This window comes from Diadema antillarum, unplaced genomic scaffold (genome assembly GCF_040938485.1).
Source record: "Diadema antillarum isolate AM-2024a unplaced genomic scaffold, OU_Dant_1.0 scf00000029, whole genome shotgun sequence".
NCBI classification, from domain to species: Eukaryota; Metazoa; Echinodermata; class Echinoidea; order Diadematoida; family Diadematidae; genus Diadema; species Diadema antillarum.
The window spans coordinates 2,961,484-3,076,349 of record NW_027270918.1 but is presented as its reverse complement, the minus strand read 5'-3'; the positions used below and the strand labels follow the sequence as shown (position 1 = coordinate 3,076,349).

Genomic DNA, 114,866 nt, shown 5'->3' with positions numbered 1-114,866 from the left:
GTGGGTACTTTGTATACCCAGTGTTCGTCGTATAAATTCTTTTTTTTTTTGTAGTCAAAGTTTGTAAGATGCATATAGTTCATGAGCTTTAGTGTCATGTTTGCGTGCAGTTTTGTGTGCTTGAGATACCACTATTTGCTGTGAAAATGAGCACAAGTGTGTCACCAACTTATTTAGATGTCATGGACATGCGTTTTGAAGGGAACTGATGCAAGTGCATTTCATGAAAACAAAAACAAATTTGTCATGCAAAAAAAAAAAATGAAAGCAGTCTGTTCATACATTTTGTTTTGTTTAATGTTTGACGTGTGAAGAAATACTGACTTGCAGGTGTATTGGAGTTTGCAGCAAGTTTCAATAGTACCAAAGTTTATTCGTATCTTTTATTTTCTGTTGAGTTAATCGAGGATGTTATCATTTTTACCTTCTTTCTGACGTTACTTGTTACATAGATCATATCCACAGCAAAGAGAAATCCATTTTCCTCGACAGCGAAATCAGAACTTGGTGCAGTGGCATCAACAGGCAGCAAGAGACTGACGTAGACAGTGCAATGTAGGGGTTGAAAACTTGAAGGCACAAGCTCAGTTGTATCACCACAGTCAAACATTTCCACATGGTGGGCATTACACACAAAATGGAGGTAATAGATCTTATTTATGAACACCACCAAGATTTTCCATGATAGTTAAATTTGCCTATCACTCACAGGCATGTTCTGTCCAAGGCAAATTTGTGTGAAGCCCTCTATATCACTGACACATAAAAATCAGTTGCAAATGATTTCATATTATTTTCCCCAGGATAGCTTCTGTAAGGTGAGTACCCAGATGTGCTTGCCGTTTTCAGTCATTACCCCACCATTGCCCGGAACCCATTTTACACCTCGTTCGAGAGGGGCAAAATTAAGTAACACGATTTGTGTAAGGGTGCTTGCATACTTCAGGGTGGACTCAAAGCCAGGACCATCCTGTCCCGATCCTTATCCTGTATCACATTTTTCTGTTTAACCATTTCTGTGCCTGGGACTTTAGACAGTATTGGTTTTTTTTGTGGGAATTGGGACTCAAAACACACAAAGGATTAGGAGAGTGATAACATGATCTACCAAAACTGTACTGTCCCCTTTCTAATCAGTGTGTCTATTTAAAGTAATATAAAAATATGATGGTAATAAATGACATAATCAGGGAAACGGTAGACACGTAATAGTTCAGCAGGCAGATTATTTGCATCGTGTTTGCATGCATGTACCAACTGCGAAGCAAAAGTGGCCCCCCACCCACCAGCTTACATGCGCTTAGTCTTGTATACCTGCTCTGAGCGTGTTGCCACTCCATTTTTTCATCACATCAATTTGGTTTCCATAGTGTATCTTCGTAATGCGTGACCAGTTCTGTTCAAAGAATTACAAATCAAGTATATTTCCTTGATATATTTGTTAGAGTGATGCCTCCCCGTATCTTTGTTCGGGGGCAAAGCAGAGAATCTGAAACAGTTCAGATATGATAAAAGGGCTGCAAAGTACCTAGGCAGATGTTTTTTTTTTTTATTATATTTGACAAATACTATACATACAATAGTCTCATTGTTCCTCTTGCACACTTACGTCCAAAGCTGAGTTGTACAATTACATGAATTTACCATATAGATATTAGCAGTGATTTATGCAATCATCAGAAGCACTGTAGCCTCATAAACTATGACGATGGAAAGACATTTTTGCTGAAAAATTTTCTGTATGAGTTTTTGAGAGTTTTGTTGTTTTTTTTATTGTCTTTTTTTTTTGGTAGGTTTCATAATGAGATGGCAACATCAAGTACTGTAAACGTTGATATTTTTGGGTGATTAATTTTTCGCACTGAGTTGCTTGAAAACATATTTGCAGGTTCTTGAATTTGTGCTGCACAATTACCAACCTGTTCAAAATGTGCAGAGAAACTTGTGAAGAGATTTTCATTGGTTTTAGAATTCATGCCAGCCTAAAGTAGCGCAAAATACGTGAAAATTAATGTACTGCAAAAATTGTTGCGTTTACAGTATATGAGCGTTCTTGAAAAATGGCTATGTTGGGTAGGAAAGATTATACTGGAAATACTTATCTATCTGAACATATTATGCAGTAACTTCATTATTGACGGAAAAACTAATGGATTTTCCTTTTGGATGCACCTTCACCTCTTTGGAAATTATAAACATAAATGAGGCTAAAAACTGTATATCATTGTGGTGTTGTAGGATTGTATTCATGTATTTATTTTTCGGTTTCAACATCAATCATGTTGACTACCTTTCGTTCTGGCATATGTAATCTGTGATGTCACTGGTTTGTTTGTGGTATTTTTTCGGCGTGTATGTAAGGTATAGGAGGTGAGTTACCATGATTATCGTATACCCTGTTTCTGTTTTTTTTTTTCTTTTAATCCCATTATCAGAGCAGATTAAAGGGTGCAGTTAGATACTTGCATTTGATTTTGAAGTGAGATTAGGAAGAGTGTGTGTGTCCCATAGACTTTATGTGCCTCAGGAAGATAATTCCTGTGTTCAGTCAGTTTAGATGTTTCATGCTTGTGACATTTTAACGATGTATGTAAAATAGCAATCGACTATGTATATAAGGACGACACATTTGTACAATATATATTGCAGATTGGTGCAGAAGATTTGATAGTCCAGCCAGCCTGTAATGGGTGCTCTGGCCATAGCATGAAAAACTCCAGTCCAGCTAGACTGGACGAAAGCACCTACACCGCATGCAACACACAAACGTAGAACTCTGCTTGGATGCCGACTACATGTGCAGACTAAAGTACAGTAGCTTGAATTAGTCGTACTACGTCATGAAGCTACTCTGACTGTTTATCGTGCTTTCAAGCTCTGACCTTATGACCTCAAAGTTCTGTATATTTGAGACGGGAAGGATGATGGGGAAAAGTAACAAGAAATTAGTGCAAAATATTGTAAAAGTAAGAAATCACACTTCCAATCAGTAAGACAAAAAGGAATAATGATAATACAGAGGAAGGGAAAAAAAACTATATTTCTATAAAACACTTTTTTGTCTTCCTGAGTAGATTTTATTGTACAAATTGGTGTGTGATTTTAAATGATGTGTATGATTATTTGTGACCTTCATACATGCGGTGGTGTGGATGCTGGTTTCTGCTTTTGTCATTAAGTTGTTCAAATTTTATTGTAAATCGCTGGATTTAACGGAATAAAATGAGAAAGCATCTTGTAATGATACGGTGATATGTGAGTTGAGTCTCAACTTATACTTGTATGCATTTTACAGTGGAAATCTGGTTATAAGAAGGTCATACATTTAACAGAATATTTGATATAACACTCTCATTCCGATGGTCATGAAAGAACTGGGGCCCGTTGCATAAAAGTTACTATTATGGTAACTTTGCCATCCAATGGTAACTACCATGACAACAATACTCAACAGCCAATCAAAATCAAGAATTCCATGGAAGTTACCATTGGATTGCAAAGTTACCATAATAACTTTTATGCAACGGGCCCAGATTTTCTTGTTTTGTATTCTTGGTAGCTGATAAATAACAAATACAAAATACCAAGAACAAAGTAGCCTGCCCAAAGGACGTCTTCATACCAGGTTTCCAGCGCACCCTGAATGATGTGTGCTGTGGAGGTTTGTTTGATTGGTGGTGATTTTATGCCAAAATTGAACAATTTCCAGTTTAAAGGGATAGTACAGTTTTGGTGGAGATGAGAATTGGGCTTTTAACTTTTTGCGAGATACCAAGAAAACACTTATGATATAGTACAGAAAATACCATTTTAAGATGAATTCAAAGTTTATTTGATGAAAATCGGGTTTGGAATGACTGAAACATCCAAAAACAAAGTAAAACAAAGCGATCGTAATAAAGTGTGGGTCCCACACCTTATTAGAATCGCTCTTTTATGGATATCTAAGCCATTTCAAAACCAATTTTCATCAAATAAATGTTGAATTCCTCATAGAATTATATGCTCTTTCATATTTCATAAGAGGTTTCTCATCATCTCACCAAAAAATGTTAGAAACCTGAAATTAGGTCTCAACCGAAACTATACAATCCCTTTAAAAAGTGTCATCTGACCAAGTGTAGTGGTGGTGGTGTGTGTATGTGTGTGTGTCCGGTGTTCAGAGACTTGGTTGTCATATTCTTCAAACTCATCTCAGTCTTCAGAAACTTACACATTGATTTGTTATTGAAACTGTTCATATTGTTATTATTCTTTTTTTTAGTTAGGGGGCAAAGTATTGTAATAGGTGTTCAGAGTTATTGTGCAAGTGCAAAACTTTCCCATCTTTTTTTTTTTTTTTTTTGTGGTCATGTTTCGTGATTTTGAGCTGGTAAAATTTACTTTTTTAAAGAGTACTCTGTATACCACTACATTTCGATGGTTTTTTTTTCCCTTCATTTTGGCAGATATTCATTAAATATATGGCACATATACATACATGTACTTTCTCTGCACACACTCATTTAACCACATAAAATTCTATGAAACTTTAGAACTACATATTCTGTCAAATTAGGTGTTTCAAAGTTTTCACCAGCTTGCCAATTACAAATGAGAGCATTTCTTTTAACTTCTCTCATTTAATTTTGATTGGTACTGTATGTGGTTGTTGGAAACAACCAGATTGGCTAGCCACAAACAGAGAATAAACCAAGGAGGTTCAAAGGAAGAAGTCACAACTATTTCCTTTGTTTAATGAACCCATGTTCGATGCCACCACTCCAAGATATTTGAAGCACGTACCAAACTGGATCTGCTAGGCAGATAAGAAGACAATTGTCTTGTGTCTCATTGCATCATCACTAGCCACTTTCTAAAGGAAGATACAGTGCATGTTGGTGATGGTAATTACTTTTTGCCATCTTATCAAAGATAGGCGACACATGGTAAAGACACGGGGATGCGCGAATAGCAATTGCACCAAAATAATTAAATAAAAATGAAAATTATTCAACTGGGCATGCCCAGGCACTAATCTGATAGACAATGTATCTATAAATAGAACTATACTTTAAGATTATTCCATATCTGTTCTCTTTATCGGAATTATGTGGAATAGTGATAAAACTGGCTTTCCAGGGAGTTACAGTTTTACACAATTTTACATGATACAGCTCTGATTTACACTTTTGCACATATCTCTGGACGGGATTGACTTTTGTTTTATAAGCTTTATCATTACAAAAGATTTCATTTTATTTGATAAATAAACAAGCAAAATGTAGCTAAGATTATAACTTTCAAAATGATGAAAAAAAAAAGAAAGAAACAGAAACAATATCTTGCAGAATGTTGCATTGTAAATGTAAAATGAGTACAATGTGGCAACCACAGAAGCACTATCTGGAGCATGATTGTTACAAAAGAATGTGTGTGTGTGTGTGTATGTGGGTTTAGTGTAGGTGTACTTGTGTGTGTGTGGGGTGGGGGGGGGGGTGGGATGAGGGGCAGTGTTGGGGTTGACCATCCACCCTCTTCCACTTTGAAAATCACTTTCTCATGCACAATGGTGGTCAGTCTTCACAAGGTTATCCAAGACTCGGGAACACTTGTTTTGATTGGCAAGGTATTATTTATTCAACAGCACTCTCTTTCTGAGCTCAGAAAAAGTAGAACACCAACTTTGATCAAAACCATAACAAGATATTAACCGATGCACATCATAGTAAACATGAATCTTAAAAAAGAGGAATACCTTATTGCCTCCATAATGTTCACCCTTGTCAGATTAAAAGAACAAACAAAAAACTCAATCTCATACATGTATGTCTTCATCACTGGCAGAAGTTGTTTTAACATCATCAAAATGCATAGAGAATTTACATTATTCATTGACTATGTTGTGTGTGTGTTTGTTGTTGTTTTTTACTGGATACAAAATTTAAATCTTATACTTGTACATTTGTATACCCAATTTCAAGAACAGAAAGTACTGATGATAAAGGTCTACCTTTTTAAATGCCCCATGCTAAACTTGCAGGATTGAGACAACAAATCGAGGTCACCTTGTGCAAACAACTGACACATTTACTTTAATTTTCACTCAAGGCAATATCTCCTCACACACTCCAGCAGTATTATCTTGACACATTTCCTTGAATACTTGTAAGGTGAGTTTACAAAACAGAATTACTTTTTTTTTTAAACTAGTTAGGGTCACTTGTTGTTCCTAAACTTTATGTTTAGGTCGAAAACTTTACTCTCGATGATTAGCTTGTAGTTTAGCACTGTGTGGACACAATCGAAAGGTAGCAATCTTAAAGTTTGGTCGATGATTAGAACCATAAGACATCTTAGGATTTACGCTCTATCCACAAGCCACGGGGGGTCCCCACTCATAGTTTCGCTCCGTGTGGACACAATAACCAACGAGCTTGTGAGTTAGCATGAACCTCGCTTCTCGTTCACATCAGGGTCAACCTCCAGCTGCGCTATTTTGTATGGCATAAGGTCATAGCAAAGGCTCTGCACTTCTGGTATAACCATCGAGAGGGATTCCTTATAAGTTTGTACCTTAAAGTTTAGGTGCGCGTGTGAACCCGCGTCATGAATTTACGAGTGGAGCTAATCATTGACAGTTAAGTTTTCGACCTAAACTTCCAAGTATGGCAACTGCATGTGAACGTAACTATTGAAACTTCTCGACACTGACAGAACAAGATATGAATGGTAATCATAACTTAAAACCATAAAGCAATGAAATTGTCTTTTGAAAGAATATCAGAATAGATAATTTTTTAGCCTTATCATCAAAACTTGGTGATTGCAAACAGCAGCAACCTGTCTCTCTGATTCAACAGTGCTGATCTAGCAGCCATTTGGCGCAACCTTCACTCGTGAGTAATACTTGTGTGATTGCAAATTACAATAAACACCATGTTTTGACACCATTTTAATTTCTGTAGTAAAATACATGTAAATGAACATTCAAAACATTGATAAATAATTGAACTCTTTTGGAAAACATTGCATTAACAGAGATAATATAAATTTGCCCGTATCACATAAAAACCCCAAAACAATGGTCCTGTCAAACAGGAATCAATTCACTTGTCATAGGACATGTTCCACAATTTGAAAAAAAAAGAAGACATGTATATGGATGTACATTTCTATACTTTGCACTTTGTAAAACAAATCATTAGTAACACTTGCTTTCTTTTCAAGTTGTACAATAAATCGTTATAGCACTTGTGTTTTCTTTTTCAGAAGCAATCTTTGGCACTCAGATGCATCATTTACCAAAGCAGTTTTTACGTTGGATTTCATGCAGTATGTCTCTCTGATGGCTGTTGGTGCATTTACATAAATCCTTTTAATTATCACACTCATTACACTCATTAGCATGCATCATCTTATCAGTAAATGTCTTCAGATGTGTTCTATCTTTGCTGCTACGATTCACAAATCATTCTCACGCAGTCAAAGTTCAGGGGAAAAAATATCCAGGAAGATAACAAAAACAATTGAAGTAATCATTTGTAAATTGTCAATACCCCTCGGCTTTCGCAAAAAACAAAGTTAGATTTTAATGATTCCAGGCCAGCATCACAGTTGGACAAACACAGAATTTCACACAATGCCATTTTCCCTTAGTAACAATTCAATGAAAGGAATATTGGTACCAGCACTATCAGCTCTATCATGCATGAACTCTCAGAATTTGTGCTAAAATGCTACAAACGTGCAATGAGCCCGACACAATAAACTGCAGTTGGTCATTTGAGTAGCATAAGAACACATCCAAGAATTTGTCATATTAAAGCTGACGCTACTCCTCTTGGAAGTACTATCAGCTTTATGTCATTGAATCCCAGAAGGACATTTCTGTGGTTTAGTGTTATCTTACTGTTTTCTTCTTGTACATGTTTTACTATTCAATGTCACGGTTTGACAAGATAGACTAAAAAGATTCTCTTTCAACAGAGCTACTTGTTGTTCAAATATAATTGCTTGTTTCCATTCAAAAATTTTTAAAAACTCTTCCTTGCCAAAATCATAATCGATTCTCTACCTAGCAAAATATATTAGAATTTTACAGTTCCAGCCCTTCTCACAAACTGCAATTTTCTTGATTTCTTTCAAATTTTGAGCAGATCTAACGAATGTAATCAACCCATCTAACCTTTATACAATATTAGATTACTGTAAAGCAAGAAATATTAGCCACATTGGAGCCGTTTGGGAGCATGAAATTTTTGCAAATTGCCCTGGCATCCAATGCTTTACAGTGTAGACAAGAACTTCTACGTGCATTTTAATTTGGCTAATCTTGGCGAAATTTGCAACATGAACATGCATGCTAACATTTCTGGTTTTAAAGTATGCAGTGAAATTCAGAGTTGGCAACTTAATGATGACAAATGATATTTGCAATAAAATTTCACAAGTCTGTGCCAGGTACTTTGGACAGTGTGTACATGGCAAATGGGTTTTCTGTGCCTATTAGCAAAGCACACAAAGGGTTAAAACAGTGTTGACGCTTCAAACAGCATGTTTTTCAGTGGTAATAACTGAGTGAGACCTTCTCAAACAAAAGCAATTGAACAAAGTCGGTTATTTAGGAGTAAGACAAAACTCCCCCCCCCCCCCTTCAATAGAACGTAAGCCCTGCTATGTATAGCAAATGAACCAAAGCCGACATCCTGCCAATACTTGCTAACTACTGTACAACACAACAACAGAATGATCACACCAAACTAGCCAGCATCCAGCATACAGGAAAGAATAACTCAGCTGAGCAGGTTCTGTCAGATCAAAATTACAATCATTTCTCCAGTATCCTCCTATATGTACAAAAGTTTCAACTCATCACAGCTCTGCACTGACAACATCCAACTTTGAATGAAAAGATTTAGGACAATGAAGAATTACAGTATTCCTCCATCACAACACACAAGGATATCTGTACAGAATTTGAAAGGTGCAGTCATCCCACCCCTCAACAAAAATAGTGCTAATTAAGCTCTTCAATTTACATCTGGCCACATATGACACATTGGAATTTTTTACAAATCAACATCAAAAGATATAGTAGTGCCAGGTATCTACAAACCCATTCATTTCAGTATTAACTCATTTATCTTTTTTTCTTTTTTAAAGTTTGCACTAAAATGTGGCACTACCTTTGCGAGAGGCTAAAACAATGCTGCCACAACTTCTTTTGCATACTTCAACAAGCTCACATGCGCCATTACATCAAGATTACATCATAACAATATCCACACCCAGATGAAAAGGAAACTGAAGCAAAAATTCAAAACAATGTACGAGTTGAAAAGAAGACCAACAAACACACACTTGTCCAAATATTGGTAGCAACTGGCAGTTATGGTATATGCAAACAGGGAGAACTGTACTCGATGCAAGCTGAAATGCCTAAATTAGGGATGTCAAGCTTGTAAACAGATTTGAAGTATGTTTTCTGAGGGCTGAAAGGGCATATTTTTGGTGGAAAAACAGCATTCTTAAATAAAAAAATAAGTTCGAATATCTACTTAATTACCAGCCTGCATGGGGGTTCGATGCCTCACTATGAACATCCTTCATAAAATGTACACTCAGGTATGGATACGAGTGAGCCATGAAGTCTGTTTCTTACTACAACCTGTGTAAGCAAAACAGCATAATTACGTTGCCATTGAAAGCAAGAGAATACCAATCAGAGGGGTGAAGGTTGAGGTGTGAATTTTCTCGGGGTTACCATGACAACAGGACAGCATTTATTTCGGTACTGGCACAGGTGATGCGGTGCCGAATGCACAGCAAGTACCATGGCTATCAGTTTAACCTTCATAGAACAGAAATACCCAGAGAAGAAACGCTTGCAAATAGAACAAGCAACAACAACAACAAACACAAAAACCAAAACCCAACAACCAATAGCACACCATGAACATTAAGAACAAAATTACAAAGCAGAACAAAACAAAATGTTTGGCAGCTCCATAACTCCACGAAAGTTATCATAGTATGTACACCGTATTAGGAATAGGCTAACATGAAAACGACAAATTCAGGGAGATGCCAAAGATATCGGGGAAAAACTGTTAGTGTGTCATATGCAACTCAGAAGGCAAATATTAAATTCTAAAACAGGCAGACTTTTTCATTTTCTCTCGCCAGGATATAAAGAGAAGTTTTCAGGGGGACTTGGCATTATTTGTATTAGTGAACTTCACACTTACAAGGATAAAGTGGCTTCTAATCCTGCTACACTCATATCATTATGCATATGCCTGCTGTGTATTATTTCATGTACACTGCAGGTTCTACTTCAATTTCATAGACTCAGTCATAATGCCCAGCAAATCCCATTTTGGCACAAGTCCGCTGACTTTAAAGATTGGTCTGCAGGTGATCAAAACCTTTTTTTTTTCTACAAATATAATACTTTGGGGAGAACGATTTGAGTACTATGGAAAAATTGCACCCTCCCCCCCCCCTCCCACCAAAAAGAAAAGAAACACATCATTCTTTTGAGTCTTCCTAGTCAGCTACACCCCTACACACATTCATGTTACAGTAGCTATCTTGTTCATATCAAAGAAAGTTTCTAATTATGGCATGCAGTTCTCACAGAGAATACACAAATGGCAATAAACAGTCCAGTATTAAAGTTAGAGTGGACATTAAGGAGTTAAATAAATAAAAAAATCTGCGGGCATGAAATAGTATTATCAAAATAAAAACATACACATAAGCTTGACAGACAATGACTGGTCCAACCCCCCCCCCCCCCCTTGAATAAACAAAAAACATAAAACAAAAATTGATATAGACTGTACAGATTTATCCCTGGTTGGTAATAAACAAATTGTAAGGCACAGCCCTAAGATCCTATGGTTTTTTTAAACACACAATATCCACATTGCAAGCAGGAATTAAAATTACTTAACCTGGGGCCCGTTGCATAAAAGTTGCTATTATGGTAACTTTGCCATCCAATGGTAACTTTCATGAAATTCTTGATTTTGATTGGCTGTTGAGTATTGTTGCCATGGTAGTTACCATTGGATGGCAAAGTTACCATAATAGTAACTTTTATGCAACGGGCCCCAGAACATGTGTCACGTGTCTGCTGCTGAATGAAAAATTGCATATAAATATATATATGTATGTATATGTTTATCAAAGTTTTGAATGGAGTAGTAGCAGTTACCCATGACATTGCTGCTGATGTTGTTGTTTTTTTATGACAATATTTGAATAACATTTCTCTGAATTAATCAGAAAGTCAAGCATCAGTGAAGTTCTTGTTGGCTTCATAAGATATATATATCAGCCAACAAAGTCAATGCTTTTTGGTTGATCTACGTTCAAAATGATTATCATGCTGTTAATGCACCTGAATTTACTTGTCAAAAGTGTTTTAGAAAGACTGAGAACTGTGAATAGCTATCAACTAAAACAAAGAGAGGATAATGCAATAGTTATTCCTTTATGAACTGTTGACCAATACCTGAGATTTTTCTCAAATCGTAATGATACGTACATGTATATCTTGATATATATATGTATATACTCTTGGGTTAATGGAGTATGACGTCCGTTTTAAAACATTAAACTTGCAAAATAGGAAGGAAATTCATCCAAACACATGCAAACACATTTCTGCATCTTTTTCAAACACGCCTCAAGTAAGCCACTAGATGTCTATACTTTTGATTTTTAAACACAGTTCATGGAAAGAGCCATATGAAGTAATATTTTGTGTATGATAACTTTTTTTTTTCCCTGTTTGACTCTTTTTTAGTAATATGTGACAAAAGAATGCATATATTTACAGTGGTAATCATTAATTCTCACACATCTTTGCTGACACAAAAGACACAGCTCACTTTCATTCAGCTACAATCATAAAACAGCTTTGCCTTTAAAAGAACACCTTTGTTCAAGTCTAAAATTCGCTGACTCAATCAACAATTACAATAATATACTCTTTATCTAAACAACCATGCCACCATTTTTTCTTCTTGCGTGATTCACCGTAAAATGCATCTCAGCAGTGCACACCACCTCGTGCTTAAATAGAACACTCCGTGTTTGCCCAACACAAAATAATTTCAGTCGGAAACAACATGAATGTTGATAATTCCAAAAAGCTTCAATGACATGAATTTGAATATGAAACAATTTTTCTACATAAGCATGTTCATTCCTCGCATACCACACACACTGCCTGAAACTGACATAGGCTTATGAATTCGGCTCCATGCAACATGAACATACATAGCTAAGTCTTCAATCATACTTACGTATGATATACGTTGATGACATACATACGTAGTTACTTCTATCAGCATTTCTTTGATCACAGGAGAAACTACAGATTGGACAGCATGACGAGCGTTTGAAATAGCAGTCAACTCAAATCAGACAGGGCAAATATATACATATTTTAACATCTCGGGACAGGTCACGCCCATTCCTCTCTAGTTTTGCTTGAAGGCTTCTGCCTGCATCTGTGCTCAACTCTACACAAAGATTGAGATAGCATGATAGCATAGATCGGCCTGCATGACAAATGTTTGAAACAGCAGTCAACTCAAATCAGACCAGGCAAATACATACATATTTCAACAACTTTGGACAGGTCACGCCCATTCCTCTCTAGTTTTGCTTGAAGGCTTCTGCCGGTATCTGTCCTCGACTCTGCACAAAGATTGAGTAAAAAAAATAAATAAGCAAAAAACAACAAGTTACACAGAAAATAGAATGAACATTACATTTCACATAGCATTCATACACACAATAAAAGGTATGTCCAGAACCTAGAACTCAGAACCATCTTCAAAATGAATAAATATGGTCTCATATTCTCTTCTCAGATTTTGCTCCAGTACCTCAGGTGGTACAGTAAAAGTGGCCATTTTTGCATGAGTAATTTTTTGCTCTTCGCCTGGTATGGGGAATTTCAGGCATTTTTAATTCCATGGAATCAAGACAATAATCATGGGAACATATGGCAAGCAAAAATATTCACATGCATTTATTTTTGCGCTAGTTTCTGATTGCGAGGAATGCACAAAAATTTCCACACCACGAACATTTCCACTTTTACAGTTTTACGATGCCCAGTTCATCATGAACAGTTAGGAACTGTGAGGTTCCTCACTGCAATGTTACTTTACAAGATATATTCGGCATATTCTTCTCAGACTACATAATGTGAACAAAGTAACATGTCAAAAGTGGTTTCCAGCCATGGTTATTTCCCCTTGTTATTTTGTTGTTTGTTTGTTTTTTCATTCAAATTATACTATTCCAAAGATTATTTCCAATTTCCTCTTTCTAAAAATTGAAAAAAAAATCCTTTCTTTACCAGTGTCTTCATAACAATGCACACTTAAACATACAATATAAAAAAAAGTATTATAGTATTACCTGTAAATCTGTGAAGATCTTCGCTGATTCTTCGTAATTCCACTTGCATTCTGAGAGACATCTGTTAACAACAATGAGTAAACCATCATACAATACACCTGCCTTACTTAAGTCAACATTGCATCAGTCGACAAGTCACTCAAGTCAATACAATAAAAAAGGAGACTTTTATAGCTTTTTGTTACTTCACATGAAACTGTTCATAAACTCCTCATTAACAAGCTAACATATCACTTATTTCCACTTCAGTTCTTCTTCCCATCTGAGGAAATCCTGCTCTACTCATATAATTGAAGAGGTATGTTTTGCTTTGATAACAGTGAAAGACGGAACAACATACATGCTTGATCATCGGTAATGTTTCTGAATGCTCTTAGCATCGGATCGCAATCCCAAATCAACATGTCGAATGAAGAGAGGGCCAAGGGATGTTTTACAAAGAATTTAAACCAATTTTAAAAGTTAAGATCAACTTAAAATCATGGTATATCACTGATTTCCCTGTTCAGTTTTATTGAATGTTTTCAGAATCCACTCAAATTGTTATCAAAATTTTGAGACATATTCCTTTGTCACTCATTTCACTTTCTAAATTAATGGCTGCATGAAAAAGTTTCCAAAATTGTCATTTTCATTTGGAAGTTAGGATACAATTGAAGTCACAAACAGCATGCCATAATTTTACGTTCATCTCAGCTTCGAAGATTGACTTGAATTCTTTGTGAAACAGCCCCCAGGGGGGTGTTTCACAAAGCTGTTCGTAAAGTTATGAACGACTTACGAGCAACTGGTGATCAGTTCTTGTGGTGAATTATTAAAATTCTAGTAAGTATAGCACATCGCAACTGATCACCCGTCGCTCGTAAGTTGTTCGTAACTTTACGAATAGCTTTATGAAAGAGCCCCCAGGAATGGTGGGGAAACGCAAACTCACTTGATGGACCATTCAGCATTCATGCCAGACTGGCCCATAAACGCAGACAGCATCTCCTGTTGGGGTGGGGTGAGCCCCTGCACGGCGGAGGTTATCGTCACATTCCCCTGGGGTACGTTGACCGGGCTTGTGGATGGGGTGGGACCTGGGCTGGCAAACGAGGCCTGTTCAAATCAGTAGACCAAAATACAAGAATTACTCTTAATCTCTTCAAAAACTGTCAATTCTGCTGCATTCTTCATTTAAATTCTTTCTTCAATAATGTGCAAAGACCAGAAATAGCAGGCCGCGAACCTCTACAGACCAGAGAATACCCTAATGTATAGTCAAGAACCCATTCTGAAGGCAAAGTGACATGTTTTCCTGAATCATATTTGAGAAAAGTAAATCGTGAGTTTTAATGTCATATCAGTATTTGCTTAGTGTGGATGAAGAACAAAGAAGAGACACTCATGCCATACGTTTTCATGGCAATGTTATATCATTGGGTAGCCATGCCATTACACAAATAAATTAGGGCAAATCTTTGGCTCTATGAAAGATGTATCCCAATTGTCATGGTTTCTACTTGTATTCCTCTCGGCTCCATTCACCTATCAGCATATTTTGCAACTTTTCCATGCATGAATAGAAATTTTGATCAACACAATGTATTGACAGTATATAGAACACATTGGTGTTACTTTATCCTCTTCACCAGAAATTCTAGCAGGACTATGATTTTACACATTACTGCTGTTCAATTTCCTTGGAATTCTTCAACACTTGTTTAAGTAAGCTAACAGAATTTCAGTTTTTTCAACATTTTCTGCACCAGCATTTCAATCAACTGTCTTAGAGTTGTCTCCAACAGGACCTGCACTATGTATATTCTCTCAATCTGATCTGACCAAATACACTTTGGGTAAATTGTCAGAAACTTGAATGGTTGTGCCAACATATTTTTTGAACGAGTCCATCATAACATTCCCTTAATCCCCATTATGTCACCTCAAACTCCCTGTTAGACTGAGGCACATTGCTACACCAGAAAGGGCTTACTCATCTATAACTAGAGCATTTGGATGCATTACTGAATGCCAGTGAAAAAAATGCTCTGCAGGTTAAGTTAGTTGCCTGGGCATAACATATAAATGATTAAAATCATTTTAGACCGAAAATATTTCAGGCATTCTTCTTTAACCCTGACATACCTTCTGCTGGTTCGTGGCTGGCCGTAGGATGAGCTGGTCATTGATCAGGCAGAGGCCATTGGTCGGGTGGTGCGACGCCAGGAACACGCGGCTGAAGGCATACACAACTTCATTGCCTCCTTTACTTGTGACTGCAAAGCAGAGAAGGACAATGGTGTTTCTCATTAACAACTAATGCCTAGCACCCTCATGTGGTATACTCTTCCCCCACTGGATTATGAAATCCCTACACTTAGTACAAAACCCAACAGCCGAGTATAGGAAATTTGTGGGTGTGTATATGTGAGAGAGATAGAGTAGAGTGTCATTATTTTTTCATCTGGTTAAGCAACACACACACAAATCATTTCATATTGCAATCCGACTTCAGGCGTATTTTTAGCACAAATATTTGTAGTCTCCTTAAAAACCTGAGAAATTATCCCCTTGTTTGCTGACCATGTGGTTAGGAGAGCATAAGCACAATTTCCACGCTTTGTTTCCTTAAAACATCATTTACATTATCTCTCATTAATCTGTCCACATTTGTATGAAAGTTGACGACATTGTATAATCAATTCATTTCTCTAAAACTTAGCATCACATCAATACGCAGAGCTGTAAGTGTTGTACTCATTTTTGGACTTAATGAAAGCATTACAAATGTACAAAGCATGGTAGACCACATTATTAAACATGAAATAGTCAGATTAGCATCTGTTCAAGGAATACCATCCAAAGCCATTTTTATCTTTTTATTTTTACCTTCTTTGACTGCACCGCTCACTGTGAAGCTGAGAAGAGATCCCTGTGGGGGACACAAGAGAATGTCAAGAATGTCATAAATATGTATGATGGCAGTGATGAATATTCATGTTTATCTTTCAGTTTACCGTTAATTGAAAACAGGGGAGAAAGGCAGGAGGATGAAAAGAAGGTTATCGAAGTCAAATGCCACAGGAAAGTTCATAATTTCCAGCTTCGTTTGCTTGTGCATTTTCATTTGTTGATGGAGAGATGGTAACCAGTGGTGATAACATTTCTCGCAACCTCCCTATCTCCTACCAAACTTAGCCTCATTAAACATGCATCCTAATAGGTTGGGCTAAACGAAGCATTTAACGACACAATCTTCACCCAATCAGAAGAGACCAGTCATTCTACAGAAATATCTGATATCAAAATGCAGCGCAGGAAGCATTCAAACACAGAGCATGCACTCATTACTCATTCTGTTTCGTGGCACTTTCGTATTATTTGCTCCTGACAAAGCACCAGCAGGCAGCATATATACACATCTGCTCTCAAAACACAAACACATGAAATGAAGAAAGGAATCAACACATGAGGAGCCATTCTCACCACTGCCATGGATACGTCTATCCGCAAAGAGTTGAGATCGTGCTGGGTGGCTGGCAGATCATGGAGGTAGGCCACGATGGGGACCTTCTTCTGCTTGATAAGCTTGTTGCGCTGAGCTGTAGGACAAATACAGAGCAAGACAGTACAGTAACCACCAGAGCTCGTATGTGAAAGCTAGAGGCAATAACATCCAACTGCATTCACTTTAATGACAACAACATTTACATCTATTAGTGGACTAATGTGTCCACTATTCCTGCACACATCATCTCTGCAGTGCGTAAAGTTTTGAAATATTGATAAGGAGATTGCAGAGACAGGGTCTGTGGTGAAAATATTCAGTACTATCGCAGTTAACTGTTAATAATAATAATAATTAAAAAAATGTCTTTTGACATACGGAGGGCTGACTTCTTAAACTGTGTTTGTTTTTGTTTGTTCTGTTGTTTTATTTTGTATTTTGCTGTTTTGTTTTGTTTTGTTTTGTTTTCAAATTCAAGACATTGAAAGAACTGCACTGGGCCAAGGTTTGCCAACTCCACTCACATGGATCCTTGGCCACTAGGAGATTGCGGCTCTGGTTGTTGCTGATGTAGCGGCTGAGCCGAGTCCTCGGCCCGCCTCCTCCATCCGTAGAGAGCGGCACACAGATGGAGAAGCATGCCTTGAAGATAAACCAGAGAAGAAACACACTTGGATTAGACAACGAAAAGACTTGTTTCTGCATAGAAACCCAATTTAGTGATTTCCAAAGTCTAGCATGCAACAAATCTTACCCAAGCTGTGTCATTATCACATGACCACTGGGCCATTTTCACTGGCACAAGAGGGAGTTATCGTAGATGATTCACAGACATGCTATTGGTCACAACTACCAGGTATGTAACTACTTGTCAAATTACAATTGAATTTTTGTTGCTATGCAGTTTGCCTCTTCTGTTCAAAGTCCAAATTACTCTTTTCCCTGGGGAAAATGCTTTTGTGGAGAGCATACTCACAGATATGTATCATAGCAACAGCTGTCATAACAAAAGCTGCCAAGCTGTTATGTGACACACCAAGGAAGAAATTCAAATGACTCAAACAAACCTGATCATGGTAGACATTAAGCAGTGGCTGCCTATCGTCGGAGTCATACACCTTGAAGTACCTGTGAGGCAGAGAGAATGCAATACATATGGGTTAATTCACACTCTCCCAACATGCAATACACGGCACCATTTCTGTTTGTGGGGGATTTGGAATATGACAGTAGAAACCCGTAATTCTTTTTCGTTCCCTTTTCTGACGCAACAGGGAAGGCAGAATACGATCAATCTCGTCAAGAGTGAGATAGTACATAAGCGAAAGTCCTGCATCCTGTTTGGGAATATTTTCTCTGCATCTCTTTAGGAATACTCAAGAGACTTGATCTCTCTCACTGCTCTTTCAATCTCATTGCAATGGACATAACAAGTGAACAAAATAATGACTGTTTTGCCTTTAAAATTCTTTTGTTCTGACAAAATCTCAGTACCATGTGTTCCTGAAATTAGCTCGCTATATCAAAGGTCCTGTTTACCTTTGGAAACAGTGATTTAAAACATTTTCAAGATATGACATTTAATGCATATATGTGTTGGTCTGTTGTAACACAAGACATCCTATCATATAAAATTTTCGCGATAAAGCCTAAAATATATGGAGATATCCGTATTGTTCTCATTAAACCGTAACTGTAGACGGTTTAATCTTGAAGCATTTTTATTATAACTATTGTTCACATTTTGTATATTTAACAATACTTAACATCGACTTTACCGATTAAATTATTATTATTTTTTTTTTTTTTATTTTTTTTTTTACAGTGGTTGTTTCTATCCCTAACTCACATTTTAGAACTATTTTAAAGCACTACTGCTGGGTTTTTGTTTCATCTGCAAATGGTAAATTATGCCTTTAAGAGAGTGGTGCCATAGAGAAAACTATTATTTTTCTCCAAACCAATTAACATAAACTAACTACAAAAGCAAACTCATGGGGGGGGGGGGATACACCAAACAAAACATATCCTACTGCCAGATTACTCTGCAAAAGGAAAAAGAACTCACTTCTCAAGAAAAGGAACTAGTATCCCTTTGATCTGGTCGTTGGCAAAGAAGTTGGGTCGTGAGGTGGGCAAAACTGTTTCGACCTCAAGTCCGAAATTTATCGGGGGAGGGAGCTGGTGACCATCCTGAGAAACAAGAGAAAACCTTACTACACATCTGCATCATCAGCTATATGTTACGCACACACTTTTATGTAAGCAATAGATATTCTGCTTATTCAGTATCCTCATCAGTTGAAGCAAACTTGTCTATGAGTGAAGCATCAACAGACAACCAGTATCCAGGGGTGGTGATCCACAGATGTTCAAATAAAATTTGTAATTTATGAAAAATAAGCATCACTACAACATGCTAAGTCTTCTTGTTGTAGATGTTTATACACTGATGGGATCATGTAGAAAAGGGAGACAAGAAGTGTACACAACACATATAACTTCCTACTGCTGCAGACATTTTTGGATTTTGCAGTTAAGATGAATGCTGACACTTGGTCACAGACAAACAACAAAATATTTGTAATTATAATAAATGACAATTTTGTAATGGGGGTGAAATTGAATTGAAGTTTCAATTCATAGGATCATGATAACACAATCCTACATAGCAAAAGTAATGCTATATTTGATACATCATGACCCCAGCTTTTAGAGCACATTGCACAACATATCAGTGTAATCATACAACCTACAAACAAGCGTCATGATCAAAACTTTCTTCATTCACTACTACATTAGTATTGCTGTGTATCCTGGCAACCACAGAAAGTAGATTGACCCAAACTAACTGCCAATTTTTTTTTTTTTCTGGTCATCCAAGACCAACAGCGGGGGTCAACTAATTTGCAGCCCTGTCTCATTGCAACTAACAGTGTCGAGGAATCACAATAAGTTTTGGAAACCACACCAGTTCAACTTACCAGGATTTCGACTTTGGGAAAGCGGGATCGAACAGCGCTGAAAGAGAAGTACATTTTGCGTCAGTGTGTGTGAGAAAACCCTCAACTAAAAAAAAAAAACAAAAAAAAAAACTGCACATCACATCTCTGAATGTTTGTGATAAAAAAATCTAGCAGTAACTGTATCTCTGTACCAAAATGATAGGAGCAGTTGTCAACTAACAAACATGAAGACACTAAGATATGGTCAACTATTCTTGTTTTCTTTTCTTTTCTGGTGAAGTGAAACACTTTGAGCAATCGGGAGAGGAAGTACCCGTCAAGATGAAGACACACGGGTGGAATGAAGGGTGACATTATCACCTTCTGGGCCATATTCTATTAAAATAGAACCAACAAGACCCATGGAAATAATGCTAGATGCTTCAGGAAAGAAGAAACAAACACGACATGAGTAACTGATTGCTGTCTCAACATATCCCTGGAGAGCCAATTGAAGGTGATAGAGAGTAAAATACCACTACCACTGAGTAGCATCCACGAAGGAAATTATCAGCTATCAAAACTGCTATCATCCTGTCATCATTCCACCTAAAAGCCCTAAGGGATGTGCTTCCTCATTCTCTTACCTGTGTCAAACACTGCTGTCACCCATACTCAAGACATTAACTGGCAGAATTTAGACTCCTACAACCATGAAGTAGTAGGCTGGTTAATGAGAAAAACAGGAAGGCCTTGCCCATTGGCATAATAGATACATCTTTTTTTTTTTCTGTAGAGTCTTTCTATAACAAGGAAGACTGAAACACACAACAGACAAACAGACATGCAAACACACAAACAAACACACACATAAAAACAGAAAAACACACACATGCACACTACAGAGATGAAGTGCTCCAAAGAGTAAGAAATGAGGGACTATGTAAAAGAGGGGAACAATGCTAAAAGGGGTGAGAGGTGGGGGTGGGAGGTGGGGGTGGAGGTGCAGTATTGGGTACACAGGTGACGCCATGAAAGTGATGGCAGCATTAGATTCCCATTCGTCATTTGTGTCAAACTATATCTTCCAAAACTTCTCTTCTGTTTTTCATTGCCTCTTTGGAGGCTAAATATCAGTCACATTTTGCTGTCAGTGATCATGTTTCTTCGACTTGGAGAGATGACATGTCATTCACCCCTCACTTATCACTTTTTTTTTGAGGGGGCGACATTACAGCTTGACATGTTACATCATTTGAAGGCACACTATGTTGCTTGCCATGAATAACAGATTCATGAGTTTCTTGTTAAAACTTGGTGTGGGCTGAAAAGATATCTTCAGTCTTGCTCCTGGATGCCTCTGGCTGCTCGGAGATCTGTGGCAACGAGGGTGAACTTTTACCATGGAGGAGAACCTCCCTGTGATCACGACCGGTCGATACCATATCAGAAATCGTTCCGTGGCAGCAGGACCCCGTTCGAGTGTCTGTCATAGGTTGCCCCCTTGCAATGGGGATCTTACCCGTCATCGACCTCCCTGAACAGTCGGGTCCTACTGCCTGCCGTACAGTAGTGGAGCTGGCACCATGCCATGAACAGTGGTACTTCTGGGATGTTGACTGGAGGTTGCCATGGCGATGGGATGAGGGCAGTGCTGATGAAGACAGCAGAGAGCTGCGGCCAGTTGGGGGACTTGTTTAGAGTACTACTCCTTGTCGTGAGGTAGAAACATGCGACGTACCCGAAAGTTATGGGTGTCTTGTAAACCTTACTCCTCCTCTCTCTTTGGGATGTACAAGCTTTTCGCTTTTGTGTGCATCTTTTACTTCAAAACACAGCGGTATCTCAGGCAACTAGCCTGTACAATTCATTATAGGATACCTCCAACTTTTCTGGCTTTGTGTTAATGCATGTCCAATTTCGTCATTCCCTCCAGTCCAGAACTCATGTCAGTTGACAGAAAACTGACTGTATCTTTTTTCCCTTATTTTATTATTTTTTTTTAATCTGCACAATGAATGATAGAATGCCATTCAAATATGGAGTTTGAATGGGTATCTAATGCTGCAAATCTATTTTCTTTGCACAGTCCTAGACAGTGAGCACAGAGAACATATATTAGGAAGGAAAGCTCACAAGTTTTAGATATTGATGATTATCTTAGAAACGGCACATCCAATCTTGCCTTGTTTTTGTTATGGAGCTCTGCAGTATTGTCTGGAAACAAAGATTTTCTAGCTGCTGTTCTCTTCACATTTTCACAAGCCAGGAAAAGGGGGAGGGGGTGAGAAAGAAAGAATAGGATGGGATACATTTGAAGAATGAAAAAAAAAAAGAGAAAAGCATGGGACACAGGAAAGGTTCATTCAATGGGCGCAGACATCATTCAACATTGCATCACCAAATGACACATTAAACACGTCACAGCAAGCCTAATCCAATTTACCCTTAACAAATAATAAAGAAACGCAAGGCTGCTCTTTTTGAGATATCCCAACAAAAAGATTCCTCAGCTATCTACCACCTTACAGTATCTTCTGACACCACAAAATCATACACTACTGCCTTCCCTACATTATTGTGGGTGGGGGGGGGGGGGAGGAGAGGGAAGCCTGCTATCTTTGTTTAGGGCATTTTTGTGAGGTTCCATACTGGGCTACTGCACAAATAAAATGAAATGTAACTAGGGTCTCATCTTCAAGGAACTGATCTTTTGACTCATATCAAACGCCTCTTCATTCTGTAAAGACATGACATTGAAAACTGCTGCTAATCCTACTTACCCTGACTTGCGTCATACATATCTTTTCAGGTTTTTCTCAGAGAAGGTGAACATATCCTGGCCAACTTTCAAGTATCTTTGCAAAGACAAGTACTTACGCGACTCGATTCAGGTTTTTATCGGTATCTCCTTAGTCCAAATATAAAAGCTGCTGTTGGATACCATCGTTTGATATCGTATCATGATTAAGATTTCATTCTAAGATACATAGAGCTGCGTGTGATACCATGGATCTATACCAAGGTACATCATCATCTTGTCCTTTCTTGTCCTTCCGCTGAGACTGTGTCACAAAGGAAAAATACTTCAAAATATGCCATGCAAGTAGGGAAAGCAGGAAACCAGCAAAGAAAAAGTAGGTGCTAATTTTTGGGTGAACATATCTTTTTAAAAGTCTACAACAGTGCAAGAAATGGAACACAAACAACATTCTTGACAGCTGAAGAATGAAGAAAAGACTGTGAGATATAGCAACGTTGTGACTACGAAATGACCCATACACACATATCAAGTTTCCCTCCCACTGAGATATGATCCTTTTGATACCATGCAACCTTCCTACACTTTCTCCACAAAGTAAGACTGACCAACAGTCAGGGCAAAACTACCCTTTCATCTTTCAATTGTGACCAATCACCAATCGATTACTGCCTGGGACGATACGTCACGTCTTCCAAACAGGGACGATTCTCCCGATGAGCCCTGCCTACTGACCCAGTGGTCCTGCTCAAACCACTGGCCAGTATGTCAGTGGCAGAACTCTTGTTTCTGGTAGCAGCCCCGCACTGGGACCTAGCGGGTTTGTGTTTTTGTTTCGTCTGTGAGTTTGCTCATCAGCCACCACCAGTCCACTTACACCACGGCTCCATCTCACCACCCAGCCCCACCGGACCATACCTGATGTAGAGACTCTGCTCCTGGAAGTGGTCGCACAGTGGGTTCCCGTCCAGGTTCAGTTCCTTCAGCTTCAGCCCCTTCAGGTGGTCCAGCTCGGCCACAGACTTCAGCTGGGCCAACCAAGCAATGTACAGGAGCAACAACAAAAAAAGAAAAGAAACGGGTGAGTTTCAACACACATGGACAGTGGGACTTCACATTAGTAGTGGCCTGGGACCAAAAACTTATGTAGGGCTACCAAATTTCGAAAAAAGGATATCTTTCGGTGACTTGATCAGGTAACTAAGAATCAAAATTGATTGTTATGTTTTCTATCATTTGGGACCAAAACATTTCTATTGGGGGCTACCAAAATTTCAAATTTTAAGATTTTAGTGGCCCAAACGGGCAACCAGAGAAAAAATTTAGTGTCAAGCCCTACCAGGGCTAGACAGACTGAAAGAGGGAACAGAGAGAGAAAGAAAAGGGGGAGGAGGGGGAGACCGACGCACGGGTAGACCGAGAGATGGAAGAGAAGAGGGGGAAGAGAGAGAGAGAGAAGAGACAGACAGACAGACAGACAGACAGACGACGAGACAGAGAAACAGAGACAGACTGACAGTCAGACATTGAGAAAAATATCAAAAAGAGGAAAGGCCATGGGGATGGAAGAAGGAAAGCAGATGTTAACGAGGCAAGATCAATTGATTACGACTTCTCTTAAACTCTGCCTTGAATGCACCTCTAAACAATGTAAGAGTTGAGCAGAATCTGTAACCAGATGTACTACCACGTCTGAGAGGCCAAACTTTGAAAGATAATATGTTATCTACTACTATGTTTATAACTACTTGTCGGCCAGGCATGGTGGTAATCTGCAAATTATTTGGCCACATTGTGAATTGATGATTGCCTACCTGGTTCCTGGCCAGAACAAGAGTGGATATGTTGGGCATCTTCAGGGGTAGATCCTTCATGTTCCTCAGGCTGTAGAGTCTGTTGGCATCTAGATGGAGGGTGGTCATCTGCAGGACAGTAGGGAGAAAATGATAGGGGTCAAAGGGTGAGGCATTACTAATGTGATGTGAACAAGAACTGGGGTCAGCCCTCAATATGCTTTTGTAAATGTAACAGTCTTGCTAAGACGTCTCAAGCATATTTGGTTAATCAGGTGACACAACATTTGCTCCTGCGTCAACAGCTCCAGCGTTATTCTCTCCAGGGACTTAGGGTTGTGATAGGGTTTTGCATTTAGTTTGATGTGAGGATTAGGATTACCGTTAGGGTGATGTTTGTGGGTAGAATTTATGTTTGGCTTAGCGTGCAGACATTTCATGGGAGCAGTTGTCGCAGGAGCAAATATAGAACCTGTTGATCAACCCTGTTCATGCATTAACTACCCTGCAGAACAAAATTTGATTTCTTCATTTCTCTCCATAAGATAAAGTTTGAATTTTGATAAGTTACTACCATGGACAGGATTTGTTCTTGTTTTCAAATTTACATTTTGCATCTCGCCTAATTTCTAAGGAGCAAATATAACTTCCACTCAACACTCACTTATTTTCATTTGTCAAATTCAGGATTGTGATGAAAGTGCATGGCATTGACACTTGATTATGCTTGAATTCAACCTTACCTCTGGAATGTTTTCACTCATTATCTTCAAGATTGTGTCAAAGTGGCTGGGCCTGTCCACTATAATCACCAGCTTTCCTTTCAAGTCTGCATCACAGCAAGATTCAAGAAAAAGAAATCACAGCTTTAATACATGGAGACAAACTTGCATAACAGCTAAGATGTCAACTGCGTGTTTGTGAGTGTCAACAACTAGCCTGGGATTTGAATCTGTATCATACACTGCTAACCAGTAAGCAGTAGGTGACGTGGATTCAAACCCCACACTAGTCCCTTCCTTTTCACTCGACTTTCATAATGATACAGATTGAGCATACAATACAGAGAGTAACAGTAAACTAGAAATGTCGCTATGGCGACTGATGCCTCCGCCATAATGCATGATTCTCCCAATAGGCGTATAGTACAATGTCTTCACAATGTGTGATCCATGACAGTTTCACATAACTGGCAAAATATTGAAATGACAGGTTTGTCAGAAATGTCTTGAACTGGGTTTGCTTTAATTTTCTAAGAGTGCAGGTACACATATTTGGGGAATTGAGAATTTTTACTTGAATTTTGACAGATCTTTTTATAAGTTTATGCATTGAGTAATTTCCAAGGTATAAAGAAAGAGTGTAATGATGGTACAAAATGGATTTTTTTTTTTTTTTTTTTTTTTGGGGGGGGGGGGCATTGAAACCTGACCTTTGACCTTTGACCTTCTGGCTGAAAATTTCCCAGAGAATCTCCATTAGGTAATGCATGTATTAAGTTTTGAAACTAATAATGCAAGCATTGCATATACTAGTATATGAAGGAAATAGTAAAATTTTGAGATGACCTCGACCTTTGACCCCCTGACTATTGACCGCTGACCCCTATATTCCCTAGATAATCCCTGCCAGTCAGTACATGCGTATGTACCAAGTTCCATGAAGATACATTGAACCATTTACGAGAAAAGTGATATTGCAACATTTTCACCTAACCTTTGACCTTATGACATGAAACTCTCTCTGGAGAATCTTCACGCAGTAGTTCATGTTCGCACCAAGTATCAAGAAAATACCTTTGGGCATTGCATAGATATGGGGGAAATTGCAACATTTGTAGCATTTGACCTTGACCTTTTGACCTTTGACCTCTTGCCAATGTCACTAAAATCTACTTAACTAATTGTCCCATCATACATCATCCTTGGACCAAGTTTGGTGAAAGCTGCTTCATCCAGTTTTGAGTCATCACATAAACAGATAAATTTTAGGATTTGACCTTGATCTTTGACCTTTGACCTCTGTCCGATTTCACTGAAAAACTAATCACGTAATTGTCCCATCATACATCATCCTCCAACAAAGTTTGGTGAAATTTGCTCTATCCAGTCTTGAGTTATCGCGTAAACGGATACAATTTCATGATTTGACCTTGACCTTTGACCTTTGACCTTTAGCCGATTTCACCCAAAATCTCATCAAATAATTGCCCCATCATACTTCACACTTGGACCAAGTTTGGTAAAATTCCAGTGAATATTACTCAAGTTATCGCGTAAACGAAAGCGGACGGACGGACGTACGGACGTACAGACGTACGGACGTACGTACGGACGGACGGACAACCCGAAAACATAATGCCTCCGGCACCACTTCGTGGCGGAGGCATAAAAAGAAATCATACACATTACTGGAATTACAGAGATACAATACAGACGTACTCATAAGCATAAGCATTCTCTTATATTATATGTGACCGTGCATCACAAAACGAACATAAAGTCGCACACACTGATTTTGCGTGAGGACTGAAAATAAGTGAAATGAGTCAACCTAGCCGATCTTTACTTTTTCATATTTTCTGAGAGAGCAGATCTTCTTTTACATTATGCTAAAATTTGGTATCATAAAACGGGCGGGAAAGTGTGTTTTTTAGCAGTTTATCTTGAACATTTTTGGTAGAATAGTGTGATTAGGTGTGTCTTTAGAGTCCCTTTTTCATTTCTGAAAAACCTTGTACACACTCTTCACTTTCAACTCTAATAACTTTTGAAAGGATAGTGCTACTGCTTTGAAAATTGGCATTAATTATGAACAGAATGTGTTAATGAGGCATGCTTAATTTCAGTTTGATGTGATAATCCCTTCATTGTTGTTACTCTGGTGGTTTACTTCCTGTTTTTTGTCCCATTCATCACACAGCCAGCACTGTTTGGTAAAGATTAAGTGCTTGAATAGACACTGTACTTCAGATCCTCTTTTCTCAGTTCACACTTTTCCTGAGTTTGTGCTTTCTTTCCAATATTTAGATAGGTTAGGAGAGTCCAGTTGATTTGAGTTATACATCATTTTAAAGCTTAAAGTCTGCTCTTTCAGAATATGGTCTTAACTAAAAATTCATGTCTGGCGACTTTTTGTTTGTTTTGTGGTGCAAGGTCACATATTTTGATAACGGCCTGTGCATTCTATGGATCTGACCAGCAGTTATGTATTTTCAGCTTCACCACTTTAAAGGGTGTGTACAGTTCTGGTTGACGTGCGGATTTAGCTTTTAACGTTTTGCACGATATTCAGAAACCACTCTATGAGATGTCAAAGAGCATGCAATTCCATGGGGTATCAAAAGTTTATTTGACGAAAATTGGTTTTGAAATGGCTGAGATATCCAAAAACAAGGTGAAACAAAGAGATTCTAATAAAGTTGTGGCCTGACGCCTTTTATTATTATCACTTTTTTGGATATCTCAGCCATTTGAAAACCAATTTTCATCAAATAAATGTTAAATCCTTCTTAAAATTACATGCTCTTTCATGTTTTATAAAAGGTTTCTCATTATCTCAATTAGGAATGTGCAAACATGAATCCCCACCTGAACCAGTACTGTACATTCCCTTTAAGAGGACAGTGGCTTACTCACTACCTTCGTGCTAAAAAAAAAAGTTTAATTATACTCATGCACCTTTCTTTTTTTTTAGTTGGACTTGCATCATCAATTCTAGTGGACCTGGCGGCAGCATTACTCTTCTATCAGAATTAGAATTACATATTAACATAAAAACGTTTTACAAGTTTAATAATTGAAACATTAAAGGAGCAAGTTTCACACACTGGATTTAATGGTTTGTTAATGACAAGACAAAAGAATTTTCCAAATGTATATCTACAGAGCACTGGGCAGTCATTTAATTTCATATTTTGTGACTACCAAGACGAAAGTCATAATCTGGACATCACTCGCAACACATTGTGAAAAACAAATAATGTCTGGAATTTTGTAGCAAATGTGCATTAAGTAAGACTTTCATATGAATATATTGCACTGATTTGCACACAAGACATAGAATGAGAGTCAATGGACTATTGGTATGGGACGAACATTTTGGTGGCAACTATCAACATTGCGCAAACAGCAAAGGGCAGACACAGATTCTATAAATGACATGCAGGAATGTAAAACCAGTTTGTTATATCTAAAGCTCCAGTTATCTTGTTAACTATTTCTTTTAAAATATTTCCGCAATCTCACCTCCATCGTTGGTGAGGTTGCTCAAATCTAAGGACTTGGAGGAAGGGTCATAGCGCCGACTCATGATTTCTTTCAGAAGAGTCAGCTCTTTCTCGTCAAGGATCGTCTTGAAGTGAGGCTTGCATGGCTTTGACTGAATGATGACCTGTGAAGAAGAGAGAGACAGAAAAAAAAATCAACTGCTTCATTCTACACATCATATCTCACTACTCTAAGATTTTCTTCATGTATATTCTGGGGATGACAGGAATGTCATTTAACTTTTATTCATATTTACAATTGTATTTTATCATAACCTTGTCTATACCTTGTTAGCATTTAATGGTAAAGCAAACTAGAAATGTTGCTATGGCGACTGATATGAATCAGCTGTATCACATTATCCACCCATACAGTGTAAGTCTGTTAAGATGACAGTTTCATAGGCTTGGTAAAAAATTTGAATTACATGAACTTTGAATTTGAACCAGATTTCTTTTGGATGGCTAAATTGTTTCTGAGAGCAAGTATTCTGAAATTTGAGTATTGTCATTTGACCTCTGACCCTTGCCCTTTGACCCCATGACCAACATCTTTTTTCAAATAATCACTACCTGGTAATATCCAATTTTCATGACAACAATTTCAGATATTTTCAAAACATGTTGAAAATGCCCAATGTTTTAGCAGTATCATTTAAGCTTTGACCCCATTTGCCCAAGTCTTTCCTCACAGAATCATTGTGCAGTAATACATGTATAAACCTAATTTGATGAAGGGTATGCACTGAATAAGTTTCAAGGTGTGGAGAAAATAGTGTGATATCAGCATTAGATAGATTTTTTTTTTAAATATCACTTGACCTTTGACCCTTGACCTTTGATCCATGACACTAAAATTCTCAAGAGTATCACTGTAAGGCATTACATGCATATATATTTTCATCAAGGCAACACAAGGTACCGTATTTCCAAGATATGGAGAAACGGGTGAAATGTTTGAATAGTATTTTTACTTGACCTTTGACCTTTGAACTTAGACCCCATGGCCCAACACTATCCCTAAAGACTCTTTATGTGGTAATACATGCATATGCTAAAGCTCATGAAAATCTGGTTTCAAAGCAGTACAAAGATTATCAGTAGTTCATCAAGAGCAAGAAGTTTACATCTTTACGTCTGATTGGAAACCAAGCTTGACTAGATACAGACCATCCAAATGCATGACATTAAAAGGGGTTAGCAGAGAAACTTCTGCAAGCAAACAAACATGAAAGATACCTTGTAACCTGTTGGTGTTGTTATTCTATGGCTGGCATCTTTCAGAGCTGCACCAGTTGCTAGGTCATCCACGTAGAACACTGCACTTTGTTGATCGTAGGAAAACTAGATGTAGACATGGGACAGTTATGAGGAGACAAACATTACATAATATGCATCTGAACAATAACCTCAACCGCTATAAATGGAATGAATAGCACAACTTCTAGTAGCAGCAGCAGTAGGATAAACAGCATTTATAGTGATGAATCTAATTAGAGAAGTGAAACTTATAGATAATCTGTATGACACTTATGTGGTATGATAGAATAAATGGCTCCTATTTTCATCATGTAAGAGCAATAAATTGACTTCACTAGGTCAGAGTGTGACAAAATTATCTGAAAAATCCAATACAAAAGCTACAACATGATAAATGAAAATTGACAAACTTGTTTGGAAATGCCTGATGTTATAGCGCTTTGTAAATTTGGATTAAATTTGTACAGTGCACTCCCGTTACAACGAACACGGTCATAACGAAATTTCGTTATAACGAAGTAAATCTTCTGGTCCCAAAATTATCACCATTAAAATCTATGGTGCAAAATTCGCTTATAACGAACACGGTTATAGCGAAATTTCCGTTATAACGAAGTCTTTTCCGAGCGCCACAGACAAAGAAAAACAAAAGAAATGTGCTCCATTATAACGAAATGTGAATTGCTTTCAAAAATATGTAGCGGACCAAGCATTAATCATAGGGTTTCTGCATGGGTGAACGCTTCACATCACTGTGTGTTCGCTCCTTGTGTCACGCACAGTTTCTGAGGGGAACTTGTGTTTATTATTGTAATACAGTTATCCCATCACATTTCACATAGCTTTCCAGTGTATGATGAGTATTCAGCAAACAGAATTACGTGGTTTCCTTGTTTTCGTTATGTATTGTATTTGTTCGGTTATAACAAATTTCGTTATAACGAAAGAAAACTGCCGGTCCCGAGCATTTCGTTATAACGGGAGTGCACTGTACATAAGCTCTGCCTCCTGCGGTAATACATTTCTTTTGATCCATGATAAAATTGACTTAATCAGAAAGACAAACACACAAGATCAACTGGAATGAGAATATCTTTTCGTGTTTTAATTCCCTTGATTCGAATGGTCCAATTGGGTTACCTACTTATCTAAAGGGCAGGCTCCATTATCCATTTTCATACATTCCCTGTACTAAAACTTCTCCTTTCAAACTTACCTCAAGGGGAATGAATGGGACTGAGCAGATGTTTTTGATGGATGTAAGAAGCCACTCTTTATCACTCTTCTTGCCATAGGGGATCTGTTGCACCACAGCAATGCATGAGAAAAATTGTGACAATTAGCAATCATAACAATGCTGTCAACATGAACAATGGCAAAATGGAAAGATATCATCATTATCACACAATGTCGACATTCTAACAGAACTTTAAATGCCATTAATGCAAGCCAAACAATTCCACTTAAATCAAGTTTTATAGTGGGCGGTAGGTGGAGTTTCTCAATTTCCATCCAACTGGTAATAAACCAGAGATCAAATGCAGTAAATAGTATGAATGACTGTCTATATGCCTTCATGTTTTTCACATGCCACAAGTTTGCAGGTCCATTCTTACAAACAATGTGATAGCAAAACAGGTTAAAACAGCGCCATTTTAAACGTTTCAAAGTAAGGTAATCATCAGATAGAGCAAAATAAAACCTTTCTAATGATACATCACTTGCCGCATGACAAGGAATATTCATGGAGTTATGATTCAACATATCCCTTATTGCCTCATTCTTTTCTTCACTTTTTAGCAGGTTCAATCACAAATACATGTATCTCAAATTGACAAGAATGGAGTTGAGTCATTTTGCACTCAAACTCTTCACATATACTCACAGTGATTTTACACCAGGTTTCCTCATCGGAGCGTGGCCCTCTGCCGGAATGTCGGCCCCCTCTCAGGGGAACGCCCAGTCTGGACATGGACCCAGAGCCGCCACCTCCTCGGCCACCCTTGTCACTGTGCGATCTTCTGCTGTCATGCTTTGGTCTGCCACCTCCATAGGGGTTACTGGTTTTATGCAGACATGAAACATAGATGTGTCGTAACAGCTCAGAAAACTTAATTCATTTAATTCATTAATTGATTTAGTCCTAAATTTCTGTCACACTGAACGTCACCAGTACCAAGGATTAACTATTATGTGCCAAACAACATACATGTAGCCAGGGCTGCACACTAACCCATTTTTTCTACTGGTCCGACCTGTCTGTTGGACCGATAGGTACCCAGTTTTTCCATGTTTTACTGGTCCATTTCTGAAAAAGTAACTGGTCTGACAGTGATTTTTACTGGTCAGGAACCATCAGACCAGTGCCAGTGTACAGCATTGATGTACTGTACCATAGCACATAATAACGTCTGCATCAAATTAAGAATATAATTATTCAATCCTCTCCATAAACTCACACTAGACCCAAACAATAAATGCTGCAAATGAGCAAACACCACACTACTTTCCAGAATTTGTAATTACTTTAGGAGGCGCTTTTTTGCAGTCCACAGCAATTATTTGGACTTTGTCACACAAATACCCATATCTGCTATAATACAGTGTACATCTTGTCTTAAATCTTATTTCAAATTTCTGTCAACTTGCTCTACTGATCATAAGCACATACGAATTGGCAACATTTTGAAAGCATTTTGCTGTTGCTCACGAAGTTGGCAAGTATGAAAGTTTTATTGAGTTTAGACATTCTGTAGTTAAAGGGGAGAGAGAGTGTATTCTGTGCAAACCAGCTCATGTCAAATTATCATGGACAAAGAAGGAAGAGCCTAAGTTCCTACTCACAATCTCGAATTTGACTTGGTGTCTTCGCTGTCCTCCATGGAGACATCATCATCATCCAGTCTCGAGCGTGGTGTCGGTCCGTTGTTATCGTCATACCCTCCATCTCTTCCACCACCACCGCTGCTGCCACCCCCTCCTCCTCTCTTCCGCATTTTCCTCCGGCCGCCACCTCCTTTCCACTTGCCACCTCCACCACCGCCACCACCACCACCACCACCTCCAGATCTGTCCATGCTGCCACCACTCATTCCTCCTCCTCCTCCTCCATAATCTCCTCTCCCTCTACCCCTCCCTCTGTTGTAGCCTCCGCCTCCTCGCTCATTATACCTGTCGTTGTTGTATCTGTCATTGTTGTAGCCCCTATCATTTCGATCACTCCTGCCACGCCCCCTGTCATACCCCCCTCCCCTACCCCCTCCACGCCAATGCCCTTCTGGAGGTCCTCTTGAACGATCATCATGTCCTTAAAAGTAAATTGGAGGAGAAAGAGAGATGACATGATTAGATGTGGAGTCCACTTAGTCTGCTAAAAACTGCTCATTTCAAAAAGACACATTACAGTATCGTACATTGTATATGTGTACTTGTAGGAGAAAAAACAGCATTACAGAAAAGATTTGCAGGAAAAAAAGAAATTCTTAGATGAATTAGGAAAGAGAGGAATATTGATTGTAAATACACAAACTTTTATAACAAATATAGCCATATTACAGTCACAACGAAAGGCAATTTATCTTACACTATACAGCAGCTTAAAAACTGCCCAACAGTGGCCGAAAACTCCCTCCAAAGAAGCTTGTCACATTTCTCCCTGTTGCCATGGTAATATATTACCTTGGGTTCAGTATAGTTTATTTATGTTATACAACACCTATGGCTATTTAGAATGTAGCTATTCAATTGGTCGATTGCCCGTCATGTGACATTTAGTGACAGGTTCTATTGCACGCTCTGGCTGTCTCAGCGTGCAATTTTGGTTTGAACAAAATGTTCCATTGCACGCCCTCTGATGTCACAATAAACAAACATGTGCCGCGCGCACTCAACAATTACAAGCGTACTTTTGTCACTCATTTTTGTTAACAACTACTAGTAGTTCATTTCGCATATGTCCGTACGTAAACAATGTCATGTACATGTACATATACGGTGACTGCGACTGTGAGGACTGAGGCTACTCATTCGTCTTTCACGGAAAATGGTTGCCATTTCTGTGTTAAATTCAAGAATCTGTAAGTATCAAATCTGTTGACAATTGAGGTGTTGTATAAAACAAAAGTGTATGGTCTTTACTCATGCAATGGAACCAGATTTTGCACTCGGTGAAAGATGAGGCGCACTATTCAAATTGGCTTTGCCTTGTAGAATAGAGCGCCTCTATCTTTCACCTCGTGCAAAATCTTGTACCATCGCACTCGTGACCATTCACTATTGTAAAAGTGGAAATTTTCGCGGTGTTGAAATTTTCGCGCATTTCGCGCAATCAGAAACTAGCGCGAAAATAAAAGCATGGGAATATTTTTGCTTGCCATATGTTCCTGTGCATGATGTCTTGATTCCGCGGAATTAAAAACACGCGAAACTCTTCTCACCCAGCCAAGCGCGAAAAATTAACCGCGCGAAAATATCCACTTTTACAGTATTATACAACACCTATTTAGAATGTAGCTATTCGGTTGGTCGATTGCCCATCATGTGACATTTAGTGAAAGGTTCTATTTCACGCTCTGGCTGTCTCAGCATGCAATTTTGTTTCGACCAAAATGTTCTATTGCACGCGCTCTGATGTCACAATAAACAAACATGTGCCGCGCACACTTAACAATTACAAGCGCGCTTACAAGCGCGTACTTTTGTCACTCATTTTTGTAAACAACTTTGTTTCGCATACGTACGTACGTAAGTACACATGTACATACAAGGTGACTGCGACTGTGAGGTTACTCATTCGTCTTTCACGGAAAATGGTTGCCATTTATCTGCTAAATTCAAGAATAAGTGAGTACCAAATCCGTTGACGTTCCAGGTGTTGTATAAAACAAATAGTGTACGGTCTTTACTCGTGCAATGGAACCAGATTTCGCACTCGGTGAAAGATGAGGCGCACTATTCAACTCGGCTTTGCCTCGTTGAATAGAGCGCCTCTATCTTTCACCTCGTGCGAAATCTTATGACATTGCACTCGTGACCATTCACTATTTGTATATTAAGGGATTGTACATTGTATGCTCTCATAATTTGTGCATTCATCATTTTGGTTCTGTTATCTCTTTTATACCAAAATCTGTAAAAATACTTAAGTGGCAAAAACTCCCTCCATTACTCTGAGCAGATTGCAAATTTCAGAGTTCAGTTTCAGATTGTGCAGGCAGCCTACACACAGTCGCTCGATAATAGTGAGTTCTTTTGAGCGACAACATGAAAGTCATCATCGATATCAACACTTTCGATCAACTGATTTGATTCAATAATGTAGGCCTACATGAGTGATTGGAAATAAGCTATGATTTTCTGAGATTTTGGTACAATTTTATATGGTTGAGTGGAATTCAAGATATCTAGAATTAACTTGTACTGTAGACAGTGTAGTCAGTACATAGATCTACATGGTTACAAAAATATAGCCAGCCTAAGCGGCTGTCTGATATTTATTTACTTTGTTTTGTTTGACAATTTTGGCGTTTTCAAGAGTGGGACGTAGTTTTAATAGGCACACACAAAGGAAACCGACCATGAATTTCATTTCATGATCATATTTAACGTTAGCTTTACAATTACATAGAATTTAATGCCAACATCTACTAAGACAACCAAAAAGGTCGTATTATGGGTTGGATGACATGGATTGTGTAAATTCTGACATTATTTATTTGTTGTCCAATAGCCTAATAGGGTATAAAGTTAGACAATTCTATTCTAGTAGTTAGTACCTTCTACGCCAGCTACAACTGGTTCTGACATTTTTTTCCCCTTCTCTGACAAAGGTATTACAGTACATGGGTCAGCTATCACAAGGGCTTTTTCCTTTCTTGCTGCTTCCCCCATCAATGGCATTGTCTTTGATTGTATGCAGCAGTCAAACCGCCACATTATTTCTATACTAATTGTATTGTTGTAGATCTAATATGCTGTAACGTTAGACCTGTCCTATGAATTTTTCTCTTTTTGTATCTCATTTTGTAAATTCATGTTTGATTGTATGCGCCGTATATTTTTAATGCTTGGTGCAAAATAAACTAAACCAAAACTAAATAAAAAAAGTAGAAGACCCGATCCCACGTGAAATTGAACAGCTAGTCAACATGAGGCCTGACCAGATGTGGGGTGAAGCCTGTCGTGAAACTTGTGTTACGTTTTTAACAGTTAGACGTTAAATATACAGCGACAAGGTTGTGTGTAGCTGGAACTACGGCATGAAAAAGTCAAAATGGTAACTTTGTTCGTGCGGTCTACATAACTTGGATCAGTTTGGATTGGAAGACATGTCTAAAAAAAAAAAAAAAAAAAAATATCCACTGGCACTGCACTGCCCAACCAAATTATTAAATTAAGTTAGGTTAAATTTAGAGTAGATTTAAACTGAACTGTGGTGTATCTTCGTCTTCGAATAAACGAAATGCATGCTGGACTTTTGCTGATGTAATTCCTAAGTTGACATGAACCATCAAACACCTTAATATGTATAACGTTAGACTCTGGACCTCTAACTAAATTTTAGCCTCCTGTGAAATATTTTAGTTTCAGTGCATTGCGCAGGATTCGGAAGCAGTAGGGCCTACCAATGCAATGACCCAATGTCATAAGCGATAGTCTGCTGCATGTCTTATTGGGCTCATGAACACGATGAACACTGACGAAACTAACTCAAACTGTTGTCTAACGTTAGAGCAAGAAACAACCTCAACTGGCCTCGTACTTACCGTAATAACTCCTACCACCTCCTTTAGTTGTGGTTACTTTGAAATCGCCATAACGATTGCCATAATTTGCCATTATGGCGACTTCTTCTCGATCTTTAACGCGACAAAAATCAGAACAAGCCGGCGTTCAGCACAACGAAAGGACTTGCTGGTGTTCCGTGTATAGTACGCGGCCGCCGCTTCGCTATGCTACGTAAATGCAGCGTAAAGAATGCTTCGCGCCCAGAGAGTGTAATGCTAGTGTATACGTATTTTGTACGTAGTGAAGCCGCCGTGCATGGAGATTGGATGGGTTCAAAGAGATTATACCTATAGAGTAAGTAGTCGCCATACGCGTGCGTACAAATAGTGCGTCCAAAATTGAAGAGGGAGCGCACACTCAGCTCCTGGCACTGGATCTAAGTCTACGTTCAAGTCATATCTTCTCATATCATATCTGGAATGATTCTTATTCTTCATTACACATTTTCATTTTCAGAATCACAATGTCGTTAATTGTTTGAATATTAGTTTCCACGATGGTATCACATCATTTGAACCATTTGGTAGAGTCCAGACTTTTTTGTTGTTCGCAAAATAAAGAGTGGGAACTTGGGTGTAGACTAGACAGTACTTGAGCATTATGACGTTTGTTTCGCGTACATTCCCACTCAAGCCATAAAATCAAACAACCTCAGCACCATTATGACGCTTAAAGATGACCATTGTGACGTCACAATAAAGCAACGCAAGGTCACTGCGCCGAATATTCAAGTCGAGCGCATTAAACAGTGCGCTGCCAGGATCCGTGCAATGGCGGCTCCCACAACGGGAAATGGCAGCTACCTCGCGCGGCTGCCTCCCCACTGGACTACGCCCTCTTGTGTTATAATCTCTTTGGATGGGTTCCATTCCCGTACCAAGCCACTTCGGCCTCAGTTAGCAGGGGGAAAAAAATCGACATTCGACCATTGCAAGTCAACATTTCGCTTCAACAGAAGTTTGGTGATGCCAGGGAGGTGTCTCCTCATCTGCATGGTGGTGCAATTAAAAGGATTGTTCCTTTTTCATTTTTCCCAGATTTTAGACCATTACTTTTATTCATCTCCATCTTTGTGTTTGCGTGTGTTTGTTGTCATCATTTATATTTCTCTCAGGAATTCGATGCGATGGTCTTAATATTTTCAACCACTCCAACTATAGATCTTGTTTTCTAAATTTCTTATAAAAATTATGTGCATGTATATATTACCATGCTATACGCCTGTTTAATGGGAATAGGGTTCTGATATACAATTTGCTGGTTTTCACGTTCCGCTGATTTGGAATAGTCATCATCTTTATCATTATCAGAGAATGAAGAATATTTCTCTTCTCGTCTTTTCACATTAACTCTCTCATAGCCAAGATGCTATCAATATTAATAACAAATGGACCTACAGTATACAGTTACGTTCGGGAGTCAAAATTTTGTTATGCGTGTTACACCTGTATATGTAATCATATATTATATAATATATATAATACATAAATATACATGTAATTATATATAATACGTGTATATAATTCCAGTATCTTTCTTAGTTCATTTATAAAGTCTTTGCTATCTACAGCATACCACTCTAAAATGACTAAGCAAACGATATTATCATCATAATATTAGACTCTTTTTCGTTACCAATCCCAATATAACCTATCTTGGTTCCTCAAAGACGCTATAGCACGGCTCATCACCTTTTGTATATCTTTTGTCTGAGAATCAAATAAAACCACAGTCGCTGTTTTACTATACGTCACCTGTTGATAATAATATATCATTATTGGCTCATTGACTTTGTATTCGGAATGCAGAAAAAGTGTGATATTACACCAGACAGGTGCACCATATTAAATATTGCTTGCAACAACTCCACATGTAATGAAATGTCAAAAAATACTTCAGATTCTATTTTTTTAATATAGATTGATCAACCATGATTGGTTAACCGCAAACAAACGAACAGAAGGGTTGGTAGCAAAACGGTGAATAAAAAGTTGACACCATTGCTCATACCAAAGCTGCGTAACAGCAAAAAATAGAAAAATTTACGAACATATTCATATTTTACACATACATTTATATACAATCATGCATAATAAAATAAACAACTTACTTTTCCAGACATAAGAAAGCGTCCATGAGACCTGCCGATATAGTAATAACTGATACTAACCCTAGCGTGCAGAGTGCATTCCAGGTGTTAGAATGCATTGTGTTCACATCTCAGGACCGACTGGTGGAAAGAACAGCATGTTACAGGATTCTATGTTCGTTAATTTGAGTACGCTCGGTTATAGTAAAATTGCCTTTTTTTTGCGAGATCACGACAACACTATATTTTTAACAACCTGTTCATCCAGAGGATCTAGTAATGTCATCACTGTCCGCCTGTACAATTAGAGGTTCTGAATAGTAATGTCATCACTACACCATCCGCCTGTTCATGTAGAGGTTCTAGTAATGTCATCACTATCCGCCTGTTCATTTAGAGGTTCTAGTAATGTCATCACTATCCACCTGTTCATTTAGAGGTTCTGAATAGTAATGTCATCACTATCCGCCTGTTCATGTAGAGGTTTTAGTGATGTCATCATTATCCGACTGTTCTTTGCTTTCCATACATCGACCAGGTAAGATAGGGTGGAAAAACACAAACACTGGAAGTAAGTCTAAAACCCTATATTAGAGCCCGAGTGACCAACACACCAAACCGGTAAAAGAAAGTTCGCATATCAAATGCTTAAATAGTATTCGAAGGCTATGCATTTGCAACAAACAAATAAGTAACCAAACAACAAACAAACAAACAAACAATGAGAAACGAAGACACAAGCAAAAGAGGTCAAGAGTTCAGTAACAATATGGGGTATTAACTCGGACTTCCAATCTAAATGTTAAAGGGATAGTAAGGTATTGGTGGAGATGAGAATTGGGCTTTTAACTTTTTTGCGAGATACCAAGAAAACACTTATGATAAGTAGAGAGCATACCATTTTAAGAAGAATTCAAAGTTTATTTGATGAAAATCGGGTTTGGAATGAATGAAACATCCAAAAACAAAGTAAAACAAAGCGATCGTAATAAAGTGTGGGTCCCACACTTTATTAGAATCGCTCGTTTTTGGATATCTCAGCTATTTCAAAACCAATTTTCATCAAATAAACGTTGAATTCCTCATAGAATTACATGCTCTTTAATATTTCATAAGAAGTTTCTCATTATCTCACCAAAAAATGTTAGAAACCTGAAATTAGGTCTCAACCAAAACTGTACGATCCCTTTAACTCAGGTCTCTTAATGTGAGTCGTTAGGTCCTGAGAGTGACGAAATTCTTGCACCCGTCCTTTGGCTTGGCAGTGAGTTCGTCCAGGACAGCTGTCCGCTGTGACTGGTCGAGGCGGAATTGGAACTTCTGAAGGAGTCTACCGAGGAGAACCCGAGCCTCGATCTACGAGTATACATAATCATGATAATATCATGAAGTATATATCAAAATATAAAGTATCTACAGTATTCATAATAGTCCATGGGCCAAGACCCGAAAAATGGGTTGTTGGTACCATCTGAGGTGGCACAACCTTGTTGGTGTCATTTTGTTTGTCGGGCATAGATATGCTTATCAAGCTATGATAGCATTTCCAAATGAGTAGCTTAGTCATAGTAAATGCATTTTTAACCAATTTGGTCTCGTATTTATATCCCTATACAAAGAAGAGCACTGCCTTCTTTATGTCCACAGGTGTTCTGTTGTGAACGCGGTGCCCTTATTCTTTATTCAAGGCAGCGAAGGGAATATCCAAAGGGTTATGATGTCCACAGCTGTCACGCGGTGCGCTTAGTTCTTTATCTAGACCAATGTACCGTTATCATATCTAAAGTTCCTCATAAAAGGGATTATCTATACTGTTTTTATACTACCCTATCAACAAATACATCAGTTTTAAACAAAAATCACTCTGTTCATTTACAATATCATTCATTAAAATGTATCGTAGTGTACCGGTACATTGTTTTTGCATTATCTTATATTGTTGGAGGGAAATAAAGCGACATTGGCGTGATATCAGCGTTTCCACCGTAGCGTTTTCACCGGAAAATGATAAATGATCGAAAAATACGGTAAAATTCACTAGGAATTGCTTTTGTTGTTGTTGCTGTTGTTTTTAGATAAAAGGATATACACTGTAACATACGCTTTGGATATTCCCTTCGCCGTCTAGAATATAGACTAAGCGCTGTGGACATCATAACCTTTGGATATTCCCTTCGCTGCCTTGAATAAAGACTAAGCGCACCGCGTTTACAACAGAACACCTGTGAACATACCATAGAGCTGCATTTTACAGCTCTATGGAACATACAGAAGACAGTGCTCTTCTTTGTATGGCGGTTAGTTTCGATTCAGAAGTACAGGGATATAACAACGAGACCAAATTGGTTTAAAATTCATTTACTATGACTAAGCTACTCATTTGGAAATGCTATCATAGCTTGATAAGCATATCTATGCCCGACAAACAAAATGACACCAAAAAGGTTTTGCCACCTCAGATGGTACCAATATCTGGCCTGGCCCATGGACTATAAAGCCATGACTCATCTCACAGCTCAGCTGGTGGTATCAAGGCTGCTTTGAAGTGAGTTACAAAATTGCAAATAAAAAATATCTTTGTGAAACTGGTATCTGACATGTCAAAAATAAAGTTTTTTTAAAGAATTCTAAAGAATTTGTGATAAATTCGTGGTTCTGATCTGTTTATAAACAGTATACACCATCATTAGCTGGGGAGATGTACATGGGCGGTAATAAAAAAAAAATAGCAATAATCACGATATAGGTTTCACTATGACAGGACAATCTTCTCATTTCCACCTATGCCGGGAATAATTTCAAAAATATGAAATAATACGTATATACTTATCAATGAAGAACACTCACTAGAGCGAACTGTTGACCGATGCAAGACCGTTGACCCAACGAAAATGGGAAATAGGCGTAGAAATGTCGCTTCCTGGATTGGAACAATAAATGATGCTTGATTATTTTCTTAATTGCAAACATTGCATTTATGCTCTTTATTCGACACAGTTAATTATACGGCTCTAAGTACATGCAAGTCGTCTTGACGTCCACACAGTAATACAAAGAACAGTGCCATGTTACAATAAATGCATCAAAATTATATCGAGATCATGCATAAGTAATCAAAATAATGTTAGATATATATTTGAGGTGAAGAAATTACCTTTGATTTAAGAAAAGAAATGTTAAGATATTCAAAGTCAAGGGACTTGTATGTGACATCACATTAATTTTATAATAAAATTCGTCCAAAAGATTAAACTAATTTTACAGTAGTATGTACAACACACAAAAGTTATATAGCAATGACTTGAACTCGAACGATTTGTAATTTAAGAATCAACCGATCAAAAAGAACATGACGTGATCGTATCCATGGAAACACAGGATGAAGAGTAGAGAAAGGTAAAACTTACATGTGTTCCTCGTCGGTCGTCTTGAATCGATCTGGATTGAAGAGCAATGGGTCTTCGAAGTATTCCTCCATTCGAGCCATGGCACCTGTCATGAGCTGTTATAAATAAGAGTGAAAAAGGAAGTTATCTCTTCTAATAAATTCTGACGTTAACCTTCAAGCAACATATCCCTTGTACTAAGTATTGTATTCACCTTCATATCAACCGCATAGTCGCACAAAACTTACGAATGTTGTGGTTACAACGTTATTATAATTCATGTGTACACACATGAATTTTGGATAGGTCTGAAAAAATGACAGTTTTGTATCCAATATTAAATGGAATTGTATTCATATTATTTAGACTGCTTTTAGCTGCCTGTCAAACCCTATTATCTGTTTTATGTATAATATGATGTGACATTTATTTGTACCTGAATGTTAATATGTGAATACAATTTCTTTGAGAAAAAAAAATCATGTGTACACACATAAACAAAGTTGAACGAGTAACATTCTCATATCCTGACACTTTATTACCACTACTTATGATATAGACATGTGATAACAAATGGTATCCAATACGTGGCAAAGCTATGCCCAAAGACATTTCGATTTCTCGCTCGTTGCTGAATTTTGGATCCTCATGGGTATGGGCATGGATTGTCAAATTTTCAGTATCAAATGGAAAATGCTCGTGGATGAATGTGTTCTGCCTGGAGACAAGACGAGAAGACACTCAGTTAATAAAGCGAGAGTACGGTCTCACCGAAACGGAAGTACCGGCAGGGATGGTGATTCCATTGCATTTAATGGGGTGTGCCACCTCTCGCGTGCTGCCAGGGGCCGGTGGGTACAGGCGAAGTGTTTCTTTGAAGACCTATAGACAATTGGAATTAGAAGTGATTTCATCATTCTAAATGACAAATCCTATCATGACAGTGTGTATGTATCACTTTATGACTAGTTCTTTGTGTCTCTTTCTTCATTTTTTCTGTTTTTATTTTACCTTTGTTGACGCTTTGTTGTGGGTGCGTGTTGTGCGTGTGTGTATGTGTGTATGTGTGTGTGTGTATATATATATATGTGTGTGTGTGTGTGTGTGTGTGTGTGTCTGTCTGTCTGTCTGTGTGTCTGTGTGTGTGTGTGTTGGGGGTGGAGTAAGGGGTTAGTCTCAAATGAACCAGGATGGCCTGAAAAGCTGACGGCAAACATCATTCTGTAACAAACACGAAGTATACGTAATGTATAACATCAGCTCTATTTCATAAAAGATGTTAGGATAGCAACTCTTGCTAGAATAGCAGCTTCCAGCCAATTAGAAAGCTAGAATCTTGTTGTTACCATGACAACTGCCATCATAGCAACTTTTTATGAAATTCAGTTGCACAGACATTCATGTCAAATGAGGGTAGTCTTCCAATAGTTTGATCGATATGGCACTATTAGATATTTGAACATTATGGACAGTGCACTCTTACTCTCATCATGTACTCCAACTTGGCCAAATCTTCATACTCGATGAAAGGTTTGTCGCCCAGAACTTCGTCAACTTCAGCTTGCAGCCTGTTCATAGATTCGACGGACAAACGCGTTATGATGACGAATGAACGCACGGATTGAAAATATTTTGGATAGCTCAGTATGTTTTCTGTCTGCCACTAGATTACGTATAAAATGAATTGAAATCCATTTTGTGGTGGGGTGTTTTTTTTTTTTGTCAGTGCTTGTCTTTAATACACTGATGTATGCGATTGATAAGACGTCAGTAATAATTCAGATGATTATTATATGGCAATGAGATTAAAATCTCTGAGATTATTAGGCAAAGACATTGCTGTCTATATCAGGCATGAGAGGTATTTATGCCCACGAATTACATGCGTGCATCACCTGTCGGCAATGCATTTGCAAACCAGACTCACTTTTGTTAAAGAGAAACTACCCCAATATCATGTTGATTCAGTGCATTTAAAATAGCAATATTAGTAGAACATATCAATGAAACTTGAGAAAAATGGGACAATCACAAATCATGATTTTCCTTTATGTTTTCGCTGGATAAGACTACGACAATTCATTACGTTACAGCAGTGGTACACTGTACCGCAACTATAGGAGTTTCAAATATTTTCATTTTTCTATAGCATAAAAGCACTTCGCTTATACCTCCTTCAGAACGTAGGGAAATAATATTACCAACATGAAGTGGAAGTTTATATAAATGTTATAAGGATCTTAATCAATTGGTTAAGGACTGTCAAGTAACCAGTGTTTTATTCTGACCAAAATTTACTTTTCACGGGCGTTATTGCAATAGTGACATGTACTTTGTTACTACTGTTTGTGTCTGCTGTTCAGTTAGTTTGGAGCCGTGGTGATCGCCCGCAAGAATGGGTGATTATGACACCGTTTTATAAAATGAATAACCCATATAATACTTGGCTGGACGTTAGTGAAATTATCCTCCCTGGCTTCGTAACTTTAAAACAGTCCAAAGTTACTATCGGGTGGATAATTTTTATTATATTCCACATACTAAGAATGTTGCAATAGAATTGGTCAAGAGCTGATCACGTGATGAAACGTAGTTTTGCCCATCACATCACCTGAGAAGAAAAGTTCGTTACACTCTATGTTGATAGTCCCTTTTGTTTCGCTGATCTCCACACAGTCCACACAACCCTAACGCAAGATGAGTACGCGCGAAATAAAAGTGCGTTGCACTGTGGACTATCATGTGACCTAGGTCACTTGATAGTACACAGTGCAACGCACTTTCACTTCGGTGCCGCGCGGTGCGCGCAGCAAATTCATTGTTTTGTCATCTACGCGCACACGTAGCCTAAGCCCTAAGGATACCTAAAGACAGCTAAAACGGTTTCAGATGTGGAATAAAATGGGAATTTCTAGGACCCTAGATGTGGAATATAAAGCAAATAATCAACTTTTAGTTTCAGGCAATGAGACAAACTATCACTTCCTCGGCGACCTGAATGTGTATACGCTACATCCAGATCGCCTCGGAAGTGATAGTTTGTCCCATCACCTTCACCAACGTTGATTATTTGCTTACTAACGCCCTGTGTGATGTACTTTACTATACTAACACACAATATAACAGTAAAAAGTCGAGAGAAAAAAAAGGATCATGAGCATGTACCTCTTGGCAACATCGGGATGCCTTCCTAGCTGCTGTATGGTGAAGGCTAGAAGGTTACTGGTCGTCTCTTGACCTTGGCGTAAAAGACAAAGCAAATAATATCCATGATCCCGTCGATAAGCTGCATTCTTCGTTATTCTGAATAATGTTTGATAATCTTATGCCTTTGGTGAGCAGATATCGGTCATCCAAAAGCGCAAAGATAAGAAAATGAAAATGCACACAATATCGAAGCAAACTTACAAAACATGTCGTACTAAATCCAATAGAGGCGTGTAATAACTTAACAAATGATACAATATCACTACTCAATGCTATTCATCAGAATGGAATATTCCTAGTGAAATGTTATGTAATGAGACTGATTTGCCCATTTGGAATATTGAATGATCAGTGTTGAAGGCAACCCAGTGAAAATACTGAGTAATTATGAATCAATGTCGTGGGCACTAGGTTCGAATTATCGGCTACTTGCACATGGGCTCGTCTGTCGTTTATACCTGCAATGAAAAGCGTAGCAAACTCGTCGATCATATTTTCCATCTGGAAATCAGAACTCCCCTTCAAGTCATTGGAACATTCCAGAATCATATTCAGTATGTCGTGCGGTACGTGATCTCCCCGTTGACGCGCACTGATCCGCTCCTCCACACACTTCCGACCTGTTGTGCGCACCAGTCTGATGGCCTCCCTTACATCTTGGCGAAACTTTCGGGACTTACTTGAAAAGTCCCACTTCAAACAGAACATAAAAGAGGGAAAGTAAGTTTGGTAAGGAATGGGGGGGGGGGGGTTATTGATTTCTTTTTATCGATGTATTCTTTCTCAATTCTCAGAATGAAAAAATGCGTGAAATACATTATACAAAATATAACACATAGTTCTGATGAAACAGCTTGGATAGCTTGCAAAAGACAGTCTCTAAACCAGGGCCCCGTTTTACCAAAATATAAAATCGATTTTGAATTTCCTTACCACACAGGCTGACATAGACTTACAGTTGAAATCAACTATATAATCAATTTTAACTCTTCATAAAACAGGGCCGAGAACATCAAATAACTATGACATGTACATAATGATATTGTAAAAGTGCACTCAGGTTCCGGATCAACCTGAGATTTTTGGGGGAAAGAAAGTGTTCTTCCCTCCTCCTTCCTTCCTTCAAAATAGAGAAAAAAAAGAAATAATTTATTATCTTACATGATAATGATAATAATAATAACACAATAACAATGATAATGATACGAGGCAGGTGAACGGGTGGATCTATGATTCGTTTTATTTTTCTTTTCTGTACACACAGTCAACAAAATGTCTAATTTCCCTATTTCTTCAAATGAATAACAATGACATTCCTTTTCAAGGTTAACTTTAGAGGTTCAAGGGTTAAAGGGATTGCACAGTTATGGTTGAGACCTAATTTCAGGTTTCTAACAATTTTTGGTGAGATAATGAGAAACCTCTTATAAAATGTGAAATAGCATGTAATTCTATGAGGAATTCAACGTTTATTTGATGAAAATTGGTTTTGAAATGGCTGAGATATCAAAAAAGAGCGATTCTAATAAAGTGTGGGACCCACACTTTATTACGATCGCTTTGTTTTACTTTGTTTTTTGATGTTTCAGTCATTCAAAACCCGATCTTTGTCAAATAAACTTTGAATTCCTCTTATAATGGTATGTTCTGTACTATATCATAAGTGTTTTCTTGGTATCTCGCAAAAAGTTAAAAACCCAATTCTCATCTCCACCAAAACTGTGCCATCCCTTTAAGAGTTCAAGGCTTTCTTTTTTTAAATCTATCGTGTGCAATAATCATTCCACTTACTTCCTTATCATTCATGCCAATCGATAGCCTTTGTTGAACGATGTCATCGAAATCATCGTTATCAGATTGGTATATAAGAATCCACACAATTTTGAAGAAAACATGGATGCTTTACTCTCTGTGGCTGCTTCAAAACCCATCAATTGAAAAAAAACAACAACATAGTTTTCGAATGATTTAGATTTCTATGCATTATTTACGATTTACTCTCAATAATCATATAACATACGAAACTAATGACGACGTCATTCCTTACCATTATCAATGGATTTCGTAAGTTTTCTTGAAGCCCCCTGAGAGCGGTGGAGATGGCCGCAGGGAACGGACAGGTCGGGTTGCCAACGGCATCGGTGTTCATGCCAAATGCAACCTATGACACATTCAACAGAATAATTACGGCGATGATGATAAAGATAACAATGACAACGTCAACATTGACAAATGATAACGGCAATAATGTTAACAATGTCAAAAACGACAGTCCAACAGCAACAACAACAAAAACAACAAAATGTAACAGTGCACCCAGAGTCCTATATTGTATCAAAGAACATTGCCAGAAACTGTGATTTTCAAAGTTATAAAAAAAAATCCGACAATTTGGCGAATCTGCGATGACACGTCTTCCATGACACAGGGGCCGCGAAAACGGGGAGAGGGGGGGGGGGGGGGGAGACTATAATTGACCTTGACCCCCGGTCTCGCATCCACCCCATGCACCCCGCAATTTCAAAAACGTTCCGCGGCCCCTGTGACAGGCTCCACGAAACAATGAATTTTGGGGCTACTTCTATAACTGGAGAGGCCTTTGTTACGTATTACTGTGATGATGACGGTTGATACACTGTACAAACTTCTCTTTGATTCGTCGTAACGGGATTTTTCGCAAAGTCAATCAACTTGACTCTGAAAGAAGGATTGTTTATAGAATTATATAAACATCTAGCTTTTGTTTCATTTCCATGTATTTGTTTTTCAAAGGCCCGCAAACAAATCGTGCATTCTGATGTGAAGGTTTTGTGGCCTATTTTGTGCTCGCTGGTTTACGATGTCGCACAAAATTTTCAATATTGCTGTTTTCTCTTGCATTGCTTTGCTTTTTGGAAAGGACGGCACTAGAGTACAGACGTAACAAAAGAAGTCTAAATGCAGTACAGATATGACAAATCCGTGTGATCAGTAAAACTGACGATGTAATTGTCGTCGTTACCTTCGCGATGACGTCGAGGGTTGCGTTGTTGAGTTCGTCCAGCATGGTGATCGGGGTCTTACCGTCCGCTCTCCCGACAATACTTTCACACAATGCCTCGGCGCCCTCGTTAAATTGCTCCATCATGCCGATCAGGTATCTGAGTGACGCAAAAAGAGAAAAGCAAGGATGAAGACGATGATGATGATGATGATGACAATGATGATGATAATGATGATGACGATAATGATGATGGCAATGTCATGCAGAAATCTTTTGCTGAGGAGCAGGAGAGCAGAGGAAGAAAGTAAAGTGGTCCTTCGAGCCCCCCCCCCCCCCCCCAAGAAAAACTCACCAAAATATACTTGCAACCAGAGATCTAAAAAAAAACATACTGACGTGAAGTGTGGCCCTCTTCTAAGTTTTGTTTTGTTTTGTTTTTTTACGTTTGGCTGGGTCTATCTAAGGCTGCGTTTATCAACGTTCCCCTGTTTAGACGGCTTTCGATAGCCCTTTCGATAGCCCTTTCGAAAGCCCTTTCCATAATCCTTTCGAGAGCCCTTTCCAAAGCCCTGACTGCCTGTACTATTAATGTGCCGCTTGTTTTCTAAGAAGGGACGGCGAAAAGCAATTACCATCATAAGGACATACCTTTGAGAGTGACGAGTCATGATGCAATGCCACATGAATCAATTGTCTTCCTATCTGTGAGGCAGCTCCAGTTTAGCACATACTTCAAATATTTCTGAGTGGCGGCATGAGACTTAGGCTGCGTTTATCAACTTTCCCCTGTTTAAATGGCTTTCGATAGCCCTTTCCAAAGCCCTTTAGAAACGGCTTTCAAAATAGTTGCGTTTATCAACTCTCTTCGCGAACACGATTTTTTAACTGGCCTGTCACTGCACAGCTGCATTGCGCTATTCGACCCGAGGAGAAGTACAAGTACTGAAGTACAAGACTACAAAGCCGTTTCAAAACAGCTTTGCGGTTATCAACTTCCAAAAGGCTTTTACAAACAGGTTTCTGAAAACCTGTTTAGGAAACCTGTTTGGATAGCCACAAATTTGGGGCTTTCGAAAAGGCTTTCCTAAAGGGCTATCAAAACAGCTTTGCGTTTATCAACTCGTAAAAATTCCTTGAAAGCTGTTTGGATAACCTGTTTCTGCCGAGAAAGGAGAGTTGATAAACGCATCCTTTAGTAAAGGCTTTCCTAAAGGGCTTTCAAAACAGCTTTGCTTTTATCAACTTGTAAAGATTCTTTGAAAGCTGTTTGGATAACCCGTTTCTGCCGAGAAAAGGAGTTGATAAACGCACCCTAAGGCTGCGTTTATCAACTTTCCCCTGTTTAAACGGCTTTCGATAGCCCTTTCGAGAGCCCTTTCCAAAGCCCTGACTGCCTGTACTATTAATGTGCCGCTTGTTTTCTAAGAAGGGACGGCGAAAAGCAATTACCATCATAAAGACATATCTTCCTTTGAGAGTGACGAGTCATGATGCAATGCCACATGAATCAATTGTCCTCCTATCTGTGAGGCAGCTCCAGTTTAGCACATACTTCAAATATTTCTGAGTGGCGGCATGAGACTTAGGGTGGGATTTCACGGAGCACGCGAACGATTTGCGAAGGACGCGAATGGCAAAATCCAGCATTCGTATTTTAGTCTGCAAAAGTTCGCCAAACGGTCGTGAGCGTTCGGAAGCGTCGTCAGTTGTTCGCGAATGTCGTTTTTACTTCGGCGAGAATTTCAAAAAAGTTTGAAATTTTTTGCGAACCTTTTCCGCACACTTGGTCGTGATTTGCTCGTGAATTGTTCTTGAAAGTGTCTTTAAAGCCTCGTCATATGCGCAAGACCTTCGCAAGACACGCGCGATGTTCGCAAAATGTTCGTGAAACCCCAAACAGACTCCGAAACTTTGGAGAATGTCTCGCGTATGTTACGCGAAATCTGCGAAGTTTTTCCGATCATTTCACGACGTAATCGCAAACTGTTCGCGCACCTTTTGAGACATTCTCGCGAACGTTTAGCGCACGTTTGGGGGATGTATGACCTATACGTTTTCTACAAATAAAAATCGTAGCATACACCTAAACATCAAACAATTATTAACAACTATAGTAACAAAAGAAATTAAAGACTAGCAAAGAGAAAGAAATGTTTGATATACAAAAAGAAATCGCAGAATACAGTTGAAATTAATCTAAAGTATGTACAATTTTATTTGAAGTATAGAGATTATGTGTTGGAGGAACTGAAAAAAAAAAAGATCATATGCTTTACTAGGGAGATACGTCCTAGGAACAAAATGTAGGCAAGCACACAATAGAAAAATGAGAGAAAAAGAAAGGAGAAATAGAGGAAAGAAAAAAATTCAACTCAAGACAGCTTCCACCTCTCCTTGGGTACATTTTCTCCCATGATTATTGAAAATTTTTCGTTGTTCGCATTTCCGTCGCGTGTTCTTCGTGTACGTAACATGCTGCACTTAAGCAATGATACACACGACATTCGCACATACGTCGTGGAAACTTCGCACAAATTGCGCAAGAATAGATTTCGGCTTCATTGTCGGAAAACATTCGGAGAAAAACTTTTCCGAATGTTGGATTTTGTCATTCGCGTCCTTCGCAAATCGTTCGCGTGCTCCGTGAAATCCCACCCTTAGGCTGCGTTTATCAACTTTCCCCTGTTTAAACGGCTTTCGATAGCCCTTTCCAAAGCCCTTTAGAAACGGCTTTCAAAATAGTTGCGTTTATCAGCTCTCTTCGCGAACTCGATTTTTTAACTTGCCTGTCACTGCACAGCTGCATTGCGCTATTCGACCCGAAAGAGAAGAGGCCATAAGGCGTGCATTGTTTGTAACTGAAGTATTAGACCACAAAGCCGTTTCAAAACAACTTTGCGTTTATCAACTTCCAAACGGCTTTTACAAACAGGTTTCTGAAAACCTGTTTAGGAAACCTGTTTGGATAGCCACAAATTTGGGGCTTTCGAAAAGGCTTTCCTAAAGGGCTTTAAAAACAGCTTTGCGTTTATCAACTCGTAAAAATTCCTTGAAAGCTGTTTGGATAACCTTCTTCTGCCGAGAAAGGAGAGTTGATAAACGCACCCTTTCGTAAAGGTTTTCCTAAAGGGCTTTCAAAACAGCTTTGCGTTTATCAACTCAAAAAAATTCCTTGAAAGCTGTTTGGATAACCCGTTTCTGCCGAGAAAAGGAGTTGATAAACGCACCCTAAGACGATCCTTGATGCATCCTATATGTGATCTCTATGCCCATTGTTACAAGCTTCCTGTGAAGATATATAATGGTAAAACATTCCGGTGTTTTACCATTGTTCACGAGGAATATGCACCATGGCGATCCACTGGTGGGAATCCTGCCTGTTTGACCAAGTAAATATTCTATCATCCGCCAAGCTTGATGAAATTTTAACATGCTAATAAGAAGATGAAAGTGTAAAAGTTGGTCCCTGATTTTGTAGGGGGAGGGGCTCCCCTGGGTCCTTCGTAAAAACAAAAATAGAAAACAAAAACAAAAAAACAACAAAAACTTGACAGTGTGCTTACTAAAGCACTTTCTTATGGTTGTTTTTTTTTAAATCTTCTTAAAGATCTATAATTTGGGGCGACGGATCCCCTAAAAGACTCCCAGGGGGACATAGTGGCCATTTTAACACCCTAGTCCTAATACTTACCACATTCGATGGCTCTGAAAATTTGACCATGCTTTTTGAAGACAAAGATGACAATGTAATAATTGGGGTCCAGTTTGAACCCTTGAACCCCCCCCCCCCTCCCTCCCCGGGCCCGTCGCTGGATCCGCTATGAACATACTTAAAACTACAATCACCATTGTACTTATTTATAGCACTATAACTCAGCTCTATCATTTCTCGGGGTCCCCCCCCCCCCCCCCATGGTGGTGGTGTTTTGTGCCCATTTGATAACTGTCACTTCATTACTCTGCATGGATGCTACCTGCTAAGTTTGGTTAGAATCCGTCGTGGGGTTTTCAAGAAGAAGCTGATACAACATGCAGTGAAAACTTTACGCCCGACGGACTCCAGACGATGAATAATCGCATGGATAGCTCACTTTAGCCTTTGGCTCAGGTGAGCTACAAATCTGGGCTTTACTAATTGATACTCACTTGCGTTTGAATGCCGGGTTGATGATGGCTCGTCTGCTGTGCCATTTCTCGTGGTCCACCACCGATACGAGGCCATGCCCCAGGAAACGCGCGCCAAACACTCCCTGGAAAACCTTGTAGAACTCGTTCGATTTAGGATGGCGGCTGCTGAGGAGCAATTCCTGGTAGGAATCGTCACAAATAATAATAATAATTGATAATAATGAGAATGATGATGATGATGATGATATTAAGACTAGTAATAATAATAATAATGAATTTAGACTGACATGGATTGTATATACGACTAAAGCAACAGTCCACCACCAACTTGTAAAAACGAATTTCTCTGACTTCTGGTCAAAGTCTATATCAAATTCCAGTCGGCAGATCTTCTCCTATCTACCGTTTTCCTAGAAGACATGGCAGTTAACACGAATGATTAGATTTTCGCCAGTTATGTCAATTTCTTAAGCAAGTAAAGAAAGTAGATGAATATATGTCTGACTAAAGGTTTTGTATCCAATATTAACTGGAATCGTATTCAAAGTATTTAGACCGTCTGAAGCTACCTATCAGTAAATTGTATTCTTTGTTTTTATGTTTCATGATTATGATGTGACATTTATTTGTACCTGAATGTTGATAAGTGAATAAGATTCTTTGTGAAAAAAAAGTAAACCCGAATGAAATGGAAGATGTGAAGATGGATGAGAGCGAACAATTTGTTTTCTCTGCCTCGTCATCTCAGATAGATGTTTTTATCCTTGTCCTGATGGTTACAGGCTACATGCTTAGAAACTTCATCTTCCTATAGCTTTAACAATCATTTACAACTTTTCCGGCGACAAGAACAAACACTCTTCCTCTTTCTTTTTTCTTTTCTTCTTCTTCTTCTTTTTCTTCCTCGTCTTCTTGCTCTTATTACTATTGTTATTATTATTGTTATTATTACTATTATTATTAGTTATTATTTCTTTTATTATTATCATTATCATTATTACTATTATTATTATTACTATTATTATTATTATTATTATTATTATCATTATCATTATCATCATCATTATTAACAGGATTACATGTATAACTGTCACGTGAGGATATACCTTCACGAGCTCCGGACTGGTACCAAAGACTATCGGCTTCCACAAGACTCGAAGCCCCACGATGGGCCCATATTCTCTGGATCTGTGGTCACAAAGATTGAGTCCAAAAAGATTATAAGTGACATATAATATCAGTGAGTTTTTACAACAATATTGGAGAGATTTGTGGTTGCTCATGATTGACAGGACAATTAAATGCAAAATATATATACGTATATATATTTATGTATAGGCCTAGATATGCATGTATATATATATATATGTGTGTGTGTGTATATGTACATGTACATGGACATGTATATGTTCATGTGTATGTATATGTTATGTATATATGTATTGTGACGAACTCGCCTTCTCGTCATGAAGTAAGAGAGTGTATTTGCCTGTTTGTACAAATGTCTCCGCGAGTCGTGTCAGGATGGCCGAGTAGGCGGGGTTCGTTTTGTTGCAGTTTACAACGATCCCTTTAAATTATTAAAACTACTAGTCTGTACGCTACCATGTATTATGTTGTGTCAGAAGCAGCTCACCAACACAAGCGGCACACATACCAAGTTCAGCATCACTTAAAGTATGTCACTCCCAAGCGTCACTTGTAGAGGATGTTAAATTGGTACACTTATTTTGCTACCAAGTTTTGCTACCAAGTTCTGCTACCAACTCATGCTACCAAGTTCTGCTACCAAGTTTTGTTACCAACTCAGTCACGCTAACGTGGAACACCTTTCACAATCATTATGGTGGCACAGGTATCGTTGGTGGCACGGGGTAAAGTGCTATATCGCACCGTTACCAACTTCCTCAGGCGACGACTGGAACTTGGATTGGGCACAGGGCATATGCGACAAGTCACATTACCACTATTCCCGAAATCCAACGGCGACGACTGGAACTTGGATTGGGCACGGACTATGCAACAAGTCACATTACCAATATACCCGAAATCCAACGGCGACGGCTGGGACTTGGATTGGGGTACGGACTATGCGACAAGTCACATTACCAATATACCCGAAATCCAACGGCTTACTAGTTGGTCTTCTCAGGAACAGCGCTCCAAACTCAGGAACATGTACCACCACTCTCCAAGCTGCTGTAATGTGGTAGAACTCTCAAGAAGACACAGTGAGGACAGCAATTCAGGAACACATGTACAGTTTATTATACATAGAAGTGAACATTAACAACACACTTGAAATGTATCATACACGGGCTACTTGTTGCGGACTATGTCACACAACGGCCACCTTATATGCCTCTCCTCCTATCGCGGAATGAGGAGGCAATCCCGCACGGCCGTGAGCTACGCGGATAATACTCGCAGTAGTCCTTCAAATTGTTTACAATGTTGGCGTGGTTACAAAATTCCTTCAATGATTATACGTTTTAACAGTATCTCTTGTACATGGTTACTATAATTCGGCATGTATCATCGGTCTAAACCGGAGTTGGTATTAAGATAATCCAAACTTGTCCACGACAAACAAGTAACCACATATTAGATAATAAATGTTTAAACTCATAATGATGCACTACCACCTTGAAACGTTTTTCCAACGTTTCGATATTGTGCCCCTTTCTATGTTATAGACACTATCGATCATAACAAATACTAATCGAACAGTTAAATCGAATCGGTTCCACCGAATTTCGTTACATGGCTTCCCTCCCCATGCAGGCTTCGTCCCTGGAGCCGAACACATAGAGAGTAAAAAATGACAACAAAAATGTACTACTACTGAACATTATTGAACGTTTGCTCCTTTACAAAACTCTACGTACAGTCCATATTAACGTTGAGACAACTACAGTCTGTAGTTCAAAGCTGTCCAATTGTCATATAGACTAAATTGTTCGTCAGAATCTCATCTTATAAGAGTTCAACAGTCTCTTCATTTGATTTCCTGACCTGGTTGCTCCCTTGCAGCAGACAGGTTGACACGAGAAATGTCACATTTCACCCTGGCATGGTGTACCAGAATGAATCCGATGTATGACGAGAGGAACGGGCGTGCCCCAACGGAGAGCGGCTCCTCGATCGGGGTAGATAATCAGGTGGTCTTCCCGGTGACCGAGAATAGCGTGCAGGTGAGGAAGAGTCGTCACACACTCGTACTGGTGCTGTCGCGCTGACGCTGACACGTGTCCCTGCTCGGCCTGTACAGAACACCTCTGAGTCGTCTCTCAGAAGCTGGTATGCCGATGAATTGCTTTCTGGGGGAGTTTCTGTCAAACTGCATTGACAGAAGTCCACCAGATGTGGCGGCACACGATTCTGAGATATACCTTCGTCGAGAGGCGTGGTCTCTGTGTCGTCCTCAGCAAGGCTGGTAAGGTTGGCTGGCGCTGTCCCTTTTACCAACGTCGGTGCTGTCGTTGCTGCACATATCTGTTTCTCATTGTTTATACACGGGAGAGATACCCATGGAGTATGCAGCTGCATGTTCTCGAAGTCGATCGTGGTTTCCAGACCAATCAAGAGATCCAGACCAAGGATGCCCTCAGCTCTTATGTCAGCTACTACCAAGTCGACATAGCACAAGCAGGAGCCAAGCTGAAGTTCTATGGTAGCATGTCCCTTTGTATTCAACCGAGATCCATCTGCTTGACGAACGATGCTTGTCACTGGTTCAAGTGGTGGCTTTCGCTCAGGTCTCATTCGCAGGTACATTGCTTCTGAGACATATGACTGCGATGCACCACTGTCTACCAGAAACATCACCTCCTGCCCATTCACGTTCAAATTCACGTACAGTCCTTTCTGGAACGTGGATGACAGAAGTGGAGTTCTGGAACTAGGTAGTGGCGGGTGAGATGTCTCTGGTTCGGATGCCTCTCTGGATGGTGTGCACCCGTCGTCTGGAGGATTCGTACCCTCCTTGGATGTGTCCTCCTTGTTGTCAGAAGGCTGACTATCCTCCTGTTCGCTTGTAGGGAGTGTCTCAGTCTTTAATGCCAAGTCGTTTCTCGGCACTGGCGCTGGCTGCTCCTTCTCCCTCTTCTTTATTAGATCGCTGACTGCTTCGATCATGAGAGTGGTGTTATTTTCACACACACCCATGGATTTGTCAGCAGTGTCTTCATCCTTCACAGCCACTACGTTATCTTCCTTCTGTGACAGCAAGACACGGTTATACTGCCGACGGTCGCTCTCCATCCGCAGGAAGGCTTCTGTGTTGAGAGCAGCTTGGATTGCCTCGTCGAGCGTACGAGGCTGAGCCCGGAAGAGGCCGATTCGGATATCCCGGTCAACTATAGCATCGAGAAAATGACCTCGAGCCAATTTATCTTGGCCCGCTTCCTCGAATTCAGGATATGCCGTGGATGTCAGCTCGCGAATGCTCTGTCCTAGCTCCTGCAAACTTTCCTTGGGCCTGCGTCGCCTGGTGCGCAGTTCTGCCAGGAATACTTCTGAATGCGAAACAGGTCCAAAGCGGTGCTTTAGGCGGTTCACGAGTTCTTGGTACGTCAATTTGCGTCCCGTCTGCTGTGCTAGTACTTTGACAGCAGCTCCTTTCAAGCTGGCAGCCAAATATTGAAGAGCTTCCACTTCCGTCCAGCGGTTAACTCCAGCGCAAGCTTCGAAATGGCAAAGATAATCCAGCACAGGTCCTTTGCCATCATATCTATCTGGTATGACAGCCGGTGTGCTGGTTTCGTTGCCCTGAACATCATAATGACGTCTCTGGTCCCAGAGCTCTGTTCGACGTCGCTGGTTCGGGCCAAACTGGTGTGGCATTACATCTGGTTGTCCACCAAATGTAACAGGCTGGTCACTTGTACGAGATGTATGCGACTGCTGCATTGGAGTTTGATGCTGCTGAGGTAGTAGCTTTGCCGATGGCGGAGCTGACAACTCCACCTCTCTATTCGCATCTCCAAACAGCTGAGGTGACACCACTGGTGAGGGTGGCAGTGACGACTGGTTACGGCGCCCTCCAAGTGTCATCGGTGAGCAGCGTAAGTTAGAAACCGAAGTTGGTGCTACTCCAGTTTGCTTGCGTACCGATTCTGACACCTGAGCAATTAAGTCGTCGATTTCGCTGATCTTGCTCTCCAGCAAAAGCGACAACTCCAACAATGGTATCTCGTGTGCCATAGTGAAAACACAGTTAACTACATTTATTCATACAAAAGTTACAAATAGGGATCCCACTCCTGACACCATGTGTGACGAACTCGCCTTCTCGTCATGAAGTAAGAGAGTGTATTTGCCTGTTTGTACAAATGTCTCCGCGAGTCGTGTCAGGATGGCCGAGTAGGCGGGGTTCGTTTTGTTGCAGTTTACAACGATCCCTTTAAATTATTAAAACTACTAGTCTGTACGCTACCATGTATTATGTTGTGTCAGAAGCAGCTCACCAACACAAGCGGCACACATACCAAGTTCAGCATCACTTAAAGTATGTCACTCCCAAGCGTCACTTGTAGAGGATGTTAAATTGGTACACTTATTTTGCTACCAAGTTTTGCTACCAAGTTCTGCTACCAACTCATGCTACCAAGTTCTGCTACCAAGTTTTGTTACCAACTCAGTCACGCTAACGTGGAACACCTTTCACAATCATTATGGTGGCACAGGTATCGTTGGTGGCACGGGGTAAAGTGCTATATCGCACCGTTACCAACTTCCTCAGGCGACGACTGGAACTTGGATTGGGCACAGGGCATATGCGACAAGTCACATTACCACTATTCCCGAAATCCAACGGCGACGACTGGAACTTGGATTGGGCACGGACTATGCAACAAGTCACATTACCAATATACCCGAAATCCAACGGCGACGGCTGGGACTTGGATTGGGGTACGGACTATGCGACAAGTCACATTACCAATATACCCGAAATCCAACGGCTTACTAGTTGGTCTTCTCAGGAACAGCGCTCCAACTCAGGAACATGTACCACCACTCTCCAAGCTGCTGTAATGTGGTAGAACTCTCAAGAAGACACAGTGAGGACAGCAATTCAGGAACACATGTACAGTTTATTATACATAGAAGTGAACATTAACAACACACTTGAAATGTATCATACACGGGCTACTTGTTGCGGACTATGTCACACAACGGCCACCTTATATGCCTCTCCTCCTATCGCGGAATGAGGAGGCAATCCCGCACGGCCGTGAGCTACGCGGATAATACTCGCAGTAGTCCTTCAAATTGTTTACAATGTTGGCGTGGTTACAAAATTCCTTCAATGATTATACGTTTTAACAGTATCTCTTGTACATGGTTACTATAATTCGGCATGTATCATCGGTCTAAACCGGAGTTGGTATTAAGATAATCCAAACTTGTCCACGACAAACAAGTAACCACATATTAGATAATAAATGTTTAAACTCATAATGATGCACTACCACCTTGAAACGTTTTTCCAACGTTTCGATATTGTGCCCCTTTCTATGTTATAGACACTATCGATCATAACAAATACTAATCGAACAGTTAAATCGAATCGGTTCCACCGAATTTCGTTACAGTATATATCTATGTATATGTTTACGTATATGTATGTGTGTATGTGTATGTGTATGTGTATATGTATATGTATATGTATAGGCCCTATGTATATGTTTGTGTATGTGTATGTGTATGTGTATATATATGTATATCAGCCAAGACTGTTTATCTCTTAGAACTCACATCTTATAGCAGATCTGCGCTGAAGACGCCTCTGGCTTATTTCTAAGCCCTTGGAGTTCTTTCATATTTCCCCAGAAGAAGCTGTGAAAAAAAAGGTATGAAGTTTTGTTATAGAACACAGAAAAAGACATATAGGAACCGTTGGTGCAATATTTTATGAAGTGATGCATAGCTATAACACGTCGATTGTTCAAAGTTCCTGGTACAAAACAGGTTGAAGAGCTACCTTGCTCGTATGTTATGGTTGTGATGTCGCGTGCGAACAAGACTTTTTTTTTAAAACATATTGCGTCCCGATGATTTATTATATCATATACTGGCATTCTTTTTTTCTCTCTCTCTTTGATATAGTTTATTTTCCAAATCAATATAAGAAAACACGCAAGTCTTGTTGAAAAAAAAAAACATTACTTGGTGCAATCAAGATAGTTGGCTTTCTCTGCTTCTCATAATATTATGTCGCATGTATATCTGAAAAAAACCCACCATCTCCATTCTCCACATCATCGTATTCAAGATAAAACGAACTCAATTTCTCTATCATCTCCTATGCTGCTGGCTATATAAGCCCGTTCGTAATTAGCTCATGTACATTCTCACTAATCGATCATCCATCCAAGTTGTATAGCAAGCTATTATGTTCAAGAAACGTTCAGGACAATATTTTGCCTCCAAGAATACAACATAAATGAGTTCTACGCAATACAAGTTATGACCACGTTATAGACATGAGAGAATAAAATCTGAGATGCTCAAAAATATCACCCTCTCAATCGAATTATCTATATTCAAATCGTCATGTTCTAATTATCATCGGTCTGATCTATGTTTCTGTTGAATTGAACCCCTGTGCTACAAGACAATATTCTTTTCTCTTCTTTTTTCTCGTTTTCTCCCTATTACTAATCCTCTTTTTTTCTTGTCTGCCTGTCTCTCTCTCCTCTCTCTCTCTCTCTCTCTCTCCATCTTTCTCTTTTGGGATGCAGGCAAGTGAGTAAAGTGTTTAAATACATGTACATATTATTCATGCTCCTTATAAATATTCGACATTGTGCTTTTCACGTTCAAATCATTACATTTACCCGTCTCTTTCCTCTCTTTCTCTCTCTCTCTCTCTCTCTCTAAATGTATGGGACTGAAATGATATTAAATAGTCTACATCAGTACTGAAAAATTGCCATTAGATTTGAATACATTGTACTTTAGAACAAAATGAACTTCAAACCGCCATGATCACCACAGCATTCACTATGCGACGTAATATCCTTCATATTGTTTACCTCGATCTTTTCGGTCCTGGTATGTCCTTGAAACGGTATTCGATGCGGAGTATGATTACCGACAGACATAGCAGAGCCAACGCCAGCAACATGACCAGACCGAGGATCGAAGAGACGATCACGGAGAGAAAAGGGCTGCCGGGCAACATAGCTGACAGGGAAACGGCCATTGCTATACGAAGAATCAATGTCCCTAGTATACAATACTCTTGTAAGCTGGAGTTATGGAGAATTTATTTCGTGTCCCTTTCACCAGGGAGGTGTCTCACCTTCCTGCTTTCACGTAAAGCCAGGCGTTGAATTATTCTGTGGGATGAACAGGCCTGAGGATGGAGCTCTATTGAGGTGGCGCAATGACGTTCATTCACCGTGGGCTCGTACTTTGACTATGCCGAGTCTTAACTTCAAGTTCGTAATGAGGAGTGTGTTGTTTACGCCCTTGCTGATGTCACTGATGCCTGAAGCTATTGCAAATGGACGCCTTGTTCACTAAATACGCTGCGAATTCCATGGCACCTGGGATAAAGTAGGCATTCAGCACACAATTGGCAATGAATGTGTGAAAGTCACCAATGAATATGTCTCATATTTGTTTGGGTACAAAGTCCGCCGCGCTCTCGAGGATCAAACAAAAACAAATGACGAGACCTATACGTTGAGAGGGAAATCTCGATCTTGGACTGAAAACGAGCGCTTTTGATGGCTTCTGTGTAATCGAGTATATTTACCCAATTTGTCTCTACGACACGGAGTGGGTGAAAAAATCTCGGCTATAACCGCTACGATTTAATTAGTGATCCTCTTCCGATTTTACCCCTAATTCGCTACTGACAGTAAGACTCCGATTAATATTACCAGCGGACTTTATTTTTTTCCATCAGTGATTTCTAGAGGGTTAAAGGAAAGTTTGACCGGTCTTTGCAATTATGGACAGAATGAATTCAGAGGTGTTTTTTTTTCATTTGTAGGGTATATATTCACAGGATTGTTCGTTTTTCTTTTATGAATCACAGCCTGGCACTACACAGCGTGTCGAGCAATAATGCAATTATTCACAAGGTGAATATGCAATAATTCAAAAGGTGATTTTCAGTGTGGTTTGTGACCCTGCTGTTGGCAGTGACACACCAAAAAGTTCTGTTGACCCTGATCCCGTCCAGTGATTCACTTCACCGTAAAACTCTCGTATACTACGTATTTGTATTTGTGCTCCGATTGTGGCTCTGGCTTCCTTGAGCGAAAAGGAAGGAACAAATCAGGTAAAATCCTGTGGTACATGCATAATGATCATAAATGTTTGACGCTACACACAAATGGACGAAACACTGAAAAGTTCTGATTTGGTATGTATGTTACAGAGATGTGATACAGATGGGCACAACAACTTGATACACATCGACGCGGGAGCAAATTTTCTTCAGAAAAGATATTAAGCCACTAAGGAAGTAATCCATTAAGAATTGTTAGAGGAAGACTCCACCGGAATCGAAGCGATCATTATCTTGAGCATTTGTGATTGCGGAGACTATAGCTTACACCATGACATGTACAGGGCTACTAAACAAAAAAGTCGGCTGTCATTCAAATAAGGAACTATTAAAACAAACAAGCAAACGAACGAACAAAAGATAAAGAGGTACCCTCCCCCACACATCAGTCACAATGATTTTAGTGATGTTAAAAAGATGAAGATGAAAACGATGACAAAGATCACAAAGATGAGAATGTGAAAATGATTATGGTAATTACGATGATGAAAAAATCACAATGAAGATGATGACAATGTGGAAACACCATGAAATGGTGGATGAGGTTCTCGACTCTTGAACAGAATCCTGTGCCCCATTTCATGAAAAGTTGATACGATAGCAACTCTAGCTGGAATACCAGTTGTCATCAGGTCATGGTAGCGACAAGAATCCAACCTCCTGATTGGCTGCAATGTCGTCATGGGAAGTTGCCATTCCAGCACGAGTTGCTATACCAACATCTTTTATGAAATGGGGCCTTGGTTTGGACTTTTCATTATTACTGCCATGAGCACAGCTTCTTTGACATCATATATTATGTAATTGGCAGTCCCTCTCGCACATATTATATACTCCAACTCTCCCGCTCTGGGACCATCATCTCAAAATCTCCCCTGCGCGCTCTCCCGCTTGTGTTTGAAATTTCTCCCGCTCTCACTGATTGTTGTATCGGTTATATACTGTTTGTCAACGATGAGGGCGTTGCCCCCTTTGTGTAATATTCACCTTTTTTTTGACGTGATATGCAACATTTGGCGACGAGGGTGGCCACCGGTTTGAACCTACCGGCCCTGACGCTGTTTCTCACCTCACCTGGGGAGCCTCCTGTGCCGTGGGATAGATGGATTTTGAGTTTCAACACATATCTTATCGCCACGGGCATGGACTCTGCAGGCTCCGAGCGCAAACGTGCAATCCTCGCCCATTGCCTGGGGACTGAGAGTCAGCGGGTGCTAGAGCAGCTCACCGGCGCAGACGGCCAGCCGCACAGCAAGTTCGATGCGGCTGTGAAAGGCTTGGAGGGGTACTTCGGACCAAAAAAGAGCACGATGATCGAGCGTTACCGGTTTCGGCAACGAGCCCAAGGACACGGAGAGCCTGTCAAGCATTATATCGCCATCCTGGGTGAGTTAGCCTCTACTTGCAAATTCGGTTCTTTGAAAGAGGAAATGATCAGAGATCGATCAACTCATTGAGAAAACGAGCATTCCTCGCATTCATGAGCGTTTGTTAATGGAGGATGATACTCTCACGCTAGAGAAAGCCACTGTACTCGCTGTTAATGTAGAGTCAGCCATGCAGGACTCCAAGACATTAGCACATTTTAGCAGCGGCGTACCATCGGCGGATAGGGTGCAAGCCATCAATCGCCCGCCAGACAAGCGCCCTTTTCAGAAAGGCAAAGCACACGCTCGTTCGACATCGAAATGTGTCAATTGGGGAGGAGCGCATGCCCTGAAAAATCGCGAGGCCTGCCCTGCCTTCGGAAAAACATGCCACTCGTGTCAAAAGGCAAACCACTTCTCGTCTGTCTGCCGTAATAGTCGAAGAAACGGCAAAAATGTGCGCCACATCAACGACGAAACTGACAACGAACATCACCAAAACAGCTCGTCACACACCCAGCATGTTAATGCTGTACACGGTCACGTCGGTGGACACTTTAAAGAATGCACGATCGATCTCGATGGGACACCTGTGAGCCTCCTGGTAGACGTGGGGGCGAAAGTGTCTATACTTAACGAAGCCACATACCGGCGAAATTTCGCAGAATTCCCGCTTCAGTCAACACATGAGAGATTGCAGTCCTACGACAAGTCTACCATCGAGGTTCTTGGAATGGTCTCTCTTCCGGTGCGCTACAAGGACACTGCCATTGACCATTTTCCGTTCTATGTCACCCGAGGATGCAGCCTCATGGGAGTGAACCTCTTTGATCGGCTCGGGTTTAAGCTCCATGATTCTACGGGAACACGCATCAATGCAGTCACAACCGGTGATTACCAGCAGCGCTTCCCAGCCGTCTTCAGCGATTTTGGGGAAGTGCGGGGATATTGTCACGCACCCTCGATCAGTCCGTGCGCCCTGTATCCCAATCGCTGCGACGACTGCCATTTGCGATACGGGCAGAATTTTCCGCGGAACTTCAGCGATTGGAAACAGACGGAATCATAGAGCGCATAGACTCATCACCGTGGATTTTGAACCTCGTAATCGCACGGCGGAAAATCGGCGAACTGAGACTCTGCGTCGATCTCAAGTCTGTCAACAAAGCATTGATCCCCGACAAGTATCCGCTACCGACAATTCAGGAACTTTCAGCATCATTCCACGGATCTACGGTCTTCTCGAAAATTGACATGCGTTGCAGTTACCTGCAGGTGCCATTAGCGAAGCGAAGTCGACATCTCACGCCATTTATCACGCATGAGGGCGTCTTTCAGTACAAAAGGATGCCGTATGGTTTGAGCTCAGCGCCAAGTGCATTCCTGAAGATTGTGACATCGGTGCTCTCAGGCACAGAGGGGACTGTGAATCTGCTCGATGACGTCGTCGTACACGGCAAGGACCGCACGGAACACGACAAGCGTCTAAACGAGGTTCTCGAGCGCTTCGAAAAGCACAACCTCACATTGAATGCCGACAAATGTAGCTTCGCCGCAGCGGAAATCGACTTCCTGGGCTACAAAGTGTCCGCATCAGGAGTGAAACCGACACATGACAACGTGGAAGCGATTCGCGCACTCCCAGCCCCTACAAATGCGAAGGAATTATCGTCGTTTCTCGGTACAACGAATTTCTATCGCAAATTTGTGTCGCAGTACGCAGTGATCGCGGAGCCCCTTCAACGGCTGCTGCGAAACAACGCGGAATGGGAGTGGACTACCGCACAGCAAGACGCGTTTGAAGCGCTCAAAGCGAAGATAGCAGCCCCGCCAGTACTCGCTCACTTCGACCCAAGTGCAGCCACATTCGTCACAACCGACGCGTCTGGCACCGCCGTAGGAGCCGTGCTTTCGCAATTGATCAACGGAAGCGAACGCCCAATCGCATTCGCGTCTCGTGCGTTAACGACCACAGAACGCAAGTACAGTACAGGTGAGCGTGAAGCGCTTGCATGCATCTATGCTACCGAACATTGGCATATGTACTTGTATGGACGTCACTTCACACTTCGCACGGACCATCAAGCCTTGACTACGTTGTTGAGCACTTCGGGATCTGGACATTGACCGCTCCGAATCTATCGCTGGTCAGACAGACTGCACCAATACGATTTCGACGTCGAATACCTTGCAGGTAATCGCAATCGCGTCGCAGACATGTTGAGCCGTACGCCATCAACTGCAAGCAACGATTGCGATAAAATCGCAACAAGTGACAGCGACGAATTCGTCTTCTCCGTGATCTCGAACGCGACCGCGAAGCTTGTAACGCAGGAGGAACTGGAAGCTGAATCTCGCACGGACGAAACGTTGAAACAGGTGTGTCAGTACCTGAAATCGGAGTGTCCAAGCAAAGAAGCAAAGTTCCAGACGAACTCAAACCCTACTATAGGGTAAGACACGAACTCGCAGTGTACGATGGTGTATCAATCGCACGCGGCACGCAAGCAGTCGTACCGAAATCGCTGCGCTGCGAGAAGGCAGCAATCCCACATCCAGCTCCCTTACAACCTACGCCTTGGCCTACCGAACCGTGGGAGTCGATTCAAGTCGACATATTCCACTAAGTCAGTCATTACCATCCTAGAAACTTTGTTCACGAAATGGGGACTGCCAAAAACCATGACCACGGACAATGGACCTCAATTTGTGTCTGCTGAGTTTTCCGAGTTTCTTTCGCACTACGGAATTCATCACTAACACACTTCACGCTACAATCCGCAATCAAACGGCGGCGTAGAGCGATTCAACCGCGTGATCAAAGATTGTGTCAAGGCAAGCATGTCAGAAGGTAAAACATTTGACCAGTCAATCCAAACCCTTCTGCGTAGGCCTACGTACCGATCAACCCCCCACTCGTTGACCGGCAAAACCCCAGCCGAGCTCATGATTGGGAGGAATATCAGAATGCCTCTCAGCGTTCTCCAACCACCGCGGGAACCGGCAGAGAAGATCAGACTGAAAGCTAGCGAAATCGCGACAAAACAGCAGAGAGCGAAACAGTACACGGACACGCGCAGAAACGCGAAACCTGCTCAATTCCGTGTCGGCGACTGGGTGCGCGTGAAGCGGCCGATTCGCAGCCACAAATTATCATCAGCGATATTGCAGCCAAAACAAGTCGTGCGCAGACTGGGAGCGAGTGCATACCTCTTGCACGACGGAACGCGCTGGAATGCTAGACGCTTGATCTCCAGCCGAAGAGGAGGCAATAGCGACCTCGTGAGCGAAGCGAACCGATTCATCTTTGATGACAGCGACCCCCAACAACATGAGACAAACAACGAACCGCCACTTTGCCGATCGCAAAGAGTGAGACGCCGACCTCCGTATCTGGATGATTTTGTTTAATGAAGAACAGTAAACTAATAACTTCAAACTGTGTGCAAAGTTTTGAAATCAAAAGAGAATACCCGAATTTTGGACGATATGATTTTTGGAACGCTGAAACTGCAGTTTGATACAGTTTGTAACGTTATAATTATTATCATACTTATTGGAAAATTCAAAGACATTGGACTCATATCTGGATAAATATTTTGGACTTACCTTGGACTGAATGTTGGTTTCAAAAGGAGGAAAATATGTTGCATCGGTTATACTGTTTGTCAACGATGAGGGCGTTGTCCCCTATGTGTAATATTCACCCGCAACGTTGATGCAACGTCAGTGCGTTATATTAATAAATAATAATAATAAAGTCCACTACTCACATGTAAAAGATTGTCTACAATGATTCCTCAATTTTGATGTGATACTAGTATACAGCACTGATGTGTGGACGTCTTAAGATGTATATTTCTCTCGCTTAAGATTTTTTTGTTTTATTTTGTCATGTATAATGTTTACAAAATACCGCTAAGATAGGACCGGAGAGCATCTCTAGCCTTCAGGGCCTTTAAAGGACAAGTTTACCCAAAACATATGTGTGGACTGAGTGAATACAGCAATTAGAAGAACAAAATCGGACAATCTGTTTAGAAGTTATGATTTTTTTTATGAAGCAGGGCCCGTTATATTTCTCTAATTTTACAACGCAATCATTAATTACGATAATGACCGATTACCGTTATATGATTGTTGTATGTATGCATGTTGTACGTAATCGTACCAAGCCACTTCGGCCTCAGTTAGCAGGGGGGGGGGGGGGAATCGACATTCGACCATTGCAACTCAACATTTCGCTTTTAAATTCAGGCCTCAACAGAAGTTGATTCGGTGAATCCAGGGAGGTGTCTCATCTATTAAAAGGATTGTTCCTTTTTCATTTTTCACAGATTTTAGACGATTTCTTTTATTCATCTCCATGTGTGTGTTTGCTTGTGTTTGTTTGTCATTATTTCTATTCTCTCGGGAATTCGATGCGATGGTCGAAATATTTTCACCCCCTCCAACTATATCTTGTTTTCTGAATTTCCTATAAAAATTATGTACATGTACAGTTTAATGGGCATAGGGTTTTGATATATAATTTGCTGGTTTTCACGTTCCGCTGATTTGGAATAGTAGGAGGAAAAAGCCACGTTATCTGACTCCAATAGGTTTTTATTAATATTGCTGTTATTTCAATGCAGGTTGCTCGGAATATCGATAAAATCACTAGATTCGACAGACCCGTACTTCACGTACAATCTAAGTATCACTACATTACATTATTCCTGGACAAGTAAGCTCTAATTGATTCCATAATAACAAATGTCACAAATCCAATGATGAATACTCTGAAACGACGGGCACAAAAAACCCACAACTGAAACCTGCTAGATGGGAAGATCTACTGTAAAGTACTGAAAATTGCAGTTGCAATATCCGCAAACGATATGTTATGTCTCTGGGGCCAAACACTGGTTTATGATTGTTATTCAGTTTACAGGCCACTAGAGACCCATAGCATTCACTCAAATAGGCCAACGACACACACACACAAATATATATATATATATATATATATTTATACGCACAATCTAGCAGAAACGACCGAAAAAAGAAACGCTTTTCTTGTCTGATATTTTGGTATGAGTTGGAAAAAATAATGGCGGCATGTTGTCTGTTTGTCATAAAAATGTCGAAATTGTCAAAGCTTTACCCAACGTTGTTAAGATAACCATACCGAAATTACTATGGTCGACGCTGCCGTAGTGTTTTGCCCCAGAGAGATACGTATCGTTTTACATCGGCAAAGTCCAACGACCTTGGAAGATCTCCTCTTCACTGCACTGTCAGTATCACTTGTCATGTACATAATCTTTAGACCCGCTATCATCTTTCCTGCAGCTCTGATATAGCAGAAAAGCAGACCGGTAGCTAATCGTTGCATTTCTCTTTTTCCATATACATGTACTAGTAAGTTACCAAGTGTGTTCCTAACACCAGCAGTCCACGAATGTGCATGGGTAACCGAAAAAAACAACAAAAAATATCTGTGAAGTGGTAATTCTATCCACTGGACCGGCGCCAGTTGGTGCCAATTCGCGCCAATGCAATTTGCTGAGGCGCCTAGTGTCGCCAATAAGGTGCCTAGTGGCATGCAGTGGCTCAAACTGCCACCCAACTGGCTCGTGGTGGTCCGGTGTTCGCTTTGGTTTTCGTTTCGCTATAAGAGTTTTTCATGAGTTTTATATTGATCAGCCTAAACACAAGATCGTACATGTATTTCTTTACTATTTTCTAGACTTCGTATCAGCTTAAGGAGTGTCGTTTAGTATCCTCCTGCCTACAGTCAATGACAGTGGCGGATCCAGAGGGGGGAGCACCGGGCGCGAACCCCCAGTCTTTATTTTTTGGTAAAACAGAAATAAGAAAGAAAAATGGATGCACGCCCTCTTCAGTGTTGTAAAGGCGCCTCCTCTTTACGGAATTCCTGGCTCCGCCCCTGTGCCTATCATACACTGTCGTGTGTTTTTTTCTTTTAGAAATGTATAAAGATAACAAAGTCACCGTAATAGTGACCATCACTGCAAAACGTTCGGTGTTACTTTGAAACACTGAGCTGGTGTTACATTTTTTAAAGGTGTGAACACATTTACACTCTATCACCAGTTGGTGTGGTCTCCTACTGAAGGTGGGCGGGTGTTACACGCGTGTACCATTGACATTAACACCAGCAATATCAAATCAACATCATGCAGTGTCATTGTTGAATGAACAACATTGCAGTGTCCATCACCAGCTACAGTGTCAAAAATGAACACCACGAAGTGCCACAGGTGAACACTTTTCAACACCGTCACAACATACTTTCTATACACCTGTGGGTGTGGTCTTCTATTGACACTTGATCGGTGTTAGATTTAACATCCATGGTGTTAAATCTAACACCGATGTTTTTGCAGTGCATCAGCATGATGGCTATCTTTATCATGATGCTTAATTATGATTTTTATCATTGTGATGAAGCTTATCTCCCACCCGTTTGATTATCATAAAAGTTTAAGTGTTCTTTCCGAATTTTGTCCTATTCGCAGTTAATTCTCATTCTTGATACAATGACCATGACGCACCATGCCGTGTACGCTGCACTGAGGTTATCACTCTTTGTCAAAATAAGCTGTCAACATTGATTAGTATTCTGGCTTATTATTATGTGATATTATAAGTCGGCGTGTTGATATAAGGGATGTTAAGAATCAAGTACCATAAGTGGTTATTCTATACATCACCACACAGTCGTCCTATCGCTCAGAACTGGACCCAGGACACAATAATTAGAAGAGAATGAATAATTTGAGTCGGCGACATAGGAAAATGAAACTACAATTAGAAGGACTTACTCTTTTATTTGCAGCAAATGTACCTCGAGATGGACACATTTCATACAAGTCTATACTCACAGTTGGAATAACGGGAAGGCGTGAAATTTACCGTCTTTTCATCAGCAATCTTCTTGCTTGGAAGCGTATAATTTATTTTACAAAAGTCGTAACTACGAAATGCACTATCATTTTTACACTCCTGTATAGTTTAGCTGGTATTTAATAATGCAATCAAATTATTTGACAAGATTCAGATGAATTGAAGCTTGTAGAATAAATGAAAGCAATTTCTTTCGTAGCTGAACGACAGAATTGTTTAATATTCATCCTCCTACGGCAGACATTTTCGGGTCGTTTTTCCCTATAGCATTTAGAGACATTCACTTAACATTCAACATTCGGTCAGTATGAGTGATACCATGAAGTTAAAACCATGCATGTAGCATATTGTATCTAATACGTTTATTCGGGATCACCTTCGTCTCCAATGAGGTTGACGCCAATTTGCTTGCTTTATCCGTAAGCTACACAACCCATGTCACTCAAACTATTATTCCATATTCCAAAGAATTGTACATGTACACTGTAAATGTACACATGTATCTATCTTGCTACCTTCTCACAATGAATGTTACGGTATTTCCTTTCCTCTTGGTGTAATACATCTTTGGCCACTCTCAAATGAACAGGAATAGGTATACCCGTACATTTTCATCACCATCATCACCATCAACTCATGTTCAAGTCAGCATCATCATCTTTATCATTATCAGATAATGAAGAATATTTCTCTTCTCGTCTTTTCACCTTAACTCTCTCATATTAGCCAAGATGCTATCAATATTATATACAAATGGACCTATGCAGTATACAGTTACGTTCGGGAGTCAAAATTTTGTTATGCGTGTCATACATATGTATATGTATAATCATATATTATATATATACATGTAAATATATATATATATATATATATATATATATATATATAATACGTATATATAATTCCTGTATCTTTCTTAGTTCATTTATAAAGTCTTTACTATCTACAGCATACCACTCTAAAATGACTAAGCAAACGATATATCATCATAATATTAGACGCTTTTTCGTTACCAATCCCTCTAATACAATATAACCTATCTTGGTTCCTCAAATACGCTTTAACACGGTTCATCACCTTTTGTATTATTGTCTGAGAATCAAACAAAACCACAGTCGCTGTTTTACTACGTCATCTGTTAATAATATTGACTCATTGAATTTGTATTAAAAATGCAGAAAAAGTGTGGTATTAAACCAGACATGTGCACCATATTAGATATTACTTGCAACAACTCCACACAGTCATGAAACGTCAAAAAATATTTCAGATATTTTTTTTCTTACATTGTCAGTCAACCATCATTGTTTAACCGCAAACAAACGAACGAACAGAACGGTTTGTATGGAAAACGGTGAATGAAAAGTTGACACAATTGCTCAACAAAGCTGCTTAACAGCAGAAAATAGAAAAGTTTACAAACATATTTACATTTTACGCATGTGTTTACATACATTAATAAACATTTTCTTCAGACATACATAAGGCTTCCATGAGACTTGCTTGATATAGCAATAACTGATACAATTTGCATGCAAAGTGCATCCCAAGTATTAAAATGTACTGAGTTCACAGTTGGGAAGAACAGCTTGTTACAGGATGCTACGTTCGTAAATTTGAATGCGCTATATAGCAAAATTGCCTTCTTACGTGACCTTGACAACATGTTCATGAAGAGGTTCTACTAATGTCATCACTATCCGCCTGTGCAAGTAGAGGTTCTAGTAATGTCATCACTATCCACCTGTTCGAGGTTCTAGTGATGTCAGCACTATCAGACTGCTCTTCGTTTCCCATACACCGACCAGGTAAGATAGGGTGGAAAAACACAAACGCTGGAAGCAAGTCTAAAACCCTATTAGAGCCCGAGTGACCGACACACCGAACTGATAAAAGAAAGTTCGCATATCAAATACTTATAGTATTCGAAGGCTATGCATTGGCAACAAACAAATAAGTAACCAAACAACAAACACACAAACAAACAATGAGAAACGAAGACACAAGCAAAAGAGGTCAAAAGTTCAGTAACAATATGGGGTATTAACTCGGATTTCCAATCTAAATGTTAACTCAGGTCTCTTAATGTGAGTCGTTAGGTCCTGAGAGTGACGAAATTCTTGCACCCGTCCTTTGGCTTGGCAGTGAGTTCGTCCAGGACAGCTGTCCGCTGTGACTGGTCGAGGCGGAATTTGAACTTCTGAAGGAGTCTACCGAGGAGAACCCGAGCCTCGATCTATACGAGTATACATAATTATGATATAATATAAAGTATAAAATATAATAAAGCAATGACTCATCTCACAGCTCAACCTAGCCGACGGGTGGTATCAAGGCTGCTTTGAAGCGAGTTACAAAATTGCAAATATCTTTGTGAGACTATAGTATCTGACATGTCAAAAATAAAGGTTTTTTTTAAAGAATTCTAAAGAATTTGTGATAAATTCGTGATTCTGATCTGCTGATATACACAGTACACCATCGTTAGCTGGGGAGATGTACATGGACGGTAATAACAAAAAAAAACAAACAAACACAGCAACAATCACGATATAAGTTTCACTATGGCAGGACAATCTTCTCATTTAAAACTTTCTCATTTCCACCAATGACGGGAATAACTTCAAAAATATGAAATGATACATATACTTATCAATGAAGAACACTCACTAGAGCGAACTGTTGACCGATGCAAGACCGTTGACCCAACGAAAATGGGAAATAGGCATAGAAATGTCGCTTCCTGGATTGGAACAATAAATGATGCTTTATCATTTCTTAATCGCAAACTACATGTATAATGCATTTTATGTTCTTTGCTCAACACAGTTGATATAAGTCTCTAAGTACACGCAAGTCGTCTTGACGTCCACAGAATGATAAGAAAAACCCAACATGATTTTGTGCCATGGTCCCATAAACGCTCGAAATAATATTGAGATCATGCATAAGGTTAATAAAAAAAGTAATCAAAATAATGTTAGAGATAAATTAGTGGTGAAGAAATTATCTTTGATTTAAGAAAATAAATATTAAGATATTCAAAGTCAAAGGACTTGTATATGACATCACATTAATTTTATAATAAAATTCGTCCAAAGATTAAAATGAGGCTACAGTAGTGTGTACAACACACGAAAGTTATGTAGGAAAACTTGAACTCGAACGATTTGTAAGTTAAGAATCAACCGATCGAAAAGAACATGACGTGATCGTATCCATGGAAACACAGGATGAAGAGTTGAGAAGGGTAAAACTTACATGTGTTCCTCGTCGGTCGTCTTGAAGCGATCTGGATTGAAGAGCAATGGGTCTTCGAAGTATTCCTCCATTCGAGACATGGCACCTGTCATGAGCTGTTATGAATAAGAGTCAAAGAGGAAGTTATCTCTTCTAATAAATTCAGACGTTAATCTTCAAGCAACATATATAATTTATCCCTTGTATTGTATTCACCTTCATTATCAACCGCATTGTCGCACAAAACTTACCAATGTTGAGGTTAAAACGTTTCAATATATAATTCATGTGTACACACAAACACATACATGTATGTATATATAACATAAAAAGAAAACTGAACGAGTAGCATTTTCACATCATGACGGTGGACGGAAAGTTTTTATTTAATGACTACGACGCCGAAGTGTTTATTCATTTTCAATCAAGAAGACACAAACAAAATGGTGTCCAATACGTGGCAAGCTAGTGTTTATGCCCAAAGACACTTCAGTAATATATTTCTCGGTCGTCGCTGAATTCTGGGTCCTCATGGGCTTGACTTTAATCTTAAATCATTGAAACATAATACCCCATATATTATATTGCTGCAATGTATAGTCTGGCAGATCAGAATCTAACTATGTTATTTTAAACAGGCTGCATAAAAGAGCAGCATATATGATAGCGAATCGTTCACGGGAAACCCGCACTGATGAGGTTTTTAGAAAACTTAATTGGCCCCAGTTACACCAAATTCTTCACAGGTCCTCCTGTTGTTTGATGTACAAATTTGTAAATAAACTGTGTCAAGTTATATTTTATGATAAATTCTCATTTGTTGACGATGTATCGACAAGAATAACCCGTAACACAGGTAAACTCCTTTTAAGACTTCCAAAGTGTCGTACAGCCTTTTATCAAAAATCTTTTGTTTATGCAGGCTCAGAAAAGTGGAATAAGCTCCCTGAACCTGCTCGCTTTATAAATAGCACAGGGTCATTTAAATACTACCTTAAACACACATAAAGGGGTTACTAAATCCCTGCCTCTGATCTATTGTCGAGCACCAACTTTTTGAGTATTTCATCACCTCTCTTCTCCCATCTCTTCGCTAAAGTACACGTGCTTCGGCCACAATTTTGAAAGAAAGCAAACATTATTATCCCTGTAAGGAGTAGATGGACGATGGATTGAACGGATTCTAAAATGTGTTGAGGGCAAAACATTGCACTGACAACTAAGGGGACGCCCTGTTCATAAGACACCTTCACTTCCTTGCGGTATACAGCGGGATGAGTGGCAGTCGCCATACGCGATTTTGAATCATTTCCTTTTTATTTCTTTTCTAGATGTTTCTACGTTCATTTATTTTGTTTTATCGTATTTCCAGATATTTATATACGTACGTTCACTTAATTTTTAATTTAACTGTATCGTGTATCCCGTTGTTAATTTGCCACGAACATTTATTTTCAAACAGATTGATCTCTTGTTGGTGGTGTTGTTGCTGTTGTTCATGTTGTTTTTCATGTTTAATGGATTTTAACCGAAAACAGAGCCCTGAGGAAGACCAGCAGTTAGTCTACTTTAAATCTGCATCATTGTATAATATTATTTTATTTTATTTTAAACACTTGATGTGTGTGTCTATACATAATTTATATTGTTTTGAAATTTGTTTGTTCATTTTATGCTGTTTATCTTTTATGCTGATCAGGCCACTTTGTATAAAGATTTGCAATGAATAAAAAAATTTAAAAAAATCAGTATTAAATGGAAAATTTTCGTGGACGGTTGTGTTCTGCCTGGAAACAGAACTAGAAGACACTAAATAAAGCGAGAGGGTCTTACCGAAACGGAAGTACCGGCTGGAATGGTGATTCCATTGCATTTAATGGGATGTGCCACCTTTCGCGTGCTGCCAGGGGCCGGTGGGTACAGACGAAGCGTTTCTTTGAAGACCTATAGAGACAATCGAAATTAAAAGTAATTTTCTTCATTCGAAATGTCAAATTATATCATGACATAATTATGTGCATGTATCACTTTATATGAAATTTGAATGCAACGCCAAAAATTATAGTAACAACAACAGCAACAACATAAACATAAACATGCTGAGATAGCAATTTTGCTAGAATAGTAAGTACCCGTAGCAACAGCCAATCAGAAAGCTGGAATCTGGTTGTGACCATGACAACAGGAATTCGAGAAATGCCGTCATTGAAACTTTTTATAAAATGGGATTCAGGAGTTGCACAGATATTGATGTCATATGAGGGTATAGTCTTAGAATAATTTCATCGATAAGGCACAATATAGTATGGACAGTGCACTCTTACTCTCATCATGTACTCCAACTTGGCCAAATCCTCATACTCGATAAAAGGTTTCTCGCCCAGAACTTCGTCAACTTCAGCTTGCAACCTGTTCACGCATTCAAAGGACAATTGTATTATGATCACGAATGGACGCATGGATTGAAACTACTTTTGATCGCTCAGCATGTTTTCCGTTTGACACGAGATGATAAATTGAAATCTATTTTGTGTTTTTATGTCACTGCTTGTCTTTAATACACTGCTGTTATGCGATCAATGTGACGTTAGAAGTAAATCAGATGATTATGAAATGGCAATGAGATTAGAAAATTAGGTAAAAAACATTTCCGTCTCTATCAGGCAAAAGAGATATTTATGCCCACAAATTACATACGTACATCACTGGTTAATAGTGCATTTGGAACCAGATTCACTCTTGTTAAAAGGAAACTACCCCAATATTATGCGGATTCATTGCATGCAAAAATAAAAACGATATTATAGGAACGAATCAATTAAAATCAGTAAAATTTGAACAATCATTAAAAATTTATGATTTTTTTATGTTTTGGTTCCATCAAAGGGCAGACATCGCTGGATAAGACTACAGCACTTCATTACGTTATCACAGTAGTGGCATGATGATAATGCAATTATCAAGAGAATATCAAATATTTTCATACTTCTAGCACAAACGCACTTGGCTTATACGTATACCTCCTTCGAAACCTACGGGAAATAATATTACCGAAATGGAGATATACAGCACATGAATACATGTACAAAGATCCTAATCAAAATCACTGATTGGCTGAGAGCTGTCAAGTAACCAGTGTTTTATTTTGACCAAAATTTCCTCTTCATAGGGTGTTATTACAATAGTGACAGGTAGGCCCTACTGTATGTACTGTTTGGGTGTGCGGTTCAGCTAGTTTGGAGCCATGGTGCTGGCCTGGATGCGAGAATGGATGATTATGACACTGTTTTATAAAATGAATAACCCATATCATACTTGGTCGGGCTTTAGTGAAATCATCCTCCCTAGCTCCGTAACTTTAAAACAGTCAAAAGATACTATCGCGTATAGATAATTCTTACCAACGCCCTGTGTGATGTGCTTTACTACTAACACATGGTATATCAGTAATAAGTCGAGAATAAAAGGATTATGAACATGTACCTCTTGGCAACATCGGGATGCCTTCCTAGCTGATGTATGGTGAAGGCTAGAAGGTTGCTAGTCGTTTCTTGACCTTGGGGTAAAACACAAGGCAAATTATATCCATGAGGATCGACGTCGACCAGCCGCATTCTTTGTTACTCTGCAAATATTTGATAATCTTATGCCTTTGATTAGCATGTTTCGGTCAAGCAAGGGTGTACAGGTGGGAAACTACAATGCACACAATATCGAAGAGGAGTGTGTATATAGGGTGCAACTTTAAACTCATTATAAGCTTAACAAATAATACAGTACTCAATGCTATTCATCAGACTGGAATATTCCTAGGGGAATGTTATGTAACGAGTCTGAATTGCCAATATGCAATATTGAATGATCGGTGTTGATGGCAACCAAATTAGGCCTATTAAAAAAAAAAGAATGTCGTGGGCACTATAGGTTCGAATTGTTGGCTACTTGCACATGGGCTCGTCTGTCGTTCACCTGCAATGAAAAGCGTCGCAAACTCGTCGATCATATCTTCCATCTGGAAATCAGAACTCCCCTTTAGGTCATTGGAACATTCCAGAATCATATTCAGTATGTCGTGCGGTACGTGATCTCCGCGTTGACGCGCATTGATGCGCTCCTCCACACATTTCCGACCTGCTGTACGCACCAGGTTGATGGCCTCCTTCACCTCTTTGCGAAATTTTCGGGACTTGCTTGAAAAGTCCCACTTCAAACAGAACATAAAACAGTAAAAGATGGCAAGTGAGTTTGGTAAGCAATGGGGGGGGGGGGGGTATTGATTCCTTAATTGTTATCGATGTTTTATTTCGCAATTCTCGGGATGAACAAACAAGAGACCCAGGGGTCACGCAATTTCACCTTCCATGCATTCTTGCACACTCTTAACCTGAGAACATTGGAAACTTAGGCCTGCATATATGGATCCCCCACCCCCTCAACTCCAGGGTGGAGGGGGGGGGGGGGGCAGGCAGCCCTGGATCTGCAATGAACAAACTTGGAACTAAAGTCATCAATGTACAAACTCATGGTATTAACTTTGCTTTATCATTTCTGGTTCTAGAGTAGAAGATTTTAAATATTCTTTAATGTGGGGGAGGGGGCCCTAGGGGCCCCCAAGAGGGACATGGTGCCCATTTGAAGGAATTGAGATTCTATCCCCCTAGGGATGCTACCTGCTAAGTTTGGTCAAAATTCACCATGAGGTTTTCAAAAAGAAGATGAACATGTACAATTCAGGCCCCATTAGGACCTATCCCCATCCCCTCTCCTGGGTCCCAAGGGGGGGGGGGGGGGCACCCCTGATTCCGCCAATCCCATGAACAAACTACAGTCATCAATGTACTAACTCATAGTATTATCTTAGCCCTATCACTTCTGGTTCTAGAGAATATCTTTAAAGATTCCTTAATTGTAGGGGGTTTGGGCCCCTTGCCCCCCCCCCCCCCCCCCCCCCCAGGTGGGCCATGGTGCCCATTTGAACAAATTGAGATCCTATTCCCCTCAGGATGCTAGCTACCAAGTTTGGTGAAAATCTGACATGGGGATCTCAAAGTGAAGATGAAAATGTACAATTTAGGCCCCATTACAGGACTCCTCCCCACCCATCCCCCCCCCCCCTTGGGTCCCAAGGGGGGCACCCCTGATTCCCCCATGAACAAACTTGAAACTACAGTCATCAATGTACTAACTCATAGTATTAACTAAGCCCTATCACTTCTGGTTCTAGAGAAGAAGATTTTTAAAGATTCCTTAATTTTAGGGTGTTTGGGCCCCCCTGGGGCCCCCAGGTGGGCCATGGTGCCCATTTGAATAAATTGAGATCCTATTCCCCTAGGGATGCTACCTGCCAAGTTTGGTGAAAATCAGTCATGGGGTTCTCAAGAAGAAGATGAAAATGTAAAACGTTTACGCACGACGGACGACGAACGACGCACGACGGACGACGGACGACACACGACGTACGACGCACGACGGACGCCGGACGAAGAGCGATCGCAATAGCTCACTTGAGCCTTCGGCTCAGGTGAGCTAAAAAAAAAAATGCGTGAAATGCATTATACAATATACCAAAACACATAGTTCTGGTGAAACAGCATCGACATTTTAAGTCAAAGAGCCCTTGTTGTCGAAATATAATCAAGGTTTTTCTATGAATCATCACAGGTTGTAATAATCAGACTAACATACAATTTGCTCTCAATAATTACCTAACATACAAAACTATGATGTCGTCATTCCTTACCGCTATCAGTGGATTTCGGAAGGTTTCTTGGAGCCCTCTGAGAGCGGTGGAGATGGCCGCAGGGAACGGACAGGTCGGGTTGCCAACGGCATCAGTGTTCATGCCAAATGCAACCTATGGCGATACATTCAATAGAATAATGACGACAATGATGATGATACAGATAACAATGACAACGTCAACATTCACATGCGTGATAACGGCAAAAATATTAACAATTACAAAAACAACAGTCCAACAACAACAACAAAATGTAACAGTGCACCCAAAGTCCTACATTGTATCAAAGAACACTGCCCGAAACTGATTTTCGAAGTTATAGAAAACGACAATTTGGCAAATCTGCGATGACACGTCTTCCATGACACAGTGGCCGCGAAAAACGGGGGGAAAGGTACTATTGACCTTTATCAGTGAATCTGAGGATGTCGTTGTCGTCATACCTTTGCGATGACGTCGAGGGTTGCGTTGTTTAATTCGTCCAGCATGGCGATCGGGGTCTTACCGTCTGCTCTCCCGACAATGCTTTCACACAACGCCTCGGCGCCCTCGTTAAATTGCTCCATCATGCCGATCAGGTATCTGAGTGACGTAAAAAGAGAAAAGCAAGGATGAAGATGAAGATGATGACGATGGTGATAATGACAATGATGGCAATGTCACGCAGAAAAAAAAAAATTGCTGGGGAGCTGGAGAGCCCAGGAAGAAAGGAAAGTGGTCTTCAACTGAAAAAAAAAAAACCCGCACAGAAGTATAACAATACAGCCACAAACAGAGTCTAATTGCACAGTAAAAACGATTGCTGCGCCTGTTTAGTTAGGGATGGCCTTCTTCCGTACGTTTAATGTTTGGCTGGGCCTATCTAAGATGATCCTTGATGTATCCTACTATGTGATTTTTATGCCCATAGCTACAAGCTTCCCGTGAAGAGATGAAGTTATTATGTGTTTTACTATTGTCCACATGGAACATGCCCCATGGATGGATCTACCGGTGGGAATGCTGCTCGTTTGAACAAGTAAATATTCTATCATCCGCCAAGTTTGGTGAAAATTAACTATGCATATAAGAAGATGAAAGTGTAAAATTGGTCCCTGATTTTCTAGGGGGACGGGGTACCCCTGGATCCGTCATTAAAAGATAAAACAAATTACTTAACAATATGCTTACGAAAGCATTTTTTTAAAGCATTTTTTTATTTTTATTTTTTATGATCTATAATTTGGGGCACTGGATCCCCTAAAAGACTCCTAGGGGGAAATAGTGGCCATTCTAACACCTTATAGCCCTCATACTTAGCACATTCTGTGACTCTGAATATCTGACCATGCTTTTTAAAGACAAAGATGACGATGTAATAATTGGGGTAGAGTTTGAACCCCCCTCCGGGCCCCATCGCTGGATCTGCTATGAACATACTTGAAACTACAATCGCCATTGTACTTATTTATAGCACTAACTCAGCTCTGTCACTTCTGGTTCTAGAATATATATATATATATATATATATATATATATATGTATATATATATATATATATATATATTATATATATATAATATATATATATATATGTATATATATATATATATATATATATATATATATGTATATAGATATATATATATGTATATATATATATATATATATATATGTATATATATATAATATATATTCAAATCTGCAATTTCGGGGGCTTTATTGTGCCCATTTGACAACTGACAATTTATCATCCTACAGGGATGCTACCTGGTAAGTTTGGTTAAAATCCGTCATGGGGCTTTTAAGAAGAAGCTAGTAAAACAAGTGAAAACTTTACCCACGATGGACTCCAAACAATTGATAATCGCATGAATAGCTCACTTTACCCCCATTCCACAGAAATTTTTTTCTCATCAGTCACTCATCGCAAACAAAGATTAGTGCTTCCGACCACCCACCGAAGTGTATCGGATCGTAGTCTGATGAATCCGACTTGGTTAGTCGACTATCAAGTGAGTGTCAGACGTGTGGTACGTGATCCTCATCTGACGATTTTGAGTCATCGGATCACCGCATGGCATGTCTGACACTGACCTGACAGTCGACCAACACGAGTCGGATTCATCGGACTGTAATTAGCTGGTGCACTTCGGTGGGTGGTAGAAAGCGACAAACTTTGCTTCCGATGAGTGACCGATGAGAGAAAATCACTGCGGAATAGGGGTGTTAGCCTTTAGTTCAGGTGAGTAAAAGTGTGGGCTTTACTTGATACTCACTTGCGTTTGAATGCCGGGTTGATGATGGTTCGTCTACTGTGCCACTTCTCGTGGTCCACCACCGACACGAGGCCATGCCCCAAGAAACGCGCGCCAAACACTCCTTGGAAAACCTTGTAGAACTCGTCTGATTTAGGATGGCGGCTACTGAGGAGCATTTCCTGGCAGGAATCGCCACAAAATAGTATTAATGATGATAACAATAATGATAATAATGATAATAATAATAATAATAATAATAATAATAATAATAATAATAATAATAATAATGATAATAAATGAATAATAATAATAATAATAACAACAATACTAATAATAACCAGACAGATATGGACTGTACTTATAAAACTGATGCAACAGTTCATTACCCACTTGTAAAATAGTATTTCTCTGACGTCTGGTCAAAGTCTATATCAAACTACAGTCAGCAGATCTATATGCAAACATGACGATCTTCTCGTACCTTTTCTTAGGACATGAAAGTAAACACGAATGAATAAATATTAGGTCTACATATGAAAATAAATTAAAGTGAACAATTTTGTTTTTAACTACTTCGTCCTCTCCTAAAATGTGTTTTTCTTTGTCCTGATGGCTACAGGTTTAGAAACTTTATCTTCATTGCTTGAACAATCACAACTTTTCTGGAACAAACAAGAACAAACATTCTTTCTCTTTTCCTTTTTCTTGTCTTTCTTTATTGTCATTTCCATTATTGTCTTAAATATCATTATTAATATCATCATAATTATTGTCATTATTACTATAACTATAATGATAATTGTAATAATAATAATAATAACAATAATGATAATTTTCATTATTATTATTATTATTATTATCATCATCATCATCATCATCATCGTCATCATCATCAAAGTAACAGGAGTACACACGTGTGGATAGCTACCTTCACGAGCTCCGGACTGGTAGAAAAGATTGTAGGCTTCCATAAGACTCGAAGCCATACGATAGGCCCATATTCTCTGGCCCTGTGACCACAAAGATTTTACACACAGATTATGAATGCCATGTCAGTGTATTTTAACAATATTGGTAAAATTTGTGATAACTTGCGATCGACGAAACTATATATATATATATATATATATATATATATATATATATATATATATATATATACATATATCGGCCGTGATTGTAAGTTATCTCTTAAAACTCACAGCTTATAGCAGATCTGCGCTATAGACGCCTCTGGCTTATCTCTTAGTCCTTGGAGTTCTTTCATATTTCCCCAGAAGAAGCTGTGAAAAAAAAGGATGACTTTTTGTTAGGACACAGAAAAAGGCCTATAGATATATAAAATCTTTTTTTTTTTTAATCAATTTTTTATTCGAATTATCAATATTCAAATCGGCATGTACTGATCATCGGTCTAATCTGCTGCGAATGTCGCTGACATGTTTTTGTTACACCCCTGTGGAATTCTGCGTTTACACTATGTTCCCGGCAACGTTCGGCAGCCCCGTTTCAGGCCACAGTGGAAAAAAAAAACGGGATGGACGTGAAACAACGCGGTGAGACGGGAATTGCAAACGTGACAGGTCGTGATTGCTGTGGATGCCGTGTCAGATTTTTTAAACTGTCAAAAAAATTGTCATGGCAATCCCGGTGCTAATGAAGAATTTTGTTTGCCGTGATAAAACGGGGTGAACGCAACGAAGCCCGACGGTACGTAATAGACCGTACCAAATCTTGCAGGTGGTCCGTAGCCGGACGCGACGGAAAATATTGATAGTCTAGCCTGACCAGACGCCGCGAGAACAGCGTCTGCTAGCTATATGTTCCCAGGGGCGAAGACTGGAACGAAAAGACTAGAATGAAAAGAACGGAAAAACAGGAGAATGTCTCATCTACTCACGGCACACTACGTTTTGGGCAAATGGGGCTGCCGCGTCTGCCGGGAACATGGTGGAAACGTAGCATAACAAGACGAAATTTTCTCTTCGAAGCATAAATTCTCTTGCCTATATATTATTCAAAATCATAGCTCATTCCTGAATATTAATATACAACTTCTCTATATATCTTTCTCTCCATCTTTCTTTCTCGAGAAGCAGGCATGTGAGTGAAGTGTTTTTATATACAATTTATAGACATTTATTCATGCTCCCTATTACCTACATTGTTCTACTCACGTTGAAATCATTACATTTACCGGTCTTTCCTCTCTCTCTCTCTCCAAATATATGGGACTGGAAAATAATAGTCTAGACTCACTTCTGAAATATTGCCATTAAATCTGAATACTTTAGAATAAAAGTGAACTTCCAACCCCTATAATCATAACAGTATTCAGTGGACGACCTAACAATATTCTGCATTGTTTACCTCGATCTCTTCGGTCCTGGTATGTCCTTGAAACGGTACTCGAGGCGGAGAATGACTACCGACAGACATAGCAGAGCCAGCGCCAATAAGACGACCAGACCGAGGATCGAAGAGACGACCACGGAGAAAAAAGGGCTGCTTGGCAACATGGCCGACAGGGAAACGGCCATTGCTATACGAAGAATCAGTGTCCCTAATATACAATACTCTTGTAAGCTGGAGTTATGGAGAAGTTATTTCGCGACCCTTTCACGTACAAAGCCAGGCGCTAGTCTGTGTGATGAACAGGCCTGAGGATGGAGCTACATCGAGGTGCCGCAATGGCATCTTTCACCGTGGGCTCGTACTTTGACCGAGTCTAACTTCAAGTTCGTAATAAGCGTTGTGTTGTTTATGCCCTTGCTGATATCACTGACGCCTGACGCCTGAAGCTATTGTAACTATTTCCTGACACCTTGTTCACTAAATACTAGTACGCTGTGAATTCCGTGGCACCTGTGATATATAGGCATTCAGCACACGATTGGCAATGTGTGAAAGTCACCAATGAATATGTCTCATACATTGTATTTGTTTGGGTACAAAGTCCGTGCTCTGTATTAGAGGATCAAACAAAAACAAGTGACGAGACCTATGATCTTGGACGGGAAACGAATGCTTTTGATGGCTTCTGTATAATCGAATATGTTTACCCATACAATATAATAATTTTCTCTACAACACGGAGTGGGTGAAAAAAATCTCGGCTATAGCCACTGCGATTTAATTAGGGTCCTCTTCCGATAATAAGTCCATTTACTTCTTCACTACTGACAGTAAGACTCCGATTAGCATTACCAGCGGACTTTATTTTTTCCATCAGTGATTTCTAGAGGGTTAAAGGAAAGTTTGACCGGTCTTTGCAATTATGGACAGAATGAATTCAGAGGTGTGTTTTGTTTTGTTTTTGTTTTGGTTTTTTTTTTCATTTTTAGGGTATATATTCACAGGATTGTTCGTTTTTCTTTTATGAATCACAGCCTGACACTACACAGCGTGTCGAGCAATAATGCAATTATTCACAAGGTGAATATGCAATAATTCAAAAGGTGATTTTCAGCGTGGTTTGTGACCCTGCTGTTGGCAGTGACACACCAAAAAGTTCTGTTGACCCTGATCCCGTCCAGTGAGTCACTTCACCTTAAAACTCTCGTGTTACGTATTCATTTATGCTCCGATTGTGGCTCTGGCTTTCTTGAGCGAAAAGGAAGGAACAAATCAGGAAAAAAAAATATGTGGTACATGCATAGCGATCATAAATGTTTGACGCTATACACAAATGGACGAAACACTGAACAGTTGTGGTTTAATTGGTATGTGTGTTTCAGAGATGTGATGTTGATGGGCACAACTTGATACACATCGACGCGGAAGCAAATTATCTTCAGAAAAGATATTAAGCCACTAAGGAAGAATAGAATCCATGAAGAATGGTGAGAGAACGACTCCACCAGAATCGAAACGAACATTAGCTTGAGCATTTATGATTGCGGAGACTATAGCTTACATCATGACATGTACAGGGCTACTAAACAAAAAAGTCGACTGTCATTCAAATAAGGAACTATCAAAACAAGCAAGCAAGCAAACGAACAAAGATAAAGAGGAACCCCTCCTACACACATCAGTCACAATTATTTTAGTGGTGTTAGAGATGAAGATGATGACCATGGCAAAGATCGCAAATATGATAGTGAAAAAAATGAATATTATGGTAATTAAGATGATGAACAAATCACAATGAAGATGATGACAATGTGGAAACACCATGATTATTATGGTGGATGAGGTTCTCGACTCTTGAACAGAATCTTGGGTCCCATTTCATGAAAAGTTGATACGATAGCAACTCTACCTGGAATACCAGTTGTCATCAGGTCATGGTAGCGACAAGAATCCAACCTCCTGATCGGCTGCGATGTCGTTATGGGAAGTTGCCATTCCAGGACGAGTTGCTATAACAACATCTTTTATGAAATGGGGCCCTGGTTTGGACTTTTCAGTATTACTGCCATGAGCAAAGCTTCTTTGACATCATATATTATGTAATTGGCAGTCCCTCTCGCACAGATATACTCCAACTCTCCCGCTCTGGGACCATCATCTCAAAATCTCCCCTGCGCGCTCTCCCGCTTGTGCTTGAAATTTCACCCGCTCTAACTGATGTGTGGACGTCTTAAGATATATATATTTCTCTCGCTTAAGATTTAGCTTTCGCCAACTTTTATTTTGTCATGTGTAATGTCTAAAAATATAACCGCTAAGATAGGACCGGAGAGCATCTCTAACCCTAGAGACTCCATGGCCTTTAAAGGACAAGTTTACCTAAATATATGTGTGGACTGAGTGAATACAGCAATTACAAGAACAAAATCGGCGACAATCTGTTCAGAAGTTACGAATTTTTATGAAGCAGGTCCCGTTATATTTTTCTTATTTTACAACGCAATCATTAATTACGATAATGACCGACTACCGTTATATTATTATGTGTAAACTATACATATTGTACGTAATCTATGGTCATTTTTGTCTCTTTAATTGACAAAGTAGGCCTTCAACAATTTGTACTCATATCAATTACAATGTAACGCGTCATGAGCAGTATGACTGCTACTCAACTAGGCAGATTTCGATCATAGCCCTTTGGACCTTTCAACATACACATGTCTTTCATCTTTATCACATATTTATTTCAGTTACATCTTGACTGTTAATGGAATGCTAAATACTTTATAATGGATTGATAGCTGGACTTGTAAGCTTTCATTATCATTTTACTCGTACCATTTGATCCATCAGTGTATGTGCGTCATGTATATCATGTATCCTAATTATGTTGATTCTGTAGAATGCTCCTTCCAGCTAACGCTGCTGATCAGTGAATCTCATACGTATAGACCAACAAGCACACACACATCAGCACATGGAGGGATAGCAAGAGATAGATAGATAGATAGATAGATAGATAGATAGATAGATAGATAGATAGATGAATATAATCATTACATATAATATACAGTATAGAGAGAGAGAGAGAGTATGTGTGCGAGTGTATCTTTTGTGCGCGTTGAGTGTACGTGAGGGGGAGAGATTGATAGAAAAAAAAAGCAAATATGTATGTCGACTGATACCGAATTATGTTGACTTTCTTGTCTAATGCCATGGAGAGTGGGCAAGGTTCGTCGCACTATGTGACGTCCATATGAAGGAATGCATTACGTCGCGACTGTAATCATAAACTTTGCACCTCGCATGTTTCTGTGTGTAGTTAGAAGAATCATGCTAGACGATCATACGAGCTTTAGTGTCACGTCTGCAAAAGAGGTAGCAGGTGATTGCAACGCTATTGCCCGGACGAGGCTGAATGACAAATTTAAGCCGTTCAACGCCAGATTCTGAAAGCTTTGGTCTTTTTTTTTTTCTTCTTGGAATTCTTTGACAGACCGGATGGAGATCAAATAGTGTGGCTATTAAGTTTCAATTTTGAATGAAACAAACACTATTAGAATTGTCATAATGACATGACATAATGTAATAGTTACACAATTTTAAAGTGAGACAGATAATTTACTTCAAATATTTTCGGAGACAAGCAGTGGAGGTCGTTGCAAAGGTCAGAGATCAAAATTAAAATCTATCGATGTAGTGACATTGATCAACCAACACTACCATTGACTCTTTTTTTTTCTGCTTACTTGCAGAATGTAGCTTAGAGGAGGGTACAGCAATAACGCCAAAGATGTCACATTTCATAATTCATAATATCGTCGTCTCCTCATTACAACATACGCGAGTTAAGCATTATCGTAGTACCTAGTAGCGTGATAACGTTAATGTACGTCGTGGTGTAAAACGGTGCAACATTATATGTTCGCTTTCATTTTCATATCATTTTCATTTTGCAGAATATATATGCATTATCAACAGTAGTTAGCATTTCGATGAGGACTGTTAAAATGAACTCATCAAAGGAAATCACAAGAACAAATCCTGTGGCTCAATTCGTGGATAATTGCCAGTGGATATTGTAAGGCAAGTATTGCTTTGTATATGCTGCGGACCCTACAATACTTCCTCTCCTTGCATCGTCCCATAATTATTCTCTAACTACTCCCTTCCCGTTTTTGTTCGCAAAAACCGATAAGTCCATATTTGCCAAATGGAGATATTTGCGATTAAAGGTCAAGAAAAATAGAGAGAATAATAAGGACATTTTTGCTTCTTTTGACCATAACTTCAAAAGAGTACCTTTATATGTAGTGACCAATATATCATTTAAAAGGTATTATTTTGTATTTTACGACAAGGACCTTACTTCAAAATCTTCAAAAATGGACTTATCGGTTTTTGCGAACAAACTCTTCGTTTCTTGTGGTTTTTTTTTATTTCATGTTTACCTCTTTGCTTCTTTTTGTTAGTAATGTCGGCAGTGTGAGTGATTCTGTGTGGCTCCAGCTTTCATGTCTTTGTTTTCTTTCGTACTTCCTATTAAAATTGAGCGGCTTTCATCTCTACAGCCCCTCTTTACATGTGCTTCTCTTTTCAAATAACACAATGATCATGATTTCGTTCAAATGGTTTGATTTGATTTGATTTGATTTGATTTATTCCTCTGTATGCCATTTTTCTGTACAAGTACGCCAATTTTCTGCAATTCCATTGGCATTGTAAAAAAATAACTGTAATATTTAGGTTACGGAAATGCTCATTTTTATTTGTTCCATTTTCAAATGTATATAAATACGTTCATATACTTTTTGTGACAATGATTTTGTTATTGTTGAAATTATTGTAAGTGAATTGAAATGTATTAACTCTCAAGGTGCTTTTGATAACCGTATGGTAAATAGTTCGTACATTAGATTCACAAGACAACAACGGGAGTAAAATATATTCCAAGATGTAAACAGACATAAGTGATGTGCAAACAGAACAAAGTTGAACACATGACGTATTTATGGAGGCGTTTTCTTGCAGGGTTACTCTATAACAAAACTGCCAAGTCACCCATTTAAATGACAAATATGAAATTGACTATAGTCTCCACAGAATGTCGCTGTCTTAACGCAGCGTTTCCATCTCACCCCTTTGTGCAAACAAAGCAGTAGATGTTTATCTTTATAAATCCTTTATGTCTGTCTATAGCGGTGCGTCACAGAGCAACGAGAGACGTGGTATTAAATAATTGTTACAACGTTTACAAAAGAGCGGAATTTTAATTTGATTTACTCTCCTGTTACAAATAGATGGCGATGTCGGCAGATTCTGATAACATTCCCAGTGCTGAAAGTGACTTTGATATCCAGACGCCCGATTAACCGAAGCTTGTTTATGTCTTCGGTTATTTGTTTATCGATATGTCTTTCCCTTTTCATTCAGTTTGTCGCATTTGACACATTGCATAAATCTTAATATCTCGAAAACCTAAAGGTTAACACAGAGAAATATGGAATATGAAAACTTTAATGTTGCCATTTGACATAAAAACAATGTGATGCCTTGCTCGCATTAAGCACATTAAAGGCTACATTAATTGTTTCACGTTGAAAAGTCAATATAGGTAATTAATTAGAATCTGAGAGGTAGAAAGGTAAGAGAGAAAAAGTTCAGAAGTTGAAACATTACATTTTGTTTTTTCAGAAGGTTCGTTAAGTCGAAAATGACATATGGTTTCTTATTCCGAAAGTTCGTTAATCCGAAAATGAAAGAAGTCTTTATTCCGAAAGTTCGTTAATCCCAGAATTGAAAAATAAAATCATTAATCCGAAATTTGTATACGGTTCGTAAAAATCCGATGGTTCGTTAGCACTAATCTTCTTTTCTTTTTCTTACTAACGAACCTCCGGAATAACATTTTTTTTTCGTTTTTGGATTAACAAACCATCGAAGAAAACGAAACGAACCTCCGGAATAACGGACCTGCTGAACATCTATAGGTATAAGAAATGTGTGCGTTTTGAAACAACGAACCTTATTTAATTTTCGGATTAACGAACATTCGGAATAAGGAACATGACCTTAAGCATACGTGGCAGTAGATGTTTATCTTCGTGAATATTTAATGAGTGTCTTTAGCATTGCGTCACAAGGTTATTATTGTGACAACATTTGCAAAGATGGAATTTTTATTTGATTTACTCTCCTTCTACAAATAGATGGCGGAGTCAGCAGAGTTCAATAATATTCCGTGTGCTGAAAGTGACTTTCATATCAAGACGGCCGATTAACCCAAGCTTGCTCATCTCTTCGGTTATTTGTTTATCGATAGATCTTTCCCTTCTCATTCAGTTTGTCGAATTTGGCACATTACATAAATCTTAATATCTCGAAACCTAAAGGTTAACACAGAAAAATATGGAGTATGAAAACTTTAATGTTGTTATTTGACATAAAAACAGTGTGATGCCTTGCTCGCATTAAGCACGTTGAAGGCTACACTAATTATTGTTTCACGTTGAAATGTCAATAGGTAAGAATGCTAGATTTCAGAATCTGAGACATAGAAAGGTAAGAGATAAAAAGTTCAGATGTTGAAATATCGGTTACAGTTTGTTATTCCGAAGGTTCGTTAGGTTGAAAATGGCATAAGGTCTCTTATTCCGAAAGTTCGTTAATCCGAAAATGAAAGAAGTCGTTATTCCGAAGGTTCATTATTCCTAGAATTAAAAAAAAAAAGTTTAATTAATCCGAAAACTGTATAGGGTTCGTAAAAATCCGAAGGCTCGTTAGCACTAATCTTCTTTTCATTATCGGATTAGCGAACCTCCGGGAAGAACATTTTTTTTTTTTTTTTTTGCATAAACAAACCATCGAAAAAACGAAACGTATTTCAATTTCGGATGAAAGAACCTTCGGAATAACGGACCTTCTGAACATCTATAGGTACATGTATATGAAATTTGTGTGTTTTGAAATAACGAACCTTATTTAATTTTCAGATTAACGAACATTCGGAATAAGGAACATGGCCTTAAGCATACGTGCAAGTAGATGTGTATCTTCATGCATCTTTAATGATCACTTGTCTCGGGGTTGGCGGAGATATGGGGGCACGAGGCTGGGAGGGTGTCCGCCAGTGGTGGCTACCTGTGTTGCTCTGTAGACATAACACATGTACACACATACACACACACACACACACACACACACACACACACACACACACACAACACACACATACAACACACACACACACACAGGTCAAGTGGGCGGAGCTTGCTTGTTTGTGCATGACCGGCTGGCTGTATAGTTAGGGTACCGGGAGTCTCGGAGAGAGTTTTGTTTCAGGGTCGGCAGGGATGAAAGCACACAGCTGAGAGAATGTCTGCCAGCAGTGGCTATCTATGTTGCACTATAGACACAGCACATGTATGCACACACTCACACACACACACACACATGCATGCATGCAAATATACTATACATGTACATAAACTGTGAGTCAAAAAAAAAAATCGACTCTCGCGAAAGTCGCATTTCCTTTTTTCTTTTTCAGTCCCTAGAGCTTCGGCTCGTGCGAGGTTTGCTGTACCCAGGTATATGCACCATTTGCCATAGCCTGTAGCTTGTCACTACAATTGTATTTTCATACTCATTGTTGCCTCTCTGTACTACTCCCTTTGAGGAATATTTCATTTTGATGTTGTCATGGGAACTATTATCATGTTTTCGTTGTTTGTTTGTTTTTTGTGTTTGTGTTTGTGATGTAATGTATTTTTTGTAAGGCAGCTCACCACAAGCTTTGCTTTTTTGAGGTTCTGCCTTCCTGTACAATAATTTCATGCGTGTGATTTCCTACATGAAAAAAAGATGGAAAATAAATGTTATACAAACTTGAACTTGAAACTTGAACTTGAGTGTCTTTGGCATTACGTTACAAGACAACCCGAAACGTGGATCAGTGTTGTCATTGTTACAACATTTGCAAAGGTGGAATTTTATTTGATTTACTCTCCTTCTTCAAATAGATGGCGGTGTCAGCAGATTTCAATAATATTCCCAGTGCTGAAGGTGACTTTGATATCCAGACGCCCGATTAACCCAAGCTTGTTTATGTCTTCGGTTATCGATAGATCTTTCTCTTTTCATTCAACTCCTCAAGTCGCACATCATGGTTTTTATCTTGCGAACCTAAAGGTAACATAGAGTTATATGGAATATCAAAACTCTAATGTTGTCATTTGACATATTCAATGTAATGCCTGGAAGCTTGTGGAACGCTACACTACGAAAATGAAAAGAAGTATCTCCTCCGAAGATTTGTTAATCCGAGAATTTAAAAAAAAAAAAAGGTTCGTAATTAAAAAACTGTCGGGTTCGTAAAAATCCGAAGGTTCGTTTTTCGCACAAACCTTGTTTTCATTTTCGGATTGACAAACCTTCGGAATAATATCAAGTTTGTTTGTTTGTTTGTTTGTTGTTTGTTTTGTTTGTTGTTTTTGTTTTTGTTTTTGTTTTTACGAACCATAGGAATAACGAACCATTTTACATTTCTTTTTGGATGAACGAACGTCTGAAACATTTACATATACGAAATTTATGTGTCTTGAAATAACGATCCTTATTTAACTTTTCGATAAACGAACCCCCGGAATATCAAACATCACCTTATGCATACAGTATACGTGGCAGTGAGATGTTTTTCTTTATGCATCTTTAATGAGTGTCTTAAGCATTGCGTCACAAGGCAATCCAAAACGCGGATCAATGTTATTATTGTGACAACATTTGCCAAGGTGGAATTTTTAAGATTTACTTTCCTTCTTCAAATAGGTAGCGGTGTCAGCAGATTATGTTGATTTTCCTATTGCTGAAAGTGACTTTGATGTCAAGACACCCAATCAACCCATATTGATTTTGTATACGCCTTCTGTTTTTTGTTTATCGATAAGTCATTCCCTTTTCCTTCAGTTTGTCGAATGTGGTATATTACAGTTCTTAACATCTCTAGAACCTAATGGCAAACAAAGAGAAATATGTCAGAGGTAGGATAGGTAAGAGGTAAAAACTTCATTATGTTAAAACATCAGGTGCAAAATTTCAGCAGTAGTCTAAGTTTGGGGAAACTAATTATGAATATCAGGCTGACTATTGTATTTACAGTATGTTTTTTTGTTTAGATTTTAATACTATTTTTTTACAAATTTTAACTACAATCAGGTTTTCTCCCCTTAATTATATTTACACTTTTAACTTTGACATATATCTACACTGAACCACATAAATTTACTTCGTTATCATAATGTGGTACATTACTTTCTATAGCCACCAATAGTGTGCCGTTGTATGATAATCAAAAATGGCGTATTTTGTACTTTTTAATGATTCATATCATAGATATCATGTGTGTCGCGTGAAGAATACCAGCCATTATCGCAATATCGATTGATAATAAGTACTGTTAATACTGCATACTAGTTTCCTAGCATCAGGAAGCACGAACGTTCATTATAAGATACCTGTAGGTGACGTTTCAAGGCTTCAAACACACGTCCTCTTTTACGCTAATGAAACCAAACAAGACAATGACTTGGTCAGTCCGAAGAGAGATCTGGGTACGCTGTTAAATATGAAACACCGAGCTGGTGTTAAATTTCTGGTGGTCATTTGTGTGTGTAGATTAACACCTCCGGATGTCACTTCAAAATATAAAACTGCTTTTTTTAATTGTAACTTAGTTACTGTTCTTCTTGTTGATTTTAAGCTTCAACAAGACGATCGAGAACTTTCCGAGACAGTACTTGATTTTTTTAAAAAGTGTGAACACATTTAAAACACAGTAACACCAGTTGGTGTGGTCTCCTACTGACACTGGGCGGGTGTTGTACCATTAACACTAACACCAGCAATATCAAATCAACACCATGCGGTGTCATTGTTGAATAATACCAGCGCAGTGCCAGGTGAACACTTTTCAACACTATCACAACATACTTTCTACACCTGTCGGTGTGGTCCTCTGTATATTGACACTTGATCGGTGTTAGATTTAACACCCATGGTGTTAAATACCCCGATGTTTTTGCAGTGTAGCTTTTATCACAAGGCATGATAAAGCTGGTATCTCGTTGGTATATATGGTTTCATGTTCTCAGATTCACATAATTCTTGCATCCATCCTTTGGTTTGTTGGTGACTTCGTCCTCGGTGGAAGACAGTAAAGACTGGTCGGGCCGGAACGCGAATCGTTGAAGAAGTTTTGCGAGGAACACACGTGCCTCGATCTACAAAGGGGGTTTAACGAACAAAGATCCAAGTAAAATTGGTGCAGATTGATAAAACAGTCCGAAACACAAGGTGTCATTAATTTTACAATCATTCATTTCTTCCTAAAAAGGATCTTTCTTCCTTTAATAGAGATCCTATCTCTACAAAATAATAGAAATCATTCCATGCTCATTCGATCAATTTTTGTCTACAATATTTAGGCATTATAATGTGTTTAATCCCCCTGAAAAAAAAGAAAGGTCTTTAGAATGAATTATATTCTTTGAATGTCTCACCAGAGCAAACTGTTGACCAATACACGATCGCTGACCCAAAGAAAACGGGAAGTACGCGTAGAAGTGACGTCTCCTGGAATGGAAGTCATGAGTAAATACAATGATTCGAAGAATAGACTGGACATGATTTGAAAACTTTTGATTAATGAATCATGTGGAAGACACATAACATCCCATTTTTACTCGTCTTGTCAATTGTATAGTCAAAATGAAGAGAAATACGTAATACATTGTACACCCTTGAGCTCTCTGCTGCAAATGCCTCGATCACTACAATAACAGTGTATATATAAAGCTCCCACCTTACCGCAAACTTGAACATCCACATACTCTTCACTGCATCATTTTCAAATAAATGAAACATGGAATGCATCCCAGATCGTTATCAAGTATCAATAGGATTTTCTTTTAATCAGCAGTGATAGTCTACATAAGTAGGGCAAAAACAACATTCACAAGGTGTGATATCATGAAGGCGAAGGAAAATCAACCCTAGAAAACTGGGGAAAGCTTACATTTGCCTTTCATCGGTCGTCTTGAAGCGGTCGGGATTAAACACCAACGGCTCATCAAAATATTCCTCCATTCTAGACATCACAGCTGTCATGACCTGTTGTGCGAGAGAGAAATGTGTATTTCCCGAAAACTTTTGTGTTGGTCACCATGAAAATATCTGGCGAAGAAAGAGGACAGCACGGCTTACAGGAAACAGAACCAGAGATTGCATACATCCAGTAAGGCGTTCTCGACGAATGATTTTTACATTCTGTATCCATGCTTCGTCACTAGATTGTGGCAATAATAATCGTGTGTACAATTAACATATTCTTTGCTTTGATCAAGAAGTATGAAAGAGGGCACCTGAAGCGAACCACAATAATTGATTGCAATGATTACTGAGCCGGCATTTTGCCAAGTCATAACATTAAATAGAAAACTTTCTCCGTTGATACCAAACATTTCATTATTATCACGTGCCGGCTGCGTTAAATATTTTTAGCTCCAATATATCTTTAATGCAATGTTATTTCATTTCTGTTTGGTTTTTATTTCTGCATTTTTTACAAAAAAAAATTACAAAATAACATTACTAATAATTATTAATCAAAATTACTGAAAAGAGATTATACAATGACATATGGATCAAACATTTTAGGTCCCAGCCCGAAGAGGGAGACATAGTAGTAGACAATGTCTGCATCTGTCATGTCTGTGAGTTACCCACCGACACGGGGGCTCCAGCGGGTAGCGTGAAACCGTCGCAACGGATTGGGTGTGCTAGTTTCCGGGACGTACCAGGTACAGGTGGAAACAGGCGAAGCGTTTCCTTGAGAACCTGGAATGAAATCCAAAGGCGAAATCCATGAAAACAATATCTAAACACATCCTCTCTTCATGATTTCATGACAAATCTATTTTTCCATATATTCTACCAAAGATCTTTGCTCGTTTACCACTGAGGTGCCGCAGAACTGCTGACGGCATTTTGCGAAGTTAGTCTGTCAAAAACTATCCAGCACGTTATCCAACAAGTTAAGAATTGCGATTTCTGAAGTTTAAAAAGGGAATGGCATTGTGCCCTACCATCGCCACTGGCAGCCTATTTCGTAATGATTTTATTGAATTAGAATCTAAATTTGTATACAAATTTAGCCTATTTTGCAATGTCAATGACAGGTGAAGAATTGGCCCGAGAGGACGCTCGAAGTGTAAGATAAGCACCCATATTGTCTCTGATATGCACTTGAAGTTGTACGCCGACAGTGGGTCAGTAAGTACTTAGTATCGCACGACAAGATGTAATACTTCTGGGACAAAGTTGTTGGCAGTATAGTCACAAATCCATTCTGAATTAAAAGATCAAAATTCACTCACTCTCATCATGTACTCCAACTTGGCCAAATCCTCGTACTCAATGGTAGGTTTATGACCTAATACTTCATCCACTTCAGTCTGCAACCTGCAAACAGGAACATGAAAATGCTAAACAAAACAATAGTCAAACAATGCAATAACATGAAAGACGATTTGACCATTACCGAGATACTGAATTGGGTATACCAGATATGTAACCAGAACTGCTCTTGCGACAAGCAACAACAATGAAGAATGATATTGCTAGTGCAGAGGTTGGGGTAGGAAGATTGGAATTTACTCAGTGGTGGCGGACTCACAATTTACTCTGTGGTGGCGGACTCACAATGTCCAATAAAGCTTCAGAAGATATTTCGAGGTCCATCAGCTGATAACGAAATCAATATAAAAATAATTTTTTGAAGGACCATCTGTAAAACAAAAATGCTTTACCTTTCGGCAACATCCGGATGTCTGCCAAGCTGCTGTAAGGTGAAAGCGAGAAGGTTGGTGGTTGTCTCTTGGCCTGTCAAACACAACACGGTCAAAATGTGAGCTTGTTTCGTCAACTTGCATTGAAATAATTCTAATGAGAGTAGGAGCGATGTAGGTTTAGCACGAGTTATAGTGGCGTCACTGAACAAAAGATCTCTTCGGAACAGGCGTGCCGGAAGCAGTTTTGGATTGGGGGGGGGGGGGCAAATATTGGAGGGGGCTCACGATAGACCATACATATGTTACACAATATACACATACACACACACACATGCACATATATGTATATATATATAAAGTTTTGTACATGCAGTGGCGTACCGTGGGTCGACACATTGGGGGGGGGGGGACACCTTGTGGAAAAGTAATTTTGAGGGTGTGTATGCTTGTGCGTGTGTGCGTGCGCTGTCAGTCTAGCAAACTTAATGGGACTACAATACATTACGGAATGTGATACATTCAACAACGCAGTCATTGAGCAACATTGTAAGTTTTCCTTACATGGATTATGGAATGACGGTGTGAAACGACAAATTACTGTCAGGCAACATCAGGAGAATTGCATAACAATAAAATGCGAGCGAGCGGAGCGAGCGAGCTCGAAAATTTTGACATTTTACAGTCCCAAAACTGCCGTTTGAAGCTATATCTTTCGCTTTGGAAATTTAGGGGGACGCACCGGGCGCAACTGCTGGCAATTACTGGCAGCAACATTAGGAGAATGGCATAACGATTCAATGCGAGCGAGCGAAGCGAGCGAGCTTGAAAATTTTGACATTCTACAGTCCCCAAACTGCCGTTTGTAGATATGTTTTTCGCTTTGGAAATTAAGGGGGAGGCGCACCGGGCTCAACTGCTGGCAATTACTGGCAGCAACGTTAGGAGAATGGCATAACGATTAAATGCATGCGAGCGAGCGAAGCGAGCGAGCTTGAAAATTTTGACATTCTACAGTCCAAAAACTGCCGTTTGTAGATATATTTTTTCGCTTTGGAAATTAAGAAGGGGGGGGGGGGGGCGGTGCGGGCGGGGGTTAAAACTATTTTCCGGGAGCGCTACCTACGTCAGGTGTCACGTTAGTAACAACTAGCGGTGGAAATGGGACGTATGGAATTTTTTTTTCTCAAGGGGGGTGGGGGGGGGGCACACGTATAAAAATTACAAAACAAAGAAGAATTTTTAAAAACTTGCTTCAAAAGGAGTGTTGGCATGCACTATGGGCCAGTTGTGTCCGCCTCTAAATCCGCCAGTGCTTAAAGCTAACATTTTGATATTTACACGATTTTCCATAGCCAAAGGCCTCTAAAAACTGCAACGGTTACCGTTACATGCGGTTGAGATAATCTGCTCACACGCAACGAAAAATGAATGTCTAAACATTTATGAGAGTTAGAATTACTAGTCTTAGCTAATAAATTTCCCTATTTGTATTTTATATATATATATATATATATATATATACATATTTATTTTATTTTATTTATATTTCTTTCTTTCTTTCTTTCTTTCTTTATTTATCTATTTTTTTTTTTGAGGGGGGGGGGGCTTTTTGGGGGGCAAAATTGCGTTTTGCCCCCCCCCCCCCCCCGCCCCCACTTCCGGCGTCTATGCTTCGGAAAGCTAACCATAATGCGACCACACTGAGGGCCTATGGATTTTGTTTATCCTGGCACAGAAATGCATAATAAGGTATATCAAAACTTTAGTTGCCTCTTGCTTTGACCATCAAATAAGAGACCTTCTTTTTTGTTTTGTTTTTCTTGATTTTTTTTTCACCTTAATCTAGACTTTTTACGTCATCGTGTGATAGTGTGCTGGCGAATCGTCAGTTCCTGCGTGAGTTTCCATCGCAAACTCATCAGCTTACTTTATTTTCATTGTAAATGATGGGCATACAACTTTGAAGTGCTGTGCTGGTTTTTAAGGCATGCGAAATGTTTCATTTGACATGTTGCATTCTTACAATCATGGACGTGTCCGTGTTGCTGGGGAATTATTCCGCACTTACCTGCAATGAAAAGCGTCACAAACTCGTCGATCATATTTTCCATCTGGAAGTCAGAACTCCCCTTCAAGTCATTGGAACATTCCAGGATCATATTCAAGATGTCGTGCGGTACGTGATCTCCGCGTTGACGAGCACTGATCCGCTCCTCCACACATTTACGACCCGTTGTACGCACCAGTCTGATGGCCTCCCTCACCTCTTGGCGAAACTTCCGTGATTTACTCGAAATGTCCCACTAGGTATGGTGCGTGCACAGTGGCAACATTTACGTCAGGAATGAGATGCGAGGTGAATAGATAAAGAGCAGGAAAAATGGGATAAGGTCAATTTGAACGTGATGATGTGAAGATATGATTTGTCTGAAATTTTACACTTTTTTTTCTACAGGGAAGCCTGTTACGTAGAGAGATTCAACCAAACGCTAAAATGCATGCTATTGTTCAAATATCAAAAGGGTACGTCCAGTGGTCACCTTTCACTGCTCGTTTAGATCATGCGACTCTGAAGACACTTAAGTTTTGCACTGCTCTTTTTTATACTTCGGCTTTGTACCAAATTTCGTTACTTTTTCTTTTCAACAAATAAAGGAACCAAGTCTTGATATTGCTTTAAGTTTTTTTTCTTCATTTTAAAGGGTATACGTTCATTGTAGCGCATACTGAAACCGTTTGCATTGACTCATGTGTTTGAAAATTCTTGCCTGAATGAAGCGCTAGATCTTTACCCGATTGCGGACGGGAGAGTTTGTCCTTCACTTATGTCTAAATTTGTGGCGATGATTTTCATGGAAAACAGCCATAATTAATAGAATATCTTTAAGGTTTCATAACCTTAATTTTGCATAAGCATCTCGATCAAGCCCATAATTAATACGCCTATGCCTTAATTATTCATCTATACAACTAACTTTACAGATATTTGTGAAAGCTTGAAGGAAAAAAAGACGAACAAACAGCGTGCTGATATGATTGCCAGGGACATTCGGTCCTTTACCTCTATTGCTGGATTTTCAAAAGTTGCCCTCAACCCTTTGAAAACTGCGCCAATAGCAGCAGGAAACGGACAAGTTGGGTCAGTGGTAGCATGTGTGTTCATACCGAAGGCAATCTATAATCATTAAATTTAAGTGAGAAAAACTGTTAATACGGCTTCATCGAGAATACAACGATCACAAAATCCACAAATTAAGGTTCTCGAGCGTATGTGGGTTCAAATAAGGCAAGCTATGATAATCATTATTAAAACCAAAGTAAGAATGAACTGTATATCTTCGTCAACAGAACAGTGATGTGACGCCGAAGTCACGGTGTATAATGGATCAACTAATTCTGAAGAAGGAAAATACCAACCATGATAATAGAGAATACATGTAGATTAAGTTATGATGAAATAAGATTTGACGTTTGTTCTTGGTGGTCGAGTCTAGGCCATTTGTAGTATAGAATTCTATATGTACACCTTCAAGATTAGGTTATGAGCTTCAGCACGACATGTATCATATATCAGTTTATAGGCCTATGTATCACGTAGATGACAACAGAAAAAAAAAGTAGAACATCTAGAAAAACGATCATGATGCAGTGCGTCACCATAAAATCCTCGCCATTTGATTCCCGTTATGTTTCTCCTGCAAGACATGAAAACGCAATAATTCAGTTTGTTTTCTTCAGCATTTCTCTATGTATCAGTGTTTCACATTTTTTATACATGCTGCAATATCTGATGTCCTTGGTATAAAATAATATCATACACTCTAAAAAATCCCGAGTCAGAACTGACCCGGAACTGGGTCCGTTGGGGTCATACACCGTTCCGGGTCAGAAATGACTTGGAATTTGGTCATGAAGACCCCGAATGGGGTCACCCTGACCCAATTCATGACTCTGAATGAGTCATATCCGACCCCATTCCTTGTCATTTCTGACCCGGAACGGTGTATGACCCCAACGGACCCAGTTCCGGGTCAGTTCTGACTCGGATGTTTTAAGAGTGTACATTTGCGTCATTCGAGTATACTTCCGGTTTAATACTTGGAGTGCACGAACCTGTCCATGTTATTATATACACGTTCTAATTTATAAAATCCTTATTCTATACCCTATATATCAACATTTTCTTAAGAATGAAAGCATGCTGTTGAACTGAAAACAAGTGCCGGTAATTTAGATAGTAGCTGCATCTTCTTTAGTGTTAGTCACCCTTACCTTTGCGATGACGTCGAGGGTTGCGTTGTTGAATTCGTCCAGCATGGCGATCGGGGTCTTCCCGTCTGCTCTCCCGACGATGCTTTCACACAACGCCTCGGCACCCTCGTTAAATTGCTCCATCATGCCGATCAGGTATCTGGGAGTTATGATACACCCGTAGAGAATTCTATAGAATATTATTACTAATTTAAATGCTTTATAGCATTGGGGGCCCTCATAGTTTGTTTGACTACTCTGATTTCGGACAGGTGCAATATGTAGACACATATCTGTCTGCCGGGAGTAACATTGTATTGTTGCTGTAACGAAAGAAACGAGGTATGTCCTCCTTGTGGATGCTCGATAATATCAGTAAATTCGTCATAATGGTCAACATAAATACTTCAAGATTTTACATGGGGAAATATAGCAATAGATTACACAATTTAAATAGCTGAGATTAATCGCTCAGACAAACAATATCCCTGCGACGTTGCCGAAACTCTTTGTCTCAATTTATTTTCTCGTGTGTTAGAATACATGTTAGAATAACATTTACTAGAAATAAACACATATAATCACGTTTTTGATGCATAAATGTTCTTATACGCATTATAAATGCAATAATTTTAGTAATTGCTAAATGATGTATTCCAAACACCGAATCAAAAGGAAACAGATTCCATGTTGATTAAGTCCCTCAGAGCTCGCCATGCAGTGCAAATCTTTAAACTTCGAAATTCTCATTTGTATCAGAAACACAAAAATCTTCCCTAATATCAGTTTTTCAAATCATCACTCATCCATTTCGTCACCAATTATGTTAGCTAACCGTGTAATTAGCTGAGCTCTGCAAACTGACAGATTAAAAAAGAATAAAATAAAAAAGATGGACGCTGAGTTGTTGTTGATACTCACTTACGTCTGAATGCCGGGTTGATGATGGCTCGCCTGTGGAGCCACTTATTGTGGTCCACCTCAGACACCAAACCGTGTCCCAAGAAGCGTGAACCAAACATACCCTGAAACGACCGGTAGATCTCGATCGGTTTGGTGTGACGGCTGTTCAGGAGTAGGTCCTATAGTTCCATTTGAGTTATTCGAAAAATCAGAAGAATGGGAGCATAAACACTATTGCAGTTCACGTTGCAGTGTACATTGAAATAGTTTCTTGAAGGTTTCACTAAAATGTTCACTCCAACTCTTCAAGATCTCTTTGAACGACAAAATTAATTTTGTTAAACAAGGTTATTGTGCTACAATGGGCTTAGAAACACAAGAATAAGGGAAGACTAATTAATGAACAGATGAATCAAACAATTATTCCCTTCTGGTACTCTGAATGTATCGGTTTGCCAATTATTATTTTTAGGGGTGTCTACTTTGAATTCCAAAGCACCTAGTTCAAAAGTTTTAAAGTTTTGCATAGGACAGAAACGCTAGGACCATGAGTTGAAGACCATCAAAATTTTTCGGATATTGTCAATGGGTTATACTTTGTATACGATTCTCCGTCCTTTGCTGTAGCTTTCAACAATATTCGTGTACATTTTCGAATCCTGATTGGCCTGTATATCCACTGCCGTATAGTGCTAACTATCTCCCCGAAAGTGACCCACAGTCCTTAAGTTTTTCAGTTTAATGTTGTCAATGAAAGTGCATACAAATAAATACCTTGACAATTTCTGGCTTATTTGCTAGGATGAATGGCCTCCAGAAGATTCGCATCCACAGGACAGGACCGAATTCTTTATTCCTGTGACCAAAAAATACAACCAAACCAAAAGATAAAACAAAAATAATAAACAATAAACAAAAAAGTATTATGACAAAGAACTGACGTGACACAGTAAAATGACGATGTCCGTCTTAAACGCGGACATTATTGACTAAAATTGTAATCATAACAGTGTCATCGTATTCGAAATATTTCCATAATTGTTATCAGGATTACCATTATCGTCAGTAGTATCTAGAATATATGCAGTCATGTGTTACAAACATACACAGCACAAACGCATGGCTTTCTTTAGCTATCATTCAGTGGCTCATCGATTGTTGGGAAAGAAGAGTTTATAAGAAACACCTCACACCAATGATCTCAACTCATTCAACCACGAGCGCCTTTGATATTATGGAAGTTGTAATAGTAGATGAGTGACAATTGGCCCGGCCGTTGCAGAGCAAAACATGTTCCATTAGAATTGTAAGAAATAATAAAATTGCAGCGCGATATTCATCGGATGTTACTATAATCAGTACTATTTTACACACACACACACACACACACACACACAACTTTGTAAATTTAGATGCTCTCAGGGGTCACAATCTAGTCCACATCTGCTTTTCTAACCCTTGGTCCAGTTATAAAGAAAAGTTAATTCACTTACAATTCGAAGAAAACCATTGAAACAGAAAGGTCAGGATTCTCTCTCAGGATCGCAAACTTATCCATGTTTCCAAAGAAGAAGCTGCGTGAAGGGTAATTGAAGAAGTTGATTGAGCTTACTAGACACCCATGTATCCCACTGGTCACGCTAATTATGTTCGCGACCCTTAAAGTTGTTTTTCTTTTGAGTGGTGCGTTTGAAATTAATCAGATCGTTAATATCTGCGGTCTAACATGATTTTGAAAAGCAAGTCTTTAGGATGACCTCGCTCAGATGTTACCTGCAGTTATCTGATGCATTTTTCTATTCCACGGTCTGAGATGTCTGAGCTTGGATTCTACATTAATTGGGTTGTTAAGGGAAATGTTTGTGAACAACGCATGCATAAAATTTGAATAAATTACAGAACCGGTCTATTGCAAGTTTTGTGAGAAAACTTTGCATCTGAAGAACACATCTACAGTATAGTGGAATTTGTGTTCATTGCATATCTAATAGAGTCCGTATATCGTTGCATATCACAAACAGCACGCCCTGAAAGTCAGTGCCAGAATGAAGTTATAGACCGGGGGCCCAGAGCATTTATTCAGCTGAAAAGGGTCACACTTTTTGATGGTCTCATCATGTACTAAGGATGTGGCCAAGGGTCAATAAAATGAATTGCTGGCAAGTCACATCCTGTACCGTAAGCCTAGGGACCACAAAAAGGGACCCCGAAAAATGGATTTATTCAGCCGAAGGGGGTCACGGACAAAAGTTGGTGGATATTGTTCCTTTGGGTGTACTTATCATGAAAACAGCAATGCCAGCTATTTTATCCTGTACGGGGCCCCAGACAGTAGCCCCAAAGGGCCCCAGAAATATGGTGTTATTCAGCTGAAAAGGGTCACGGCTAATTTCTTTTGCAATGGAAGTAGTTCCCATCAGAGATATCCCAAACACCAATGCCAGCTATTTTATCCTGTACGGGGCCCTAGACAGTAGCCCCAAAGGGCCCCACCCCCCATAGGCCTACGTATAAACACACACAAACATTGATTTTATTCAATTAAAAAGATTCAGGGCTAATTTCTTTTGCAATGGAAGGAGTACCAATCAGAGATATCCAAAACACCAAAGCCAGCTATTTTATCCTGCACGGGGCCCCAGACAGTACCCCCAAAGTGCCCCACCCCCTATAAGCCCTACGTACAAACACACACACACACATTGACTTTATTCAGCTGATAAGAGTAACGGCTAATTTCATTTGCAATGGAAGTAGTACCCATCAGAGACATACAAAACACCAAAGCCAGTTATTTTGTCCTGTACGGGGCCCTAGACAGTAGCCCCAAAGTGCCCCCCCCCCCCCAACACACATACTCACACAATAGTTTCATTCAGCTGAAAAAGGGTCACGGCTAATTTCTTTTGCAATGGAATTAGTACCCATCAGAGAAATCCAAAATACCAAAGCCAGTTATTTTATCCTGCATGGGGCCCCAGACAGTAGCCCCAGACAGTAGCCCCAAATTGCCCCCTTACCCCCTCCCCCTCCCCCCCCCCCCCACACACACACACACATTGATTTTATTCAGCTGAAAAGGGTCACGGCTACTTGCTTTTCCAATCGGAAGTAGTACTCATCAGAGATATCCAAAGCACTAAAGCCAGTTATTTCATCCTGTACGGGGCCCCAGACAGTAGCCCCAAAGTGCCCCCTACACACACACACACACACACACACACACACACACACACACATATATATATATATATATATATATATATATATATATATATATATATATATATATTGGTTTCATTCAGCCGAAAAGGGTCACGGCTAATTTCTTTTGCAATGGAAGTAGTATCCATCGGATATCAAAATACCAAAGTCAGATATCTTATCCTGCACAGGGTCCCGTCAGTAGCTCCAAAGTGTTTTGCTTTATTCTCTTTATTGTTTGCATCTCTTCTTCTTAAATATGCACTCCTTCGTCTTCATTTTCGCGACAACGACAACGCGCCCTCATCATCATCATCAGCTTTGCTGTTCTGGCAAACATTTCCAGCGTATCGGCTACGTTCGATTTTAGAGCGGCGAGAGCGGAAGACGTGCATAATTGAGTCTGGGAAAGCGTAGGAACAGCGTAGCTAAAGCGCGGCCAACAGCGTTATCGAAGCAGGAATGAAGCGTCGTAGGAACAGGCCTTGATTTTATACGAGAGTAGAGAACTTAGTGAGAGCGTCGTTAAAGCGGGAAGGTCGTGCTTTGATCAAGAAAGCGGCGCAGCAGCGGGACCATGTCGTCGGTGTCTAGTTTAGACTATATTTCCCGTTCTTGTGCCGCTGTTACTACGGTCAGAAAAACCTGAAATTGTTACGCTCAACCCGCAGTATTTACACTGTCACTGCTCTCTCCCCGTTTGAGCTACGATTCAAAATAGGTCAATCTTGATGGGGAGATGAGGAAGAAATTTTGAACCAGTTCAAAATTTCTTCCCGATCTGTAAAATTACCAGATCTAACCCCATCACCCAAACGCTGCTACTACGATGCTCCCGGTCCCCGTACACTTTTGCCGCTCTCTCCTGATCTGACAGATTGAATAGATCGGGATGCAGATCGTATATAGTGGAATTACATGTGGGGACACTTTAGAAACACTCCGTGGGGCCCCGTACAGCTATATAACTGGTTTCGGTATTTTTGATACCTCCTTGAGTATTACTTCCATTGCAAAAGAAATTATAGCAGTGATTCTTTTACACACACATTGACTTTATTCAGCTGATAAGAGTAACGGCTAATTCCATTTTCAATGGAAGTAGTACCCATCAGAGACATACAAAACACCAAAGCCAGTTATTTTGTCCTGTACGGGGCCCTAGACAGTAGCCCCAAAGTGCCCCCCCCCCCCCCCCCAACACACATACTCACACAATAGTTTCATTCAGCTGAAAAAGGGTCACGGCTAATTTCTTTTGCAATGGAATTAGTACCCATCAGAGAAATCCAAAATACCAACGCCAGTTATTTTATCCTGCATGGGGCCCCAGACAGTAGCCCCAGACAGTAGCCCCAAATTGTCCCGTTACCCCCTCCCCCTCCCCCCCCCCCCCCCCACACACATTGATTTTATTCAGCTGAAAAGGGTCACGGCTACTTTCTTTGCAATCGGAAGTAGTACTCATCAGAGATATGTGTATCCAAAGCACTAAAGCCAGTTATGTTATCCTGTACGGGGAACCAGACAGTAGCCCCAAAGTGCCCCCTAAACACACACACACACACACACACACACATATATATTGGTTTCATTCAGCCGAAAAGGGTCACGGCTAATTTCTTTTGCAATGGAAGTAGTATCCATCGGATATCAAAATACCAAAGTCAGATATCTTATCCTGCACGGGGTCCCGTACAGTAGCTCCAAAGTGTTTTGCTTTATTCTCTTTATTGTGTGCATCTCTTCTTCTTAAATATGCGCTCCTTCGTCTTCATTTTCGCGACAACGACAACGCGCCCTCCTCATCATCATCAGTTTTGCTGTTCTGGCAAACATTTTCCAGCGTATCGGCTACGTTCGATTTTAGAGCGGCGAGAGCGGAAGACGTGCATAATTGAGTCTGGGAAAGCGTAGGAACAGCGTAGCTAAAGCGGCCAACAGCGTTATCGAAGCAGGAATGAAGCGTCGTAGGAACAGGCCTTGATTTTATACGAGAGTAGAGAACTTAGTGAGAGCGTCGTTAAAGCGGGAAGGTCGTGCTTTGATCAAGAAAGCGGCGTAGCAGCGGGACCATGTCGTCGGTGTCTAGTTTAGACTATATTTCCCGTTCTTGTGCCGCTGTTACTACGGTCAGAAAAACCTGGAATTGTTACGCTCATCCCGCGGTATTTACACTGTCACTGCTCTCTCCCCGTTTGAGCTACGATTCAAAATAGGTCAATCTTGATGGGGAGATGAGGAAGAAATTTTGAACCAGTTCAAAATTTCTTCCCGATCTGTAAAATTGCCAGACCCAATCCCATCACCCAAACGCTGCTGCTACGATGCTCCCGGTCCCCGTACACTTTTGCCGCTCTCTCCCGATCTGACAGATTGAATAGATCGGGATGCAGATCTTGATAGTGGAATTACATGTGGGGACACTTTAGGAACACTCCGTGGGGCCCCGTACAGCTATATAACTGGTTTCGGTGTTTTTGATACCTCCTTGAGTACTACTTCCATTGCAAAAGAAATTATAGCAATGATTCTTTTCACTTAGAATACAATAATACGGGAGCACTTTCCAGCTACTGGCTGGGGGCCCCTTAACTGGATGGGTTTGTGTTTTACGTATCTCAGCTGTTAATTCCCCTGCCAAGGAAAATAGGCATACATGACTGTTTTCACCTAAAAACAATTAATTCATATGGGGTGGGAATACCTTGGGGCTATACCTGTCAAGGGCCCTGCATCCGGGCCAATATCGCACCTCTTTTAATCGAATTCTTTAATGTTGAATTAAATTTAGCAAAAACTTCGCCTAGATGACATGGTAGTTCAATGTCATATTAATCTCTTCATTCAAATTTATTTTGAAACATTCACATTACCTGTAACCTTATTCTAAATAACACTTTTTCAACTGAAATCCATATAATACAAGTACCATTCCACTATCCGTTCATTCATAAATTCATAATGATATAGTCACGTGATTACATGCTGCGCTCGTTCATTCAAATTGATTTCTGGCCATCTAATTTAACATGTTCTGCAGTCAATTAAACAGATATGTTCATGCTTGGCCTCTTTCCTTATTTTCTTTCGTCGTAGTTATTGTTTTGTAAGCATCATAGCATTTCATGTTTTCGTATTCGTTTAAGAGACTTTGACACCATTTTTTAACGTGCCTTTTGAATCCAAAGAAGTAAGAAGCCACAAATTATCTGGCTATTACGAGCGCTTTATTCCGAGCGGTCGGCCAGTTACAAGAAGTCAAGGTTATGATCCTCAAATGTTTTTTTTTTTTTTATAATTCTTTCTATGTCTTCTAGAGATATACGTCTGTATATATTGTGCTGTCATGACTATAAAAAATGAAGTTAAGCTGCATTACTGGTACACGTATATGCCTATAATGACATGTATATGAAAGAGAAGGAGCGTTACCAGTCTGGTTACAGAACAACCAAATCCAGTTATACTAGATAAGAAATATGACACTTTTACTGCTTTATAACAGTAATTCATAGATGAAACGAAAACACACATAGAAACACATGTTAAAAAGATCTGAAACAAAGAAATAGCATGATTTGAATTTGAATGAACACGTTTGGAATTTGACTGTCTTTCGCGAAATTTAATGACTGAAATACACTTTTCGGCAAGTCAAGGCGAATTTGAATGAACGTAGGGTACCAGCCAATTTGAATACCCATTTTACGAATTCGAACCTTCTATCAAAATTAATGAACCAACAAAAGTGCAAAATTGGCTGGGAAAACCTAACTGGCTTTGATGTTTTGGGTATCTATGATGTAAACTAAGGCCTACTTCGATTGTAAAAGAAAAACAACTATGACTCTTTTCAGCTAAATGATGTCATAATAATTATGTGGGGGAGGGGCACTTTATGGCTACTGTAACCTGGGCCCAGTACAAGATGAAATGACTGGTTTTCGTAATATATGGTCATCTTGGTTGTGCACTATACAGAAGTATGCTTCCTTTGCAAATTTCTTGAGTGTTTTGCTACTGTAACCTATGGGACCCCGTATACAGGATAAGATGACTTGCTTTAGTGTTTGTGATATCTCTGTTCAGTAGGCCCTGATATTAACGTTACAAAAGAATTTGTAAGACCATTTTCAGCTGATTCACAGTACATGTATGATGGATGGGACACTGTGGAGCTACTGTCTAGGGCTCTGTGCAGGATGAAATAACTAGCCTTGGTGTGTTGAATATCTCTGATAGGTACTTCTTCCAGTGCAAAAGAAATTACCCGTGTTTGGGGCTATACTGTGCGGGGCCCCATACAGGATAAAATAACTGGCTTTGGTATTTTGGATATCTCTGATGGGTACTACTTCCATTGCAAAAGAAATAAGCCGTGACCCTTTTCAGCTGAATCAAACTAGTGTGTGTGTGTGTGTGTGTGTGTGTGTGTGTGTGGAGAGGGGGGGGGGGCACTTTGGGGCTACTGTCTGGGGCCCCGTTCAGGATAAAATAACTGGCTTTGGTGCTTTGGATATCTCTGATTGGTATACTTCCATTGCAAAAGAAATTAGCCGTGACCCATTTTGGCTGAATGAAACTAATGTGTGTGTGTGTGTGTGTGTGTTGGGGGGTGCACTTCGGGGCTACTGTCTGGGACCCCGTACAGGATAAAATAACTGGCTTTAGTGTTTTGGATATCTCTGATGAGTATGCCTACTACCAATTGTAAAAGAAAGTAGCCATGACCCTTTTCAGCTGAACAAAATCAATGTGTGTGTGTGGGGGGGGGGGGGGGGGGGGAGGGAGCAATTTGGGGCTACTGACTGGGGCCCCGTGCAGGATAAAATAGCTGGCTTTGGTATTTTGGATATCTCTGATGGGTACTACTTCCATTGCAAAAGAAATTAGCCGTGACTCTTTTCAGCTGAATGAAACTAGTGTGGGTGTGTGTGTTGGGGGGAGGGGGGAGCTCCTTTGGGGCTACTGTCCGGGGCCCCGTACTGGATAACATAGCTGACTTTGGTGTTTTTGATATCTCTGATGGGTACTCCTTCCAATGCAAATGGAATTAGCCGTGACTCTTCTCAGCTGCACGAATGAAATCAATGTTTGTGTGTGTTTGTACGTATGGCCTATGGGGGTGGGGCACTTTGGGGCTACTGTCTGGGGCCCCGTACAGCATAAAATAGCTGGTATTGGTGTTTTAAATATCTCTGATGGGAACTACTTCAATTGCAAAAGAAATTAGCCGTGACTCTTTTCAACTGAATAAAATCAATATTTGTGTGTGTTTGTACGTAGGCCTATGGGGGTGGGGCCCTTTGGGGCTACTGTCTAGGGCCCCGTACAGGATAAAATAGCTGGCATTGGTGTTTTGGATATCTCTGATGGGAACTACTTCCATTGCAAAAGAAATTAGCCGTGACCCTTTTCAGCTGAATAACACCATATTTCTGGGGCCCTTTGGGGCTACTGTCTGGGGCCCCGTACAGGATAAAATAGCTGGCATTGCTGTTTTCATGATAAGTACACCCAAAGGAACAATATCCACCAACTTTTGTCCGTGACCCCCTTCGGCTGAATAAATCCATTTTTCGGGGTCCCTTTTTGTGGTCCCTAGGCTTACGGTACAGGATGTGACTTGCCAGCAATGCATTTTATTGACCCTTGGACACATCCCTATATGATGAGACCAATAAAAAGTGTGACCCTTTTCAGCTGAATAAATCTTCTGGGCCCCCGGTCTATTATGATATCCTACTGACTTGACCGTATTTATGACAAACGCAAAACATACCCTAGTTTTCAGTGACCCTTGTCCAATCAATTACAAAACCAAATGTGTTGGCAATTTCGATAAAGACGCAATGGACATCAGCTTGTGAGAGCTCTTGCGGTAGACCAACAAAATATTATTTTGTACGTGGCCCAATGCAATATATATGATGAAATTCGTAATACGCGCTACTATTTTACCTTGTCCTCTTTGGGCCAGGGATGTCTCGATACCGGTATTCCAAGCGGAGTATGGTTACCGACAGCCACAGGAATACCAAAAACAACAGGACAGCTATGACGAGAATCACAATTCCAAGTGATGTAACCAAGGAACTTCCAACCGACATGGTTGCGCACTGATCTAGACAGGTGGGTACGGTCAAAGGCAAGTGAAATCATGAAAAGACTATAGATTACTGCAGTATACCCACGTTTTTCACAGCTCAGCTTTCTGCAGGCAAGCAGGCAACAGATTCAAACGATACTTGGCCAAGTCACCACCCTGTCTTTGACCTGTGTGAGTCTTACTGACAATGCTATGAAATAAACTCCGACAGTGTTGTAACACTCTCAAAATTGGGTCCAAAGTTCAACCACCAAGGTGTTTGTTGCTTCTTTTTGTAACAAAGATTGAATATGATGATATGGATCAGTGATCATTATACGGCTCCTTGTTTTTATGTTTGCAACAATAATACCACATTCCAAACAAAATCTGAACGAGATATTAAAGAAGCTAGTCGTCATTCCAGACGGCTGTCAGGGGTCCTATTTTCCAACCTTTTGATGATAAAGCCACTGCAAAGGTTAAATTCTGAGGGTCAGGTTAATGGGCTAGATGATTGTTATTCAGTCCACATATTATGGAGATGACCGTCCTGCTTTTCACGCCGGCATTGTGTCCTCATGTTGTATCCCAGTGCGTTATCTTTGGCAGTGAGAAAAGGGTGGAAGTTACAGGACTGGTCCCATAAACCAGGTCATATATATAGGACCCAGTTCTCTTTCTAAGAGTTCCCAATTGTTGAGTTTCTTTCTTAAAGGGACTGTACAGTACTGGTTGAGGTGAGGATTCAAGTTTATAACATTTTTTGGTGAGATAAGGAGAAACCTCTAATGAAATATGAAAGAGCATGTAATTTCAAAAAGGATTCAACGTGTATTTGATGAAAATTGGCATTGAAATGGCTGAGATATAAAAAAAAAAAGCGATCCTAATAAAATTGACAGGCCACGACTTTTATCAGGATCCGTTTGTTTTTCCTTGTTTTTATATATCTCAGTCATTTTAAAACCGATTTTCATCAAATAAACTTTTGATTCCCCTTCGAATTGTATGCTCGTTAATCATAGAGTGGTTTCTAAATATCTCGCAAAACGTTACAAGCTGAATCCTCACCTCAACCAGTACTGTACAGTCCATTTAAACTACCACAGCCCAGTTTACAGTCAGTGTTCATCTTCATGCAGTCTTCTTGATACAGTAATAAGTGTCTCATACAATCTGTAAGCTTTTCTGAGCTTTGCATTTGCCCTGCCTATAATCTCCCTTGCGCGGTGCTGCACACAGTAATAATAAAATTATCATATTACAATAAGGCACAACTGTTGTTTCGTTTTTCTTACAGCTGATCCCTTTCGAGGCATCATATATAATAAAAATGCTGACATGAAATTAATTAGCTTCTTATACTTTCACAAAATCCAAAAATTGGCGATTCAAGAAGATTCTGGCATTTCCAGCAATTTCGTTTTAGATAAAGCACACCTGCCTGACTCTAACGGAAGGAAGGTCCCTCTCATCAAATTCGCACAGTGGTTTGTTGACGTTGATTAAGTTTGACTGTTACCATTTTATCCTCTTTATAGACCTAAATAATTATGATTCCTTCTCATGGCATTAATTTGTCGCATACCAGGGCATACCAAAAAGGGTACAAGTGGAGAAAGACAAGATTTCGACAGAGACAATACACGTTCTAATGGACCCATTCCACTGACCATAGGAGGCTTATCTGGTCCCCAAAATGCGAAACTTTCGCCGCTCCGATGAGTTCCGATGGAATCTGATCCGACAAGTTCCAGAGACTCGCACCAAGGCTCACCGAGGGTGATACCAATGCCAGAAGAGCCCTAGAACCTGGACTCAAGTTAACCTGTCCACTGACTGTTAACCCGTCGAAAACTCAACAGATCGTCATAGAACGTCGGCACACACCGGATTGTCTCGACACATATCGGACTGACTCGACATCCGACACTGACTGATGGTCTTGCGACTGGAAATGGCGTCCGATGGTGAACTAAGCTCTGAGGTAAATTCCTTCATGGGACAATCTTGCCCCATCGGATCACGCCCGACATGTCTGACACTAACCTTATAGTTGACCAACACAAGTCGGATTCCTCAGGCTGCGATCCGATACATTTCGATGGGTGACTGAAAGCAAGAAACAAACAAACAAAAACACCAAACTTTGCTTTCGACGAGTGACCGATGAGGAAAAATATCTGTGGAACAGGGTATAAACTTTGCTGTGATGTGACGAATGAAGATGACATTACCATGTCAGTAGATTATGACTAGTGTTTGATGGGGTGTATCACATTTTAGATTATGGGATTTTCAAAAACATGGAGCGATATTTCAAAATAAAACAACAAGATCATTAACGTGCAACGGGTCAATCGTTCTTGTCATTTTTCTTTCAACTTTCTTGTCATTTATATAGACGTACGCCAAAATCATCGCATCTCATTTGCTTTGAGGTAAATACTAAAGGAAAATATGGAGTGATTATTTAACCATGGAACCACAAAGCACATTGTGTAAAATAGTGTCAAATAACTACTGATAAACGCATTTCATCGTTCGTGCCAGCCTTAGGAAGATCTTATTTTGATAATCAGCTGCCAAGAGAGATCAGTGCCCTTTATATTGTGTGACTCGCTTGCCCTATCATCATAAATGAGTGGATTTAACCAGTTGTAAAGTACGCCATCTAGCGTCCAGCTGTGCTTCACATGACAGGGACCCCGGCGCTCATTTTGGCGGAGTGTTTTCACAAAACTAGAAGCCACAGACAGCAATAAATCTCGCTTTATGATTTATGGAATCATCACGAATAAAAACAATGCTTTCATCACATATCGTACGCATTTTAGTAGACCCATTTTGTCATATGGTGATCAACAAAACATGACATCATGCTTGTATATTGATAAGTAAGCAGCATAGCATAGGACATTCCCGTTATAAGTCTTTTAAACAACAGTTTGTTGCAAAAGTTAGTATGAAATCGTACAAAATACAAGATATGTAAGACCAAAATATCAGACAAAAGTGTTCGAGTTCCAGCGTAATTAGTCAAAACGTCCATCATAAGGCATCACGCGCAGGTGTAATTTTTCCCTTTTTATTTGTGGTTTATAGGAGTCATTATGATGTCTATATACTAACCACGAAATTGCTTGTTGCGGTGAACATGTGCCATAGTGAATTCTAACACTATTATATCTACCTGTATATGCACGTCAATTAAAGTTGACTATAATACATGTATTCTCACTCAAGCTGTGGATAACTGAATTCGTGAGGGAGATCGCTGTCCTCACGTCACGTGACCATTTCGATCCTCTATTTACATCTTGTCTTGGAATCGCTTTTTTGAACACGTCATGTCGGTTGGTGAAACATGACTTTAAACGGAGGTGACTGTTTTACATGATCATACTGTAACAATAATAGTAAAATGACACTGTTTACAATCCTTGTTTGCTATATAGTGAAATCACGCCGGCCGCAGTATATTCAAAGACGAGTGAGAGTCCCTTGCATAGAAGATGTACTAACTAGGGAGAAAATCAGAATGCCCGGATTAATGTGTAACAGAAGGTCCTATCTGGACGGTTTGAAATGCTTTTGAGGTAGATTCTGAGTTCCGACATGGAGAACCCAATCTTATTACAGGTCGTCTGCTGTCTAGCTCAGAGTAAGAAAATCAATACCTTATTGACAAGTTTTGTTTTCTTGTTCTATCGTTGGTATCATTAGCCATGTGTTTACATGAAATGTTTGAGCTCCCATCGAAAGGAAAATATCTACAACATGTTCTGCCCCTTGGTGAACACAACACTATGATCCTTTATCATTGCAGGACCCCTCGTTGAGAGATATATTGGCTGACCCACACAATCATAAGATTAT

General features: G+C 39.6%; 5 protein-coding genes across 5 annotated transcripts; 1 reads left to right on the top strand and 4 right to left on the bottom strand.

Annotated features, from left to right (window-relative positions):
• Positions 1–12,654: 12,654 nt before the first annotated feature.
• Positions 12,655–36,781, bottom strand: LOC139739626 (nuclear RNA export factor 1-like). The gene is made up of 19 exons (XM_071650239.1): positions 36,709–36,781; positions 32,789–33,251; positions 31,830–32,004; positions 31,161–31,244; positions 29,924–30,028; positions 28,665–28,809; positions 25,161–25,246; positions 24,439–24,546; positions 23,543–23,652; positions 19,903–19,939; positions 18,987–19,111; positions 17,986–18,046; positions 17,443–17,560; positions 16,897–17,012; positions 16,300–16,342; positions 15,556–15,686; positions 14,363–14,526; positions 13,429–13,489; positions 12,655–12,696 (listed from the first exon to the last, which is right to left on the bottom strand). Exons 1-19 carry the CDS (start codon positions 36,779–36,781, stop codon positions 12,655–12,657), a joined length of 2,247 nt encoding a protein of 748 aa, XP_071506340.1.
• A 3,243-nt stretch (positions 36,782–40,024) lies between these two features.
• On the bottom strand, positions 40,025–61,010 carry LOC139738134 (cholesterol 24-hydroxylase-like). The gene is made up of 13 exons (XM_071648798.1): positions 60,563–61,010; positions 59,283–59,363; positions 53,630–53,711; positions 52,542–52,702; positions 48,414–48,552; positions 47,460–47,573; positions 45,871–46,105; positions 45,371–45,443; positions 43,689–43,773; positions 42,977–43,087; positions 42,227–42,321; positions 41,667–41,739; positions 40,025–40,175 (listed from the first exon to the last, which is right to left on the bottom strand). The coding sequence occupies exons 1-13, from the start codon at positions 60,730–60,732 to the stop codon at positions 40,035–40,037; spliced, it is 1,560 nt and encodes a 519-aa protein (XP_071504899.1). The 5' UTR covers positions 60,733–61,010; the 3' UTR covers positions 40,025–40,034.
• A 2,314-nt stretch (positions 61,011–63,324) lies between these two features.
• LOC139739621 (uncharacterized) lies at positions 63,325–64,266 on the top strand. Its single transcript, XM_071650227.1, has one exon. It carries the CDS (start codon positions 63,325–63,327, stop codon positions 64,264–64,266), a length of 942 nt encoding a protein of 313 aa, XP_071506328.1.
• Positions 64,267–71,021: 6,755 nt separating this feature from the next.
• LOC139738122 (cholesterol 24-hydroxylase-like) lies at positions 71,022–84,187 on the bottom strand. Its single transcript, XM_071648787.1, has 13 exons — positions 83,703–84,187; positions 82,535–82,615; positions 82,261–82,342; positions 81,351–81,511; positions 79,536–79,674; positions 79,093–79,206; positions 77,322–77,556; positions 76,836–76,908; positions 75,677–75,761; positions 75,186–75,296; positions 73,374–73,468; positions 72,783–72,855; positions 71,022–72,348 (listed from the first exon to the last, which is right to left on the bottom strand). Exons 1-13 carry the CDS (start codon positions 83,870–83,872, stop codon positions 72,208–72,210), a joined length of 1,560 nt encoding a protein of 519 aa, XP_071504888.1. The 5' UTR covers positions 83,873–84,187; the 3' UTR covers positions 71,022–72,207.
• Positions 84,188–93,826: 9,639 nt separating this feature from the next.
• LOC139739611 (cholesterol 24-hydroxylase-like) lies at positions 93,827–111,006 on the bottom strand. Its single transcript, XM_071650216.1, has 12 exons — positions 110,858–111,006; positions 102,464–102,545; positions 101,708–101,868; positions 100,808–100,946; positions 99,597–99,710; positions 98,604–98,838; positions 96,554–96,626; positions 96,122–96,206; positions 95,472–95,582; positions 94,762–94,856; positions 94,247–94,319; positions 93,827–93,967 (listed from the first exon to the last, which is right to left on the bottom strand). The coding sequence occupies exons 1-12, from the start codon at positions 111,004–111,006 to the stop codon at positions 93,827–93,829; spliced, it is 1,458 nt and encodes a 485-aa protein (XP_071506317.1).
• Between the last annotated feature and the right edge of the window lie 3,860 nt (positions 111,007–114,866).

Coding starts and splice junctions, on each gene's coding strand:
- LOC139739626 (XM_071650239.1), bottom strand. CDS start 36,781: ATGGCAAATTATGGCAATCGTTATGGCGATTTCAAAGTAACCACAACT. Junction 30,029..31,160: donor TCCCATTCATTCCCCTTGAG/GTAAGTTTGAAA, acceptor GTCTACATCTAG/TTTTCCTACGATCAACAAAG. Junction 14,527..15,555: donor CAGCCACGAACCAGCAGAAG/GTATGTCAGGGT, acceptor TGATTTGAACAG/GCCTCGTTTGCCAGCCCAGG.
- LOC139738134 (XM_071648798.1), bottom strand. CDS start 60,732: ATGGCCGTTTCCCTGTCAGCTATGTTGCCCGGCAGCCCTTTTCTCTCC. Junction 45,444..45,870: donor TGCTACGCTTTTCATTGCAG/GTATAAACGACA, acceptor TTTTACGCCAAG/GTCAAGAGACGACCAGTAAC. Junction 43,774..45,370: donor CATCCCGATGTTGCCAAGAG/GTACATGCTCAT, acceptor ATCTATGAACAG/GCTGCAAGCTGAAGTTGACG.
- LOC139739621 (XM_071650227.1), top strand. CDS start 63,325: ATGGAGGATGATACTCTCACGCTAGAGAAAGCCACTGTACTCGCTGTT.
- LOC139738122 (XM_071648787.1), bottom strand. CDS start 83,872: ATGGCCGTTTCCCTGTCGGCCATGTTGCCAAGCAGCCCTTTTTTCTCC. Junction 81,512..82,260: donor CCAGTCCGGAGCTCGTGAAG/GTAGCTATCCAC, acceptor GATTCCTGCCAG/GAAATGCTCCTCAGTAGCCG. Junction 75,762..76,835: donor CATCCCGATGTTGCCAAGAG/GTACATGTTCAT, acceptor ATGCGTGAACAG/GTTGCAAGCTGAAGTTGACG.
- LOC139739611 (XM_071650216.1), bottom strand. CDS start 111,006: ATGTCGGTTGGAAGTTCCTTGGTTACATCACTTGGAATTGTGATTCTC. Junction 98,839..99,596: donor TTGAAAATCCAGCAATAGAG/GTAAAGGACCGA, acceptor CACCATACCTAG/TGGGACATTTCGAGTAAATC. Junction 94,857..95,471: donor CCGCTGGAGCCCCCGTGTCG/GTGGGTAACTCA, acceptor CTCGCACAACAG/GTCATGACAGCTGTGATGTC.